Consider the following 144,179-nt stretch of genomic DNA (forward strand, 5'->3'; position numbering starts at 1 on the left):
CACCAGTTGCGAGCTTGAGGAGGTTGAGCGTGGCCCATCTCCCAATCCTATAGAACACCCCAGCCCTGTGCAGCTCTCCTGTCTCCCTGTACACAGTAAACTCAGCTGCACTGGTGGGCCAAGCCTCTCTCAGTGGGGATGAGGAAAGGTCACCAGCTGTGTGCTCAAGATGGGGGAGACAGGTCCTTTTTCCAAAGCCTTCCTGCCTAGTTACTGTCTGCATCTGCTCCACAAGCCTCCCCCTGGAGCAGTGTTTCCCAACCTTTTTTGTGCCATGCCCCACCTTAACCTTTCTAAAATTTTTATGTCCCCCCCTATGTAACATACATAATTTTTAACATTAAAAAATTGATTTGTTCACTTAATAAACATAAATGATAGGTTCTAGGAAGAAATCACTATGAAATTCTTAACAAAACACAGTAAGTAAAATTTCAAAACATATAATGAAAAACAGAAATTTAAATTCCAAATAATTTTAATACAGATTTTTCTATATTAATTTATTATTTTAATTTAGTGTCGTCCTTGCGCTTGATGCTTGCTGCATAGAGATTTTATATTAGGTTCCAATTTGGTTAGCATTAGTCTCAAGTCTCCACGTTGTGTTATATCCAGCCAATTTCTTTTTTTTTTACCAGTAATTCATTTACAGCACTAAATCCACATTCAGCTAAAAATGAAGATGGAAACGGTAGCAATAGTTTTCTTGCACATTTGGTTGAATTTGGGTATTTGATTTCTGTTTCCTCACAAAGCCATGCCATCGCTCCTTTGATATTAAATAAAGCTTTAACTGACTCATCATTTTGCAATTCTGCGAGTTCTTCTTGATACTGCATATTTGATATATCAGACAAATCCACTAACATTGGCTGCATCATCCATGTTGGGAAATCAATTTGTTTTAAATCAGAAAATCTTTCTTTTAAATCAGCTGATAGAATATTCAAATGATTGACAATAACAAGTAAAGCAATATCAGTTACTTCACATTTTTGGAGCCAATGAAACTGTTTAAAGTTTTTGTTGTTAATATTTTTCTGACATAACTCAATATTGGTAATGAAACCAAATATCTTTGCTTTTGCATCGACAAGAGTTTTATTTGTTCCTTGAAGTTGCTTATTTAATATATTTAGTTTTTCTAAGATATCGGCTAAATAACTCACAAATGCTTTACCATCTATTGTTAACAGATACTTCATTTCAGGTTTGTCGCTTTAAAAATCACTAAGAGTATCAAACAGTTCCATAAATCTTTTCAAACAGTTTCCTTTAGATAGCCATCTTACTTCAGTATGAAGTAAAAGTCTCACATGGTCTTCATTTTGTTCTTCACAAAATAGCTTGAAAAGACGCTCACATTTGGCACTAGCTTTAATAGCATTAACACACTTTATTACTGTATGTAATACTTCATTCAGAACAGGCGAGATGTTTTTAGCTACCAAGTTTTCCCTATGAATAACACAATGCACAAGAATCATTTCTGGATTCGCATCTTTCATCAATTTTAAGCAGCCATTTTTCTTGCCCATCATATTGGGAGCACCATCTGCAGCACAAGATGTTATATTTTTCATTGGTATATCATTGACATCTAAGTAGTTTTTTAGCTTATTATATATATCTTTGGAGGTAGTGGTGCTTTCTAATCTTTTACAGAACAACATTTCTTCAGCAAAATGTCCTTTATCAATATATCTTACGTAAGTTATCAATACTGCCTCACTGTCTCTCAAAGTTGATTCATCCATTTACAAGGAGAATTTTCTTGTTTTCAGCTTTTCAATAAGTTGTTTTCCAATATCCTCACTCATTTCGTCTATTCTTCTGCTAACAGTATTGTCACTGAGTGGCATAGCTTTTACATCTTTGTCATCTTTTTCAAGAACCGTTTTAAGAAATGCTGATATTGACGGTTTTATTAAATTCTCTCCTATAGTGTGATTTTCTCCAGTTTTAGCGATGAATAAAGAAATTTGATAACTAGCCTCAAGAACACGATTATTAGTTGAAGTATGAGCAGTAAATAGAGACTTTAATGTTGTTCTTTTTTCAAAATTTTTCTTTAAAGTTTTAAAGTAACTCAAATCTGAATTAATATGAGCACTATGTTTCGCCTTCAAATGCGCCTCAAGATGACCTCATTTCATTGATTTGTTGGTCAAGCATTGCTGGCATAAAAGACAAAAAGGAATCCGCTCATCGTGAACAGCGGGTATGAACCCAAATTTTAAATATTCCTCCGAATATTGATGAGTTTTTTTCTTGCTTGCACCACTCATTTTACTATGGGCTATAAGAAATAAAAATAAGATCAATTAAAAACTAATATTAAAATATGTGTTAAAATATATTCAATGTGACATAGAGTAAACGTATACTAAAAATTCATATTTATTTAAATGTATATAACACAGTTACTACACTACCACCGCAAATCAAAAGGTATCTATATTTTTTCCACTTGACAAAATTTTCTGGAAAGTTATGCTTCTAAAATTAAAATTGTCATGCATGCACTATTATAGCCCCAATAATATTTATAAAATATTAGTGCTCTCTAGCCCTGATGCAAGAAGTACTTAATAAAGAGTTTAATATTGATAAAAATAAAATCAAATACTTACCAATTATATCTATACAATATATATATGTATATTTATTAAATCAACAAGCTTTTACAACAGTTTTGACTGACACTTATTTCAAATTAACACCAACTGAATGATGTGAAACACTACAGAAGTTGCGATGGGCCAATTAGGTGAGAATAAGTGCATTGTTTAGCGAGTTTTTAAAACGTCCGGGGTTCCCCGCGGCAGATGGCATGCTCCGCGGTGAACCCAGGACGAAGTTTACTTGATGACGCCAATCACCCAGTTGATATTTTGGTCTAGTCAAACGAAATTATACTTAATAATTATTTACCGCAATTATTTAAGAATTGCATTTTTTGTTAAATTTGGCACCAATATCTAGCATTGCATTTAAATGGCCCGGGGCGAAAGAGTTAAAGTCATGTCGAGTCCATTTTCAAATTGCCCCCCTTAACTATCGAATTGCCCCCCTGTGGGGCATGGGCCCCACGTTGGGAAACACCGCCCTAGAGAGAACGTCCCAAAAGTCACTGCCAGTTGCAGCCTGCAGACCCCTCTACAGGACCAAACATGGAAGAGTGGCTGCACCAGAAGTAGCATGTAGAGAGTGCACTGCTCATTCTGGTACTGTAACAATGGAAGGGTTCCCTTCCATTCTGTGGGTAGCATCTGGGTGACCCAGGCCAAGTCAACTTCCTCTGATTTTCATCACTTCTTACCTCCACTCTTTGGGGTGGAGAACCCCACTCCTTGGGAAAGGGAGTTTTGCTGCTGCATCCAGGGTACCTGGGCATGGGAGCAGCCCTTTCAGCATCTCTGTCTTTCTTGCCAGTCTCTATGTGGCTTCTCCTGCATAACATTGGTTATACTATTTCAGTTCAGCTTCAGTTGGTTATTCACGTTGGTTGCAGTAAATTTAGCTGTAAATTCAGTTTGAGTCTGGGAGTAGGTGGTTGTATCTTCAACCTACTCTAGCCAAGTTGGAATAAGAAAAAGAAAAAAAAACATATTAGATGATATTCCCAATTTTTTAGTGTTCATTTGTCATTCCTTTGTTTAGAGGTATATATCATACATCAATCACATGTTTTTCAGGAGGGGAGCGGTAATTTACATGGCGCCAGGGGATTAAGCGCCTGCAAATGACCCATTAAAAAAGAAAGAAAGAGAAAGGAAAGTGGCTTGCCTTATCTCTCCCCAGCCTCCCCACACCTGGCTAGGTGTTTCCCCAGTTTTCTCACAGGGGTGGAGGAAGGGGAATCTAAGTCTCCCCAGCACAAAATCTCTTTACAACACAATGTTGTTGTTTATCCTGACTTGGTGCAAATCACACACAAGTATAAAATCATATTCACAAAATCTCTCTGTATGCTTAGCCCAAATTATAAAATGCCCTTTGAGCTCCCTAATAAAAGGGGTTTTTCTATACCGTAAGTTTCTACAAGCTAGGAAATTTTCACATTCCTTTCTTTTTATTCTCTTCAGGAAGGAGAGGGCAAGAAACCTAACTATTTTATTAAAATATTAATATTAATTTTCTATTCTTTGGTACCTTACCACGACAATATTCACATGTATCTTGACCCTAGGCCTTGTGTGTGCTACATTCCATTGAGCCAGTTTCAACAGCTGGCAACTCTATGAATAAGTGATGTCCACAATGTTCTGCCCTCAGCAGCCCTGGTCAGCTCCTATAGACTCGTGCCTATGGCTTGCCTTATGGAGTTGATTCAACTCATGTTTGGTCTTTGTCTTTCCCTGCTGCCTTCTATTTTTTCTGGCATAATTATATTTTTCAAATAACCCTGCTATCGCATGATGTGCTTAAAGTAGGACACAGTTTTAGTTTTATTATTTTTGCCTCCAGTGATGTTTCAGAATTCATTTGCTCTAGGACCCACTTGTTCATCTTTCTGGCAGTCCAGGGTATTCGTAGAGTTCTCCTCCAGTATCATATTTTAAATGAATAAATTTTTTCTCTATCTTCTTTGTCCAACATTCACATTCATAGAAATTGGGAATATGAGGGTGTGTCATGGAGACAATAACTACTTAGTGACCACATGGTGTACACCAAGGAACCTAGGGGAGACCACCTCACAATCCCCTATACAGGTTTCACAAGACGGCCCTGACCCCCAGTCCTTACAGGAATTTATTGATACACACAAAATAGAAGCAGAGACCAGATTGAGGAAGTCAGCCTGACCAGGCGGTGGATAGAGCATCAGACTGGGATGCGGAGGACCGAGGTTCGAGACCTCCAGGTCGCCAGCTTGAGCGCGGGCTCATCTGGTTTGAGCAAAGCTCACCAGCTTGGACCCAAGGTCACTGGCTTGAGCAAGGGGTTACTTGGTCTGCTGAAGGCCCCTGGTCAAGGCACATATGAGAAAGCAATCAATGAACAACTAAGATGTCGCAATGAAAACTAATGATTGATGCTTCTCATCTCTCTCCATTCCTGTCTGTCTGTCCCTATCTCTCTCTCTCTGACTCTCTCTCTGTCTCTGTAAAAAAAAAGAATGAGGAAGTCAGGAAGCAGAGAATGAGAAGAAAAGAATGAGGAAGCCAGGAAAGGGAACTTCTTTAGAGCAGATTAAAGGGCAAGCAAATAGTTTAAATGTCCCCACCTACTGATTAATCAGAATTGCTCATTCTAACCCTACTGTGCTGTGGTCAGTACTTTTGTTAGTAAAGTCACTGTGGCCTTTGCCTTAGGGCACTGAACTCTGTCCCTGTTTTATTTTCCTATTCAGGGCCTCTACAGGTATGGATATTTTATCCTTGGTCTCTAATCTCTCTCATCCCAATCTAACCCCTACTCTACTCTAATTCCTGCCTCATACCATAGGTTAAAAAACTAATTCCAGATGGACTGCAGATATACAGGATAAAGATAAACTAAAAAATATGTTAGAGAACAGCTAGGAAAAATTTTAGGACACTGGAATAACCAAAAATTTCTTAAATAGCATACATGAACTATCCTTAAAAGAAAATAAATTGATACAATGACCACATATAAATTATGAATTTATGGTCATTAAAAGATACCATTAAAAGAATGAAAAGCCAACCAACAGAATGGAAAAAATATAAAAAACACCTGATAATGGTATCACATGCAGAATATAAGAACTCCTGAAAATAAATAATAAAAAGAGACTACTCAATAGAACAGCAGGAAGACTTGAGCATACACTTGACAAATGCATCAATGTGGTTGGGGTGGCCAACTGCATTCACCATCAATAAAATGCAAGTTAAAACCTCAATCCAATTCTACTACATACTTTCCAAAATGGATAAAGTGTTTTTTAATTGCAAAAGCATAATGATAAAAATATAGAGCAAATAAGACTGTTGATAAAATATAAACTAATACACCTGACCTGTGGTGGCGCAGTGGATAAAGCGTCAACCTGGAGATGCTGAGGTCGCCGGTTCGAAATCCTGGGCTTGCCTGGTCAAGGCACATATGGGAGTTGATGCTTCCAGCTCCTCCCCCCCTTCTCTCTCTCTGTCTCTCCTCTCTCTCTCTCTCTGTCTCTCCCTCTCCTCTCTAAAATGAATTAAAAAAAAAAAAAACTAATGATTGATGCTTCTCATCTCTCTCCATTCCTGTCTGTCTGTCCCTGTCTATCCCTCTCTCTGACTCACTCTCTGTCTCTGTAAAAAATAAAAAAAAAATTAAAAAACAATGTTAACCATATTTAAAAAAAGAAATTATTAAAAAATATATATATAGGCCCTGGCCAGTTGGCTCAGCGGTAGAGCGTCGGCCTGGCGTGCGGGGGACCCGGGTTCGATTCCCGGCCAGGGCACACAGGAGAAGCGCCCATTTGCTTCTCCACCCCTCCTCCCCTCCTTCCTCTCTGTCTCTCTCTTCCCCTCCCGCAGCCAAGGCTCCACTGGAGCAAGGATGGCCTGGGCGCTGGGGATGGCTCCTTGGCCTCTGCCCCAGGCGCTAGAGTGGCTCTGGTCGGCGCAGAGCGACGCCCCCTGGTGGGCAGAGCGTCGCCCCTGGTGGGCGTGCCGGGTGGATCCCGGTCGGGCGCATGCGGGAGTCTGTCTGACTGTCACTCCCCGTTTCCAGCTTCGGAAAAATACAAAAAAAAAAAAAAAAAAAAAAAAAAAAAAAAAAAAAATATATATATATATATATATATATATATATATATATATATATATATATATATATAAACTAATACAACCTCTTTTAAAACTAATAAAGATGAACATTATGACCCAGCAATCCCTATATACTAATTCTCACTGGTATATAGCCAAAAGAAATGCATACATATTGCATATATATGAATATACATATTCACCATAAGATACAAAGTAGAATGTTCACATTAACCAGAAACTAGAAACTCAATTGTCCATCAATTGGTGAATAGGCAAATTGTTGTATTTCTGCACAATAAAAAGAATCAAAATCTGATTTGCACAACATGAATGAATCTCAAAAATAGGATGAGCAGAGAATTCAGAACCAAAAAATGCATACATATGACTCAATTTATATCAGGGGTAGTCAACCTTTTTATACCTACCGCCCACTTTTATATCTCTGTTAGTAGTAAAATTTTCTAACCGCCCACTGGTTCCACAGTAATGGTGATTTATAAAGTAGGGAAGTAACTTTACTTTATAAAATTTATAAAGGGTAGTTATAGCAAGTTAAAGCATATAATAATAATTACTTACCAAGTACTTTATGTTGGATTTTTGCTGTTTGGCAGAATAAATCTTTATAAAACAACTTACTATAGTTAAATCTATCTTTTTATTTATACTGTGGTTGCTCTGCTACCGCCCACCATGAAAGCTGGAATGCCCACTCATGGGTGGTAGGGACCAGGTTGACTACCACTGATTTATATTAAGTACAAAAACAGGCAAAAATGGATGATTCTCATAATATGACGTAGAGCAAAAGAAGCCCAACACAAGAGTATATACATATGATTCTATTTCCATAAAGTATAATGAGGCAAAACTAATTTATGCTGTTAGAAGTTACCCTTTGGGAAATAATATTTATTACAAAAGAACACAAAGGTGGCTTCTGTGGTATTAGTAACATTCTGTTTCCTGATCAGATAAAAGTTGATTGAACTGTACACTTATGTGCATATGAATGTATGTTTTATATACTTTGGTAAAAATGTAAACTATTTTTAAAAATCAAAAGAAAATGCATGAATAGAAACCAATAATAAACATTTGGCAAAAACACACATAATGAAAAGACAGGAATAGAGTGTGGAGAGACTAACGGGAAACAAAATAAAGAACCCCTTCTCTTGCTCCCATGCCTGGGTCACTCCAGTCAGCACACAGGGCAGCTCTGAATCAGATCTGGCCTCCAGCCTGGAGATGGGAAGAGAGGCAGGCCTAGCCCTCTCATTTGTGGGCCCAGGAAAAACAGTTCAAATAGAGGGCCACAGACTATATATATCTTAAAAATTAAATGTTATAAATAAAGCTAGAAAACTGTTCAATAAAATATGTTCTATCTGCCTACTTTGACATATTTAGACACACTACATACCCCTTCATAATGATCAGGAATGCCAGGTTTAAATTTAGAATCCTCAGAAGCCCCAGCTCCCTTCTTCCCAATCCAGCTAAGTCCCCACATTGCAAGAAGTCTCATAATTGCATGTGTGGGCATCCCAGGACTTCTAAATTTCATCCAAATTCCCACAAGGAGCCATTCCTTATTTGAGGGGTGCACACCAGCATCAAGATCTGCCCCTGGGAGGATGCACCTAAGGAAAAGGAAGGCCTGGACAGACCCTGGGAACAGGCTGAGGCCATGTGGCATGGAAATAAAGCATCCCAGCAGCCGGAAGCGTAGCCTAGAACGGGCAATAGACTCTGAATAGGTATATTCCCTTGGCCCCATGGACTCCTTGTCTTGTGGGAAGGCCATAGCCAAAGGGGACCAGTGTGAAGGCCAAGATCAGGGCCTCTCAGGGCAGATGCCCTATGTCCCACTGACCCAACCCCATACAAATGGAAATAAGAGTTGACATTTCTCCTACACTTTACAGTTTTAAAAAAAAACCTTCACACATAATATTGATACTTTAATCATTCCTCTCAATCTTGTAAGATTATAACATAATGCCATTTGATAGATGAGAATACTGAGCCAAAGTGGCTTTCAGAAGTCACACAACAATGAATTCATGTTAACACAATAAATTAAAATTAATTAAAAAAATTTTTTTAAGTCACACAACAACAAAAAGTACTCCTAGGTCTCCAGTGGAAGACTTTTCTCTCCAAATTTCAAATGTCGTGTTCTTTCCACTATTCAACACTACCACCCACCCCTCAGTTTTCTAAAGAACGAAGGGGGTTAAAAAAATTGTAAGTATATGGCAATTGTAAATATGAGGCAGGGAGGGCCTGACCTGTGGTGGCGCAGTGGATAAAACGTCGACCTGGAAACGCTGAGGTCGCCGGTTCAAAAACCTGGGCTTGCCTGGTCAAGGCACATATGGGAGTTGATGCTTCCAGCTCCTCCCCCTTTCTCTCTCTCTCTGACTCTCTCCCTCTCTGTGTCCTCTCTAAAAATGAATAAATAAATAAAAAAAAAAATTAAAAAAAAAAAAAAAAAAAAAAAAAAAAGATGGGAGAGTAAATATGAGGCAGGGAAGGAAATTTAACACCAAATATAGAATCATTTCTTAGAAAGAGCCTGAACCTAAAGCAAATCTCATTACTGGGACAAAGAATACTATGGAGGAGTAACAATCCTAGCTGAGTCTTGGGGTCCCCATCCCTACCTCAAACCACAAAATGAGGACTTCCAACACATTTAAGCAATCTCCACCCAAACTCCACACCAATTACATGGGGGGCATGGCTCCATAGCCTGCCTTCTCTCCACCACCCCACCAAAAATACTTTATTAATAAGAGGGCAGCGTAAAGCCACAGACCTCCATCTATTCAAGGACAATCCAGAGAGCAGCCTGGCACCAGTCCCAGTTGATACCCCACCCTCCTCTAGTGAGGACCAAGTAAGCTATGCCTCCCTCTAATTACCAGGTGTTTGGTTCAGGGCCTGGCCAGTTATTTAGAAAGCCAGCGCCTGTTCCTGGCACAGATGTCCGCGAGGCTATGGTTGCAGGCACTATCTGTTCAAAGCCAGCTGCTTGAAGCCACCATCTCCTCACTCTACTATCCTGGGACCCCTCCTGCCACATCTGCACCCCAAAGCTCAGGAGCATGTCACTCGCACACACTGCTGCAGAATACATGCTGTCAGATGCCCTGCTGCCTGACCGCAGGGGCCCCCACCTCAAAGGACTGCGACTGGAACTGCCCCTGGATCGCATGGTCAAGTTCACAGCTGTGGGCTTCCCCTTGCTGTTGATGTCCCTGGCGTTTGCCCAGGAGTTCTCCTCCGGTAAGTGGCTTCCAAGACCCAGTGCATAGGGGCCTCTACTTTGTTTCAACTCTTTAATGGGTTCTGAAGTAAGGCAGCTCCCACACTGTCTAGGTGTTATGACTAGCCTGGGCATTACCCAAAAGACTGACTATGCATGAGTTTAGAGGACCAGCAAAGCAGAGGCACCAACATTTTTGGAAAGTTATTTCTAAAAATTTGCAATAAAATATATTTAGTTTAAATTTCAGTATTCATGTACTTCATGCCACTGCAATAATTAAACTTTTAAAATTTTTATATGGATGAGGGAGATTGGGGACCCTATCATCTTTTTGGGACCTAGGACTTGTAAAGGTCTTGGTCATCCATGTTTTTGATGAGTCTCTTATCTTCTTACAGCCTTCTCCCTACTCCCCATCTCCAGGGTTACTGACTTAAGAACATATGTTAACTGTCTGACAGCCCTTGGCATGTCATAGGTTAATAAATCCATTTCCTCTCTACACACACACAAACATTAACAAACACATGTATGTAGTGTTATAGGTGATAGCTTAACTCAGAAAATCTGCCACCTCTATGAAAGAAGAGATGGACTTCCCAATAATTGGGATTTCTGTCTTTCTGACTCACTACATTTCCCAAGGAAGTGTGTCAACCTCCCACTGCTTCTTCATTTACCCTCAGGTGAGTACTGGTTCCCACTTCTGCCTCTTTCTAGAGAATGTTGGGAAAATCAAAAACGAGAGATCTCCTTCTAAGCCCACTTTCTTTCTAGCACTAGTCGTCCACCTTTCTTCTTGATTTGAATGCAGAGGTCCAGGCAATGAATCCTCTAAATTTTAGAACCCAAGAGGTGTCAGCTCGCCCAGAAAGGAGACATCATTATGAAACTGCAAGCCTGGTGTCAAACTGCAAGAGTGCAGGAAGCGCCCCCGACGTCCCCATCCACACCCCTATCTCCCACCCTTTGACCCTCTGCTGCCTGCCTGTCTGGGAGTCCAGGGGGAGCTCAGAGACAAAACAAACAAAACAAAACTGGCAGACATCAAAGGCAAGTCAGTGCATGGGCAGGCCTGAGTCAAAGAATAAAGGGCTGTCCTGTTACGTCTGTCCTACAGTGACATGGGCTTACCAAACCCAGAAACTGGGGCATGGTACAAAAATTAGAGGTGCCTCCTAGAAAGCCTGCAGCTGAACGTCCCCTGGATTCCCATCCCTCACTCCGGATCAGGGCTTTCTCAAGGCTGTATTTCTGCTCCAGGGTCTCCCATCAGCTGCTTCTCTCCCAGTAACTTCAGCGTCCGACAGGCTGCTTATGTGGACAGCTCCTGTTGGGACTCATTGGTTCACCATGAACAGGATGAGCCTGGCCAGTCCAAGATGAAATCGCTCTGGCCTCACAAGGTAAGTGGGCTGCTGGAACTCAATCAGGACAGTGGTGTGGCTGAGTGGGGTGGGACTGGACTGCATCATTACATTCTCTCTTGCCTCTTCGCCATTCCTCTCCTTTCATGTGTTGGTCATTGATTTTCACATTTCAGGCACTCTTCAAATGTCTGGTAATCTTTGGTTTCCCACTTTTATCTGATTGGAAATTTTGTGCTGATTGATGAAGCTTGATGACTAGCAGTCTTTAGCTTAAGGCGATCCCTTGGGCCACTTCACTGGGAAAACCTCAAATATACGCCTCTGCAATCCTTATGCTTAGCTGGTCAGTTTTCTCAAGGGAATGATTGATCCTTAATTTGTGTAGAGGGGGCAGGGTGGAGCTGATGTCGACTCAGATGCAGGTCTCAGTATTCATTTAACTTCCTCCCTATTCTCAGTATAGTGTCCCTGCCCTCAATGGACCCAAGTGCAGAATCTCTCTGGTTTAATGTTTCTGAGAAGTACACCACAGCCTTCTGCCAGGGGAAGAACAGAGTAGTCACTGAGTCTATCATGTTACAGAATCTGCAGGGCTGGGTTTTCAATATTCCTGTTTCTAACTCTACCTGCACCTCCACTTTCAGATGTACATGGCATCTCTAACTCCTGAGTCTCTGGTTCTGGGGTGCAAAACACCATGCTTGCTCTCTTGTCTTCAACTCCTCACCCACCCACAGGCTGGCATCTTTTGTCACTCAACTGCTTTTGTTTTCAACAGTTTGTTACTCTTGTCTCCTCTCCTGTTTTATTTGTCCTTATAGGACAGTCTATTTTTATCCCTTTATTGTTGTTCCAATGTGGCTTTGTGAGGGAGCAAAAGTCATATACATGTCCAATTCACAATATTTAATCAGAAGTCACTCATAAACATTTTGTAGTTATGACAATTTATATGGCCTCAAAACACTGCAGTTCTAGGACTCAGACAAAACCAGAGACTTAATGCAGAGTTCATAAGGTCTCTGTCACTCAAGCAGGATCTGGAAGGCAAAAACTTCAAGATAGTACAGAGGGAATTCATGTCAGAAAAGAGTCAAAATCTCTAGGGGTGAAGAGTTTGTTTTAAAGAAATGTCATTTTTTTAAATAGGCATAAAAGGGCTCTAGTTTTTTCTTATAGTCTAATATACCTTTCCCAACGTGTTTCTCTTGTTTAGTTCAGGGACACACACATACACCTTTCTCCTCCTTTTAGATGCAACCAAATGTATTCTCCCTCTTTTTTTTACTCTCCTCTAAAATACAAATCACCCCTAGTCCAGAGAAGCTGAAGTCAAGCAGTTAATAAGCTCCAAAACCAGACTGCCAAGTTCCAAGTCCCGCTCACTCATCTACTAGATGTAAAACCTTGTACAGCCTGACCAGGCGGTGGCACAGTGGATAGAGCATCGGACTAGGATGCGGAAGGACCCAGGTTTGAGACCCCGAGGTCGCCAGCTTGAGCGCGGGCTCATTTGGTTTGAGCAAAGCTCACCAGCTTGGACCCAAGGTCACTGGCTCAAGGAAGGGGTTACTGGGTCTGCTGAAGGCCCACGGTCAAGGCACATATGAGAAAGCAATCAATGAACAACTAAGGTGTCGCCACGAAAAACTGATGATTGGCGCTTCTCATCTCTTTCTGTTCCTGTCTGTCTGTCCCTATCTATCCTTCTCTCTGACTCTCTCTCTGTCTCTTAAAAAAAAAAAACAACTGAAAAACAAAAAACAAACAAACAAAAACCTTGTACAGGTTACTTAATATTTTCATGCTTCAGTTTCTTTGCCTGTAAAACAGACAATAGTACTACCTACCTGATAGTACCCTGTGAAGATCAAATGAAGCAATGCATGTTAAACACAGAGCACAAATGTAGCTTTAAATGCCTTTACAGGTAGTTTTTATTGTGGGCAGAATAGTGGTCCCAGCCTGGTTAGGTGTGGTAAGTATAATGAGGAACATAAGGAAAAGTCCCTTACCTCAGGTAGCACATGAGAGGGGGATGAAGAGGAAATGAGATTTGACTTCTCCTCTAGAGGATCTAAGTGAAAGTCAGCAATGTTGGGGCTCCTGGCTGGACCATAAAAGCTATGGACTCTAGATATGTGGTGATGAGAAAGAACCTGAAACAAAGAAATGTGAAAAACTGAAAATAAAGACATTCTCCCCTGGGATGCCATGACCACTGTTGGCCATGATTTCTGGTTAGCTACCCAGGCTAACATGCATGGGAAATGGGAGTCCTCCCACTCTCTCTACCCACCCACTCCTCTGCCCTATCCACCCCCTTACCCCCTTCCTTCCTTTCTCTCTCCCCACAACTCTCCCTCTTTCTGCCTCTGCCTCTCTCCTTCCTGGGATCCTACACAGACCCCAGATCAGAAAAGCCGAGCTGGGGAGCACAGAGAGCCACCAGCCCTTCTCTCCTGGGTCTCACTATATTCAGCCAGGTCAACAGAGCCTTAGGTGCTAGGCCTGTGATAGCTCATTCCCCTTCTCAGGCAGAAGTCCCCCAATTCAGAGCTCTCTCCACTAGGTCCCAACACCCTGGACCCCCCTCCTCAGCTTATTCTCACCCTACAGGCCCTCCCCTACTCCCTGCTGGCCCTGGCCATGGTCATGTATCTGCCAGTTCTGCTGTGGCAGTATGCAGCTGTGCCGGCCCTCAGCTCAGATCTGCTGTTCATCATCAGCGAACTGGACAAATCCTATAACCGCTCCATCCGCCTGGTGCAGCACATGATGAAGATCCGGCACAAGAGCTCAGACCCCCATGTTTTCTGGGATGAGCTGGAAAAGTGAGTTGTCTCTTTCACTCCTTTTTGAAGGAATCCATCAAGCATTAAAGTGATATCCATGCAGAGTAATGCTTAAACTATCCTCCCATCCTTCTCAAGAGTGCAAAGTGGTTAACATTCTCTCATGACCTTTCTATCATTTTTTTTTTTTTTTGTATTTTTCTTAAGTTGGAAACGGGAAGGCAGTCAGACAGACTCCCGCATGCACCTGACCGGGATCCACCCGGCGTGCCCACCAGGGGGCGATGCTCTGCCCATCTGGGGCGTCGCTCTCCCGCAATCAGAGCCATTCTAGTGCCTGAGGCAGAGGCCACAGAGCCATCCTCAGCGCCTGGGCAAACTTTGCTCCAATGGAGCCTCGGCTGCGGGAGGGGAAGAGAGAGACAGAGAGGAAGGAGAGGGGGAGGGGTGGAGAAGCAGATGGGCGCTTCTCCTGTGTGCCCTGGCCGGGAATCGAACCCGGGACTCCTGCATGCCAGGCCGACGCTCTACCACCAAGCCAACCAGCCAGGGCTTCTATCATTTTTGTACAGGGAGAGGAGACTCTGCCTCTGGTTTACAGATGTACAGTCACAAAGGGGTTAATCTCTCTAAAATACTACTTTCAATACCACTCCTCTGCTCAAAAACTTCCAATAGCTCACCTCATGCATACAGAAAAATATCTACACTCCTCCCAAATATTTTCCCAGGCCTTCTACACACACTGTCACCAACTACTTTTTCAAACTTTTAACCACCAAGTGACAGTAAATTTCCATTCTACCTAGGCAGTCTCCTTCTTTTTTCCTAAATAAGTCATCCATCCATTTCAGCATTCATCCATCATTTATGAGTACCACGAACTGTTTTGGGTGCTTCAGAGATGTCTGTGTGTCTGTTGGGGGCAGTGGTGGGGAGTAGACAAAGTTGTACCACTCATATTTACCAGAGGGAAAATAGACAATGAATAATCATAACATGTAAGTAAATTATATGGGAGAAAGTAAGTGGTATGAAGAAAAATAAGTAAAGCAGGATAAGGGTGGGGGTGGTCAGGAAAGCTGGAAAGTTGTGGGATGTTTTAAATAGACTAGCCAGGGTGGGCCCCACCAAGAGGATAGTTGAGCTAAGATTTGAAACCATATTCTGTCTCATATTTGTGCACACACTGTCTTTCTGAACCCTATATACCTTTGAAGGCCATCTCTAAGACAATATTCTCTATAAAGGTTTCTGACCATTCTAGGTCACATTGTTATCCTCTCTCTCCTAATTTACAATTACCATGGTTTGTATTCATCATTTTAACAACAAATCAAATGCTATTTTTATTTTAAGTTTGCATATTTTAACTGTCCCTTCACCACAAGCCAGAATGTAAGCTTCTTCAGAAGAGAAACTGGCTTACATGTACATGTACCTGAATACATGAATTGGGCCCTGGCCAGGTGGCTCAGTAGACGGAGTATTGTCCCAGCACAGGGGCACGTGTGAGAGGCAATCAGTGAGTGTACATCCAGGTGGTACAACTGGGTTGATGCTTTCTCTCTCTCTCACAATAATAAATTTTAAAAAATAATAATAAAATAAATGAATTGGCCTAAAAACATACAGAGTATACAGACCAAGAACTAAAATATGTTTCAACTCCCAGTCCGGTGCTAACTTAATCTGCCTTACTGCTTCCTAAGCATCCTACTTCTTCTGCTGAGATGTTTATCTGCCTTGCTGAACAGAAATCCAGTGTGATAATTTATTATTCATCGATAATTCCCTAGGTTTACTGCATTGCACTCAATACCTGGAGAATTAGGATATACTTACCTCCTTTTGGGGTGAGGGGTGATTAAGCTCAGAGAAGGCAGATTTTCAGGAGTTTAGGATGCCATGTTGGATACACAGATTCTGTTACTTTCCCACATGGTTCTAAGTGGTCCCTTCTAACCTTGCCTCCTTTCTCCCCCTGCACAGGGCTCGAAAAGAACGATACTTTGAATTCCCCTTGCTAGAGCGGTATCTGGCATGTAAGCAGCGCTCACATTCACTAGTGGCTACCTATCTCCTGAGGAACTCCCTCTTGCTCCTCTTCACCTCAGCCACCTACCTATACCTTGGCCACTTCCACCTGGATGTCTTCTTCCAAAAGGAATTCAGTTGTTCTGTCAAGACAGGGCTGATAAGTGATGAGACCCACATCCCTGATCTCATCACGTGCAGATTGACCTCCCTGTCTGTTTTCCAGATTGTTAGTCTCTCCACTGTAGCAATATATACTCTACTGGTTCCAGTGATAATCTACAATCTTACACGGCTATGTCAGTGGGACAAACGACTCCTATCCATCTATGAGATGCTCCCAGCGTTTGACCTCCTCAGCAAAAAGATGTTGGGGTGCCCCATCAATGACCTCAACGTGATCCTTCTTTTCCTCCGAGCCAACATCTCTGAGCTCATCTCTTTTAGCTGGTTGAGTGTCTTATGTGTGCTGAAAGACACGACCACCCAGAAGCACAACATTGACACTGTGGTCGACTTCATGACTTTATTAGCTGGCTTAGAACCTTCAAAACCTAAACACCTCACTCACCAGATACATGATGAAAACCCATAGTTAAGAAACCATGGAGAGCCTGACCAGGTGGTGGCGCAGTAGATAGAGCATCGGACTGGGATGCAGAAGGATCCAGGTTCGAGACCCCAAGGCACCAGCTTGAGCGTGGGCTCATCTGGTTTGAGCAAAAAGCTCACCGGCTTGGACCCAAGGTCGCTGGCTCCAGCAAGGGGTTACTCAGTCTGCTGAAGGCCCGCAGTCAAGGCACATATGAGAAAGCAATCAATGAACAACTAAGGTGTTGCAACGAAGAACTGATGATTGATGCTTCTCATCTCTCTCCGTTCCTGTCTGTCTGTCCCTGTCTATCTCTGCCTCTGTAAAAAAAAAAAAAAAAAGAAATTATGGAGCAAGAAATTTTATGGGTAAAAGACTTTCTCCTTCCTCACAAGCCTTACACACTAATATACAAAAATATCCACTTTAGAAATTTTGGATTCTAAATTTGGATTCAGCTGAATTATATAATCTGTATCATGTTATCCTAAAGGTGAGAAAATATAATCAACATATGGAAATAAATCTAAAATTTAAAAGTTAAGGAGTCAAAGGACTAAAAAATTAGATCTAGAGCATAATATGAAAGAAAAAAAAACAACTAAAATGAAAGTCTGGATGTTTAACAAGGAAAGAAAGTTCTAAGGCTATTTATGGAGGCAGGTTTTTCTCTCTATATTTACTCTATGGCCTTTCTAGGATACATACTCCGCTTACCCCAAAGAACAAGTAGATTAATCTGGTAAGAAAATAAATATATGAAATCTCTGGAAACCCTTTGGTGTGGCCTGAAATCCTAGGAATATGCCAGCTTGCTTTGTGGAAGTCATCAACCTTGCCCAGACCCTCTGTAGCCTATAAAGTGGGCAGGAAATAATGACAGGAATTTGGAATATGCTCTTGGGGTTTAAGGACAGTGTAGAACAAGGCTAGGACCACACATCAGCTATGGCTGGAGCCAAGAGGTGTGCAGATAAACCTTTTCATCATTTAAATCAGGGACTCACTTAACCAAGGGCTGGAATTATGGGCTATGGATTCCTTCACTACTCTTAATGGGCCCAGGTGTGCTTTTAATACTTAAAATTTTTTTCCATTGATTTGATAGTTGTTCTTTTTTTTTAATTTTATTTTATTTATTCATTTTTAGAGAGGAGAGAGACAGAGAGAAAGAAGGGGGAGGAGCTGGAAGCATCAACTCCCATATGTGCCTTGACCAGGCAAGCCCAGGGTTTTGAACCGGCGACCTCAGCATTTCCAGGTTGACGCTTTATCCACTGCGCCACTACAGGTCAGGCCAGGTGTGCTTTTAATAGCCCAGGAGAGGCTATACATCCACTTTCAGTTAATCATGGAAGAGTGACCACTTAAGTAAAAGGCTGGTGAACTCCCTTTCTCTCTTCTCTGACTCATCACCCCATCTTATCTGATAACTTCCTTTCCTATGCCTGTAGTTAATAAAACTCTCATCTGACTCCAAAGGCCATACTCAGCCCACAATACAACCTTTTCCTCATTCAATATTTCTTTTTAAAGGTGTACATTATTATACCCTTCTTCATATAGGTATGTAGGAAAATTATGTTGTTACTGACAAATTTGGATAAGTTTTCCTAAAACAAGCAAAGGGGATGATAAATAATCATTCATTAAAAGCTTCCTATTGTAGACAGAGGCAGAATCAAAGGGTCCAGAGGAAAAGCGGGTAGAGGGAAAGGGGATGATGGAAGGGATCAGAAAAAGGAAAGAGACTGGTGAAATTATACACACATAATACAACGTTATAGAGAGCAGAAAAGCAAATCCTGGAGGAAAAGGGGAAGGGTATTGCGGGGAGGGGGGAAAGGAAAAAAAAAAAAATCTTCCTATTGTCGCTGGTAAAAGTCTAACTCTTCATATTGGTTCACAAGACCCTTCGCTATCCAAATACTTCCTACTACTTCTGTCCTCTTGCCCCTCTCCACATATATCTTTCATATTTTTTTTTAAACGAGGAAGAGAAAGAGAGGGATTGACAGGGAGAGAGAGAGATGAAAACCATCAACTCATAGTTGCGGCACCTTATTGTTTGTTAATTGCATTCTCATATGTGCCTTGACTAGGGAGGTTCCAGCCAAGCCAGTGACCTTTGGGCTCAAGCCAGCGATCATGAGTCATGTCTATGATCCCACGCTCAAGACAGCAACCCCGCACTCAAGCTCGTGACTCTGTGCTCAAGCCGGATGAGCCTTCCCTCAAACAAGCAATGTTGGGGTTTCGAACCTGGATCCTCAGTGTTCCAGGCTGACACTTTATCCACTGCGCCACTATCTGGTCAATCCATCTTTCATTCTAATCGACTACTTGCAGTGATGATAAGCCTTTGCATGTGCTGTCTCAACTGTCCAAGATGCCCCCCTGTTCTTCACTGGGATGACCACAAGCTCTCCTTCAGAGAGAGCCCACACATTCCCTTCAAGCTTTTTCCTCCTCCCTCTTCCCTAAGTAGATGCTGCCATTTCATACAATACATACCTCTAAGATGAACCTTCCTACACTGTATTAATATTGCCCCTTTACTTGTCTGGCTTGCCCTCTTAAGTAAGATTCCTAAACATTCTGCAATTATGACCACTAAATATTTTTCTGAATAAATAAGTGACTGAATGAGTTGCTCAGAATATCACAGTTTGGCCCTGGACAGCTGGCTCAGTGGTAGAGCATCGGCCCAGTGTGTGGAAGTCCTGGGTTCGATTCCCTGCCAGGTAACATAGGAGAAGCGTCCATCTGCTTCTCCCCCCTTCCCCCTCTACTTTCTCTCTATCTCTTCCCCTCCCACAGCCAAGACTCCATAGGGACAAAGTTGGCCTGGGCACTGAGGATGGCTCCATGGCCTCTGCCGCAGATGCTAGAAGGCTACAGTTGCGATGGAGAAATGGCCCAGATGGGCAGAGCATCGCCCTCTAGTGGGCATGCCAGGTGGATCCTGGTCGGGCGCATGCAGGAGTCTGTCTCTCTGCCTCTCCTCTTCTCACTTCAAAAAAAAGAGAATATCGCCCTGGCCAGTTGGTTCAGTGGTAGAGCATCGGCCTGGATTGCAGGAGTCCCGGGTTTGATTCCCAGCCAGGGCACACAGGAGAAGCACCCATCTGCTTCTCCACCCCTCCCCCTCTCCTTCCTCTCTGTCTCTCTCTTCCCCTCTCACAGCCAAGGCTCCATTGGAGCAAAGTTGGCCTGGGCACTGGGGATGGCTCCATGGCCTCTGCCTCAGGAGCTAGAATGGCTCTGGTTGCAACAGAGCAACCCCCAGATGGGCAGAGTATCACCCCCTGGTGGGCATGCCAGGTGGATCCCGGTCAGGCGCATGCGGGAGTCTGTCTGACTGCCTTCCCGTTTCCAACTTCAGAAAAAATACAAAAAATAATAATAAAAAAAGAGAATATCACACTGTTTGGAGCACACAGACCCAGCCTCTAAATAATCCTGTATGGAGAAAGCTTTGGGCACAAAGATGTATTTTGCAGCAATTGATGACCAAAAATCCAAACAACGTAAAAACAATTATGTAAAATTATTATGCCATAAGTGGAATATTAAGTAGACATTCAAAATTATGTGTATAAAGAAATCATAACATTGCAAAATGATGAGAACAATGGTAAGTGAAAAAGATAAAGAAAACATTTAGTATGAGCTAACCTGAAGATGCATAAAAATATTCAGTATTATATAATCTATATAAATATTCATGAACACACACATACCAACATGTTAAAAATGATGCACTCCATGTGGCAGCATTACAGATTCTTAAACTTTTTGTATATATTTTCTAAATTTCTAAAATTTGTATGAAATGTTTTATATACTGTTAGGAAATTTTGTGTGTGTGTGTGTGTGACAGAGATAGTCAGAGAGAGGGACAGACAGACAGGAACAGAGAGAGATAAGAAACATCAATTCTTCATTGCAGCACCTTAGTTTTGAGGAGCCACTGAGCCATTTCACCCGTAGGTGTTGTAAAGTACCAAAGGCTACAGAATTAATATTAATATTTTAGGAGGCTTGGAGAACATTTTATTAATTTGGATTAAGGTGTGCAGAGAAATTGTGAGAATAGTCTCTGTACTGTGTGATTGGCATAACCATGATGGCCCTTGGCATTGTATTGTATATGCAAGGGGAGGAAAACATGGATTCCCAGACATTCCATCACACCTGTGAGGAAAGGGGTGAATGGCTAGCCAGGTGCAGGAAGAGAAAAGCCAGAATAAACCTTTTCTTATAGCAATGAGTCATTTGCGGGCATTTGTCCCCATGAAACTACCTCTCCTATGTAAATGTGTGTGTGACTCTGGACAGATAGCAGATAAACACTAGATAATATAGGAATGCCTTTAATATGTAAAGAGACATCTTTCTACCATTGTGTTGGCTTGTAAACTTTGTTTTCCCCAAAATAATGTATAGCTTGCAAATTGAACGTGGTCCTATCATGTTAAAGGACATATGACTATAACCAATAGCAGTAAGGGGCTCCTAATTGCAATTTTTGCTTCTGTACTTCCCACTTACAAAACTATAAAAACTAAGTAGAACAAAGGGCCGGCGCGCTCTCCCTCAGATTTCTGTCAGAGCTGCCGCCGCTTGGCCAAACTAGACAATAAAGCTTTAATGTGTAAACGACGGACCTTATTTCTGTCTTTCATGTTTTGGGTCCCTCCGAATTTGGATTAACAGTTGTTCATTGACTGCTTTCTCATATGTGCCTTGACTGGTGGGCCCTCAGCAAACTGAGTAACCCCTTGCTAGAGCCAGCGACCTTGGGTTCAAGCTGGTGAGCTTTGCTCAAACCAGATGAGCCCACGCTCAAGCTGGCTAACTTGGGGTCCTGAACCTGGGTCCTTTGCATCCCAGTCCGAAGCTCTATCCACTGCACCACTACCTGGTCAGGCAGGAAATGTGTTTAATGAAGAACAAACAATAAACATTTTAATGAAAATTCCACTGAAATCCATTGGAATTCAGAGCAACTTGCAAACTAAGGCAAATGATAACACATTCCCTCCCACTAGGCATGAAAAGGAATAACAAAAACATAGCCAGATTACAGAGCCTGCAATGATGAAATACAGCTGGACAGCAAATTAACAGGCAGTTAGGAAATAGGGGATTTAAAAGAGAAAAAAAAAATCTCTTCCTATCAATCAGAACTATCTATTTTCAGGTTCCAAGGTACAGTGCCAATCTAGAGTATCAAAGGTATGAGTGTGGATATTGTGTAGACTTCAAATATTGCTGGCATTTTCCAAAAATAAATCTATGTGGCTGCCTTGAGTATGTTTGTATACTGGCTCCATAGAGTTGCTCTGTTAAAATCCAGTCAGACCCAACAAAGGGCAGCTTACAATATGGACAGACATAAAAGAACTTTCCTTAAAACCATTTTTGTCAAGACCCTGTCACTATTTTTACAATTTTAAGAAAGGAATGTTGTCAAGTACCAAAAGCTGAAAATTGATATTAATATTCTGGGAGGAAAGGTCAGGCTTTCCTGTCCCATCCCTCCTTTGGGGAGGAGAGGGAGAAGAATGTAGAAGTTTCTGGCTTGCAAGAACAATGGGTCATTCAGTTTTAAATCTAAAATAAAGGTTAACCTAGAAACTTCTTCTCTTTCAATAGGAGGAAGCATTTACATACCACCTTGCATTGATAGTAGCTCCTCCTTCTTCCTGGAATCTTGAGGGTAAAATACCTCTAGGCTAGTGAGGGAAGAAGAACCCTGAAAGATTTGTAAACATCTTTGATTGTGTTACCTTGAGTCTTAATGTTTCTGTGTATTCCCTAAACAAATGTTGCCAGCTCGTACCAAGATGTCATGCTCTCCCGCTGCCCGTAAGCAGCCCCTGAACTATTTTTGGAACTGCATGATTTGGGCTTGCAGGTTCCTCGTGTCAGCCACATGCGGCAGGCATATTAATAAATCTCCTCCTCTAATAAAACTCTTCAAAATTCATCTGGACTGGGTGTCTCTATGTGAACTAGATGAAATGAGGTACAGTGTATTTCAGAATCTGGGCTGCAGTACTTTATAACAGGAAAACCTGGGTCAAGTCTAAACATTTTTTTAAAACTCTCATTGTAAGTTACATTAGCATTAGATTTTTTCTAGTAATTCAATAAATTTACTATGTATATATATTCCATATACCACTCTAGAAGTCTAAATTTTTAATATATAACAGTAATTATGTTTTATATCATAATAGTAGTGTCTAACACTGATATAAACTCCATTCACCTCCATTATTCTACAGTATATTCAGTTTTCAGAGGAAAAACCTGTGGCCCAGAGACTCACTCAGCAAGTGATATTGTTGTTAAAAGAATGGATACAAGATTCTGCCTTCCAGACCCCATGTATTTACCAATTTTGCATCTTAAAGAATTTTCTAGCCTCCTAATTTTATGATTATGAAGTTAGAGCCACATAAATAGATATATAAGAACAGAAACATACTTTTGGTACCATCAGGCAAACTATGACTGAATGCCTTATTTGTGCTTGCATATTATTAAAGCTGTTTGTTAAATCTTCCATCTTTCCTGCTAGAGTCTTAACCTGAGAGAAGAGGCTTTTCTTCTATTTAGCACTGTAGTCCTCACTCTTACAAAAAAAAAAAAATCACACAGCCTGACCAGGCGGTGGCGCAGTGGATAGAGCGTTGGACTGGGATGCGGAAGAACCAGGTTCGAGAACCAGGTTCGAGACCCCAAGGTCGCCAGCTTGAGCGTGGGCTCATCTGGTTTGAGCAAAGCTCACCAGCTTGGACCCAAGGTGGCTGGCTCAAGCAAGGGGTTACTCGGTCTGCTGAAGGCCCATGGTCAAGGCACATATGAGAAAGCAAGCAATGCGCAAGGAAAAACTAATAATTGATGCTTCTCATCTCTCCATTCTGGTCTGTCTGTCCCTGTCTATCACTCACTCTGACTCTGTCTCTGTAAAAAAATAAAATAAAATAAAATAAAAATTAAAAAAAAAAAATCACAGCAGCCTGACCAGACCGTGGCACAGTGGATAGAAGTCAGCCTGGGACCCTGAGGACCAAGGTTCAAAACCCCAAGTCACCTGCATGAGCAAGGAGTAACTGGCTCGCTGGAGAGTCCCCACCCCCACCTCCTCAAGGCCCATATTAGAAAGCAATCAGGCCCTGGCCGGTTGGCTCAGTGGTAGAGCATCGGCCTGGCGTGCAGGGGTCGCGGGTTCGATTCCCGGCCAGGGCACGCAGAAGAGGAGCCCATCTGCTTCTCCGCCCCTCCCCCTCTCCTTCCTCTCTGTCTCTCTCTTCCCCTCCCGCAGCTAGGGCTCCATTGGAGCAAAGTTTGCTCCGGCGCTGAGGATGGCTCTGTGGCCTCTGCCTCAGGCGCTGGAATGGCTCTGGTTGCAACAGAGCGAAGCCCCAGATGGGCAGAGCGTCGCCCCCTGGTGGGCATGCCGGGTGGATCCCGGTCGGGCGCATGCGGGAGTCTGTCTGACTGCCTCCCCGTTTCCAACTTCAGAAAAATACAAAAAAAAAAAAAAAAAGAAAGAAAGAAAGAAAGCAATCAATGAACTAAGGTGCTGCAACTATGAGTTGATACTGCTCTAAAAATATATACGGAAACACTTGTGCGGGCTGCGTAGGGTAAGGAAGCCAGGAAAGCAGCAGCAGCCCCGCAGTTCCCGGAGGCCTAGGGGACCGGGTGAAGAGCGGTGCTGACCGCGGAGGACCCGGGAGCGTGGGAGACTCCCAATGGGGCGGTCTCTGCCGGTTGCCCAACAATCACACTCCTCCACTCAGCACTCAATAGGAGTCACTGAAGTCACAAAAGTAGCGACTGTCACCGCGCGGCCCATCTCCCTGCTCTTGACAACGAGGATGTGCTCACCACCCAGAAGTCACGCCAGTCGCCGCCGTGACGTAATTCCCGGCAGTGTCACTTCCTAGGTAAACGCGGAAGTACGGGGAGGTCCCGGGCTTCCGATCCACTGCGCCCCTTCTGGCCCAGCCAGGTGCGCCTTGGGAGCGTCCTGGACAGGTCGGTTCCTCAGGGTCCGTCTCCGCCAGTGCAGGCCCGCCGACACCCGGGCGCCGATGTCCGCCGCGCCCGGGAGGCCCCGCAGCGGGGCCAGGCCATGAGCCTGCTGGGCGGCCTGGACTCCTCGCCGCGGGCCGCGCCGGAGCCTACCAAAGGCAGGATGAAAAAACTCCCGAAGCGGAGCCAGAACGAGAAGTACCGGCTCAAGTACCTGCGCCTGCGCAAAGCCGCCAAAGCCACGGTGTTCGTGAGTCTGTCGCCACTTGGCCTTTCTCCTCCTGGACACTCCGAATTCGCGAAATCCTCCCCCAAACCGCCCCCCTCCCCGGAGTGGCCGTAGTAATGTAGTGGTAGCTTTTCCAGTATACACCGCCCTCGGCAGCCTCGGACAGCTTATGTCATTTCTGTAATCCGCTTTATCTGTGAGTTACTACCTTGCAGTTGTGAAAATTAAATTAGGAAAGTAAAGTGTTTGGTATCTAGATGTGCCAGTAAGTTTTAGTCATTCTCGTTATTACCGCAGAACTTTGGGAAATGCGTTTGCTTCTCAAGAGAACCCCGAGAATGAGACGCTGTTTTGAAAATAACACCAGAGACCATTTGCTTAAGGACACTGTGTCAGAGCCCCGCGCCAACTTCTTAGATACCCTGATTCTAGTTTCTTTATTGCTTCCACTACCCAGCCTATTTCTTAAGTACCCCGTGTACCCCTTTCTCAGATAGACAGGTACATGAAGCTTCCAATAATGTACTCCCTTCTAACCTCTTTTGTAGACACACTGGATTTATTTAATGAGTGAACTGGTTTGCCAGGCACACACCACCTTAACCGCTCCTTTCTACCAAAAACTTGAACATCTCTTAGCTTTTTGGAGGCAGAAGGAAAGGTTTGGAAATTAGTGCATTCATTCCAAAAACATTTAGCATTTGCTGTATGCACTGGAGAGAAATACGAAGAGTAGAAGAGATTTGATACTTTTCTTTCATTCCCTACATGTCAAAGGTACATCAAGCTTGGAGCCTATGTTATTAGAGGGTTTGATTCCATTAAATACTGTACTTCATAAAGGTTTTGTGAAGAAAAGAGCTATTGTTTTGAACATTAAGAGTTTGAGTTCCTACCTATGGAACATCTAGGGCAGGGGTTCCCAAACTACAGCCCGCGGGCAGCATGAGGCCCCCGCTGCACTTCCGGAAGGGGTACCTCTTTCATTGGTGGTCAATGAGAGGAGCATATAGTTCCCATTGAAATACTGGTCAGTTTGTTGATTTAAATTTACTTGTTCTTTATTTTAAATATTGTATTTGGTCCCATTTTGTTTTTTACTTTAAAATAAGGTATGTGCAGTGTGCATAGGGATTTGTTCATAGTTTTTTTGTTTGTTTGTTTATTTGTTTTGTATTTTTCTGAAGTTGGAAACGGGGAGGCAGTCAGACTCCTGCATGCGTCGGACCGGGATCCACCCTGCACGCCCACCAGGGGGCGATGCTCTGCCCATCTGGGGCGTCCTCTGTTGCAACCAGAGCCACTCTAGTGCCTGAGGCAGAGGCCACAGAGCCATCCCCAGCACCGGAGCCAACTTTGCTCCAATGGAGCCCCAGCTGCCGGAGGGGAAGAGAGAGAGGGAGAGGAAGGAGCGGGGGAGGGGTGAAGCAGATGGGCGCTTCTCCTGTGTGCCCTGGCCGGGAATAGAACCTGGGACTCCTGCACGTAAGGCTGATGCTCTACCACTGAGCCAACCGGCCAGGGCCCATAGTTTTTTTTTATAGTCCGGCCCTCCAACAGTCTGAGGGACAGTGAACTGGCCTCCTGTTTAAAATGTTTGGGGACTCCTGATCTAGGTTAATGCTTGGGAAATGGATTACCGTATTTCCCCATGTATAAGACACCTTAATTTTAGGGCCCAAAATTTGAAAAAGAAATGAATTACATAAAGTTATTGAACTCAAGTTTTATTCATCATAAAATTCATACAACTCATCACTATCAAAACTCCCATCCATTAGCTTGGTCTCATCTGTGTCTGATGATGAATCACTGTCTGCAACAATGAACACACAAACAAGCAGGAAATGCAAGTAAAAAATATCTACAACCACTGTATAAGACGCACTGTTTTTAGACTCCAAATTTTTTGAAAAAAGGTGCATCTTATATATGGGGAAATATGATAAGTCATCAGGAAAGAAAAACAGTATTTGAATAAGTAGAATATGAAGTTAAAATTTTTACATGACCCTGGCTGGTTGCTCAGATGGTAGAGCATCTGCCCAGTGTATGGACGTCCTGGGTTTGATTCCCAGTCAAGATACACAGAAGAAGTGGCCATCTGCTTCTCTCCCCCTTCTCTCCCTCTCCCTCTTCCTCTTCTGCAGCCAGTGGATCAATTGGTTTGAGCATGCCCCCCCCCCCTCGCGTTGATAGCTGGGTTGGTCTCAAGTGAGGTCAGCCTCAAGTGCCAAAAATAGCTCAGTACTCTGAGCATGGGCCCCAGACCCTATTGCCAGGTGGATCCCAGTCAGAGCACATGTGGTAGTCTGTTTCACGATCTCCTCTCCTCTCACTTAACAAAAGAAAAAAGAATTTTACATACTAGAGTTGATTTTGTTCCATCCAGTTTTTCTCTTTAAGGTTCATATTGTACAGGATAGTTTGGGTTAGGTTGGTTTTGTAAGCTCTTCAAGAGTCAAGGTACTTGGGAATGGATAGTCCTCATATTTATAAGGTTTGAATTTAAGTGTCTGCATTTAAGCAGTATGCCCTTTTCTCTGCCAAAGGCTATCTTAATTACGAGGACTGTGCATATTGATTTGCCTAAAACAGCCCTAGCTTACATGTTCTGGTGTAATCCTTAATAGTGCCCCCTTTTTCATCCCAGGTACATTAGTTTTGATAATTCTGTAATTACCTTGCCCTTAGTAGTGTCACCCATAGGTTCTTTTAGTTTGCAAGGTAGACTAGTTTTTCCTTCTTATCTAGCCACAAAGATGTCTTTGGTGTGAAATACAATTCTTCTTCCCAGCATAATACTTTGATCTTCTATTCATTTTATATGATTATATTCAAATTTTTTCTTAAAGGAAAATGCTGCTATTTGCGATGAAATTGCCCGTCTTGAGGAAAAATTTCTTAAAGCAAAAGAAGAAAGACGGTGAGCTGACTTTATTTTATGTTCAGAATAACAGTTTGGTGATTGGTACATATATGTTATGGCTCTGGGGATTTTTCTCCAGAGGGATTTTTGTGCATTGCACAGCCTGTTGGCCACTGATTAAGTACAGAGAAACTCACAACCTGTGTAGCCATTCCTGTTTACTCAAGTCATGTTAGACCACAGTGATGAGATAGCTCCTCTATTCATCTTTCTGATAAAGCCCTCTTGCCATAATTAATAAGTAATCTAATTACAATTCCCCAATTATAAAAGAAACTCATTCCACAAGCATTTATTTAGTATTTTGTACTACTCTGCAAAGCACAGTGGGTATATATACATATGCAATTCAACCCTCCAGATGCAAAGAGATATATTAGCATTCTTTATCTTTGGCTTCTTGAGTATTATCCTCTGGAGATTCATTATTCTCACAGTCCAGTAAGAGTATCATTTTTTTTTCTTTTCTTATTTTATTTTATTTGTATTTTTCTGAAGTTGGAAACGAGAGGCAGTCAGACAGACTCCCGCATGCGCCTGACCGGAATCCACCCGGCATGCCCACTAGGGGGCGATGCTCCGCCCATCTTGGGGTGTCGCTCTGTTGTGGCCAGAGCCATTCGAACGCCTGAGGCAGAGGCCATAGAGCCATCCTCAGCGCGTGGGCCAACTTTGCTCCAATGGAGCCTTGGCTGCGGGAGGGGAAGAGACAGACAGAGAGGAAGGAGAGGGGGAGGGGTGGAGAAGCAGATGGGTGCTTCTCCTGTGTGCCCTGGCAGGGAATCGAACCCAGGACTCCTGCACGCCAGGCCGACGCTGTACCACTGAGCCAACCGGCCAGGACAAGAGTATCATTTTTATGAGTATAATCTTGTGTACAGGTCTGACTTTTCCCAGTACTGAAGTAAAATATTGACTTGAGATAAGACGGAAGTTCATACCTCTGCTTCCTTACCTTCCCAATCTCAGGTACTTGCTAAAGAAGCTCCTCCAGCTTCAGGCTCTAACTGAAGGGGAAGTACAGTCTGCAGCTCCTTCCCACAGCTCCAGTTTGCCCCTGACTTACAGTGTGTCCAGCTCCGTGGGAGCTCTGCAGGGAGCTGGGCCCATTTCTGGGCCTAGCACTGGGGCTGAGGAACCATTTGGGAAGAAATCCAAGAAGGAGAAAAAAGAAAAAGGCAAAGAGAACAACAAACTGGAAGGTACCTTGGAGGGGATATCATTTGTGCCACTGGCTCAACAACTATTGACAAAGATCTGGTACTAACTGGTAGACACACAAGGCCACAGATATACTTAAACTCTTATCTAATCCTTGAGCAGGCCTAATAGCCCTTGAAAAGCAAGTGTATCAGAGCCACTTTGAATGGAGAGTTTTCAGTCAGACCTGATTAAAGACAAAGGGAGCAGGCTAAGGTTTCCATCTTCTTCCCTATCCCCAACTCTGGGTTGCCTTCAATTCAGTCTTTCCTAGAGGCAGGGAAATGAGCTAGGTGGCCTTTTGAGTGCACTGCTAGCTTGGGAAATTTCTGGTTTTAAATTTAAAAGCCTTAAAAGGCTTTTAGGTCCTTAGCAGTAATTACTAAAATTGGATACTGCCAGGTGGGTGGGTTAGAAAGATACTCAAGGCTTTGGGGGACAGTCCCATGTGCCCATTCAGTGAGAGTGTAGAACCAGGACTGGCTTATTGTTCTGAATATTTACATGTAAGTTTTTCCCTTCCCCTTAGCATTGGGAGGGGCCTAAAGTGGGTGACCCTAGATTTGCGTTTCAGTTCTGAAGAAAACATCCAAGAAAAAGAAAATGGAGGGAGGTGCACGCAAGCTGGTTCAGCCCATTGCCCTGGATCCCTCAGGACGGCCTGTGTTCCCCATCGGACTGGGGGGTCTAACAGTATATAGCCTGGGGGAGGTGAGTGAGACCAGCTATATATAGAGTGAGGAGAATCAGAGATATGGGAATGGGGTTGAGCCTTCCCACCCTGTTTCCATTAGCAGCAGCCCCTTCTGATCCAGACAAACCCCAGAATATCTCCAGCCCCTAGGAACCAGGTTGGTTTTTCTTGTTACAGAGCCTATACTCTTACTGTGTGATTTGAGTCATTCTTTGCAGCCCTAGAGTTGGTACCAAAGGCTACCTGTGGCACATGGGACTCCTAATTTCTCCAGTGACCTCATTTGCAGGTTGGTGGAATCTTTTTTATAGATTATCACCGACCGACCTGGCTTTCATGACGAGAGCGCCATCTACCCTGTGGGCTACTGCAGTACTCGAATATATGCCAGCATGAAGTGCCCAGACCAGAAGTGTCTATATACCTGTCAGATCAAGGATGGTGGTGTGCAACCTCAGGTATTTTACTTTGCAAAAATTTATTGAACTTTATAGAAAACTGGTCAAGGAATTAAGTTGGCTAGATAGCACTTACTACAAAAATACTTTCTTGGCAAAAATTCCTTGGAATTAATATAATATTGATTTAACAGTTTTTTCTTTAGAAATAGTAAAAGCATTTTTCAATTCACAAAATACAGAAAATAAATTAAAATGGCAGCTTGCAGTCAAAATGGCCTATACTCTTTAGACACCTAAGAATACATGGAGAGTGATCTCATTCATTTTTAAAATACTGTTTGCATTTGTACTTATAAGTAAGTGGGTAGAAAGTGGTCTGGAAAGGCATGTAATCAATTATGTTTTGACCTCTGGGGAGCAGTCAAGCTGGGAGTATAGAATTGAAGCAGTCAAAGGACTATTTTCTTGTATTTATTTGACTTTCTAATGACACTGTAGGAACTGGTACCCAGTGTGGTATACATCAGCTTCAAGTTCAGAGTGAAGAACAGTTACAGGAGTAGTATGACTTTCTCTCTACTACTTCTTCCTTGAAAATTACTCTCATGGCTCCTTTATCTTTGTCAGTTTGAAATTGTTCCTGAAGATGAACCTCAGAATGCCATTGTCAGTTCTTCTGCAAATGCCTGTCATGCAGAACTGCTCAAGGCCATAAGTGCTACTATGTAAGTTAACCAACAGCTTGAAAACAAAATAGATCACTTTTGGTACAGTGAGATATTTTCTCTTGCTTTCAACGAGCGAAGATCCCTTATTTTATAGAATGCTTTCTTTCATCCTTCAGATGTCATAGCAACTAGAGTCTCCAGAGTATGCAAATCAAGAAAGCTTACTTTGTGTGTTCATACCTACATTCCATCCCTAAACCCGTTATCGTCTCCCTCTAAGCTCTCTAATTAAAATAATCCCTCTCCTATTTAGGGGGAAACTAATGTCTAACCTGCTTCCATCTGGAGCTGACTTTTTTGGGTTTTCTCATCCAACCATCCATAATCTGATCCAGAGTTGTCCAGGAGCTCGAAAATGTGTCAAGTAAGTGTGGTCAAATCCATTCCGTTGAGAGAAGCTGTGATCGGTGGGCCAGGAACTTAATCTGTTTTATTTATTTGTACACCTACGGAGCTGCTCCTGTGAATAAAGCACATTTGCTCCTTGGCTGCTGTGCCTCAGTACTGTCTTAGCCTCTGGACAGGTGAGCAGGAGCTCACTGTACTGTAACTGTCTCTGTGTACCCTAACAGCTAAAGGAAGTCCTGCAGGATAACGGGTCACTAAAGCCTATCTTTTTAAAGTTTTTTTTTTTTTTTCTTTTTTTTCATTTTTCCGAAGCTGGAAAGGGGGAGGCAGACAGACAGACTCCCGCATGCACCTGACCGGGATCCACCCGGCATGCCCACCAGGGGGTGATGCTCTGCCCCTCTGGGGCGTCGCTCTGTTGCGTCCAGAGCCATTCCAGTGCCTGAGGCAGAGGCCACAGAGCCATCCCCAGCACCCGGGCCATCTTTGCTCCAGTGGAGCCTCGCTGCGGGAGGGGAAGAGAGAGACAGAGAGGAAGGAGAGGGGGAGGGGTGCAGAAGCAAATGGGCACCTCTCCTGTGTGCCCTGGCCGGGAATCGAACCCGGGACTCCCGCACGCCAGGCCGACGCTCTACCGCTGAGCCAACCGGCCAGGGCCTAAAGTTTTTATAAATAAGTTTTTAGATATATATTGGAGAAATCTAAAGAAAATAAATACCTGTTTGCTTTGGAGGTAAGAATGGGTTGTGGCTAAGAGACAGCTCTCGATCATAATTCCCTTTGATCCGGCAGTTACCAGTGGGTGAAATTTGATGTGTGCAAACCTGGAGACGGGCATCTACCCCAAGGACTCCTGGAGAATGATGCAGCTGTAAGCTTTGAAGCCTTTCAGAGACAGACCTTTGATGAAGATCATAATGATTCCATTCTACAAGGTATCTTTTAATTTTACCTTTTAGGTTTGAAAATGGACTATTGTTAGGCTACTCTCCCCCTCTTCATTCATAACTCAGTATCCCAAATGTCTGGGCAGTAAGTTCCATAAGCTTTCACTGCTCCAGTCATGGACAGTTCTGAGCCAGCAGGACCTGCTGCCCTGCACAGTTCTTAGGCAGTCCTCATGGAAGCCACAGCGCAGGGCTGTGATCCTAGGCAGGGCCCACCAAGAAACGGGGGTTTCTCATTGCAACTGAAGTTAAGACCTAAGCAGAATTCCAAGGGAAAGTTTACTGTGCAGGACTAAGGTTCCAAGTGGGGTGAAGGGGATCAGGCCATGGCCTCGGTCCTGATTCTGTTCCATGGATTCCCTACCATGGATGGATGGAGCAGCCAGGGTATCGGCACTGGGGTTATTTAGGGAGAGCTCTGAACTGAAAATAAGAAAATAGAATTAAAATTCTCACTCTTTGCCTGATATACTACATAACCCTAGGCAAGTCATTTAATCTATGTCAGTCATAGTAAAAGTAAATATCCTCATTGTAAAAGTAAATATCTGTCCTATCTTACCAAACAAGGTAAGTGAAATTGGGTTGACAGATGCAAGAGGTATAAGGATTTGAAAGAATGTACCGTATATGTATCTGATCAGTCTCCTAAGATTCCCAGGCAACACTGGAACTTACGGAATTTTTTCCCCAGGATCCTTGGATCTCCCAGAACTTCAGCGTACAGCTTTGGTGTCCTCTTTCCAACCCATGTTCCTGACACATGAACCCTTGGTAGATGATCACCTACCACACTTGAAGTCTCCTTCGCAGTGTAGCCCAACGCAGTCTTTAGATTGAACAAGAAGGGATCAGATACCACATCATTTTCATCATGATTATATTTTTCAATTAGCAATAATCGTGCCTCGGATAAACCTCATTGGCTACGATACTGCCACTGCGCAAAGCTATGATTATATTTTTAACTTAAACTAAAACTTAAAATATATGGAAGGAGGCATTAATTCAGAAGTGAAGAAGATATTTAATTATCACATTTTGTTGTGGTGTTTCCCATGGTGACAGTTTTCTCTGAGAAAATCTTCACCTGCTTTATTTTTAGTAATAAATTTCTCTTGACAATTCTGCTTATTTTCATCTTATCATCAGGATATAATGTTTAGCTTAGCTCTGCTTCAGGTAGAATAAACTTAAGTCGTTCATTAACCAGACAGATGGCCACTGACTCCTGAAGAAGTTAGTAAGATTCTGACAACCTTCTACCCTTGATTGTGATCCTAGTTCAAGGAATATTAAGTCCTAGCCCCTGCACCCCAAGTGGCTATTTTATTTTTGTGTCAGGATCATCAAAATCAAATCCTGCTCATCCCAAAGCTGGGGAGTCCAGCCCAAGGCATATTCCGTTTCTTCACATTTCACATAGCCTTCAAGGGGATCAAAAGGTTATCTTAATACTTTCTACATCATCTTTGTGGTTTCTTACTGGAGAAGGTGCTTAACTAAGTATGTTGAAACTGCATAACAAATTTGGTGACTGGCTTCCAGCCTCCATAAGACTCACCTGTCATTTCATTAACCATATAATAACATAACTGCATTCGGTGCAACTGAATTGTCTGGACCCTGCTTATGGCATTAAGGTGGAAGCTTAACACATCACCTAATCACCACCTCTCCATAGCAGCTGCTTGGATGGGCAGCAAGGGCATCCCAGCAAGATCCATCCAAGTATCAGGGCTGGCTGGAATGGGAAAGGACAGAAGGACTTCACGAAGTAGAATATTTGGGAAGAAGTGGTGAGAACTAGATTGTCGCTATTCAATTCATAACTGCTAATGGGACCACACAGATGGGATGAGCAATGTATAGGAATGAATCTGGCCAGCAGAGGGAGGGGCTCAGGCAGCAGCATAGAGCATGCCACACTGGCTACTATAAAAGCATCAGGAGGTAAATTAACAGTAATTTTGTGACTTTTAATTACAAACTTTTCATAAGTTTATAGCTTTTACAGTGCAAAAAATAATTATAATTTGAATTATGGCAGATCAAGGGTAAAAAGAATATTACTCAAAGCTGTTAAAGTTTTAGTATATTTTTATTTTCTCTAAGTTCTTAAGTAAAACACATTAAAAGAGCTTCATTTTAAGAAAGACATTTAAAAAAATTTTAAGTAGTGTGCTGTTTACTTTTATTAAAGAGTATCTACTTTGTAGTTTTGCTTCAAAAAGAACCCATTTGCTTTTAAACTTAGGAAGTCAAGATATAAATCTTTTTAAATTAAATAATATATTGGAATGTATTGCATGTGAAAAGGTTGAAACCTTGGTATTAACTATAGTGTGTACACATGCATTCACATATGGGGATGCATGGAATGTCAGATGTTCTTCCTATGGACCATCATTTTTTAAAACTTGAAAAATACTGCCATATTAACTGGATTGTTAAAGGGTTTTTTTTTTATTATTTGACTATACAATGGGAAACAGATAAAAGTAGGACTATATCTTGATGGGAGTGTAAACTGTTTAATCCTTGGAAGGGGTAAAACCAGGTGTGGCCAACAGTTTTTGCCCCTGGGCCAGATTAGAAAGAAAACATTTTTCACAGGCCAGACAAAATTTTAAAATTAAAAAATGTTAAATACAAAAATGATTCGTAAAACAAAATTTTATTATGTAATTTGTTTATGAATAAATGTAAGTAATTTAGTACGACAAATTAACAAAAAAACTAATGTGACATGTTCAGGCACTTTGCATCGCCTATTATTTTTTTAATATCTGGCTCTATACTTGTAGTAGCTGTTCTTAACACAGCCTCCAAATGTAAATCATTCACTCTTGATCTTGTTGTACTTTTTAGATTCATTAAAGAAAAAGTTTATTCACACATACAAGTTGAGCTGAAGATGACTAAATATTCCTTGGCAAGTTTTTTTAAATTTCCACATTTTCCATTATTCAATTGCTTATAAAAATTGCACAGATGAGTACAAAAGTTGTAAATCTTTATAATGGAATTTTTTTAAAAAATAAAGAAGTATCGTGAATCCATTCAACCAATTATTGGAAGTTAACCCTAGATTAGTCGCATGCAGAATTCTTTTCCGCATATCAGTATCTTCTTAAATATCTCAATTTCCAATAATCAAAGACGCTTCTGCTTCTGAGTAGCTGAGATTTTAACTTTCATTGTTGTACAATGGTTAGATATCATAGTTTATGTATAACGATTTAAAAGTACCACTTATTTCATTTCCACAGTGCGTCGTGCGGAGAATATTAAAAATTTAATCGCAGGCCACATACCCGTATGTTGGCCATGCCTGGGTAAACTATAGGTATCAAAATTTTTAACATATTTATACTTAAACCTGTTATTCTACATTAAGAACCCTAAGGAAATTAACTGTGATATTTATAAGTAAGAGTTATCACACTATTAGTTTAATAGTGAAAAATTGGCAAAAACCTATGTCCACTAATGGGAAATTGGTTAAAAAATAGGGCTCCCACAAAATGAAATACTAAGTCTATATATATTCAACTTACATAGAAAAATTATTTTGCTAGAATAAGTGAAAAACACAAATTGTAAAATAATATACAGCCTGACCAGGCGGTGACGCAGTGGATAGAGCGTGGAACTGGGATGCAGAGGACCCAGGTTCGAGAGCCCAAGGTCACCAGCTTGAGCATGGGCTCATCTGGTTTGAGCAAAAGCTCACCAGCTTCAACCCAATGTCGCTGGCTCAAGCAAGGGGTTACTCGGTCTGCTGAAGGCCTGCAGTCAAGGCACATATGAGAAAGCAATCAATGAACAACTAAGGTGTTACAACGCGCAACGAAAAACTAATGATTGATGCTTCTCATCTCTCCGTTCCTGTCTGTCTGTCCCTGTCTATCTCTCTGGCTCTCTCTCTCTCTCTCTAAAAAAAAAAACAAAAAAAAAACACAACAAAAAGAAAATTATAAAATAATATACAATGTAGTGTGCAAAGTACACCTAAACAAATCAAATGACTGTTCAACAAACTTCAAGTGATGAGTTTTGGGGTGATTTTTACTTGTTTATACCTTTTGTTAGTGTCCAAATCATCTATGGCAGTGGTTTTCAACCACTGGTACTCCGACCAGTCCACAGAAATTTCGTGCTGGCCCATGTAAGTTAACCACCCTGACATATGAAGATTGCAGACCCAATGATCTCAGTTGAATTTGCTTACATTCAGGTTAATTTCTGCCTTAGCGGTCCCCAAAATAATTTTGTTTTCACTGCTTCCCAAGTGTAAAAAGATTAAAGACCACAGATCTACAGAGATTATAAATTTCATTTGGGAAGTAAGCTGAGTTCCCACAAAATGTTTTAAATTATTCAACCATTAAAAATAAATTAAGTTTTATATGAATTTTTATAAAGTTGCTTTTATAAATTTTAATTTATAAAGTAAAAAAGTTACAGAAAGCGGAGTTTTATTTATTTACTTATTTATTTTTTGTAAATGAGATGAAGGGAGATAGATTCCCACATGTGCCCTGACCGGGATTCACCAGCAATCCCTGTCTAGGGCTGATGCTTGAATCAGTATAGCTATTTTTAGTCTACGGCCATACCACCCTGAATGCGCCAGATCTTGTCTGATCTCAGAAGCTAAGCAGGGTCGGGCCTGGTTAGTACTAGGATGGGAGTATAGCTATTTTTAGTGCCTGAGGCTGATGCATTCAACCCAATCAAGCTATCCTCAGTGCCTGGGGCCAACACTCGAACCAATCAAGCCACTGGCTATGGGAGGGGAAGAAGGAGATAGAGGGGGATAGGAGGGGGAGAGAAGCAGATGGTCACTTCTGTGTGCCCTGAGTGGGAATTGAACCCAGACATCCATACACCAGGCCAATGCTCTACCACTGAGCAAACCAGCCAGGGCTTTAATTTATTATTAAAGAAAAATATCAATATTTTTATATGAATTTAGAGTACCCAAGTATACAGTGTTTATAAAGTCTACAGTTATACAGTAATATCCCAGGCCTTCACATTAACTCACCATTTACTTCGCTGATTCACCCAGAGCAACTTCCAATCCCGCAAGCTCCACTCATGGTAAGTGCCCTGGTACAAATGGACCATTTTTTATCTTTTATATCATATTTTTACTGTACCTCTTGTATGTTTAGATATAGTTAGATACACAAATAACACTGTGTTATGATAACATGCTGTATGGGATTGTAGCTCAGGTGCCATAGATTATACCGTCTAGGTTTGTGTAAGTGCACTCTGTGATGTTCATGTGATGAAATAATCTAATGATGCATTTCTTACACTATCCCTGTCAAGAAATGAATAACTGTATACTTTTATTTCTAACTTCTAATAGACAACACACAATTATCAAGTGCCATTAGCTGTTTTTAACCAAAAACCATAATTTTTTTTCAAAAACCATGATTTTTAATAGTACACACAAAAGCCCTCTTTGACATTTGTCTCATAAGGATTATTTTTCTAAATGCTTATCATGTAGCTTTACTTTTAGCTTTTTTTTTTCTTCTACCTGGGTTATTCTCTTTATAGTTAAAACTCTTACTTTTATAGAGCCTAATATTTATATTTAACTCTAATGACCTGTTTGCCTCTCAGTGTCCTCCAATATCACATTTTTCTAAGCTTGTGATTCCCCTGGACATCTTGTCACTGGCAACCTGAGTGACTTCTTTACCACCACCTTGCCTTTCCTATTCACTCCTAAGTTGGCACTTCAGGCCTCCCCAAATGCCTACACATGGGTTGGTTTTGTTAGCTTTCAACATTCACATTATTTAAAATGAAAGAGTAGAATTGTTTTTGGATTAGAGTAAACATCTAACGCAGTCCCCTTACACTAGAATTGTGGAACCTAGGGATGGAAGAACTTTCAAGACCATGTGGCCAGCTAGATGCTTCACTCCCAAATATGAGGAAGTAAATGACATTGAGGTTTAATTTGCTTATAGTTTGGCATGAGATGAATAAAGACACCAGCCTACCTAGAAGACAAAAGGCAGGCATTTCACTGTCTACCAGCCTGGCTCATCTGAGAATATAGCTGGGAACTGTCTAATGAGGTTTTTCTGTTAATTTCCTTTAAAAGCAACAGTTGTCATTTAAACTCTTAAATACCCAAATCTAAGGAATCCACACTTAACATCTTAAGGTATGATCATACTGCAACTAAGTCATTTAGCAACCCTGTTTTGTTATCCAGGCATCTGGTTTGCAATGACGGCAGTGAAGGGAGGAGCTGGCAGGGTACTGCTGGGGTGGTATAGAGGACACTGTTTATATTCACAAGGCCATGTGGTCCAGGCATAGCGGAGAGCAACTAAAGCACCATAACAAGAACTGATATTCAGGGCCAGAGTCTGCGTGGAGAAAGTGTTCATGGGAGCTGGAAGCCACTTGCACTGATGGTCACCACAGCATGAAATCTAATAAGAGAGTCATAAATAGGAAGGGTCAGGTCAGGTAGAAGGATATTCCTGCAGGCTAGAAACTGCCCTTTCAGACAGACTGTAAGGGAGAGATAGAGCTACTTTTAGCCAAGAATCCACTTCTTACAGTAACCAGAGCCACCTGAGTCTGGGTCTCGCCAACACAGCCACAGGTGGATAGTAAGTGTTCATGCAATGAAATAAATAAATCAGTAAAGCATAAATTACTGAGGGAAACCAGGAAGCACAATCACGTCGAGCATATGGGAAGGTTCCACCAACATCCATGCTCTCAATGTCACAACAAATGGCAAAGTAGGAATCTGAGTGAGCAGAGCAGTCCAGCTGCTGGTCCCCTTTGGCACTCCTAAGGAGTTGAGGAATGAAAAAGGGGAATAAAGAAACATTGGATAATAAGCCCTTCTAAAGTCAGAAAATAATCCAGGGAAGGGAACATAAATGATCCAGTACCCCCAGGTTAAGTTCTGACCTGACCGCAACTGTGATTCTGGGTCCAGCTGATGGACAGACTGCCAGCAATTGACTAAATTGGAGAACACAGAATGCAGTAACTTCTTGGAGGCTAGAATTCATCTAAAACCCAGTGTCCAGAAGCTAAATGGCATAACTGCTGACCAAACACCTGAGGCAAGTAAAAACTGAAGTCAGGATTCCAAAGGAGAAGCTGCCTTAGATAAACTCCTGTATGATTCAAGTTTGTTTTAAATGTTTTTTCTTCTCCAGTGCCCCTTTTCACACTAATGGCCAGCCTCATACTAATGGCTTCTTGATTTCTGTCCGGTAGTTGCCTTGGGGTTGGGTTGTGAAACCCTCCTTTGCCCTGAATTTTCCGGCAAGTGCTAATCTCACCGAAACCGCACACGCCCAAGTCCTCGGAATCATCCCTGAGGTTGTTCCGGGAACTGCACGCTTCACCAAACCCCCATCCCGCTGGCCGTTACCAACCCCCTCCTGCAAATATAAAAAACCCTAAAGTCCTAACCCGGGCGCGCCTTCACAGACCTGCGTCCTAGGGTCAGTGAACTCGCCCGGAGCTCCCAATAAAGCCTGATTCTGTTTATTCGGCTAATTGGTCTTTTGCTCATTCGCACACTGGCGGCATATAGGGGTCTTCCATCTTTCAATTTCCAGACACTCATGTAAATGGTTCATCTAGGAATTCCTCCACCCTCAACTATAGAAGACCCTTAAAAGAACCTCTTTAATCATTAGCCCCAGTTCCACAGTGGAATATAAAAAAAAGTAGTTTCATTATATCAATTCACACTAAGCTACAAATAAATCACCAAAGCTTAAGCCTCTTAAAGGAGACACAAAACTCAAAAGAATATCAGAATTTAGGATAAAAGAGTGAAATATTCTAGAATATAAAGTAACCTACAAATAAAGCTGCAGGCCCTGCCTAGAGCAAATATGGTTGCTTTGGAAGGGAAAATACAAAAGGAATATTTTAATAAGGACGCATTTTCTCCTCCTTTGATTGTCCTATCAAAATCGCTTGTAAGCCAGCAATTTTCAACCAGTGTGCCACAAAAAATTTTTAAATATGCAATACCTATTTAGTCAGGGGCATTGAACTCTTTTCCCTTAGATTGTCAAAATGACAACAGCCAATACAACAATAGCTGTCCAGTGTGAAGGGATCAATATTATACCTATTGGGTTTTAGAGGGGGTTTTTTTTGGTCAGATTGGCAAAAATGCAAATCGCTGCTATAAGCAAATGAATGAACAGAGGGGCTTATTTGCCCCTCTGAGACAAACTCAGCCTCCCACCAATCAAGTTCTGCTTCATAGTTATGTTAAAGAGATGGGCCTCACTGTGAAGGAAACGCTGACTCCCAAAACATGAGGAACCACTATTCTCACCTCAAATATCTTGTCATCCTGCCTTTGTACCAGGATTTGCTGAGAATACGTCAGGTTGAGCAGCCCCTTGTCAGCCAAGAGTACCATCTTCTCAGGCAGTGGTCCTTGAAAGATTAGCTTCTCACCATAAGCCACAGCACGGGCCCCCAAGTGCAGCCGGTAGGCCACAGTCTGTTTATCTCGAGGGTGAATGCTACAGGATAAGCAACAAAAAGAGAATTTTGGCTTTGAGCTAAATAATAACCATTATTTAAAAATAATAATATACAAAGCACCCTTTAAGAAGGTGAGAATAAAATTGACTGAATCTAATCAAGTGATCACTGGCTAGTCAGCTTAAGAGAAAAGGTGAATGATAATCATAGATGGTGCTCTAGGCCTTCTATGGGTTGGAAACCTTGAAATAATAGATGATTTGGAAGGAAGAAACAAAGGGAGGGAGAGAGGGGGTGAGAGAAGGAGGAAGAGAGGAGGGAGAATGGGTATTAGAACTAACCTAGGAGAGCTAACTCATAAGACTGTTCCAACCAACATATCCCGTGTTTCACCTGTATCAGCTGTTCATTACTTGGTCCCCTCTAGGTTTTATTTGTTCATTCAGTAAATATTCATTCATTCCAAAATAAGTAAATATTAGGTTCAAGCTCCTACTATAATCCAGATACTGTGTATTGCAGGGGTCCCCAAACTACGGCCCGTGGGCCACATGTGGCCCCCTGAGGCCATTTATCTGCCCCCGCCACACTTCCGGAAGGGGCACCTCTTTCATTGGTGGTGGCATCGCTCACGTACAGTACTACTTCTGGTGACGCAGGACGCACGTGTCATATCACTTGTTACGGCTAGCAGTGACAAATACGGAACAGGACATTGCAGAACAGGACATTGACCATCTCATTAGCCAAAAGCAGGCCCATAGTTCCCATTGAAATACTGGTCAGTTTATTGATTTAAATTTACTTGTTCTTTATTTTAAATATTGTATTTGTTCCCGATTTTTTTGTTTTGTTTTGTTTTTTACTTTAAAATAAGATATGTGCAGTGTGCATAGGGATTTGTTCATAGTTTTTTTTATAGTCTGGCCCTCCAACGGTCTGAGGGACAGTGAACTGGCCCCCTGTGTAAAAAGTTTGGGGACCCCTGGTGTATTGGGTTGCATTGAAACCCCCTCGTGTCCTACAGCTAGCATGTAGTCAGGGGCCACTCACAAATACTCCATTGCTCCTCCTCTGAGTCCATGGTAAAATCACCTTACCAGCTTTCCCGTGAAGCTGGGCTTGGCCACATGACTGCTTTGGCCAATGCTATGTGGGCAGAAGTAACTGATGTTACTTCCAAGTTAATTGCCAGTGTGGGACGTTAAGGTAACTGGAAGTGCAGATCAACTTGGTGCCTCTATCTCTCTGGATCTGTGAATGACTATGATGCAAAGACTCTCTGTTGACCTTTGGGTACGTAGTGTGAACAAGAAATAAATTTTTGTTGTGTCAAAGCACTGAGATGTTGAGGGTTCTCTTTTATTTCTATAGCACACCACAGTGTAAATGGTTGTAGATAATGCTTCTAAGGTCCAATCCTTAGACCATCTGCTCTCTCGCCCTCACAACGAACAGTGAAGGCCACAGGCAAGGAACATATATTATTATTCAAACAAAGCCCAAGAAGCACCCATACCTGCCAAAAGGTGAGTTCCTGTCACAGAGATCCATAGCTACAGCCATGAAAGTGTTAGGCATCCTTAGGTTGGGGACATGTCCAAAGTCAGCTGTTTGATGCCAGCGGATCTGGGTAAATCCATCATCTGAGGTTGCACCAGACAAAACTGAAGACAACTAGAAAGTAGATATGGTTGCATCAGGATTTTATTTTTTATTTTTTTATTCATTTTAAAGAGGAGAGAGGGAGGGAGGGAGAGAGAGAAGAGAGAGACAGGGGGGAGGAGCTGGAAGCATCAACTCCCGTATGAGCCTTGACCAGGCAAGCCCAGGGTTTCGAACCAGCGACCTCAGCATTTCCAGGTCAACGCTTTATCCACTGCACCACCACAGGTCAGGCTGCATCAGGATTTTATTGTATCACAATCTTATATTGGAGTCTTTCTCACAAGCAAACCCTGGTTCTGCTTCACTCATTTGTTCAAATGTTCATTCAATAAGTATCTATTTACTGAGCTCACTGTTGTAGCAGAATCCTTCTTATCCCACCTGCAATAGAGTAATTCTGCCACCCCTCTCATCATATGGTGGAGTCTATGTCACCTCCCATGGAATCTACGATACATTTGTGATGTTCTCTGACCAACAATACTCAGAAGTGATGTGCAGCTTCCAAGGTTTTGCCTCAAGATCCCCTGCTTTCTGATTTCACTCTCCTAGAACCCTGAGATGACCAGGTAAAAAGTGTCCAGCCAGCCTGCTGGAGGAATGATACAGAGAAAGGGGCCTTGGAAAGTGGAGTATCTTGAAGAAGATAGGCATTCATGTCCCAGCAATCTCAACAGAAGGGCCAGTTGTGTGAATTCTAGATCCTTCAGTTCAAACTGCAGCCACATGAGCAAGCCCACTGATATCACACAGAGCAGAAAGCCATTCCAGTTGAGACTACCTGGCTAACACATGGAATCATGAACAAAAACAATGGTTGATATTTTAAGACACTTAAGTTTTGGGGTAGTTTGTTGGAAAGCAATAGGCAAAGGACACATCTATATACAACACAGGGCTAGGCACTGTATGTAGGAAAGCAAAAACGAACTTGCCCTTGAGCATGTGGGCAAATTGCATCCAATACTTTACACCTTCCTATATCCACACCCTTTTGTCATATGGCTTTATGGTTTCTTCTATTAAGAGACACCACTTAGGCATGACTGGGCAGTGGTGCAGTGTATAGAGCGTCAGACTGGACACACAGGACCCAGGTTCAAAACTCCGAGGTCGCTGGCTTGAGTACAGGCTCATCTGGTTTGAGCAAGGCTCACCAGCTTGAGCCCAAGGTCATTGGCTTGAGCAAGGGGTCACTTGGTCTGCTGTAGCCCCCCAGTCAAGGCATATATGAGAAAGCAATCAATGAACAACTAAGGTGCTGCAATGAAGAACTGATGCTTCTCATCTCTCTCCCTTCCTGTCTGTCTGTCCCTATCTGTCCCTCTCTCTGTCTCTGTCACAAAAAATAAAAAAAAATAAGAGACACCACTTAATTCTGAGCTCAGCTGTGTGGTTTCCTTTGGCCAGTTTGGGAGGATAAAACAAAAGTTATGGTGTGTGTCAATTTCTAGCATAGGCCTCAAGAGACCTTGCATGATTCCAGTCACTCTCTTGCATTTCTGCTATCACCATGAGCATGATATGCCTGGGCCAGCTCACTACTCTTGAGAGAAGGATGACAGCTGTGGAACTGAGCTGCCTCACCTAATCCAGTTCAGCCAAGTCTGGTCTGGAGCAGAGCCACTCAGCTGACCCACAGATAATATGAAAGTACCCAGTGAAGCTCAGTCAAGATCAATCAATCCCCAGCTACCCAGACAGGAGAGCTATAATAATCAGTGTTATATTTTTTTAAATTTTTATTTATTTATTCATTTTAGAGGAGACAGAGAGAGAGAGAGAGAGAAAGGGGGAGGAGCAGGAAGCATCAACTCCCAAATGTGCCTTGACCGGGCAAGCCCAGGGTTTTGAACCGGCGACCTCAGCATTCCAGGTCGATGCTTGATTCACTGCGCCACCACAGGTCAGGCAGTAAGTGTTATTTTAAGTCATGGAGTTTTGAGGTGGTTTCTTGCCTAGCAGTAGCTCACTAGTGTAAGTACTTCACAGTTTTGTGGAGGGGGGGCAGACCTGCACATAAGAAATGTTAATAAGCCTGACCACTGGTGGCACAGGGATGAAGTGTCAACCTGGGCCACTGAATTCTCAGGTTCAAACCCCGGGGTCACCGTCTTGAGCATGGGCACATCCAGCTTGAGCCCAAAGGTCACTGGCTTGAAGCCCAAAGTCGCTGGCTTGAGCAAGGGGTCACAGGCTCAGCTAGAGCCCCCTGATCAGGGAACACATGAGAAGCAATCAATGTACAACTAAAAAGTGCCGCGACTTTGAGTTGATACTTCTCATCTCTCCCTTTTTCTGTCTCTCTCACTAAAAAAATAAATAAAATGTTAATAAAAAGTCTATAAAATAGAATGGATTAAATGTTATATTCATAGCACAAACAGCAAGTGCTCTACATTTAGAACAGTTTACTATTATAAGAAACCATAAACTCAGAATTGATAGATAAAATGGCTACTCAGCCACAACCTTTCTTAAGAACAATGCAGGCCTGAAGCAGGAAGGACTTGCCTGCTCAGTAACCCAGCTCAGGCCTCCCTTGCAGCTGGATGCTGATAAGGGAGGATTGGATTAGGGGGCAGACAATTTTGAGGAACTGTGGTATCACTCCCAACCACAAACAAGACATTACCTTTTTTAGATTTTATTTATTCATTTTTATAGAGAGGAGAGAGAGAGAGAAAGAAAGAGAGTGGAGGGGGGAGGAGCAGGAAGCATCAACTCCCATATGTGCCTTGACCAGGCAAGCCCAGGGTTTTGAACCGGTGACCTCAGCATTCCAGGTCAATGCTTTATCCACTGCGCCACCACAGGTCAGGCCTCAAGACATTATCTTGCAGTTGCCTTTGCCCAAGGCCCTTTGATGAATCTATATAACTCCTGCCCCATCCCTCCCTTGGGGCTGACACCCTTTGCTGGTCTCAGCCCACCTGCACTGTTGGGCAGATAAAATGTATTATGCTCACTTTGTTAAAGATGACACGAGGAGGCCATCGCCCAGGTGATATTAATGTGTGTTGGGGTGGGCTAAAGGCAGGCAGAATCCTTGTAGTCTGGGGCTTGGTTTTGGGATTCAGCCTTTCCTACCCTTTTTGATGTGGGGTGGTACAATCCAATCATGCCTCAGAAGTAACTTTGTATTAGAGACTTCCTTGTTTGTATATTGGATTAAAGGTTGTGAAGCTACACTATAAAATAGGGGCGGAACGGGAGCTTGCCGCTCTTGGTTCCTGAGATTATCATTAGAACCGCTCTTGGTTCCTGAGATTATCATTAGAAGAGAGAGCAGAGGAGAGCAGAAAAAGGCCACGTGGAGGAGCCCAGGAGAAGCAGCCAAGATGGCGGAGTACTGAGTGAGATGCCAGTTTGTGTAGAGTTTGTATCTGGGATAAGGAAGGAGATGGGGAACTGAGGAGAATAAGGCTGGTGAGCTAGAAACCTTTGATTCTAGGAAACTCGGATAAATCAGTAGCTTTGTGAGCACTGAATGCGATTGGGTTTTGGAGCCTAGTGTGTATTTTTACTTGCCCGCCGGGTGCAAGCTAGAATTAAAGACTATGGCCCACCAGTTTGTGGCTCCGTTGTTTCTTTACCGACTGTCCGAATCCAATGCAAACCTGCATGAGCTGGGCTGCTATGATGGTGGCCCTGGCTGTGGCTTCTGGCTTTACATGCACCCAGGCGTTTTTTAAAATAAATTTTCCCTTTTGCCTGACCAGGTGGTGGCGCAGTGGATAGAGCGTTGGACTGGGATGCAGAAGACCCAGGTTCGAGACCCCAAGGTCGCCAGCTTGAGCGCGGGCTCATCTGGTTTGAGCAAAAGCCCACCAGCTTGAACCCAAGGTCACTAGTTCCAGCAAGGGGTTACTCGGTCTGCTGAAGGCCCGCGGTCAAGGCACATATGAGAAAGCAATCAATGAACAACTAAGGTGTTGCAATGTGCAACAAAAAACTAATGATTGATGCTTCTCATCTCTCTCCGTTCCTGTCTGTCTGTCCCTGTCTATCCCTCTCTCTGACTCACTGTCTCTGTAAAAAATAAATAAATAAATAAAATTTAAAAAATAAATAAAATAAATTTTCCCTTTGGAACACACATACTAGCCTCATGTTTTTGGTTCGGCCCATAGTTTCTGCATTTTTTTTGTTTTGTTTCTTTTTTTTTTCTGAAGTGAGAAGGGGGGAGGCAGAGAGACAGACTCCTGCGTGCACCTGACCAGGATCCACCCGGCATGCCCACCAGGGGGCGATGCTCTCCCCATCTGGGGTGTTGCTCTGTTGCAGTTGGAGCCATTCTAGTGCCTGAGGCGGAGGCCATGAAACCATCCTCAGCACCTGGGCCAACTTTGCTCCAATGGAGCCTTGGCTGCGGGAGGGGAAGAGAGAGATAGAGAGGAAAGGGGAAAGGGTGGAGAAGCAGATGAGCATTTCTCCTGTGTGCCCTGGCTGCAAATCAAACCCAGGACCTCCACACGCTGGTGAGCTAGCTGGCCAGGGCCGGTTTCTGCCTTTCAAGAACATGCGGGAGTCTGTCTCTCTGCCTCCTCACTTCTCACTTCAGAAAAAATAATAAATAAATAAGTTTAAAAAACTGAATGAGCACAGAAAATATGAGAAGTCACTATAGTTAAGAATGCTCATAAGTCACATGTTAGAAAACCTTATCAGATACAGAAGTAGAAGTATAAATGCAGTGTTGAGAGAGCAATCAATTGGAGTGGAGAATGTATGTGGGAAGACAAGTTTGGAAAGACAGTAAGGCAAGTATTTGGATAGAGTTTATATTTTATTCTATAAACAACAGGGAACCACTGTAGAGATGATGGTTGCAGAACACTATGCATATATACTAAATGTCCCTGAACTGAACACTTTCAAATGGTTCTGTGAATTTCACAATTTAATAATTAAAGAGCCACTGAAATAATATGATAAAAAGACTAGTTCAAAAGATTAATCTAGTGATCATACAAATGATCTGTGAAGAAAAACAAAGCAGAGAGATTGATTAGTTCAGAAGCTACTGTAATATTCTAGACCCAAAAGAGAAAAGCCTAGCCAAGAAGGGTAGTAGTGGCCATGGGAGTGTTAGAAATAAGGCAATCTGAAAGACAAACAGGACCAGGCATCCAATTAAATACAGGGGCACAAGAGAAAGGGTATCCATCAGGCAGAGTTTGTAACATCTGAATAATCTGCTCAGGATTTTGCAAATATAAGTAAGGCCCCTTATCAGTTGACTTCAGATAACCAAAAGGAAGAGTATTGTGGCTAACCCAACCCAGTCAGGCTAGAGGGCCTAGGAGTCAGAGATTCTCTCCTGCTGACCTTCAAGACATTAGCTGCCATGTCTTCTACAGCTAATTCATTTCCAGAATTCTTCAAGGAAATAAATTCTGCCGCATGAGCTTGGAAGAAAACTCTAGGTCTGAGATGAGACCTCAGTTCCATCCAACACCTTCACTGCAGCCCTGAACAAAGGACTCAACTAAGCTACGCATATCCAGACACCTCACCCATGGAAACTGTGAGATAGTAAGTGTGTGTGGCCTTGTTTTAAGCTGCTAAGTGTGCAATAATTTGTTACGCAGCAATGGAAAACTAATATACTGGAGAATTACATATTGTCTAGGTGGAAAAAGGAAAATGGTTGACCCTGGGGTGGGAGTATACTTAGTGTGATTAAAGGCAGTAAGGCAGCCAGTATGGCTAAAGTGGCATAAGCGAAGCAAAGAAAATAAGGAAATCCAATCAGAAGGTAATGGAAGTAGGAGCAGATCATGTATGGTTGGTTGACCTCAGTCATATGAAGGACTCAATGGAGAGACTTCTGGTATGGCATACATTTCAAAGGATCACTTTAACTGATATATTGAGAACATCCTAACAGGGCAGAAAAGGTAGAAGCAGGAAGACCAGTAAGGAAGCAATATTCAAGGAAGAGATAATGGTGACTTGGACTAATTCAGGGATAGTCAGGTTCTAAGTATATACATGCTGATTACATAGGATTTGCTTCTATTTAGATTAAAAGTTGATAGACTCTAGTCCTGCAAAGGACAGAGGCTCCCAAAAAGTTCTTTAATATTACTATGATGCATGTGGTCCCACTATTGTGGTAAGGTACCAAAAAATTGCAAAACTTAATATTTTAGGAGGAAAAGTCAGGCTTCTTGCCCCGTCCTTTCTTTAGAGAATGGAGAAAGAAGAATGCAGAAGCTTTCTGGCTTGCAAGGATGACTGGGTCATTTAGTTTAACTATAGAATAAAGGTTATCTGAAGAACTTCCTTTCCCTTTCAATAAGAGACAATATTTACATACCCTGCACTGATTTTAACTCTCCCTTCCTTCCTGGAATCCTAAGAGTAACATATACCTCTAGGCAAAGGAGGGGAGATAGACACTAAAAGATTTGTGAATGTCTTTGATATGTAAAACAACATCACTATTGTGTTACCTTGAAAGTTTGAATGTTTTTTATAGATCTTCTAGACAAATGTTATAAGCTTGTTAATGACTGTGTCATGTTCCCCCTCCTTTATATAACCAGCCTCAGAGCTATATTCAACACTGCACAATTTGGGACAGCTATACCCTGTGTACGTCATATGCAGCCGGCTTAATCAATAAATCTCCTCAAAAATTAATTTGGACTTGGTGTCTCTATGTAACCCATGGATTAAGGTACGGTACTTTACAACACTATTTCTTCCTTCCTACTTCTTTGATGTTTGTATCATTCTGTTCTCTGCTTTAGATAGCACCTTATGCTTTTTTCTTTTTTTAACAGAGACAGAGAGTCAGAGATAGGGATAGATAAGGATAGAGAGACAGGAACAGAGAGAGATGAGAAGCATCAATCATCAGTTTTTTGTTGCCACACCTTAGTTGTTCATTGAGTGCTTTCTCACACGTGCCTTGACCATGGGCCTTCAGCAAACCGAGTAATCCCTTGCTCGAGCCAGCGACCTTGGGTCCAAGCTGGTGAGCTTTTGCTCAAACCAGATGATCCCACACTCAAGCTGGCAACCTCGGAGTCTCGAACCTGGGTCCTCCGCATCCCAGTCCGACACTCTATCCACTGTGCCACAGCCTGGTCAGGCAGCACCTTATTCTTAACCCTAGTTTCAGCCAATGAGAGGCATCAACCTATTACTCTCTTCACAAATCCTGATCTAACAGTAGGTCAAACCACATACTGGCAAACAATCTGGGTTAGCAACCATATTGTCTTTGGATTCCGCTATAAAATTTCTGTCCCCATCAGAGGACCTGCATTAGTAATAGATTATTCCTCCTAGTCTTGTTCCTCACATAGCTTAGGAAATTCCTGAGATCATCCCTACAAATGTAGCCAAATGAAGCTTTGAATAGAGGACATATCCTGCTCCTTGAGTTGTTACAGAATGACCAGAAAATCATCAGCAAAACCCTGGAGGGCTACAACAGTAGCAGAAAGGATATGGAATGAAGGGTCCGTAGTCATAAAAGGGGTCACATACTAAACCTGACAAGCCTAGGGAGGCCAGGATGCAGGGACCTACGAACTCAGACTGAAAGTAACCACACAGGATGGTCTGAACATAAAATTCCTAACTAAATGCAGGTCGTGGTGGGTGGTCTAGCTTCCTTGACAAAGGCTAATCTTTACCTGAAGTGAGCCTATTTTCTTTTTGCATATAAGATAACAGATCTGAAATGTTGGGAGTACTCTCCCTTTTCCAGACCTCTCAGGGCACAAGTGCTGCACCAGAGCAGGAGACTACAGAACCCCTTATTGTTTTGTTTGTTTTCTTTTTGTGACAAAGACAGAGAGAAAGGGACAGATAGGGATGGACAGACAGGAAGGGAGAGAGATGAGAAGCATCAATTTTTTGTTGCGGCACCTTAGTTGTTCATTGATTGCTTTCTCATATGTGCCTTGACCAGGGGGGCTACAGCAGACCGAGTGACCCTTTGGTCGAGCCAGCGACCTTGGGCTTCAAGCTGGTGAGCCTTGCTCAAACCAGATGAGCCTGCGCTCAAGCCAGTGACCTCGAGGTCCTCCGCGTCCCAGTCCGATGCTTTATCCACTGTGCCACCTCCTGGTCAGGCCAGAACCCCTTATTGTTATTTTGTTCCCCAAATACCATCTCTCTGTGCTCTTAATGTTAATTATTAACGATCCTATACCCACCAAGGTAAAAGAAGTATGTATCTTTCTATTTTATTCATTATCTAATCCCAGAGATTTCCTGCTTTTCTTTCTCCCACTCCCTTAATCATGTAACTCCCCTTAAATCTCCTCTTTTGATTCTAATGTATAAAATAAACTGCAAAACTGCCATTCTATGACACAAATATTGATCTGTTGAGATTTTGCTTCCCTGCAATTGTCTTCTGTTTTGCTCAAGTAAACTTATAAAAATTCTCTACAGGTTTGTATGCTTCTTACATTAACAGGTATAATATAGAATGTAGGGGATATTTCCAATTCTCTTATATCTTATGCAACTTGACTTTAATCTATGAAATTATAAAAGGTGCTGAAGCTTCACAATGGAATCTCAAAAAACTAGAAAATGGGATACAGCCTGACCAGGTGCTGGCACAGTGGATAGAGCGTCGACCTGAGACACTGAGGACCCAGGTTCGAAACCCCAAGGTCGCTGGCTATAGACATGACTCCATGGTCGCTGGCTTGAGCCAAAGGTTACTGGCTTGAGCCCAAGGTTGCTGGCTTGAACAAGGGGTCACTGGCTCAGCTGGCACGTATGAGAAGCAATCAATGAACAACTAAAAGTGCCACAACTATGAGCTGATGTTTCTCATCTCTCTCCCTTCCTGTCTCTACCGTGCACACTAAAATAAAATGGGGTAGAAAGATCCATGCGTCACCCAACTTCTTTCCACAGGACACTCAGAAAACTGAAAGTGGAACCATGTCAACTAGTCAGTGTCATGATGGGGATCACAGTAAGGTCTAGGGTAAGTCCAGCTGGAAGCACAACAGGGAGAAATGCTAACTACAGTCACTCATGTCAAGGAAGTTTTCTCAAAATGGCAGTTTTGCTGAGAATCCCTGCAGCAATTCTCCACTCTATTTCATTGACTGCAGTAGTACATACTGGCCACATGGGGGCACCAGCATACTCCACAACCAAACTCTTTACTAATCTGAGATATAGCAGGATGCTTGCTGTTCATTCTCCCTTGGTGATTAATAAAAATACTGCTGCTTACAAAGGCATGTAATAGCCAAAGAATACAAAGGCATTGACATTCAGAGGACTTTACAACAATATACTGTATTTTGCAGTCTGTTCTTGTTCTCCAAACCCCTTTTAAGAAAGCAGAGTCTGAGGGTCTCTAGTCACTAGCCTATTGTTCTCTCTCCCTCCCTTGCCTCAGGTCCCCGCTCTATGAATAACTGACACATGGGTCTGGCCCTGGCCTATCCACTGACCTTGAGTCCTTCATCTCTAACCGTGCTCCAGTTACTGCAGCCATCATCTAAACTCAACACTTCATCATCTTTCCTTACAGACCAACTGTCCCTCCAGATTTTGAGTTCTCTCATTACTAAAAACAAACACTAACATTATCTGGCATGTGTCAGGCTTTACACAGGTCAACTCATTACTTAAAATAACAAAGAAGTTTGATATATTGTTCAAAATCACATAGCTAAAGAAGTATCAGAGCTGGGACTTGAATCCAGGGAGACTAACTTCTAGAATCTAGACCGGGGGTAGTCAACCTTTTTATACCTACCACCCACTTTTGTATCTCTGTTAGTGGTAAAATGTTCTAACCGCCCACTGGTTCCACAGTAATGGTGATTTATAAAGTAGGGAAGTAACTTTACTTTATAAAATTTATAAAGCAAGTTGAAGCATATAATAAGAATTACTTACCAAGTACTTTATGTCGGATTTTCGCTAAGTTTGGCAGAATAAATCTTTATAAAACAACTTACTATAGTTAAATCTATCTTTTTATTTATACTTTGGTTGCTCCGCTACCGCCCACCATGAAAGCTGGAATGCCCACTAGTGGGCGGTAGGGACCAGGTTGACTGCCACTGGTCTAGACCATCATATAGCCATGTTTGAGATTTTCCTTTGCAGGTATATGTTTATAGACTCGGTTTTCCACAAGTAATGGGCATTATTTTTGTTCATGATGTAAAGTGAAAGCCCAAACGCTAAGGGAATTCTACTAAACTGTAAGGCCTAAGTGCAAGGACAGGGGTTCTCCAGTTCACACCATTTATAGCACCTTACACAGTTCAAAGTATATCATAAGCATTCAACATAAACTTTTGATTTGAATTGGCTGAAGTCACATTTAAATCATCGTCTACACAGGCTAAGAGACACGGTACTTCAATATCCAAGTGTAGTTTCCACCAACAGTAACACAGAGCTGGTGACAGGAATTGCTATTTTGATAATAATGAGCAGAATAATGTTTCAAAGTAAAAATATATGTAAGAAAGAAAATGATTGTAGAGTAATTATACGAACAGAGTGTCTATAAAAATCTTTATCCAAAAAAGTATAGTGAAGTAGGACAAGGTAGAGGAGGTTGGCAGATGGCTAGAAGAAGGAATCTGTGGACATATAGAGGCAGCTCTCTGAAAGTATTCTGTCCAATTCAAATATCTAACCCAGTCCATCATTTATGTTGTGAATTGGGCCTTGCTTTTATAACATCTTACTTGTTTAATTTCCTTTGTTCCAGCAAAGTCACAACTACCACGCTACTAAAAGTCTAGGTCTTAGAGCGGTCATATGAACAAGTGAGGCAAAGCAATTATGAATTTTGTTAAATATGTTTATTGCTTTTGGACAGGCTGAGACCATTTTGGCTGAGACTCTTTTTGATTAGTTAACACTAATTAAAAGTATGTTTTCTCTTTATGTATTTTTTTATTCATGTGTTAGGCCATATTTACTATTTTTTTTTTTTTTTTTTTGTATTTTTCTGAAGTTGGAAACGGGGAAGCAGTCAGACAGACTCCCGCATGCGCCCAACCAGGATCCACCCGGCACGCCCACCAGGGGGTGGTGCTCTGCCCATCTTGGGGCATCGCTCTGCTGCAATCAGCAATCAGAGCCATTCTAGCGCCTGAGGCAGAGGCCACAGAGCCATCCTCAGCGCCAGGGCAAACTCCGCTCCAATGGAGCCTCGGCTGTGGGAGGGGAAGAGACAGACAGAGAGGAAGGAGAGGGGGAGGGGGTGGAGAAGCAGATGGGCGCTTCTCCTGTGTGCCCTGGCCGGGAATCGAACCCGGGACTCCTGCACGCCAGGCCAACGCTCTACCACTGAGCCAACCAGCCAGGGCCTGTGTTAGGCCATATTTAGTAAGTGTCAACCAATTAGGTAGTGGGGATATAAAAGTGATCCACAAAAATATGGTCATGTTTATAATACACATGTAAGTAAAAAGGGAAGTGGCAAGTGCTACAAAATCACCTATTTGGGGAAAGGGAGTATCTAACCCAGACTTTGGATGGTCAGAGAAGGCTTCCTAATATCCAGGCTGAGACCTTTGGGATAATCAAAAGTTAGCTAGAAAAGTATGGGAGAGAAAGATTATTTCAGACAAAGAACATGTGCAATGAACTGGGAGTGAAAAAAAAGGTTCATTCTTAGGAGTGGCAGGGATAACACCAACTTAGGGAGGGCATGAGGAAGTGAACATTATCACATATTGTTGCTAAGGGTATATATTTATACAAATTCATAAATTTTTACAGAGAAATTTGTAAACATGTTTAAAGCCTTAAAGTATTCAATTTAACCTAGCAATTTCATTTCTGGGAATTTATCTTATGGAAATAATTAAGCCTGTATATAAGGATTTAGCTACAAGAAATATAAACATGCTGTTTATAAAAGCAAAATGTTTAAAGACACCTAAGTGCCCTTCTATTGAGGACTAGGAAAATAAATTATAAAGCAACCATATTTTAGAATACTCTGTAATAATTATAAATTGTACCAAAATTAACATTTATTGACAAGAAAAAATATTCGCAATAGGACATTATGAGAAAGAAAAAGCAAGATATAGTACAGTATTATGGTATGAATCCTATTTTTAAAATGATGAGTAAAAAAGTCTGCTTATTTCTGAATTGTGGAATTATAAATGTTTTTAGTATTTCTTTAACAAACATGTAATAATTTTTTTGTTGTTGTTGTTGCGCATTGCGACACCTTAGTTGTTCATTGACTGCTTTCTCACATGTGCCTTGACCATGGGCCTTCAGTAGACAGAGTAACCCCTTGCTCAAGCCAGCAACTTTAGGTCCAAGCTAGTGAGCTTTTGCTCAAACCAGATGAGCTCACGCTCAAGCTGGCAACCTCAGGGTCTCGAACCTGGGTCCTCAGCATCACAGTCCGATGCTCCATCCACTGCGCCACCACCTGGTCAGGTCATGTAATGATTTTTAATAGGAAGAAATATTAGTTACTTATTAACTTTTTAAAAAAAGATTTAATTGTCCAATCAGTGAACAGAGATGAATTAAGTCATACATTAATTATAATACACATGTAAGTGTATTGACCAGTGGCTATGAGGTTGAAAAAAGAAATATGGATTCCAGAAAAGAAATCTCAACCACACATCCCCACAGCAAGGCCTATAAACCCTCCTCCCTCAACACGCACCTGAACAAATCCAAATGGAAAGAGACGATCTGTCTGCCCCTGAGAGCCACGGTGGAAGGTTTGGCGCCAGTCTTCAATGAGTGCAGGGAATGTGCAATTGTACAGGTCCCTGTTAAAATTTACATTGGCCTCCCCTAAAAACAGTCCAAGTTGTGAGAGGAGTTTGGGGTAGATGCAAAAATGGCCACACAATTACTCCCCAACCTCTATCCATGCCCTTAGGAAGTGGGCCTTCCTGCAGTCTCTCTGGACTGGCCTTGTGACTTGCTCAGATCAACAGGGCACCAGTAAATATGATGCAAGGAGAGACTTTAAAAGTGCTCAGTTTGAGGGTTTGTTCTCTCTTGATATATTTGGAACACTGAGACTGCTATGTAAACAATAAATAAATCTGAGCTAGCTTTCTGAAGGATGGGAGACCATATGAGAACCACACGGCCCAGCAGACAGTACCCAATCAACTCACACGAGGGACAGGCCAGTCCAAGTCACCCAGCCATCAGACTACCTGTCAGGTGGCCAAAGACACATAAAAGATCCCAGCAGCCCAGACAGAAAAACTACCCTGCTAGCCCACAGAATAGTGAGCTAAATAAAATTATTTTTGTTCTAAGTCACTAAATTCTAGGATGGTTTGGTATGCAGCAAAACTAACTGATACAATGGAGAAATAGCAAACTGAACACTCACCCTGGTACCATATCACACCTTTCAGAGTCATATTATGTAGTGGATGGATCATGGCATTCCAGAGAACAGAGTATTCACTGGGACCAGTTACAGAATCAGATGGAATAAACCTGAAATCAGTAAGATGCACAAGTGTCATGAGAGAACTGGGCTTTCACTTCTGATGAAAGCAACACAGAATTAAAATGAACCACTCTGTTTGATGTGTAAACATGTGAACAGTCTCTGAATTTCACCTCCAGGTTTCTCCCAGGATAAGTGTGTCAAACAGTTTTCTTTGAGTTTCATTCCAGTAATCAGATAAGGTCATTAAAACCAGAGAGAAGAAATGGTATATTATGAGTCTCACACACATGCAATACATTTATTTAACTAGTACTCAGTAAATAAGACACTTAGATTGTTTTAAGCTTTTTGCTTTTGTACATGATGCCATAATTCTTTCTTATAGTTTAGTCATTGCATCCAGATATAAGTATTTGCTTAAGGTAATTTCCCAGAAATAAAGTTACTGGGTCAAAAGGCACATTTTTTTAAGGCTTTCAACATGTTCCTAAATTTCTCTGTGAAATAACTGAATGAATTTACACTTGCAGCAGCTGCATATGAGAATGCCCACTTCCCCACACCCTTGGGATTGCCCCTTCCATGTCCTCAGAGCACTGGGAAGCCTGGCTTCAGATTCCTTTTACTTTACCACAGGTAATTCTTTCTGCTCCAAAACTGAATGTCTTTACTCCCCGATAGGTATGCCTTTACCAAAGCTATACCAAGAGCTCAAGTCCACCCTCTTTCTAGAGGCCTTTCCAGAATTGATGAGACAATGTCTGTAAAAGCAGTTCATGTATTGTTAATCTCTAATTTAGTATGAGTATCAAGATTTTATTAACTAGCCCATTCTCCAACCCCCCACCCCCGTCACCAAGTGATCTTCCTGATCCAGCTTTTCCTAAGTATGCTTTCATAATCAGTATACATTTCTTTGATTACATTTATATTTGTTCTTCCAGTTACACTGTTTATTCTGATAGGCAATAGAGCACAGTGGTTAGGAGCACAGACACTGAAGCCAGACTTTGCCATTTGGTCATTTTGTTCATGAGCAAGTTACTAAAGCCCTTTCAGACTTAGTATCTTTATCCACAATATATATGTTAATAGTATCTACATTTCAAGAGGCTGTTGTATTAAATGTGTTACTATATATATAAACTATAACAATTTGAGCATAGTTTTCAGTACCTATTAGCTATAGATAAGAAAAAGAGGCCCTGGCCAGTTGACTCAGCAGTAGAGCGTTGGCCTGGCATGTGGAAGTCCCTGGTTCAATACCCAGCCAGGGCACATAGGAGAAGCGCCCATCTACTTCTCCATCCTTTCCCCTCACCTTTCTTTCGGTCTCTCTTCCCCTCTTGCACCCAAGGTTCCACTGGAGTAAAGCTGGCCTGGGCTCTAAGGATGGCTCCATGGCCTCCGCCTCAGGCGCTAGAATGGCTCCAAGTTGCAACGGAGCAATGGCCCAGATGGGCAGAGCATCGCCCCCTGGCGGGCATGCCTGGTGGATCCTGGTCAGGCACATGCAGGGGTCTGTCTCTCTGCCTCCCTCTGTTTTGGGGGGGGGGTTTGTGGCAGAGGCAGAGAGAATCAGAGAGAGGGACAGATAGGGACAGACAGGAAGGGAGAGAGATGAGAAAAATCAATTTTTTGTTGAGGCTCCTTAGTTGTTCATTGCTTGATTTCTCATATGTGCCTTGACTGGGGGGCTACAGCAGACCGAGTGACCCCTTGCTCGAGCCAGTAACCTTGGGCTTCAAGCTGGTGAGCCTTGGTCAAACCAGATGAGCGCGCACTCAAGCTGGCGACCTAGGGGTCTTGACCCTGAGTCCTTCACATCCCAGTCCGACACTCTATCCACTGCGCTACTGCCTGGTCAGGCCCCCCGCTTCTCACTTCAGAAAAATACTAATAATATAATAATTAATATAATAAAAAATATAATAATATAATAAAAATACTAAGAAATAATAATAATAATAATTAGGAAAAAGAATCATAATTGCTTTCTCTCATAATCTCAGATGACTGTGGTTGTGATGACAGTAAAAATAATACCTTACCTGTGCATGGAATAAGTTAATACATACTGGACATTCAACACATACCTGACTTCCCAAAGGAAACCATGATCCTTTTCCCTTATATAATCTCCTGGTAGGTTCTTTCCAAGACTGAAGGATGATTTCTTACCTTTGCTTAGGGACCCCACAGGCTTTCAGTGACCTTCCAGACGACCAGGCTTCAATGGGTGTCCCACCCCATGAGGAGGCTATCAGTCCGATAGGATACTGCAGAGTGTCATACAGGTAACGCCCAAAGAGCCAGCACACTGCTGACATGTACTTGAAATTTCCATGGCCTAGGTTTTCTGTTCAGAGAAACAGTTAAAGAGTCAGGGAATAAGTAGATGGATATAAACTGCAGGTACAAGATGGGTCTAGGTGAGAAGAATGAGTGTAGGTCAGCCCTTGCATTCCTTTCTAAGAATTTACAAAAGGTAGGTACGATTAAAAGGCAATTAGCTCATTAGTGGAGAGCAAAACTTCCTAGCCAGGCAAGCAAACCCCCCTCCATGCTCCCCTATCACTTACAGGTTCCGAGAACCCAGGAACACTAATAGTCCTCCCATTAGTATCAGGGAGGGAAGAACCCAGGAACACTAATAGTCCTCCCATTAGTATCAGGGAGGGAAGAACCCAGGAACACTAATAGTCCTCCCATTAGTATCAGGGAGGGAATAACCCAGGAACACTAATAGTCCTCCCATTAGTATCAGGGAGGGAAGAACCCAGGAATACTAATAGTCCTCCCATTAGTATCAGTGAGGGAAGAACCCAGGAACACTAATAGTCCTCCCATTAGTATCAGGGAGGGAAGAACCCAGGAACACTAACAGTCCTCCCATTAGTATTAGTGAGGGAAGAACCCAGGAACACTAATAGTCCTCCCATTAGTATCAGTGAGGGGAAGAACCCAGGAATACTAACAGTCCTCCCATTAGTATCAGTGAGGGAAGAACCCAGGAACACTAATAGTCCTCCCATTAGTATCAGTGAGGGGAAGAAAGGCACTGGGCCCCTCTACTGCCTACCTCACCATTTGTTCTCACCTCGCCCTATGGAAGGGAATAAGCAAGCAGGGAGCATATCAAGAAGAAATATTTTTTTCTGGGTAGTTTTATACCCAATTTTATAGTTATGGTAATAAAAACATGAAGTAAATGATGGTAAGTTTGGCTAAAAGGGAAAGCAACAAAAAACAAAACTGGTATATAAATTTTCAGCATAGTCTAGCTCATGTGTCCATACAGCCCAGTAACCAACACACACCAGAGCAGTAAGTACATTTCCATGTTAGAAGAAAGCTGATGAAGAGGGAAACATGCTCCCATTGGGTGGAGCGCAGAGTGCATTCCTAGCAGCTGTGGCTGATGCAATGCTGTGAGAATACTCCGGCTCCCAGAAGCCTCCTGGGCACACCCAGGAAGGAAGCTCGCCTGCTATAAGGAAGTGACTTAGCGCCAACCGCGCAGCTCCCTGATCTTTTCAGCCATTATCTATGAAGGACACGTTGTAACACCCTATAGGCTGAACCCATGTGTATAAGCTAGCTTACTTCCTGAATAAAGTGGATCTGCGTCACTGATCCTGGTCCCCAGAGTCGGGTCTTTGCGTCTCCGTCATCCTCACCCCAGGCAGGACTTGTCCACACACACACAAACTAAACTGTCAGGATCATTCAACCTAATAAATGTATTATACATTATATTATACTCATTATTATTTTTTTGTTGTTGTTTATTTTTTTTAATTTATTTATTCATTTTAGAGAAGAGATAGAGAGTCAGAGAGGGAAGGAGCAGAAAGCATCAACTCCCATATGTGCCTTGACCCGACAAGTGCAGGGTTTTAAACTGGCGACCTCAGTGTTCCAGGTCAATGCTTTATCCACTGCACCACCACAGGTCAGGCTATTATTATTATTTTTAGAGAGAGAGGCAGGGAGAGAGAGAGCGACAGAACATTGAGCTGTTCATATATGTGCCCTGACCAGGTATTGAACAAGCAACCTCTGTGCTTCGGGATGACGCTCCAACCAACCGAGCTGTATGGCCAGGGCTTCAACCTAATAGTTATTGAAGAACCACTATGTATAAGTCACTGGTTTGGAACTATTAAAGATCCAAATTCAGTATAGTTCTGGTACTCAAAAAGTTGATAGTGTGATAGTGGGAATTCAAATCAATTTCCAGTCAATTAAAACTGATAAAGCCTGACCAGGCGGTGGCGCAGTGGATAGAGCGTTGGACTGGGATGTGGAAGGACCCAGGTTCAAGACCCTGAGGTCGCCAACTTGAGTGCGGGCTCATCTAGCTTCAGCAAAAAGCCCACCAGCTTGGACCCAGGGTCACTGGCTCCAGAAAGGGGTTACTCAGTCTGCTGAAGGCCCGCGGTCAAGGCACATATGAGAAAGCAATCAATGAACAACTAAGAAGTCGCAACGCACAACGAAAACTAATGATTGATGCTTCTCGTCTCTCCGTTCCTGTCTGTCTGTTCCTCTCTCTGACTCTCTCTGTCTCTAAAAATAATAATAATAATAAAAAAACCCAAAAAACAAAACAAAAAAAACTGATAGAGCACCTACTAGGTGCCAGGCATTTCTAGATGGTGGGAGTACTATAAATAAAAAGAAAGACAGAAATATGGAACCTCTCCTCTTACATGCTACAAAATAAGACATCTATTCAGCTGAATAAAATTTAAGGCAAAATATGGTTATGTGCCTCAAGAGCTATTAACATATATACTAAGGGGTTTTAACAGAAAAAGAACAAATATGAAATGAAAGATGGTGGCACAGTGGATAAAGTGTCGGCCTGGGATGCTGAAGACCTAGGTTCAAAACCCCAAGGTAGTTGGCGTGAGCACAGGCTCATCCAACTTGAGGGCGGGGTCACCATCTTGAGCATGGGATCATAGATATGGCCCATGGTCGCTGGCTTGAGCCCAAAATCACTGGTTTGAGACCAGGTTCACTGGCCTTAGCAAGGGGTTACTGGTTTAGCTGGAGCCCCCTGTCAAGGCACATATGAGAAAGCAATCAATGAACAACTAAGGTGATGCAACTCTGAGTTTATGCTTCTCTCTCTCTTCCTGTCTGCCTGTCCCTGTCTGTTCCTTTTCCTCTCTCTCTCTCAAAAAAAAAAAAAATATATATATATATATGAAAGAAAGAAAGAGGGGGAGAGAGAGAGAGAGAGAGAGAGAGAGAGGGGAGGAAGGAAGGGAGGAAAGGAAGGAAAGGAAAGGGAAGGGAAGGGAAGAGAAGAGAAGAGAAGAGAAGAGAAGAGAAGAGAAGAGAAGAGAAGAGAAGAGAAGAGAAGAGAAGAGAAGGGAAGGAAGAAATGAAAGGCATAAAAAGTCTAATAAAGACTGACCTCCTCTTGGTGTTTCCATAATACTCTAAACCAGTGGTCCCCAACCCCCAGGCCACAGACTGGTACCGGTCTGTGGGCCATTTGGTACCGGTCCGCAGAGAAAGAATAAATAACTTACATTATTTCCGTTTTATTTATATTTAAGTCTGAACGATGTTTTATTTTTAAAAATGACCAGATTCTCTCTGTTACATCCGTCTAAGACTCACTCTTGAAGCTTGTCTCGGTCACGTGATACATTTATCCGTCCCACCCTAAAGGCCAGTCGGTGAAAATATTTTGACATTAAATCGGTCCGTAGCCCAAAAAAGGTTGGGGACCACTGCTCTAAACTATAAGTTTAGTTCACCCTATTCGGTGTCTGGACCTAACAAAGTGTCAGAGATGTTTGTTGGCTGGTGCTGGGTGCCTGTGGGTGGCTGGTATAAACCTGGACGCACTGATGCACAAGTCAAGTGGAAAGGTAATTAAGAGGGATGGGGAGAGAGGTGGGGAATCCTTGAAGGATAGACAGAAGTTTAATAAACAGAGTTGGCATTCTAGGCAGAAAACATTTATAAGCCAAATAAAACAGGAAAAATTTTTGAAAGTGTTTGACTGGAACACAGGTTACAAAAGGAAAATAAGACTGCAGGGAAAGCTGGAGTCGTATCCAAGAGTAAAAAAGATGAAAAGCTACTTGAAAACATTTGAAAATGAGATTGTGGACAGGCAGAATAGTCCCCCAAAGATATCCACACGCAAATGCCAATAATCTGTTACCTTTTGTAGCTAAAGGGACTTTGTAAATATGATTGGGGTTAAGGGCCTTGAGATGGGAGATGGTCCTGAATTACACTCTAATTACATGAGTCCTTAAAGTCAGGAAACCTTCCCCACTACAGACAGAGACATGTGACAACGGAAGAGGCAGGAGAGACTTGACATGTGAGAAGGACTTGGCCTACTGTGCTCTCCCTGAGGTATCGACACTGCTCACCTCTTTCAGGTTATTACTGAGATGTGGTCTTTCCCATTGGGACTTCCATGGCCATTCTAAACTAGAAACCACTACCCGTCCTAGCCCCAAGAGTCCCTATTGCTCCCTGCTTCCTTGATGTATTTTATTTATTTTGTCTCACTAGCACACATCACCATTAACCTATCCCTGGTACCCCAGAATTTATCTGGTTCTGAGTTCAGAGAGTGAAAGGGGAGTGACAGCAAGGTATAAACACATTATCCAAATCTAAGTGATACCTCAGTTAGTGTGAGTTCACAAACCAAAAGATTCATCCAAAAATTTACCAAAATAAATTTAGTTCCTAAATTCATATAGGGAGAGTTCAGATAGTGTCATACTGAATAATGTCAGATACTTCCTGTAAAATGTATTAATTTTGTCACTCATTTTCTATATTCTCCTGCTCCAGAATGCAAGCTCCATGAGGCCAACTGTTTTTGCCTGTTTTATTCACTGCTATACCCCCAGCACCAAGGCCATGCTTCCCACATCGTGGGCACTCAAATATGTATTAAATTAATTAATACTTGAACATGTAGGAGCATTCAAGTCTACCAAGGTAAAGCATGTACAGACAAAAAAAGGGGGGACTAGAAAGAGCACAGGGGACCACATTTTGCGGAAGGCATTGAAGAAAGCAAAGACAGGCAGGGAGAAGACAGAGGAGACGACTAGGGAAAGGAAGTAAGTAGCATGCAAGCTAAGAGAAATGTGCTGTTCCTAAAGGGGGTGGTATGCCGTGTCAAATGCTGCAGAGGTATCCAGAGTGTATAATTAGAAGAACAGCAGTCACTTTGAGGTGAATAAGCTGTTGAGATGGAAGCAGAAGACAGATTATAAAGGGTTAAAGAGTGAATACATGGAAAGGCAATGAAAAGGAAGAAAAAGTAAAAGATGTTCTAAAAAGGTTTAACAAAGAGGCAAGGCATTGTGTGAGGGTGTTTGTTACATTCAGTTTTGATTCGTTTTGTTATAATAAAAGCTGAGCTTTGAGAATAGGGGCTGTGTCTGTCTTGCTCACTGCTTCCCCCTTGTGGCCTAGCACAGAGCCACAGGGAGTAAGTAGCAAATAAAGATTTCCTGCTGCAGGGACAATGGTGTGAAACAACAGAGCCTGATGGGTAAAGAAGGCCCTGAAGATGTAAGAGCCCACATCAGAGGTGGCCATGGGAGGACACCAATCAGTTGTGTTCAGACCCAGAAACAAAGGAAGAAAAAAAAGAGGAGAATAGAGCATTAAAGCTGTGTGCCCTGGCTGGTTGGCTCAGTGGTAGAGCATCGGCCCGCGTGTGGAAGTTTGGGGTTCGATTCCCAGCCAGGGCATACAGGAGAAGCACCCATCTGCTTCTCCACCCCTCCCCCTCTCCTTTCTCTCTGTCTCTCTCTTCCCCTTCCACAGCAAAGGCTCCATGGGAGCAAGGTTGGCCCAGGCACTGAGGATGGCTCCATGGCCTCTGCCTCAGCAGAGCAACACCCCAGATGGGCCAAACATCGTCCCCTGGTGGGCATGCCAGGTGGATCCCAGTTGGGCACATGCAGGAGTCTGTCTGTCTGCCGCCCCCCACTTCCCACTTTGGAAAAATACACACACAAAAAAGGCTGTGAAGAGAGATGCTGGTAGAGGTCATACTGAATGGCCTCGATGTATTCAGCAAAGCTGCAAGTAGTCATCTGCTTATAGGAAGGACGAAGACTCACCAGTGGTCTTGGGAGTAAACTTACAGAATGGCTACCATCAGGAACAGGTGGAGAATCAATAAGAAATGAAGAAAGGATAGTTGAATCATAATAAATAGAAAACCAAATAATAAGTAGATAGGAACCAAATTCAGGATTACAGATTCTACCCAGGGCACTGACTTTCTATATAAGAGATGGCACAATTCTAGCAGTCACTTACCTGAGGTGGGCTGAGACCACTGCAAGTCAACCTCAGCAAGATCCTCTAGCTCCTGCTCTGCCTGAGTGAGCGACACGGAGAGAAGGCGGACAGACTGATAGGCAGCAGTGTTAGATAGCTCTCTTGTAGCATTAAATATCTAGAAAAGAAATAGGAACATCATTTCTTATACCAGCCTACTTACCGGGTGGTCAACTATCCAATTGCCTCTTAAATACTACCAACTATGGACAAAAAAGGGGTCACAAATAAAACCTGACAAGCTCAGCAGCAGAAGCCAGCATGAAGGGCCCTACAAACTCAGAGACAAAAAGTAATGACACAGATGGTCCGAACATAAAAAATCCCTAACAAAAGCAAGTCAGGGCAGGTAGTCTAGTCCTGACCTGCAGCTTCTTGACAAAAGTCAATCTTTACCTGAAGTGAGCCTGTCTGTTGTGCTTGTGCATCTAAGATAACAGACCTTTGAAATATCAGCATAATCTCCTTTTCCAGACACCTCTGTACCATAGCAGGAGACTACAGAACCCCCTCATTGTTATCTTCTCCCCCCCCCCCCATACTATCTCTCTGTGCTGTAACTGTTAATTATTAACTATCCTGTTCCCATAGATGTAAAAAAAAAGCATGTGTCTTTTCTTTTTTGTTGTTATCCGACTCCAGGTATTTCCTCACTATGCTTTCTCTCGCCCCCTTAGTCTACCATCAGTGGATTTCACATATCTTCATTACATCTCCTTCAATTCTAATGTACAAAACAAACTATAAAACTGCCATTCTCCAGAGCATTTTCTCAATCTATTGAAATTTTGCTTCCTGACAATTGTTCTGAGTTTGGCTCAAATAAATTCATAAAAATTCTCTATGCCCTGACAGGTTGGCTCAGTGGTAGAGCATCGGCCTGGCATGCAGGAGTCCTGGGTTCGATTCCTGGCCAGGGCACACAGGAGAAGCGCCCATCTGCTTCTCCACCCCTCCCCCTCTCCTTCCTCTCTGTCTCTCTCTTTCCCTCCCACAGCCAGGGCTCCATTGGAGCAAAGTTGGCCCGGGCGCTGAGGATGGCTCTGTGGCCTCTGCCTCAGGCACTAGAATGGCTCTGGTTGCAGCAGAGCGACACCCCAGATGGGCAGAGCATCACTCCCTGGTGGGCATGCCCGGTGGATCCCAGTCGGGTGCATGCAGGAGTCTGTCTGACTGCCTCCCCATTTCCAGCTTCGGAAAAATACAAAAAAAAAAAAAAATCTCTATAGGTTTGGATGTTTCTTATGTCAACACAGCCCTTTGAGCTCTTTCTGAGCCCTCAATTTATCAGATGATTTGCTAGTGTGAGTCACCTTGATCCACGTTGACCAAAAGAAATCATGAGGAATCATGTCCCCAAAGAAGGTAGGAAGGCAATAAAACCTGAGATCTCAAGGAATAAGTACATATTAGATAAGAGGAAAAATGGAGCCTGGCCTGCGGTGGTGCAGTGGATAAAGGGTCGACCTGGAATGCTGAGGTTGCCGGTTCAAAGCCCTGGGCTTGCCCAGTCAAGGCACATATGGGAAGCAACTATGAGTTGATGTTTCCCTAACCTCCGTTCCCCTCCTTTCTCTCTTTCTAAAATCAATAAATAAAATCTTAAAAAATAAATAAAAGTGGCCCTGGCCGGTTGGCTCAGTGGTCGGCCTGGCATGCAGAAGTCCCGGGTTCGATTCCCGGCCAGGGCACACAGGAGAAGCGCCCATCTGCTTCTCCACCCCTCCCCCTCTCCTTCCTCTCTGTCTCTCTCTTCCCCTCCCGCAGCCGAGACTCCATTGGAGCAAAGATGGCCCGGGAGCTGGGGATGGCTCCTTGGCCTCTGCCCCAGGCGCTAGAGTGGCTCTGGTCGCAACAGAGCGACGCCCTGGAGGGGCACAGCATCGCCCCCTGGTGGGCAGAGCATCTCCCCCTGGTGGGCGTGCTGGGTGGATCTCGGTCGGGTGCATGCGGGAGTCTGTCTGACTGTCTCTCCCCGTTTCTAGCTTCAGAAAAATACCCAGCCTAACCTGTGGTGGCGCAGTGGATAAAGCATTGACCTGGAAATGCTGAGGTCACCGGTTCGAAACCCTGGGCTTGCCTGGTCAAGGCACATATGGGAGTTGATGCTTCCTGCTCCTCCCCCCCTTCTCTCTCTCCTCTCTGTCTCTCCACCCCCCTTTCTAAAATGAATAATTTAAAAAAAAAAGTAAAAAAAAAAAAAAGAAAAATACCCAAAAATAAATAAATAAATAAAAATTAAAAATTTTTTTTAATTTAGAGCCAAAAAGGCCGTGAGAAGGTAGAATTGTGTGACCCATACCATATAAGAGATGTGTTTTCAAAAGATATACAGGCCTTGGCCAGTTGGCTTAGAGGTGGAGCATCCACCCGGCGTGTGGAAGTCCAGGGTTCGATTGCCACCCAGGGCACACAGGAGAAGCGTCCATCTGCTCCTCCACCTTTCCCCCTCTCCTTCCTCTCTATCTCTCTTCCCCTCCAGCAGCCAAAGTTCCATTGGAGCAAAGTTGGCCCAGGCGCTGAGGATGGCTCCATGGCCTTTGCCTCAGGTGCTAGAATAGCTCCAACTGCAGTGGAGCAACGCCCCAGAGGATTGGAGCATCGCCCCCTGGTGGGCATGCCAGATCCAGTTGGCGTATGCGGGAGTCTGTCTGCCTCCCCCCCTTCTCACTTTGGAAAAGTACAAAAACAAATAAATACACAAAGTGATCATTGAACTACTGAAACATACTGAAATCGGTCTCAAAATGCTTGTTCCCATCTGGATCTCAGCAAATCACCAAAGAAATTTTTAGGAGACATGGCAATTTGCACAGTAGTATTCAGAGTGACTGCTGAGAACAGTCCAAAGAAACTAAACAAAGACAAGCATCCATCCACAGGCATATCTCTTTTTCCCAAGTCACTTTTGTGAACCCTCACTCACAGGAAAGTCTTGGGGTATTTCTGGACAAGAATGTGTATGGTCTGTACTGTGTAAATTCATTGTTGATCCTATTGGGCATCATTCCTATATAAGCTTATGCATATGTGCTTTTCCTCTAATCCTACTTTTTTTAGCTTTTTAAATTTTTAAATAAATACATTATTTTGCTCTATTTGTGTTTGTTCTTTTTTGTCTGCTCTCTATTCCCCTGGACTAGTCTGGTTTTCCCAAAACAAAGAGCTAACAGGAATGTCAGGAGGCCCAGTTATCACTGGCCTCAGGGAGCAAGTGCTCCAGCTGAGCAGGGCTGCACAGCGAGCTGCACAGGCGGCTGGGTACCTTCCATTGGCTGCTAGCCGCAGAGAGCGCAGCTGGCTGCTTTCGCTCCCGCCCACCGCAGAGAATACAGCTGGCCCTCCAGCCCACACTGTAAGAGAAATGATAGAGCTGCCAGATTGCCCCCACAGAGCATTTCACTGAAATATGCTGCCCCCTGAATCGCCTCCTGACTTGCCACTGAGCCTGCTGTGGCCAATATGATGGCCAGACACAAACGGCTCTTTCAGACATGATGGACGCCACGGCCTGAAATGCTCCCTGGGCAACAGCAGCCCTCGCCTGTCAGGGTTACTGGTCTTCCCACTATCAGATCACAGATTACATACAGTCTCAGGAAAATTCCACAGGCAATCCAGATCTGTTTGTTCAGGATCTTGCCTGGCAAGTTAATGTAAAATAAACGTTAAAGAGTGAGGACAGGCTAATGCACTCACAGTATATTCTGGCAGGGAAATTATTTTTCAGCAGCAAGTACCTGTAAAGAGTCACGTCCCTTGAAATCCCGTTCTTCACTAAGTGCTAAGGATCTTCTGTTGCTTCCATGGAAACAGTGGATGGAACTGCTTCCATTCTCTCCACCCACGCTAGCTTCGGCACTGACTAGAAACTCAAGTGCCTCATCAGCTTAGGGAGGCACCCTGGTGAACATGCTACTACTTGTCCTTTAGACCCCTTGCTAAAGCTGTGGCGTAGTACAAGGCCAAAAAAGTCAGGATGGTTGGCATTCTGTATTATTACCAGCACACAGAACTGGATCTAAAACATTGGCTGAAACACTTCCATTTCCAAACTCACATTTGTGTATTACTTCAAGTCAAAACTTAAAAGCCACAGAAAATGGTAACAAAAATGGGGGTGGGAGAAAAATTCTTGCTGTACCTGATGACAATTAATTCTGCAATTGGTATCCTTTCCCAGTATCACCATGCCTTTTTTATGGATGCACTTCCTTAGAGATACCAGCAACAAACTTAGAAATAAAGAGATTTCAGAAGATTTTCATTTAAATGACACTTGGTTTCCCTGCTGATGAAAGGGGAAGCCTTCCTCCATCTGCTGAGATCAAATTTCATCTCATCAAACACCTCGGTGTAATTATTTTTTTACCAAGTATTTAAATAAGGATGTAAATGAAAACCAAGGTATCTGAAGTCATTAAGGCTCCTGTGGCTGAGAGGGAGCAACACTGCCTCTCTAGGGACCAGCAGTTCACCATCAAAGCAGCTGCTCACGGGTGTTCAATTTGTGACCTTTCCACCGCATTCTTGAATTAATGAAGAAACGTCAAGAATCTATTTCCCAGAGACTCTCGGCATGAGATCTGCATGGGGAGCAAGGCATATGTGTAGATGGGTCTGTGTGTGTGAGAGAGCATGTGAGTGCATGCTGCATCTCACCTTCTACTATAGTACAATACAGCAGTTTTAAAGTTGAGGGAATAACTATAATACAAATAAGCCACCCATCATTACTTCTGTGAATCTTTTATTGTGATGTGCTATTAAACCTTCTCTTCTGGATTTTAATTTCTCTATTTGTAAAGTAAAAATGCGGGGATTGCCAAGATATTGAAAAATGGATTTCCTGTCTAATATTGGCCATCTTCTTCTGAGCTTAACTAGAAATACTCAAATCTTAAGACCTACCCTGTTTTAGTAGGCAACAGATGAACATTTAGACTTTTCTCCATTTATAAACATCGCACTCAGTGTTATAAATAACATTCGATGTAAAAATTCACTTTACCCTAAAACAAGATGAGCACACAATCTGCCATGTCCTTCATTTAAATATGAAGAGTGGTAGGTTAGAGTAGAAATCTTACCTCCTCAGAGAAGTCACAGGGAGGAGGGAAGGAAAAGGAAAGAGACAGACACCTTGTTTTTGTGGGAGGTAAGGTTGGGGGGAGACCCTGGAGAGAATGGAGCAAAAGGAATAAAGAAAGACTACAGATACAGTATCCTTTTGATCAAAAACAAAGTCCTACAGAATGTTAAGAGACTAGAAAACTTGGCTTTCGGTACTGTTAGCACATACAATGCTGCCATGCAAATAAAGTGCATGATTTAAAACCAAAAAATAAAAAATGAACACTTGGCTGTGTCAGGTGGAATCTTTTATCAAGTTTTCTACATCTCAGAGCTTGTAGCCTTCATTTAATACAGAAGAGGCTAAAGAGTCAATTCTAGGCATAAAAAAAGGTGTTCATTCTTACCAATCAAAATCTCATTTAGCTCACCAGAAAATGGATGAGATCCCCTGGCATTGACTGTTATTGAGAATCCAACTGTATAAATAAAAATACATCTGGTCCATGCCTTTCTTTGCAAACAGAGAACTACAATTAAAAGCATTAGAAAAGTACTGTTTTCCTTAACGAGTTAGCAGCAATTCTACTTCTATACAAAATCCTGCTTTCTATCAAGAACTAAAACTTCAATTTTGCTTCCATTCACTTATGTTAAAAGGGAGTCCAGTTAAAGTTCACTTTAATAAACATTTACATTCAAAGGGTTCCAAATATTTAAGTAGGACAGGAAACAGGAGGAAATAAAATTCTGGTTAGGAAGACATAAATGCAAGAATTTAGATTTTGAACTAGAACACTAATAATGAAATAATGAAGTAGATAGGTCTAGAGTAGAATCTTTTTAGTAGTATTATTTAGTAACTCATCCAAAAAAAAAGAGAGAGAGAGAGAGAGAGAGAGAAGAAGGAAAGAAGGAAGGAAGGAAGGAAGGAAGGAAGGAAGGAAGGAAGGAAGGAAGGAAGGAAGGAGGGAAGGAAGGAAGGAACAGAGGGAGGAAAGGAGGGAGGAAGGAAGGAACTACAAGGGGTAGAAACAATAGAAGCAAAATAAGAAATCATAAAGTATGTGAAAACTCAATTTTATAATTTTTTTATAAAATAAATTAATTGAGATCATGGTCTCATTGTAGAGATTTTTTTTTTATAAATTTTATTTATTTATTTATTTATTACAGAGACAGAGAGTGAGTCAGAGAGAGGGATAGACAGGGACAGACAGACAAGAACGGAGAGAGATGAGAAGTATCAATCATTAGTTTTTCATTGTGCGTTGCAACACCTTAGTTGTTCATTGATTGCTTTCTCACATGTGCCTTGACCGCGGGCGCGGGCCTTCAGCAGACCAAGCAACCCCTTGCTGGAGCCAGTGACCTTGGGTCCAAGCTGGTGAGCTTTGCCCAAACCAGATGAGCCTGCACTCAAGCTGGTGACCTCGGGGTCTCGAACCTGGGTCCTTCCGTATCCCAGTCCAATGCTCTATCCACTGTGCCACCACCTGGTCAGGCAGAGATTTTTAAATCTCAAAGTTAAGTATTTCTCAAAGGTAAAAATAGATAATAAAAGGCAGGAAAATAAAAATCAACTTGAGAAGAAACTGAGATTTAGAGAAACGCTAGGGAAGACAATAACCTTTTTAAATTCTTAATCTATTAAAGGAAACAAGAATACAGAACATATTCATGACAATCAATAATGCAAATTTTTATTTCTAAGATTATTTTTGTAACATTCCTCTTTATTGTAAACTGAGCCTTTAATAGATATTTAAGAGATTAGTTAAGTCAATACCAATTTGTTTTTTCTTTTCCTTTCTTTTTTTTTTTTTTTGCAGAGACAGAGAGACAGGAAGGGAGAGAGATGAGAAGTATCAACTTACAGTTGTGTCACGTTAATTGTTCATTGATTGCTTCTCATATGTGACTTGACGGGGGACAGGGGTTACTCAAGCCAAGCCAGCAACCTTGGGATCATGTTGATGATCCCATACTCAAGGTGGCAACCCCACACTCAAGCTGGTGAGCCCGTGCTCAAGCCAGATGAGCCCACACTCAAGCACATGTCATCGGGTTTTGAACCTGGGACCTCAGCATCAATGCTCTATCTTCTGTGCCATCACCAGTCAAGCAATAACAACTTCTTATTTTTAAAACTTTCTCTTGAAACTATTGTCATTTCATGCTTGTTTTTTTAAAAAAATCAGAAAATAAAATAAGCAAAATAAAAAATCACAATTTCAAATGTGTCAAAGAACTTAACTCATGCTAATTTCTCTGGAGTGCTGATACTGAGTAAAAAATATTTATTAATCTTTCACCAATATTTTAAGCTGATAAAGTTTTAATATACTGTATTTATAAACCTGTTATTACACTATCTATCCCAGATCCTAATTTAAATGAAAAAACAATGGTCTTCCTTATTTATTTATTGAGACAGGAAGGGAGAGAGAGAGAGAGAGAGAAACATTTTCATACATGCCCTTACTGTGGTTCGAACTGGTGATTGTAGGGTTGAGTCAGTCACCCCAAGATCCAGCCAGCAACCTTGGCACTCCAGGACAAAGCTCTATCCTCTGAGTTGCCACTGGTCAGGGCCTTACTTTTATTTTTAAATCAAATAGCTACCACTAAATAAATAAAGCAATGACAATTGGTGCTCAAAGCACTAACCCCATCACACCCTAAGTAGAAATCCATTCTCTTTATTCTAGACTGTTTTTGTGTTTAATTAGAAAGTGGAGTTGATCCCAAAAAAGAAATCTGAGTACTAAAGACATACAGTGCTAAGACTTTTGTTCTACTACGGCTGCCTTGCTAAAAACCAGTAAAACTATTAAGAGGCTTGATTCCCTTGATAACTTTTTCAATGTCCTATTTTTCCAGCTTTACTTGAGACCTAACTCATAATTTACCAGAGGGTCCCTATTCTCTAATAGCAATGGAAATAGGAACACTTCAAGGTGAGTTTCATCACTGACCAACATATCAGCAAGTCAGCATTCTCCTGATAGGTCCCACCTGACCCCTCACGTACTCTGTATGTCCCATCCCTACTTGGGAGTCTACACAGGGCTCTTGCTCCCAACACTCTAGCAGGGTACAATGAGTCCAGTGATGCCTCTGTATATTTATAATTAAGGAAGAAAAATACTAGGTCTCAAAACATAAGAATAGTTCATCTTCAAAGGTAGTAACTGAAACAGAGAAAAAATAGTTTATACTAACAAAAGAATCATAGGCTATGAAAAAGTTAATCAAAAAAGTCATCACTGGTCTATTATTACTTATTTCTGTGTAAAGAAATATTAATATATATGTATATACACAAATTAATTTTATATATGAATATATATATCAATTTGATATATGACATCTAATTGAAGTATTAAGATGTCTGCAACTTTACTTTGAAATTGTTCACCAAAGGAAAATAAAAAGATAGATAAACCAAATATGGAAAAATATTTACTGTCAATCCAGATAAATGGGAATATAGATTTTTATGTCTCTTAATTTTTGTGTGTCTAAAACTTTATAATTAAAAGTTGAAAAATAATGACATCTTATATTTAGATAGCAGTTTTCAATTTATAAAGGCCTTTTAGAGACAAACATAATTAACTCTTTCATAAAGATCCTGTGAATTGATTAGGTCAAACATAATCACTGTGCCATAAAAACCAAGCCTCAGGTATTTAACAAAATTCAACATACTTGCATGATAAAACCTCTCAGACAACTAGGACTAGAGGGAAAATCCCTCAACATGATAAAAGACAATTATGAAAAGCCCACTGATAACATTATACTCAGTGGTAAGGAACTGAAAGCTTTCCCCCTAAGACCAGGAACAAGACAAGAATCTCTACTCTCACTACTGCCATGTAACATCGTACTGCAAGTTCAAGCCAGAGCATTAGATTTTTTAAAAAAGAAGAAAAGAAGCATTTAATTTGGAAAGGAAAAAGAGAGAAAACTATATCTGTAGATGATATACTTCTATACATTGGGAAAATCCCAGTCTACAAAAAAAAAAAAAACCCTACTAGAGCTAATAAGTAAATTCAGCAAAGTTTCAGGATACAGGGTCAACATGCAAAAAATCATTTGTTTCTATAAACCAACTAGTAAGGAACAATCCTAGAAAGAAATTAATAAAGAAATTCAAGTTATAAAAGCAGCTAAAGAATTAAATACTTGGGAATAAATCTAGTCAAGGAGGTAGAAGATACCAAAAACTATAAAACATTGCTTAAAATAATTAAAAACATTAATAGAAATATATCCCATGTTTATAACAGAAGTTAAAATGCCAGTATTACCCAAAGAAATCTACAAATTCAAACACAATACCTATCAAAATTCAATAGCCTTTTTTTTTTCAGAAATGGAAAAGCATATCCTCACAGTCATATGGAACTGCATGAGACCACGACTAACCAAAACAATCTTGAAAAAGAAGGCAGAAGTCAGAAAACTCACACTTCCCAACTTTGAAATTTACTTCAAAGCTACAATAATTAAAACCATATAGTCCTGGGATAAAGAGGGATCTATATACCAATGGAATAAGAAAGAAAGCTAAGAAATAAACCATCATATATATTGTTAATTATTGACAAGCATGCCAAGATCACTCAATGGAGAAAGGTCAGTCTTTCAACAAATGGTGCTGGGAGAACTGGATATCTACCTGCAAAAGAATGAAGTTAAACATTCACCTTACACCCTATAGGAAAACTGACTCAAAAAGAAAGACCTAAACCTAATAGCTAAAACAATACAACTCTTAGAGAACATTGGAGAAAATGTCCATGACATTGGATTTGGCAACAATTTAATGAATATGACACCAAAAACTTATACAACAAAAGAAAAAGAAAAAAAAAACAGTCCTAGCTAAGTATCTCAATTGGTTACAGCATCGTCCCAAATACACCAAGGTTGCGGGACTTATCAACCAATGGATGTATAAGTAAGTAGAACAACAAATCAATGTTTCTCTCTCCCTTCCTTTCTCTCTAAAATCATTAAGTAAAAGAAATTTTAAAACATAAATTGAACTTTACCAAAATAAAGAATGTTTGGCCTGACCAGGCGGTGGTGCAGTGGATAGAGCATTGGACTGGGATGTGGAGGACCCAGGTTCAAGACCTCAAGCTCGCCAGCTTGAGCGCAGGCTCATCTGGTTTGAGCAAAGCTCACTAGCTTGGACCCAAGGTCGCTGGCTTGAGCAAGGGGTTACTCGGTCTGCTGAAGGCCCATGGTCAAGGCACATATGAGAAAGCAACCAATGAACAACTAAGGTGTCGCAATGAAAAACTGATTTTTTTTTTCTGCTGAGCCAACCGGCCAGGGCTTTTTTCTGAAGTTGGAAACAGGGAGGCAGTCAGACAGACTCCCGCATGTGCCCGACTGGGATCCACCCAGCACGCCCACCAGGGGGCGATGCTCTGCCCATCTGGGGCGTCGCTCTGTTGCAACCAGAGCCATTCTAGCACCTGAGGCAGAGGCCACAGAGCCATCCTCAGTGCCCGGGCCAACTTTGCTCCAATGGAGCCTTGGCTGCGGGAGGGGAAGAGAGAGACAGAGAGGAAGAAGAGGGGGAGGTGTGGAGAAGCAGATGGGCGCTTCTCCTGTGTGCCCTGGCCGGGAATCAAACCAGGGACTCCTGCATGCCAGGCCGACACTCCACCACTGAGCCAACCGGCCAGGGCCAAAAACTGATGATTGGTGCTTCTCATCTCTCTCCGTTCCTGTCTGTCTGTCCCTATCTATCCCTCTCTCTGACTCTCTCTCTGTCCCTGTAAAAAAAAAAAAAAAGTTAAAAAAAAAATGTTTGTATATCAAAGGACACCCTCAAGAAAGTGAGATAACAACCTTAAGAATGGATAAAATATTTTCAATTCATATGCCTGACATTTAGGCATATTGATTAATACCTAGCATATAAAAGAATTCCTACAATTCAACAAACAACACAATTCAAAAATGAACAAAGGACTTGAACAGACATTTCTCCAAAGAAGTTTTACAAATGGCCAATAAGTACTCAATATCATTAGTCACTAGGGAAATGTAAATCAAAACCACAGTGTGATAGGCCTTGGCTGGTTGGCTCAGTGGTAGAGCGTTGGCCTGGCGTACAGGAATCCCGGGTTCAATTCCCAGCCAGGGCACACAGGAGAAGCGCCCATCTGCTTCTCCACCCCTCCCCCTCTTCTTCCTCTCTGTCTCTCTCTTCCCCTCCCGCAGCCGAGGCTCCATTGGAGCAGAGTTTGCCCGGGCGCTGAGGATGGCTCTGTGGCCTCTGCCTCAGGCGCTAGAATGGCTCTGATTGCGGCTGAGCGATGCCCCAAGATGGGCAGAGCACCGCCCCTTGGTGGGCGTGCCGGGTGGATCCCGGTCCGGCGCATGCAGGAGTCTGTCTGACTGCCTCCCCGTTTCCAGCTTCGGAAAGATACAAAAACAAAAACAAAAAAAAAAACCCACAGTGTGATACCACTGCACATCTACTAATATGGCTATAATAAAAAAAACGGTAAGTAGCACGTGTTAGAGAGGATGTAGAGACACTGGAACCTTTGCATATTGCTGGTAAGAATGTTAAATGGTATAGCTACTGTGGAAAATGGTTTGGTGGTTTCTCAAAAGTTAAATGTAGAACTGACAGATGACTCAGCAATTCCATTCACAGGTATATATTAAAAGAATTGAAAGCAGGGACTGGATAGATATCTGCACAGCAATGTTCATAACAGCACTACTCTCAATAGCCAAGAGGTAAAAACCCAGGTGGCCATCAACAGATGAATGGATAAACAAAAAGTGGCATATACATTAGAATATAATTCAGCCATAAAAAGGGATAAAATTTTGATTTATGCTACAACATGGATGAACCATGAAAACATTATGCTTAATGAGTCAGACACAGGTCAACTATTATATGATTCTACTTATACAAGGTAACTAGAATAGGCAAATTCATAGAAAGTAGAACAGAGGTGACCAGGGCTTGGAGGAAGGAGAAAAGAAGGAATTATTGCTTATCAGGTACAAAGTTTATGCTGAGGATGATAAAATCGTTTTGTGCATAGATAGGGTAATGGGTACACACAGCATTGTGAATACAAGATGGGAAAAAGTAGGTTTACAGTTGTTTGCATGGAAAATAATATAATAATAAATAACAATACAAGAATAAATTGTGTTTCGCATACTCACAACTGTAAATCTACTTTTGCCCCACCCTATATACTTAATGCTACTGAATTATATACTTACCAATGGTCAAAAGGGTGTAATATTCATTGAAGCACATTTTTTTTAATGTTTATTGATTTTATAGAGAGAGGAACGGGAGAGAGAGAGAGAGAGGAATATCAATCTGTTCCTGTGTGTGCACTGACCGGGGATCAAACAGGCAACCCCTGCACTTTGCGATGATGCTAACCAACCAAGCTATCCGGCCTGGGCTCAGTTAGGGATATTTTTTAAAAGTATGTTTTAAAAAGAAGTCTCAAAAATACCAAGTGAACTGCTCTAAGCCATTCCCTAGTAAAAGGCAAAGCCAACATTCAATCTTAATTTTTCAATCTCCATGACAACGAAAGATACATATTATATTAGCTGCTCAGCATTAAAACAAAATCTAATTGTTTTGATTTCCTAGGTTCTCTCCAGAAGCTCATCTTCCAAGACCAATCAAAAAGAAAAATAACTTATTTTGTCTTCAATTTGTTATGAAATCTCCATTACCTTCAGATACAGTCTAGCTTCTCTCTGCCTTTAGCCCAGCAAGGTGGGAAAAGAGTGCCTGGCACACTGACCGAACACTTGCTGTGACTAAGAAAGCCGGCTCCGAAGTTGCATTACCCCCTCATATTCTGGCTCCACTATTAACTGTGACCTTAGGCAGGTAATTTACCCTCAGTGGTCCATTTTCCTAGTCTGTGAGAACTAAATAAAGTACTTACCTCCTAAAATCAAATGTGGAAAACACTTAGGATAGATCTTGGCACATGCTAAAAGAGGTCTCGACCCCTTTCTCCTTCTTGCCCCTTCCGTCTCCTTCTTTTTTCTTCAACATCAACATTATTTATTATCACTGACTCTGCAAATTACCTGTGAAACGGTCATCTGCATGTTACTTTGCCCACTGCAAAGCCAGACATCTCCAAATAAGACATCATGAACTCTCAGGGTTAAGTTCTTTCCCCCAAAAGTTTGCTGTGCCATCACTTCATAAGGTCCACCAGGCTTCAAAGGATCCAGTACCACCAACCAGCTATTAGAGTGTGCTGAAATAACAAGAGTCCAAGGAATAATCAATCAATTAATTAAAATAAAATTGTAGCCCAATCCTGACATGCATCATACTCATTTGTGGCCATTCCCAGCCAGCTTCAGCAATCAAATAAATTGAAAGTTATAAAAATTGGCCAAATTTAAGACAAGCAAATACAAATAACAACAGTGGCATTTCTATCCTTAACCTGGGCCAATCCCTCCTTAGTTTTAACTGAAGCATTTATAAGAGAAATAAATTAGCCAGCTATAATCCTAAATGAGGAGAGGCAAAAATATACAGAAAATTAAAAATCAAGGGAGTTTAATAAAAACAGAAATTCCAACTGTCAATATTAAGATAATCATAATCTGCTCTGGCCGGTTGGCTCAGCAGTAGAGCATCGACCCAGTGTGTGGAAGTCCTGGGTTTGATTCCCGGCCAGAGCGCACAGGAGAAGCGCCCATCTGCTTCTCCACCCCTCCCCCTCTCCTTTCTTTCCTTCTCTTTCTCTTTCTCTCTCTCCCTCTTTTCCCCTCCCACAGCGAAGGCTCCACTGCAACAAAATTGGCCCGGGCGCTGAGGATGGCTCCATGGCCTCCGCCCAGGGCGCTAGAATGGCTCCGGTTGCAACAAAGCAACAGCCCAGATGGGTGGAGCATTGCCCCCTGGTGGGCATGCTGGGTAGATCCTGGTTGGGCGCTTGTGGGAGTCTGTCTCTCTGCCTCCCTGCTTCTCACTTCAGAAAAATACAAAAAAAACAAAAAAAAAAACCCGATAATCATAACCTACTATATTTACACAGTGCCACAAATGTGAGCACAGGTAATTAGAGAAAATTATTTTTAATCTGAAACTTTCCCTTGCCTGATGGTATCATCTTTGTCATCAATCCCACACCTCCTCCCCATGTTGCCACCTGGGATTAATACTAGCAGTAGTTCTGGGTTCTCCTTCAACAGTTAAACAGGTGAGTGAAGAACATGTCACATGAAGTAGTAGGAGGCATATAATTTAACCTCTCTGTGAATAAGGTATCACTGCTATTAATTCGATATTTACACTTCACCTCAATTCAGGCAATGTGGCTGGCCTGAATTAATTATTTTCACAGAGTTATTTACCAGACTTATGGTTTTCAGACTCAATTAAGGAGATGAAAAGCTATCCAAGGCCCTATTTCAGAAATTCATAGCATATTCCTTAGGAACCTCCTCCCTACTATCTTCCTACCTCTCACCCACTCACACCACCACCCCTGAAACCATCATACTGAGAAACTTAAGAAGAATGTCTTCAAAGTGGCAAGAGTATGCCTATGAGATCCAAACAACATGAGCAAGGTTGATAAAATGAGAGTGAGAAAATAGATGAATTATTTTAAAAGAAATAGTCTTAGAATGCAGAAGAATAGGAACTAATTTATAATTTGTGCCCATCAAATTAATGTAAATTCAAAGGAAAAGAATGGTAAAACCTGGGCCCTGGTTGGTTGGCTCAGCACGAGAGCGTCGGCCCAGCATGTGAAAGTCCCAGGTTCGATTTCCAGTCAGGGCACACAGGAGAAGTGCCCATGTGCTTCTCCATCCTTCCCCATCTACTTTCTCTCTCTCTCTCTCTCTCTCTCTCTTCCTCTCCTACAACCAAGGCTCCATTGAAGCAAAGTTGGCCTGGGCACTGAGGACTTCACCTCACGTGCTAGAATGGCTCCAGCCACAATGGAGTAACAGCCCAGATGGGCAGAGCATCACCCCCTGGTGGGCACGCCGGGTCGATCCCTGTCGGGCACATGCAAGAGTCTGTCTTACTGCCTCCCCGCTTCTAACTTCAGAAAAATACAAAAAGTAAAGAATGGTAAAATCTGGAAATGAAGTTTTTATACCAACGTGTAAAAAATAATAATAATTATGAAAATACTACCCAGTGACTATTGTGTGCTAGACAGTGTGCTAAGTTCTTTCTGATCAGCAAAGGCTTGGCAGAAGCATGAGAAGTCTGGATTTAGGACAGGAGATTAGTAAAAGTTCAAACCGTAAAGTACTGCTCAGTTTTGGGGGAAATGTCCAAAACCCACAAGGCATCAGTGAACAGGTACATGTTTGCTCCTCTAAAAAGCACAACTAGGCCCTGGCTGGTTGTCTCAGTGGTAGAGCGTTGGAATGGCAGGTGGATGTCCCAGGTTCAATTCTCAGTCAGGGCACACAAGAGAAGCGCCCATCTGCTTCTCTATCCCTCCCCCTCTTGATTCTCTCTCTTTTCTCCAGGTGCTGAGGATGGCTCCAGGCCTCTGCCTCAGGCACTAAGAAAGCTCGGTTGCTGAGCAACAGAGCAAGCCCCAGATGTGCAGAGCATCACCCTGTAGTGGGTTTGCCTTGTGAATCCCAGTCGGGCACAAACGGGAGTCTGGCTCGGCCTCCCCTCCTCTCACTGAATAAAAAATAAAATAAAAAGTAAAAAGCTCAACTGACTTAGTTTGCTCCTCCCAGCCCTAAGAGGTCAATTAAGCCCAGGACCAAATGTCTGCTACTGTTTTCATACCACTGATAGCCAGACATCAACATATTAAATGTATAATTCACATAAAGGAGAAACATCACTGTTTTGGAAACAGTGGGCAGCCAGTACAGATTGTATCCCACAGGTGCATGTGCTCCATGTGGCTCACACTTCTGAACAGGCAGACACTCCAATCTGCCCCAGCACAGTGTTGCCAAGGTCCTTCCAGGCTTCTTGCACTGACATGTCTTACTGCAGTTCTGTCCTTCTGCCACCAGCTTGACTCATTTATAATGATAAGGTCAACCCCCAGAAAACCTAGCACAGGGCTATTTTTTAGCTTTCTATGCCTGTATGATTCATTCTTCATCACTGCTGTTAATCTGATATTTACACTTCACCTCAATTTAGGCAATGCGGCTGGTGAAGAAAAATGCCTTCAACAGAGCTTCTGAAAGTTCTGCTTTCCAGCAATAAAAAAACAAATAAGGGAAGGGGGACATTAAGGCAAAACAGACACCACCATCCTACTTCAGCCACAAGATAAGCCCTCCCCAGGAATGAAGAGAACTACAAATCAAGGCCTAAACCTTATTCCCAAGAACTGTTGAGGAAACCTCAGCTCACTTGAAGATCTCGGAGAAATTCCTTCTGTTCTAGTCCTCAAGTTCCTTTATTTTCTAGCTTTCCCCTCTCCCACATGATAGAAAAATAAACTCTGACATGGTGATGAGTGTTAAGTACAGTTAACTACTAGGAAAGGCAGGGGAAATCAGATCTACTGAAGACAGGTTACTAATGGCTGAAGTAACTCAAAAACAATTCATTTAAAACAATGAGGATTTACTCCCATTAAGTATATACAAAGGAGAGCAGCCCCTGTGTAGACTGTTAGATTAAAAGCAAGGGTGGATTATAAAGGCAGAGCCTCCGGATTTCACAAGGATGATTGATTAGTCCTTGGCTTGTTGGTTTAGGACTAAAGTAGAGCTCACCACAGGATGATGAAGTCCAGTTATAGTTTTTAGAAACTACCGTATTTTGCCATGTATAAGATGTACCTTTTTCCAAAAATTTGGGGTCTAAGAACTGGGTGAGTCTTATACAGTGGTTGTGGATTTTTTTATTTGCATTTCCCGCTCTTTTGCACTTGTTTTTGTGCTCATTGTTGAAGACAGTGATTCGTCATCAGACACAGATGAGGACAAGCTAATGGATGGGAGTTTTGACAGTGATGAGGAGTTGTATGAATTTTATGATGAATAAAACTTGAGTTCAATAACTTTATGTAATACATTTTCTTTTCAAATTTCAGGCCCCAAAATTAAGGTGCGTATTATACATGGGAGCGTGTTATACATGGGGAAATATGATATGTTAACCCACTAAGTTCAATAGGTTCCGTCCAAATAATAAAACTGAGTTCACCATCCAGCTGGCTTCCTACTGATTCTGATGGGTTTTTAGGGCCACAGTGGCTCTGGTTCCTTCTTCTGGGCTCTAATCACTTGCTATTTTGTAACCTCTTTTCCCAGTCAGTTTCACATTCAAATCTCTGCTTCCTCATATTTTCTTCTCCCATCTAGAAAGATTAACCTCCTTCCTTCATAATACAGCTACTGACAGTGTGCCAGGCACTCCATCATGTAAATGACAAATAAACTCCCACCCTGGGTTATACTGACAAGAAAGCCTTGCAAATTAACTAGGGCTTTGTGTTGTCATGTCTAACAGTTAGCATCTCTGGTGGCCTATTTACTGTTCCAATTTTCTTCACCTTCCAAAGACGTATGTGAAGAACTCTTCTATCTCCATTTCCTCTTCATCTCCCTGACCAACCCCATCTAAAACTGGCAAGAACAATCAAAGGGAAAAAATTAAAATAATTTGTCTAAACACATTAGTCATAAAGTGCTTTCTTTTTTCTTTCTTCTATTCACATTAGACTGTTAATTAGTTTTCAGGTTGTTGTGCCAAGTCTCAGATGCCAAGAACAGAAAAAGGAAAATTATCAACAACCTTTCCCTTCCCACAAGGAAAAACCTAGAGCTGGAAGAAACCATCCTATTCACTTCTTCCCACACAGAACCCTGGCACTTCACCAGCTGCAAATTGGTTCAGTGATTTGTAGAAGTTACTTGGAGGTAAAGAAAGTTTTACAGGCCAAACTGCTCATTTCTGACATGAACTTATTCTGTATAAAGTCCATCTCCACTACCACCAAATATAAATGTAAAAAAAAAAGCTTAAGTTTTTTTTTTTTTTTAGTTTTTTTTTAGTTTTTTTTCTTTACAGAGAGAGAGAGAGAGAGAGAGGGATAGATAGGGACAGACAGACAGGAACGGAGAGAGATGAGAAGCATCAATTCTATTTATTCATTTTATTTTATTTTATTATTTTTTTATTTATTCATTTTAGAGGAGAGAGAGAGAAGGGGGGAGGAGCAGGAAGCTTCAACTCCCATATGTGCCTTTACCGGGCAAGCCCAGGGTTTTGAACCAGCAACCTCAGCATCCCAGGTCGACGCTTTATCCACTGCACCACCACAGGTCAGGCGTGAGAAGCATCAATTCTTTGTTGCGGCACCTTAGTTGTTCATTGATTGCTTTCTCATATGTGCCTTGACTGCAGGCCTTCAGCAGACCAAGTAACCCCTTGCTTGAGCCAGTAACCTTGGGTCTAAGCTGGTGAGCATTTTTTATTTTGCTCAAGCCAGATGAGGCCGCGCTCAAGCTGGCGACCTCGGGTCTCAAACCTGGGTCCTCGGCATCCCAGTCCAACGCTCTATCCACTGCACCACCACCTGGTCAGGCTGAAGCTTAAGTTTTTATTAGTCAATAAGACTGTTTCGGTAAGTAACTCCTATGGCAGACACACCCTGAGGTGACTCCCGATAAGTCACACCGTTATATAATTTCCTCCCCATCAAGTGCAGGCAGAATCTGTGATTTGCTTGCAGCCAACAGAAAATGGTAAAGGGGATCAGATGTCATTCTCATGGTTAGGTTACATTATATGGAAAAGATAAAGGGGGTTTTGCAGCTGTGATTAAAGTCTCTAATCAGTTGACTTTAAGTTGATAAAAAGGGATATTATCCTGTGTGGGCCTAACCTAATAAGATAAGCCCTTTAAAAGAGTGTGTAGAGGTCAGAGGTGGGAAAAGCCAAGATGCAACTATGAATTCCAAAGGCAAAGGAAATGAATCTGCCAGCAGCCTGAGGGAGCTTAGAAATGGATCATTCCCCAGATGAGCCTCTGGATGAGAACACAGCCTTGCTGATGCCTGTATTTCATTCAGCTTGTGACACCCTGAGAAGAGCATCCAGCTAAACAATAGTCAGGCTTTAGATCTACAGGAATTGTAAAATAGTAAAAATGAGTCATTTTAAGCTCCTAAATTTGTGGTAATTTATTATGTAGCATAGAAAACTAGCATGCATGCTAACACTGCAATTGTGAACTTTTAATTTTCTAAATTAGAAATAATACATGTTTATGTCAATCATGATGACAAATTAGGCAAATACACCCTCATTTTATCATCCACATATGCATCCCCATTTGTGTCAGAGTGAGAGGATATACGCTATTCTCCTTCATTTTATTCTTTGTGTCTGAACTACCACGCATCATCTGACAACCTGGTTTGAACAGGCCCAGTACCTGCCATATTCCCAACCATCCATCAGGTTTTAATTTTCCCAATACTTAAGTGTCAGTTTGCCAGACAAAAATCTTTATGTTGTTAAATTCCACTCTGTTGTGGGCACCTAGGGGATTACAGGTAAACAAGTTAAATATCAATATTAACAAAGATAGAGTGGTGAACTGAGGTAGTCTGTCTGGCTGAAAAATCCCAGAGTTTTCAATGATATTTAAATAGAAATCAACCCTTAAAATATACCCTGTAGTGTCTCCTTTGAGAAACATTTTTTCTGCCCTGTGAAGTTTCCTACATATCTATCTACCTTCTTCATTCCAAATAACACTTTATTCATTTTGTTTCATGGGCAGAATAGAACAGAGCAAGATGCCCACTAAAGTAAGCTTGTGGATCTACAAAAACAAAAACATACCTTTGTTCTACACCAAGCAAATGTGGAAAGCCTAACCAATAAATCTACCCCCCACTACCACCAAATTAATCTCTTCTCTCTTCTAGACAGAGGCTCCTTTGTAAGGCTAATTCTCACCTTCTGACCATCCTCACAGCAACTACTTTGGGTCAATCCTTCACTGTCTATTGCCTGAATATCATAATAGCCTGGTAACAGATCCCATCAATTCTAGTCTGATTGATCTCTATCAATCTTCCACAGTCCTGCTAGAGTAACTTTTCTAAAATGCAAATCTGATTATATTTTTTTGTTCTTAAAAATCCATCCATCCAAAATAGAGTACCCATCCCTAATAATGACAAACAAGCCTCCCTACATTTCCACCCTTATCTCCCGTCATCTACCACCAGTTACTTATCCCAGTGTTCCAGACAAACCCACCTACTTGCCATTCCTCTACATGTCTCCATGCCTTTGCCCAGGCTATTCCCTATACCTGGTTTGCCTTACCTGTCGTTCAAGATGAAAGTTAGACTAAGTTCGTTATTCCTACTAAGCACCCCCATAGCCCACTGTGGCACTTACCACACTTAACAGTAGTTGCTTATTATTTTTCTAGCGCCTCACCTAAACTATTAGCTTCTTTAGGAGGGAGACCACATCTGTTTTTCTCATCACTGTATCAACAGTATGTAACACAGTATCTGGAATATAGTAGCCACTCAATAAGTATTTTAGGGACTGACTAAAGTAATAATAATAATAACAATACCTAACATTGATTCAGTACTTATTATGTACCAGATACTGTTCTAAATATCTTTATATGTGTTAATTCATTTAAAACCCATATAATCCCAAATACTATTATTATCTCATTTTAAAAATAAATTGTGACACAGAGATATTAAATAACATGTCCAAGGTTATACAGCTGTTAGATCCAGGGAGTACTGATATGCTCGGGGCTGCCAAGAGTGTACAAGGTCCCTGTGACACTGAGAACAAAGAGTTCAGCAACATCCTGCATTGAGTCAGAGACCCTTATCAGAAGTTTATGTTTGAAATTCTCCACTGAGCAATACCCCCCCCCCCCGTAACTGCGCACGACCTCCCTAGCCAATGACTAACAGCCACATCAGCTTCTGTATGATGCTTGCTCATCCTAGATAGCCACCCTATAAAAAGGAGCCATTTTAGAAGCTCGGAGCTGCAGTCCCTGCGCAGTTTGTTGGCTGCGCAGGTTTGGTTGGCTGCAGTGCTCCAGTCTCTTTGGAGGCGTGGGTTGCCTGCAGTCCCTGTGCAGGTTTGGGGGGCTGCAGTGTTCCCCTGTGTGGGTTACCTGCATCCCCTGCGCAGGTTTGAGGGGCTGCAGTGCTCCCTTGCATGGGTTCCCTGCAGTCCCTGTGCAGGTCTGCAATAAAACCTATAAAATTTACTTTGCGTCTGCTGTGGCCTGTCTGCTAGGATGTAACACAGCCACTAAGTGACAGAGTCAGAACCTGAACCTAGACAGTGAATTCAGAGCCTAGGTTCTTAGCCAGTCCTCCATCCTGCCTTCTTTATCTATAATTCAACTCATATGCCACCTTCTGTGTAAACTTCCCCTCACCATCCAATCTGAGGCAGATGTTTCTCCTCTGTATGCTACAACACCCATATACACCTTCATCATAGCAGTTATCACTCTGCCCTGTATGACTTGGTGTCTATTCCCAGTATTCCCTGAGCTCCTTGATGACAGGCACTTTGACTTAGTCTTCATTTTCCTTGTATCCGTGCCTAGCACATGACAAATACTCAAATAACTGTGCTGGATGGCTAGCTAGCTGGATGAATAACCTGAGCTGGAGAGTAAGCTTTCATTTTCAGATAATTCAGCAGGTGGCAGAAGAAGACAAAAGCTGAAGAGAGAATGAAAACTGCCTTACCTTTCACATGAGTCATTTTCTTCATGATTGTTTCCTGATCTTGACATAGAGTCACTGTCACAGTGGCTCCAGATACACCATAGCCCCAAATCACTGCCCCTGCAGGCTCCTTCTGTAGCACCATGTAATTATCAATGAACGAAGCAAATCGAAAATCAACATCTAAAAAATTAGTAAACAGAAGAGCATCACCAGCAAGATTCATCACTGATTAAATCTGGTTATAGAGCAAGAAACATACAAGAATATTTGAATATACTCACTACTTTAATCTTCTAAAACTAGATAGATCTCATTCCTCTTAATTAGATAAGCAACATAACAAGAACAGTTTCCAACAATATGCATGATGGTAAAGACCAGAAAGGAAAACTCCAAGAACCATGAGCAACCGATGTGTCACAGACCTCTTTCCCTTCAGAGCTCTTGATTCGCCTTTGCTCTCAGGCTTGGCCCTAATGCTTAACTCTCTTTCCTAAGATGCTCCTTTTATGTACCCTTCAAATGCTGTTTATGAGAAAACTTAACCATTCCCTTCCCCTACTTTCCATTGTCATGCCCACTTCCAAGTAGCTGAGAATTAAAAAGCTTGTCTCTCTCCCAACACAGCCCTTTCTAAACTTTTTTCCCCTTTCCACCCTACCGGTGTGAATTTCCCTCAGATAATTCCCCTTATCGTGGTTGTTTGACAACCCACCTAAAATTCATTTCTACCAGCATATGAGACAGTACAAAGCATTTGTGAGTCTCTACAACAAGTTTGCTTCCTTCTAGAGTAAATTCAGACAAATTAAGAGGCAAAACATAAGGTCAGTGAGAATTAGAAGGTCAAATGTCTGAACAAAGCTCTTTTGTCATCATTTTACCCATTTCATAAGCTAAATTATGCACAAAGAGGAAGAGCACTTCAAACTGTGGATTCTATTCTAGAGTCACTAACAAGACTGAATAAAAACTCACTTTAACAAGATCGTTCCTATTTTTAACACCAGCCTATATTTTATTAATAAGCATCTATCCAAATTATCTCAGTGAGTTCTTCATCAAAACTTAAAAGAGAAAGAAAAAACTTAACTTCCATCTTTGTCTGAACAAAACAGACAAGAAACCCCTAGAAGAAAATAATTAACACAGTTAAGATTTTAAAGAATATTTTTAAATAAAAATGATAGACAGGAAAGAGAACAAGACCTAACAAGGTTGACATTTCCCTCCCTAGAAGCTACAAATGATGATGGCCCCTTAGGCTATACCTTACTGAGCAGTACAGCTAATGGGGCCTCCTATACAGACTCAGTGGCCTAATTGTCCTGCACTTCAAATAACAACGCCAGTCCCTAAACAACCTCAGCTCTCTCTTACGAGTTAGTTCCATCACAAAACCTACATGACAATCAAAGTTCATCCAGAATGTCCACTGGGCTGGAGATGCATGGCTTCCAGGAGCAAAATGCTCTGAGACTATTGCACTAGGGGTAATTGCATAAGCACTGGCAGTCTGCTGTAGGAAAGGGTGGAAGCACGTGTGTGGGAGGGCCTTGTCTTGGGTAGGTGCTTCTTATAGAACAATACTGAAAACTAAAAGCTTAAGAGCTAAGCAGAGAGGGTAAGGGTGAGGGAATGAAGAAATCTGGCTGCATATGAGCCGGTGCAAATGGAGGGCTGTAGATGTGTACAGCCGTCTCAGAGGCTAGGGCAAACACCTTTCCAAATCAGTCTGTTTTCTCCAATGCATACATATTGAACTTCTTTGTGCAGGCCTCTATTCTGAGTTAAAGAACTTTCGAGGTAAAAAGGATCTTTCACACCCTGGGGTACAATCATGTTATTTACTGATCAACAGACTGAGACCCAAGTAAATTAGGTAATTTTTTAAAATAGCTTGCATATTAATTAACTAATTTAACACATATTTATTGATGCCTACTATGTGCCAGGAACCATTTTAAGCAAAGGACATAAGAGTGAAATGAAAAACACATACACACACACACAACCCCAGACAAAGTCCTTGCCCGTAGGGAGTTTACATTCTTACTGATGTGCTTCCTTATGGCAGGCCTTATACTCAACACAATGCAGACATTAAGTCTCTTTGGCCTCAAACCACAAAGGTAATTCATGACAGGATTAGAAACAAAGCCACTTGATTCCAATGTTACTTCAATTTCCACTCTGCCAGTTTGAAACTGGTGGTAAGTCAAAGATATTTCCTCTCCTAAAGCTCACATTCCAAACAGTAAACAGTGCAAATACTTCAAAGGAATGGAGCAATGAACAAACCAGGAGACTAAGAAAGGAGGCAAGAGTGGTAAATTTTTGTCAAACTCAAGAAACTTGGGCTTAAGGTTTGATTTTTTTTTTTTTTTTGTCTTCAATATTTTCTTCATTTGGGTATTGGAATAAAAAACAGGAATTGGGTTCTGGGGAAGAGACCATCAATAAAAGTAGGCTGACAAAAGGAGGACAGTGGTTACCTCTGGTGAGAAACTGGGGAGGAACACTCAGGGAACCTCAATAAAACTGGCAATGTTCTAGATCTTAAGTTGGGTGGAGCAGCCATGGGTATTCATTTCATTGCTTCATGGTTCCATATACTTTTGTATATCTCAAATCTTACATGATAAACATGAACACGGGAATGATTTGGAGAACTCTTGTTCAGCATATGCAACCAAATAAAGAAAACTTTAGAGCATTAATCAATGAAAAATTTATCCAATGTTAATAAAGGTGATGTAACAATGCAACCCAAAAGCAAAGATAAAATGCTAATATCAAAGTTAACAGCCTTTAACAGAGAAAATAAAATAATAGTCCTACTCTCCTCTATCTTCATCTCTACCTCATATGCTACACTCAAAGGTCACTGTGTGAAGATGAGAGAAAAAGATGTTACACTTTGGTTGAACCCAGAACCAGCTATATGCTGCAGTTTCTCTGAATCTGAGTACTTACTGGGTTCTTACGCAAAGCAGCATTTTTTTTGTTCTCCAACTGTTCCCCCACCTCAACTTTCATTTCTTTCTTTTTTTATTAAGTGAAAAGCAGAGAAGCAGAGAGACAGACCCCCACATGTGCCTCAACAGGGATCCACCTGGCAAGCACCTATCCTGGGATGCTCTGCCCATTTGGGACGTTGCTCCATTGTTCAGCAACCAAGCTGCTTTAGCACCTGAGGCAGAGGCCATGGAGCCACCCTCAGTGCCAGGGGGCCAACTAGTTCAAACCATTCAAACTATGGCTGTGGGTAGGAAAGAGAGAGAGAGAGAGAGAGAGAGAGAGAGAAGGAAGAGGGGGAGGGGTGGAGAAGCAGATGGTCACTTCTCCTGTGTGCCCTGACCAGAGTGGAACAGGGACTTCCACACACTGGGCTGACGGTCTACTACTGAGCCAACCGGCCAGGGCCAACTTCATTTCTTAACAGAGATCTTTGTGGTCTACTATTTGAGTGTCTGAGGGAATAAATAGGTTCAGCACTATCATGTTAATTTTGCATTAGAAGACAGATCTGGTTTTTCCATAGTTGTGACCCAATGTCCAGCCTTGTGTAGTAACATGATCAGATCTGACTGGGACAAGGTCAGTGAGTCACCCTCCTCCCCAGTGCCTTGCAATTTATCCCACTACCACTATCTGTAAGCTGCACCAGAAACCAAAGCTGAGCCTAAACTATTCTGAGCTAGTGAGGGGGTTGTACTTCTTCTTAGCCCTATTACCACTTAAACTAGTAAAATTTAATTTCTTGCCTGAAGCAAACCCTCCCTCAGGGTACCACTGAGGGGGCAGCACTGAACTGTTTTGGATGATTCAGGCACCTGTTTCCAAATATTATCTTACTGGTTTCACCCCTCCCCTTCAAGCTCCCCAGCAGTTACTCAAAGACCCTCAGGGCCAACCCTACTCAGATAACCCAACTCTCCGTCTGCCCCACGCGCTGCACCATAACCGAACGGGAGGGAGGAAGCGGAAGGGTAGGGGCTCTCGCCCAACAGAACCAGCAACGCAGGCCTCGGTTGGAGACCCCTTCCCGGACCTTGAGAGGGGTTGCGCAGAGGGCTCCTGCGAGCAATCGCGGGATGTAGGAGCCGGCGTAGGCCGATGGCGGGGTCGGGCGAGCCGGCTGCCTCACCTGCACTCGTGTGGGCCCGCAGGATAACTGGCAGCAACAGCCCCACTACAAATCCGCGCGCCACCATCTTTGCGGAACCCCGTTTCCCCGCACGGGCCTCGGGACCCCGAGCCAGGGGCGGGGCTGTGGGCGGGGCCGTTGGCGGCCAGACCTCGCCCCTCCGGGCCGTTCAGTCCCCGAAGCCCTGTGCAGCCGCCCGCAGGCCAGTGCCTCTCCCCTTCTCGGTCGCCGTAGTTGCGTCAAAAAAAAACAAACAAACAACAAACGGTTGCTCAGCAACGGGAAAAAGCCACCAGACTCGGTACCAGATCTGGGAGATCCGAGAGGTGAGGCGCTTTACCCCGTTTCCTCTCCGAAACCGAGACCGCGCCTTCCCCTTCACCTCTCGCCCTTTCTCGGGATCCCAACACGTTCCGCGACCCTGGGGCACTGTTGGGAGCGCGGGCAGCCCGTTCTCAAGCCCCGGTCCACGGCGGCCCGCCCCTGCGACCGCCCTGCGCGCCTCAGTCGGGCTCGCGGTCCCTCAGGCGGTGCACCTCCCTGAAAGGATCCCGTTCCTCAGCTCCTGTCCCCTCGACAAAGGGGAAACCGGTCTGGGCCCTCAGAAACCGCCTGGCCCCGCGCCGAGACCCCACCCGGCCCCGCCTGGGGGCGCCCTCCCAGCGGCCGGGCTCTGAGTATGTCTGGCTGCTGCGTGGCCCAGCCCGGCCGGCAGCCGCCCTGCATCCAGCCCTTGTGTTCCAAAATGGGGAGACAAGACCTGATCAAAACAACCACAAAATGTAACAATCCCAGAACTTTGGCGGCTGCGATTACAAAGTCCTGATGGTCCCTTCCACAATATATAGGTGTTTCAAGGCATTGTAAATCATGCTTCAGAAGTGAAAGCTATAAATTAATTCCTAGAACCAGGACGAGTTCTGACTTAAGTTTTGTTGTTGTTTTGTCTTTAATTTGAGACCCTAAACAAGGTTGTCAGCAATTTATGGTGAAGTTTTAACAATCGTTCTCTAAATTCCTGTGAGATAGCAAAAATTACCTTGACCTTTTACTGTTTTAATTTTCCTTTTTTTTTTACAGAGATAGAGAGAGGGATAGATGGGGACAGACAGGAACGGAGAGAGATGGGAAGCATCAATTATCAATTTTTCGTTGTGGCACTTTAGCTGTTCATTGACTGCTTTCTCATATGTGCCTTGACCGTGGGCCTTCAGCAGATGGAGTAACCCCTTGCTCAAGCCAGCGACCTTGGGTCCAAGCTGGTGAGCTTTGCTCAAACCAGATGAGCCCGCGCTCAAGCTGGCAACCTTGGGGTCTCACACCTGGATCCTCCACATCCCAGTCGGATGCTCTATCCGCTGCGCCACCGCCTGGTCAGGCTGTTTTAATTTTCATTGATTTTCAGAGAGGAGAAAGGAACTGTCAACCTGTTCCACCACTTACACAGTCATTGGTTGATTCCTTTTTTCTTTTTAATTTTAGAGAGAGATAGGGAGGAAGAGAGATGAGAAGCATCAACTCATAGTTGTATCACTTTAGTTGTTCATTGATTGCTTCTCATACGTGCCTTGAGGGAGGAGGGAGAGCCAGTGACCCCTTGCTCAAGCCAGAGGCCTCAACCTCAGGGTTTCCCTGTGCTACCACCGTTCAGGCCCATTGGTTGATTCTTGTTTGTACCTTGACCAGGACTGAACCATAACAGTAAATCCAGAAGATGCTCCCAATAACCGAGGACCCGGCCAGGGCTACCCTCACCATTTAAATATATACAAAAAGACATTGAGATAGAAGGAAAAAGTTCTTAGTGTTATATTGAAAAATCTGTGTTTCTTGTGATCAAGAGAACGACTTGACCTATAGCTCTGTATTTGTAATATTCTAATTAATAATGGAGAGTCTAAAACTCCAGAACAAATGGATGGTCTTGGGTTGTAGTGGGTTAAAAATATTGAAGTCCAGGAATTGGTACTCAATTTGTTGCCATAGTTGTGATTATATAAGTAAAATCAGACAAATTTAAAGACAGTACTCTTTAATGAATCTCTAGGTACTGTAGGCAGTTCCTTCCAAGGCGATGTCGGTTCCATTCTCCAACACCCACTACCGAATTCCACAAGGATTTGGAAATCTTCTTGAAGGGCTGACACGTGAGATTCTGAGGGAACAACCGGACAATATACCGTCTTTTGCAGCAGCATATTTTGAGAATCTTCTAGAGAATAGAGAGAGTAAGCTTTTTAAAAATAGATACTGGAGACTAAGCACTCGGTATTATGATGAAACTTGTTTAAGACCATTCGTATTTCACAGAAAGCCTTTATGAGGCAGGTAGCTTCAAATGACAGTTCATGCTGTTTTGTTATGTTTGAAACCTGCCTTTTTGGCAGGTCCTCTTAAATCACATGACTTCACATTATTGAAGATGATCCGTTTATTACCCAGACCTTGGTTGTATTTCTCATTGACACACTGGGTGGAAAGTGGCCTTGAGATTATCCAGTATAGCTCTCCATTTTCCAGCAGGCTGTTCCTATGCGTCCAAAGCAGTTGACTGTCTATTCTTACTAGGAGGAGAGTTCGTGCTTTTCTTTACATTCTTTTCTCTTTTTACTTGAAAGTATTATAAGTATAGTAAAAAGTAATTTTATACACCTTAGATTAAATAAATTGGTATTTGCTGGGGGGGGGGGGTGAAACTGTTCTACAGTAAAGTTACAGGGAGAAACTTCTTTTTAAAGTGAACTTCTAGCTTGGGAAGGTAATTTATATTATTTTTTCTTTACTTCCAAGGTGCCATCCTGCCCAGAGACTAAGATTCAAGCTAACAGCGACTCTTTAGTTGAGAGACAGAGCAGTTTCTTTACTTTCATAAATAAAATTTTAAAATTCTCAGCCTGAAGGTTCATGACTATCACGACTGAGCCTAATGGTCAGAATGGGAATCATTACAGCTATAAATTTCTGTAAAGAACTTATAACTAGAGCAACCATTTTAATATAAACTTATATAATTACTTTTGATTACAGTATTCCAACAGAGTGGTAAGGGTACCTAGAAGTAGCCACAATTAAATAAACATTCCATTTTAAGTCATTTGAGAGGGAGAAAACCTACCACAAAGCTTGAATTGAAACAACTCCCATACACACTGTAGAGCTCTGGATCCCCTTGTTGTCTCTGCTCTACCCTGGCAGAGCTCAAAATCCCTGCCAGTTTCCTGAATGTTGCTGATCTTTTCCATATCCAGTCACAGAATATTTGTTGCACAATCTGAAACTCAAGTGACACTAAAAAGCTATTAAGAGAAGTCCTTCAGGGTAAGAAGTGAATTGTAATGAATGTTAATTTAATTTTGTTATAACTTTGTTTTACAGATTCATGAGTAAAATACCTTTAGTCTAATTTTAAACCTCAGAAACATCCCATTACAAAAACATTTGAGTCATTGTTACTGGATCATGGTAATTAAAGCAATTGGTGATTCAGAGTAATTGTCTTAGAATACTAGCTCTCTAACTAATGAAAAATGGGAAAAACTGTTTGAAAAAGATGTTAAGCATCATACCTATTTCATTCACGTAACCAAAGATGAGTTATCCAACTGATACAAGTATAAGAATTTACTCTCCAAAAGGAAAGAACAAAGTTCTCTAGGCCAGTCTCTTACACAATCCAAGTATTCCCTTACCAGCATTTCTCATAGGTAATTCTAGTCTTAATTTTGATTTTTGTGACAGGAAACATGTTAGTAAATGAAATAAGTGGTATCTCAGAATCACTAGGGAAAAGGTGAGCTTTTATTAAATGATATAATAAAGATGAAAAAAGATAAAATTTGATCTATTCTTTACACGATACACCAGGATAAGTTCCAAAAAGAGGGTAAAAAAATGCTAACTGGTGGGTGGAAAGTGGCCTCAAGATTATCCAGTATAGCTATAATTACTTTAAGAATCCAAGAGCGGCCCTGGCCGGTTGGCCTGGCGTGCAGAAGTCCCGGGTTCGATTCCCGGCCAGGGCACACAGGAGAGGCGCCCATCTGCTTCTCCACCCCTCCCTCTCTCCTTCCTCTCTGTCTCTCTCTTCCCCTCCTGCAGCGAGGCTCCATTGGAGCAGGGATGGCCCAGGCGCTGGGGATGGCTCCTTGGCCTCTGCCCCAGGCGCCTAGAGTGGCTCTGGTTGCAACAGAGCGACCCCCCGGAGGGGCAGAGCATCGCCCCCTGGTGGGCAGAGCGTCGCCCCCTGGTGGGCAGAGTGTCGCCCCTGGTGGGCGTGCGGGGTGGATCCCGGTCGGGCGCATGCGGGAGTCTGTCTGACTGTCTCTCCCCGTTTCCAGCTTAAGAAAAAAAAAAAAAACAGTGGAAAAAAAACCAACAATGCTTTATAAAAAAATGCCAAGTGATATGAGCTAACAATCACACAAACATAAAAGCAAATGGCACTTAACATATTAAAACACTCAAATTAACTCAAATAGAAGTCCATATGAAAACTACATTAAGGTGGCACCAGCCACCACCAGCAACCCAACCATCAAATTGGCAAAAAGCCAAAAGTTTACCAGTTTATTCAAGGCAGGGCTAGAGGGAAATAAGTATTCATATATATTGCTGGAGAAATATAAAATTATATAATCCCAAAGAGAGGAAAATGGCAATATCTACCAAAATTATATATATACATATTTAACCTTTCAGGAATTCTACTTCTTCACTCTTCATTGCATTGTTATTTGAGGAAGCAACCCAAATATTCATAATAGGGATCTATTGAATAAACTAGAGTACATCTATACAATGAATAATAATCAGTGGTAAATACAGAATGAGACTGACAACAGTGTGGTGATGGCTGGTGGGAAGAGGTGATAAATGAAGATGACTTGGGTGAGGGGGTCGGTGAACACACAATATGGTGTATAGAGATGAGTTGTGGAGTTAGGCACCTAAAACCTGTAAAATTATGTTAACTAGTATCCTAATAAATTCAATTTTTAAAAAATCTAAAAAAAGAAAAATTAAGGAAGAGCTCTATAATGTAATCCTGAATTTTTAGTGAAAAATTCAAATTTAAAATATAAAAATAATGTTATATAAATATAATTGCTATATAGAAATAAACTTAATAAAATATGTAATCCCAAATTTGAAGGAAACATTTCAGTGTGACCTCATGATATATTTGCTCTTTAAAACAACAGAAGTATTTTCTAGCTCTATACATTTTCTTAAAAGTCCTCAAAACAAAGACCAACCCACTACCAGTAAGCATCTAGCTAGACCATGGACTCTCCCTTTTCTAGGAACCAGGGTTTTTGGAGAATTAGGTGATTCTTTGAACTGGGCAGGACATACAAATATGAGCCTGAACATCTTGCCATACCAGAAAATAAGGAAACTATCAAAGATTACTAGAGTTGTTTCCCAAGGACTCAAGAGCATCTGAGCACCCAAATAAGTCCCTACTGGCCAATTCTGGACAATTAGAGTATCAGTAAGAGTAATAAATGCAATGGATTGAAATTCATCGAATTTGTTAATTTTTCATGAATCCATAATGATAAAAAGAAGAAGAAGCTCCTTGATAGGATCCTAAGGAAGCAACTGATTATTCTAAAAACTGCCATGTGAAGGGAAAGAATCAAACTTGCCCAGCAGGTTGTCTCAGTGGTAGAGCATTGGCCTGGAGCAGCGGTTCTCAACCTGTGGGTCACGACCCACAGGTTGAGAACCGCTGGCCTAGAGTGTGGAAGTTTCTGGTTTGATTCCTGGTCAGGGCACACAGGAGAAGCAACCATCTGCTTCTCTACCACTCCCCCTTCTCTCTCTTTCTCTCTTCCTCTCTCCCCTTCCTGCAGCCATGTCTCATTATAGTAACTTGGCCCTGGGTGCTGAGGATGGCTCCATGGCCTCGCCTCAGGCACTAAAATAGCTCAGTTACTGAGCAATGACCCTAGATGGACAGAGCACCACCCATAGGGGGCTTGCTGGGTGGATCCCAGTTGTGGCGCATGCAGGAGTCTGTCTCTCTGCCTCCCTGCCTCTCAATTAAAATAAAACAAAAACCTTTAACCCAACATTTCTGTAAGAACCGTATTTCAGGGTAACCAAATAGTTGAGGGTTTTTCTTTATTGAGTCTTCCAGAATTGAAATAATGCTAAAATTAGAACACTGATGTATGCAACACCTGAAAAAATTATATGGCCAAACATCAATTGGCCCATAAAAATTATAAAGAGAGACAACAAGGTATTACATATCTCCTGACAGAATTACACTGTGCTAGCTGTAATATTCTTGCCAAATACAATCAAAATCAGATGGAACCATAGATCTATCCAGCAGTAAACAGGAAACTCAAAAGTAGAGAGAGGAACTTGTTTAAAATCATTATGGGAATGGAATAAAAAATATTTGAACTATGGAAAAATCCAAAGAAAAATGACCAAATTTCATCAATAAATAAATTCATTAATAAATAAAATTACAAGGAAAAAATATGGTAGGAGGTAGGGAACTTTCAATGAAAAGATATTTGGAAGACATAGTAAAAGGCTGTGAGTGCCTATTGTTTGGGTCCTGATTTGAACAAACAAAAAGATAAACAAAAGCCATATTAGGCAATGGAAATTTGGATAGTTGATGATATTAAGGAATTATTAGTATTTTTAGGTATGTTAATGGTATTTTAGCTTTATATCTTAGAAATGCATACTAAAATATTTATAGATTGGCTTGAAAATAATCTTAAGTTTATAATTGTTGAATTTAAGTAATATACACATGGGAGCTTATAAGTTTAAAAGTCTTTATAATTAGAAGTTAAAGAAAAAAATTGTTTAAATATAAATACTTCTTCCTGTCTGTGTCAGCTGACTATATAATATGGCTCAATTAAAAAACAACAACAACAATGTTCCCTTCACTTTTCCAAACATTCATACTATTTAGCATTTATTTTTATATATTTTCCTGTGTTTACTAATTCATGCTTATAAGTTTCTATACTTATATTTAAGTATTGGCATTTGTTCTCTCCTATTTGTTATAAATTTTATGAAGGCAGCACTTATAGTTTTTTACTGCCTTTCTAAATATACCCAATGGCTCATCTAATGTTTAATTCATCAGCATATATTTAATGATCACTGGTCGTATCTGCAGTGCTAGGCTATGTACAGTAGCAATAAGATTTTCAATTGGCAGTAATAAACCTGTGATTTTGGGGAAAAGACCAACAACTTGTGTTGTTATTCTAGATTTATTTTAATGAACCCAAAATAAGTCTAAAATTATTAAATTTTTCTTATTTAGAAACCAACTTTGATCCAACAGAATGGGGCACTAAGGTAGATGACCGCTTCTATAATAACCATGCATTCAAGGTATGGTTCTGTGAAACTAAGGGATTTGGTTATTTCTTCTTCCTTTCTCCAAAACAGATTGTTGGGATCTCCCTAGAATCATGAAAATTGTGAGAGGTGTTACAAATATCTTATTAAATTTTCTTAATTGTAATGTTCTTTCTGATGAGGAATTATTTTCTAAAGTATCTGAATCACAGGTATATAGTTTAAATATAAAGATGATCAAAAGGAGGAATGTAATTGAAAGTTATTATTCAAATTTTATTGGGCATTACAGTGTTTAGCAGTAGCAGATAAATATTTGTTGAATTAATGAATGATATTTTGTAAAATAAAATACTATTCATCCAATTATTTTGTTATCATTGACATTTTAGAGAAGACTGAGTAAAATTAAAGATGGTGATGGTAGAGTTTTCTCTCTAAAGCTAAACTGTTCAGAGATTGACCCTATCTTCTCCTTAGTGGCATTCTTTCAACCAGTCTTTCTCAACCAAGGTTTCTCAAAATAATTAAGCCTTAAGCAGAACGCACCCTTTGCATGTAAGGAATCAATGTCTCTCCTTTATATCTAGAATGTGTTAGTAATGTATCATGCTGGGGAGAATTGAGACAGTAGTTACTCAAAATATTCTGTGTTCATTGATCCAGATAAGAAATACTGGTTGAGAAAGTTTGTGTAGGATCCAACATCATTGGCATCAACTGGGACCTTGGTGGGAACTCAGTCTCAGGCCCTACCCCTGATCTACAAATCAGAAGTTGAAATTTAACAAGATCTCCAAAGTAAAAAGATTAAAGTTTGAGAAAGCACTACTCTAGACAACTGGATAAAACATTAGCCACAAAGCACCCTCAAATATTTGAATTAAAAGGAATTAACAAAGTTCAAGTTTTGATGGTGTTCCACAGTAGATTTGGGGAAATATCTGTCACTTATTCTATCAGTTCAAAAGTGAATTTCTATTCATTTGTGCCTACCAGAAAAGAAAATGCTCTGTTTGTTTCCATTTAACTAGATTCTCTGTGTTCATACTTTATTGAAATCAAAGGAAAATGCTGAAAATTTAAAAGTATTTGTGTCATTATCAGCTGTTTCTTTCTTTTTTGAATTCTAAAGACTGGTTAGCTTATATATCCTTTCTGTTTTATGGATTAAGGAAGCTTTTTCCATAAGTTATGAATTAACAATGTCTCTATTTGGGAGGAAGATTTTAATAGCCATAATTAAACAGGCAGAATTGGTTTCCCATTTTCTATTTAAAATACTCCTAACAACAAAACTTACTTTTTTTTTTACTTAGTTTTTAATATAAAAACTTCATCAAAAAGACAACTTGATTTTACACTATGCGACACAATGACATTTATTTTGTTTCTATCTTAGAAACTATTGGCACCTCTTCTTTATACTTTGTTCAGGATTCATCACAACATCTTTTCAACTTTTAGTATAAAACAATGGTTTGTTTTTAATATGCATAAAACAATGTCACATACATTCCAAAAGCAAACCTTTTTTACCAGTTCCTTGGTCTTTAATATTTGTTTATTCATATTCCCTTGAGAGTTTTTATTTCTTCTTTTTCCACCCATTATCCTTGTTAAAAAAAATCAGTATGTATTTAATTCTCACTTCTTCTCAATAACTTAAATTAATATTTAATTACCTTTAAGCAGTTTGATTCAAGACCTTACTACTTTTGAAACATTGCCTGTTTGGTCCTCTCCCTTCCAGGAACAGGAACCACCTGAGAAAGAAAAGTCTCAGACATCTGTGGAAGAGGAGACACCAGTCCAAGCCTTAGTAAGTTATGTTTTCCATGTACTATTGATTCACAGAAAGAATATCAGTCAATTTAAAATTATACTCTAAATATGAATCTAATCTGTAACATAAATCTGTTGTTAAAATTGTGATTTTGCATTTTCTGGATAATTGACATCAGTGATAAACTAATTGGTGGGTCATTTTTAGCCATGCCTCTTACAAAGTAAAACTCATTCTTCCCTTTAAAAAAAAAATCTTATTTCCCAAGATTGTCAACAGATGGAAAAAGCTCCTTAAGGGGAAGAATAGGTAGAACTCACCAGCCCCATTCTTCATTCTTCAGATCCACTTTCCAATTTGGGAACTTTTCAGGAATTGATCCTGTTACCAGCACACAGTGAAAGACTTAGAGACAACAAAGGGAATTACACACAACACATAAAATGTCTTTATACAATGTGTCCTTCCATGCATTGCCCTCCACAAAACTGACTTAACTTCCTGAGAGCCTACATCTAAGTAGTCAAGACCTGGATAAACACCTTTATGAATCCTGTATTTTGTAGTGGGCTAGAGCCCGCTTTCAGCTCTCAAGAGAGCATTGTATACATCTCTACACAGCCCTGTACCCAGTAATCTCACTTTGGTAGCTTGAAATCAGCCACAGAAGGAATATTAAGACCATAACAAATACTGTACATCAGGACCTTTTTTTCCTGGAAAGCCAATTTTTAAGCATTTATCAGCATATCACTATCTATATTTTGTGTTTTCTTTTTTTTTTATAGTCCAAACTCAAGAGGACCAAGCCTAGTGAGAAACAACTTACTCTCCATAATATTGTAGGCCAAGCTTTTGAGTTCCTTTTAATGTCCCAGTTAGTTACCCAATAATCAACACCCAAAATGGACATCCCCCTCAAGGAATGCCTTGGCTTCTACCTAGTATGGCTAATTTTTCCATAACCTTTATAAATCATTCCACAATTCTATCTATCAGTACAACTCAGCCTCACATTGGCATAAGATACAGTGGAAGATAAGGGAAGAAGTAAGGGAGTATTAGTATTCTTTCCTTAAATTTCTAATAGGTGCCCTTACATAGGTTTTCATGAGTTTGAGGTCAGATCCCATTGGTTTCCAACTTCAGAATAATTTATTTGTCCATATTGAAGCATCATCTCAGAGGATTTTATACCATTTTGTTCACATTTAAAAGTTTAAAGCCCTGGCTAGTTGGCTCAGTGGATAGAGCATCAGCCCGGTGTTTGGAAGTCCCAGGTTCAATACCCAGCCAGGGAACACATGTGAAGTGACCATCTGCTTTTCTTTCCAAAGTAAAATGTTCTCTCCCTTCTCTCTCTCTTCTCCTCTCACAGCCAGTGGCTTGATTGGTTGGAGTATGGGCCCCAGATATGGGTTTCTGGGTGGATCCCAGTTGGGGAACATATGGGAGCCTGTCTCTCTATCGCCCTTCCTCTCACTTAAAAGAAAAAAAAGTTTAAAATGGTGGCCCTGGCTGGTTAGTCAGTTAGAGCATCATCCTGAAACACCAGGTTGCAGGTTCTATCCCCGGTCATGGCACATACAGGAAGTGACCAAAGAATGCACAGCTAAGTGGAACAACAAATGAATGCTTCTCTATATCTCTGTGTGTGTGTCTCAAGTCAGTCAATTTAAAAAAATGTTTAAAAAGGCATAGATGCTTGACCAGGCAGTGGCAAAATGGATAGAGGCATCAGCGTGAGATATTAAGGACCCAGGTTTGAAATCCCAAGATTGCTGGCTTGAGCATGGTTCATCCAGCTTGAGTATGGGGTTGCCGGCTTGAGCATGGGATCATAGATAAAACTTCATGGTTGCTGGCTTGAGCAATGGGTCACTGGCTCAGTTGGAACCCCCCGGTCAAGGCACATATGAAAAAGCAATCAATGAACAACTAAGGTGCCATAACTGTGGGTTGATGCTTCTCATCTGTCTCCCTTCCTGTCTGTCTGAGCCTCTCTCTCACTAAAAAATAAAAAATAAAAAGGTATGTAGATACCCATATACCCATATAAATACTTTGTCTATTGAGAAATTTTGAGAGAATATGTACACTCAACCCATAATAATAGTGACCTCTTAAGAGCAGGATTTATATATTTATTTATTTATTTTTTACAGAGACAGAGAGAGAGTCAGAGAGAGGGATAGATAGGGACAGACAGACAGGAACGGAGAGAGATGAGAAGCATCAATCATCAGTTTTTCATTGTGGCACTTTAGTTGTTCATTGATTGCTTTCTCATATGTGCCTTGACCGTGAGCCTTCAGCAGACCGAGTAACCCCTTGATCAAGCCAGCGACCTTGGGTCCAAGCTGGTGAGCTTTGAGCCTGGACTCAAGCTGACAACCTCGGGGTCTCAAACCTGGGTCCTCCGCATCCCAGTCTGACGCTCTATCTGCTGCGCCACTGCCTGGTCAGGCTTAAGAGCAGGATTTAGAAAGAGGAGAACTACCAGTGATATTTTAAGTTCTTAGATTTGTATGTATTACTTTTATAATTTAAAATATTAAAAACTATATACCTATTAAATTATACACTTAAGAGTTGTGCATTTCACTGCCTATAAATTATACCTAAATTTTTTTTTTTCTGAAGTTCGAAATGGTGAGGCAGTCAGACAGACTCCCTCATGCGCCTGACCGGGATCCACCCGGTACGCCCACTAGGGGGTGATGCTCTGCCCATCTGGGGCAATGCTCTGCTGCAACCAGAGCCACTCTAGCGCTTAAGGCAGAGGCCATGGAGCCATCCTCAGCACCCGGGCCAACTTTTTGCTCCAATGGAGCCTTAAGGGGCTGTGGGAGGGGAAGAGAGAGACAGAGAGGAAGGAGAAGGGGAGGGGTAGAGAAGCAGATGGGTGCCTGTCCTGTGTGCCCTGGCCGGGAATCGAACCCGGGACTCCTGCACACCAGGCCGATGCTCTACCACTGAGCCAACTGGCCAGGGCCTATACCTAAATTTAAAAAACAAAAAACAGAAGCTAATACAAAAGTTAAACCAATCATATTAAAACTGATATTATTGGACTTAGTGGGTTTCTCTCTGGCACTCTACTTTAATTGTGTGCCTTTGGTTAGCTAGTTATTGAGAAATTAAGAAGTTAACATTTTATTTTATATAATCAGGATTATTTTGACAGAGGTATTATTCTCAACATTTTACCGTACTTCAAAGATTCTTACTTATTCCCTCTCCCCCAAAATGTTATGCTCAGGAAACTGTTAAGTAGGAGCTATTTTGGAGGAAGAAAGTTGGCAATGATGATTTATTGCAGAGATGTATTAAAGAATGAAAAATAAAATGCCTGCTATTTTGGCATTTACCATTTGGTACATAGACAACATGACAATATATAAAATTCCCTTAGGAAACAACAGATCTCAGTTGTTACATTCTAAATTGATTAAATTTATACACTATTTCTGTGACATCAAAATGCTGTATAGGATGTTTATGACATCTCTTTTTCTCCCTTCCGTGAAGGAATCTTCAGAAGAAGATAAGGAAAAAGAAGAGAATGCTGCTGTCAAAATCCAAGCAGTCTTCCGGGGACACTTAGCCAGAGAGGAGATGAAGAAAATGAAAACAGATGATCTTCAAAAAGAGGAAACACAGGAAAACAACTGAGGAGACTGGTTTTGCCCCCCAGAAAACATGAAAAAATAATTCAAATCCATCAACCTTGTGACTGTTTTTTTTTTCTTAGTAAGGAAGATTTGATGTAGCAGAATAACATTTGTTGCTGTTGTGAAAATCTGTCATGAGCATTTGTTTAATAAACATGCCATTGAACACATGCCTCTTGAAGATTTCTCTGAGATAAGTATTATTTATACTTCTCCCAAGTCTGTGTATAGACACACTTGGATTTAGGGTTGTAGAACTGGAATATCCAAGTTTTCAGAGATCTCAGAGGTTATGTGGTCTAATCATTATCTAATGAATCAATCTTCTCTATAATATCCCTGAAGAATGGTCTTTTAGCTCCTGTTTCACTCATAGTGATAGAGAATTTTACTCCCTTTCAAGGGCAATCCATTTAATTTTTAGAGTAACTTGAATTATTAGAAAGCTAAAATGAGTCAAAAGTCTGCTCCCTTAGAAGTTTTTATTTCATGCCTGCATTCAATCATATATTGAAAAATGTATTGAGCAGAATTCATGTGCTAGGGTTTAGTGGTGAATATCTGATCTTACACTTATGCAACTAAAAGTTTTTATTGTCTTGCTCTCCAGAACAACACAGAGTAAGACTAATACATCATATTTGAAAAAACTGAAAGCTATCATAAAAGCACTCTTCTTCAGCCAAAACTTCCCATGTTTCTTTAATGTATAAATGGTAATACCTTCATCATAAACTCAAACTTTTTCCAGTAAGCCATTCAAGTCCTAGTGCCTTATTTTTTGAAAGTTCAGTCTCTCCTTTTTGAGGCCTCCCCATCCTTGAATATTCAAAAAACCACAGGGTTCACATTTTACACCAAAAGATGCAGTTCTCTTCCCAAGGGAAAATGGGAAGTAGATTCTTACCATTTAACACTTGCCTTCTACCACAATGATGCAGCCTAGTCCAGCAGACTGAGCTAATGTCCTGATGGGTTCAGATTCCTGTGGGCACTACATTGGATGCCCCAGGCTTTGGTTCTAGCATTACACCTCTCTCACACAGCCATTGTTACCCATAGCTCAAAAACAGGCCTGGGTGGCTGGTCTTAAGGAGCTTTTAAAACCAGTCATAGGTAGTGGTGGGATTCAAATAATTTAACCAGTTCTCTGCCCTAATGACCATTTTAAGTGTAAAAAAAGAGATATACTGAAAGGCAGTCATTATTTCATGCATTTAATACTTAAGAACAATTAAAAAGAGGTACATAAAACGAGATTTATAAGAGTTTTAAAATATTAATGAAAAGATATTAAATAATGCCTGACAAAAATAATAAAACTTATTTAAGATATTTCCATATTGCTTCTTTTTTTTATTGATTTTAATTTGTTGTGTTACATAGTTACAAGTGTTACCCCGAATATATCTCCCCCAACCCGTGTACTCCTTGATACACCCTTTTCCCCCTCCCCCCACCGCCTTCCCCCTTCCCTCCATGCTGCTCTCTATCATGCTCTCTATCTCTGTGTTATGTGTATATATTTTCCCTAATGTCTTTCCTTTCTTTGATCCCCTCCTCACATCCCCTTTCCTTCTGAACGCTATCTGTCTGGACTCTTTGACCCCTTCTCTGCCTCTCTTCTGTTCCTCAGTTCACATTGTTCATTGGATTTCTCATATGAGTGCAGTCATATGATATTTTTCTTTCTCTACCTGGCTTATTTCGCTTAGCATAATAGACTCCAGGTCCATCCATGTTCTTACAAAGGGTAAGATTTCCTTCTTTTTCATGGCTGCATAGTATTCCATTGTGTATATGTACCGCCACTTTTTTTATGATTTTAATTTATTGTATTTATATAGATTCAAGTATCCCACCGAATATATCTTCCCCCACCCCCGTGTTCCCTCGGCCCCCCCTTTGTCCTTCCCCCCAGTGCCTTCCTTTCTTCCCTCTAGGATTTGCTGTCCTGTTCTCTATAATGCTGTGTTATGTGTGTGTATATATATATAATTTCACTAATCTCTTTCCCTTCTCTGATCCCATCTTCTCTTCCACTTTCCCTCTGACCGCTTTCCCTCTGCTCCCTTTGATCCCATCTCTGCCTCTGTACTGTTCCTCAGTTCACATTGTTCATTAGATTCCTCAAATGAGTGAGGTCATATGGTATTTTTCTTTCTCTGCCTGGCTTATTTCATTTAGCATGATAGTTTCCAGGTCCATCCATGTTGTCACAAAAGGTAAGATTTCCTTCTTCCTCATGGCCGCATAGTATTCCATTGTGTATATGTACCACAGCTTTTTAATCCACTCATCCACTGAAGGACACTTGGGCTGTTTCCAGATCTTGGCTATTATAAATAATGCTGCAACAAATATGGGGGTATATTTCTTCTTTTGAATCAGTGATTTGGTAGTCATAGGATATATTCCTAAAAATGGGATTGCTGGGTCAAAGGGCAGTTCCATTTTTAATTTTTTGAGGAATCTCCATACTGTTTTCCACAGCAGCTGCACCAGTCTGCATTCCCACCAGCAGTGCAGGAGGGTTCCCTTTTCTCCACATCCTCGCCAGCACTTATTATGTTGTTTTGTTAATGAGCACCATTCTGACAGGTGTGAGGTGATATCTCATTGTGGTTTTAATTTGTGTTTCTCTAATGATTAGTGATGTTGAATATTTTTTCATATGTCCATTGGCCATCTGTATGTCCTCTTTGGAGAAGTGTCTATTCAGTTCTTTTGCCCAATTTTTGATTGGATTGTTTACTTTCCTAGTGTTGAGTTTTACAAATTCTTTATAGATTTTGGTTATTAACCCCTTATCAAACGTGTTGGTGAATATGTTCTCCCATTGTATGGATTGTCCTTTTATTTTGTTCATGTCTTTTGCTATGCAAAAGCTTTTTAATTTGATATAGTCCCATTTGTTCATCCTGTCCTTTATTTCATTTGCCCATGGAGATATATCAGCAAATATATTGCTGCGAGAGATATCAGAGAGCTTACTGCCTATGTTTTCTTCCAAGGTTATCATGGTTTCACGACTTATATTCAAGTCTTTTATCCATTTTAAGTTTATTTTTGTGAATGCTGTAAGTTGGTGGTCTAGTTTCATTTTTTTGCATGTACTTGTCCAATTTTCCCAGCACCATTTGTTAAAGAAACTGTCTTTACCCCATTGTATGCTCTTACCTCCTTTATCAATTGACCATAAAGATGCAGGTTTATTTCTGGGTTCTCTGTTCTGTTCCATTGATCTATATGCCTGTTCTTATGCCAGTACCAAGCTGTTTTGAGTACAGTGGCCTTGTAGTATAACTTGATATCAGGAAGTGTGGTACCCCCTGCTTTATTTCTTTTTCAAGATTGCTGAGGCTATTCATGTTCTTTTTTAGTTCTATATAAATTTTTAGAATATTTGTTTTATATCTTTGAAGTATGACATTGGTATTTTAATAGGAATTACATTGAATTTATAGATTGCTTTGGGTAGTATAGACATTTTAATGATGTTTTTTCTTCCTATCCATAAACACGGTATATCCTTCCACTTGTTTGTCTCTTCCTTGATTTCTTTTATCAATGTTTTATAATTTTCTGAGTACAGCTTTTTAACTTCCTTGGTTAAATTTACTCCTGGGTACTTTTTTTATTGCAATATTGAAGGGGATTGTTTCCTTAATTTCTCTTTCAGACAGTTCATTGTTGGTGTATATAAATGCCGCTGATTTCTGAATATTGATATCCTGTCACCTTACTGAATTCATTTATCAGTTCTAGCAGTTTTTTGACTGAGACTTTAGGGTTTTCTATGTATAGTATCAAGTCATCAGCAAATAATGATAGTTTTACCTCTTCTTTTCCAATTTGGATGCCTTTTATTTCTTCTTCTCGTCTGATTGCTGCGGCTAGGACTTCCAGAACTATGTTGAATAAGAGTGGTTGGTGAAAGGGGACACCCTTGCCTTGTTTCTGTTCTTTTTTTTTTTTTTTTTTTTTTTTTTGTATTTTTCTGAAGCTGGAAACGGGGAGAGACAGTCAGACAGACTCCCGCATGCGCCCAACCGGGATCCACCCGGCATGCCCACCAGGGGCGACGCTCTGCCCACCAGGGGGCGATGCTCTGCCCCTCCGGGGCGTCGCTCTGCCGCGACCAGAGCCACTCTAGCGCCTGGGGCAGAGGCCAAGGAGCCATCCCCAGCGCCCGGGCCATCTTTGCTCCAATGGAGCCTTTGCTGCGGGAGGGGAAGAGAGAGACAGGGAGGAAGGAGGGGGATGGGGGTAGAGAAGCAAATGGGCGCTTCTCCTATGTGCCCTGGCCGGGAATCGAACCCGGGTCCCCCGCATGCCAGGCCGACGCTCTACCGCTGAGCCAACCGGCCAGGGCCTTTTGTTTCTGTTCTTAAGGGAATTGCTTTTAACTTTTGCCCATTGAGTATGATGTTGGCTGTGGGTTTGTCATAGATGGCCTTCATCATGGTGAGGTATGTTCCCTGTATTCCCACTTTGCTGAGCATTTTGATCATAAATGAGTGTTGGATTTTATCAAATGCTTTTTCTGCATCTATTGATATTATCATGTGGTTTTTACCCTTCCTTTTGTTTATGTGATAAATCATATTGATTGATTTGTGAATATTGTACCAGCCTTGCCTCCCCAGAATAAATCCCACTTGATCATGATGTATGATTTTTTTCATGTATTGCTGGATCTGATTTGCTAATATTTTGTTGAGAATTTTAGCATCTAAGTTCATCAGGGACATTGGCCTATAGTTTTCTTTCTTTGTTGTGTCTTTGCCTGGTTTTGGAATGAGGATTATGTTCGCCTCATAAAAGGAATTTGAAAGTTTTCCCTCCTCTTAAATTTTTGAAATAGCTTGAGAAGGATAGGAGTTAGTTCTTTGAATATTTGGTAAAATTTGCCTGTGAAGCCATTGGGCCCAGAACTTTTGTTTGTTGGAGTTTTTGATAACTGTTTCAATCTCATTTGTTGTAATTGATCTGTTTAGGTTTTCTGATTCTTCCAGATTGATTTTTTTACAGAGACAGAGAGAGAGTCAGAGAGAGGGATAGACAGGGACAGACAGACAGGAATGGAGAGATGAGAAGTTTCCATCATTAGTTTTTCGTTGTGCGTTGCAACACCTTAGTTGTTCATTGATTGCTTTCTCATATGTGCCTTGACCGTGGGCATTCAGCAGACCAAGTAACACCTTGCTCGAGCCAGCGACCTTGGGTCCAAGCTGGTGAGCTTCTGCTCAAGCCAGATGAGCCCATGCTCAAGCTGGTGACCTCAGAGTCTCGAACCTGGGTCCTTCCGCATCCCAGTCTGATGTTCTATCTACTGCGCCACCGCCTGGTCAGGCCAGATTGATTTTTGAATGATTATATGTTTCAAGGAATTTATACATTTCATCTAGGTTGTCCAATTTTTTGGCATACAGTTCTTCATAGTATTTTCTTACAATACTTTGTATTTCTGCTGTGTTAGTTGTTACTTCTCCACTCTCATTTCTAATTTTATTTCTTTGATGACCTGTGGAGGCACAGTGGGTAATTTTATTTCTTTGAGCCCTCTCTCCCTTTTTCTTGGTGAGTCTGGTTAAAGGTTCATCAATTTTGTTTACCTTTTCAAAGAAGCAGCTCTTGGTTTCATTGATCTTATGTATTATTATTATTTTTTGTCTCTATGTCATGTAGTTTCACTCTGATCTTTATTATTTCCTTCCTTCTACTTCCTCTGGGCTTTACTTGCTGTTCATTTCCTATTGCTTTTAGATGCAGGGTTAAGTTGTTAATATGAGCTTTTTTTTTTTTGCTTCTTAAGGTATGCCTGTAATGCTATGAACTTCCCTCTTAGAACTGCTTTTGCTGTATCCCATAAATTTTGAGTAGTTGTATGTTCATTTTTATTTGTTTCAAGGAAGTTTCTTATTTTTTCTTGATCTCATTGTTAATCCATTCATTATTTAATAGCATGCTATTTAGTCTCTAAGTATTTGAATGGTTTTCAGTTTTTCTATTGTAGTTGATTTCTAGTTTCATGCCATTGTGATCAGAAAAGATGCTTGATATGATTTCAATCTTCTTAAATTTACTGAGACTCATTTTGTGTCCTAACATGTGGTTGGTCTATCCTAAAGAATGTACCATGAGCACTTGAAAAGAATGTATATTCTGCTGCTTTGGGGTGAAAAGTTCTGAAGATATTTATTAAATCCAGTTGATCTAATGTGTCATTTAAGGCCGCTATTTCTTTGTTAATTTTCTATCTAGAGGTTCTATCCATTGATGTTAGTGGGGTATTAAAATCCCCTACTATTATAGTATTGCTGTTGATCTCGCCTTTTTTTTCCATCAAAATCTGTTTTATATATTTAGATGCTCCTATATTAGTCGCATATGTATTTATAATAGTTATATCTTCCTGTTGAAATGCTCCTTTTATCATTATGTAGTGACCTTCTTTATTTCTTACTTTGTTTCAAAGTTTATTTTGTCAGATATTAGTATTGGTACCCCAGCTCTTTTTTCCTTTCCATTTGCGTGAAATATTTTTTTCCATCCCTTTACTCTCAGTCTATGTGTATCTTTTGTTCTGAGGTGGGTCTCTTGTAGACAGCATATATATAGGTCCTGTTTTCTTATCCATGCAGCTACCTTATGTCTTTTGATTGGAGCATTTAATCCATTTACATTTAAGGTTATTATTGATATGTAGTTTTTTATTGCCATTTTATTCTTTAAATCTATAATCCTCTTTTTCTTGATGTCTTTTTTCCTTTACTCTTTTTACAGCAAGCCCCTTAGCATTTCCTGCAGTACTGGTTAGGTTGTAATGAATTCCTTGAGGTTTTTTTGTTTTGTTTTGTTTTTTTGTCTGGGAAGCTTTTTATTTCTCCTTCAATTTTAAACAATAATCTTGCTGGATAAAGAAGTCTTGGTTGTAGGCTCTTGTTTTGCATTACTTTGAATATTTCTTGCCATTCCCTTCTGGCCTCAAGTGTTTCTAATTGTAAAGTTGGATGTCATCCTTATGGGGGCTCCTCTATAAGTAATTGACTTCTTTTCTCTTGCTGCTTTTAGTATTTTTTCTTTATCTCTTAACTTTGGTATTTTAATTATGATGGGTCTTAATGTAGGCCTCATTGGGTTCCTCTTTACCGGGACTCTCTATGCTTCTTAAACTTGTGTGACTTTTTCTTTCATCAATATAGGAAAATTTTCAGATATAATTTCTTCAAACAGGTTCTCTATCCCTTCCTTGTTCTTTCTTTTCTCCTTCAGGAACCCTTATAATGCAGGTGTTATTTTTCTTCATATTGTCATAAAGTTCTCTCATAGTTTCCTCAAACTTTTTGAGCCTGTTCTCTTTTTGCTGTTCTGTTTCTGTTTTCATTTATCTTGTCCTCTAAGTCACTGATTTGATCCTCTGCTTCATTCAGCCTGCTGTTGATTCCTTCTAGTGTAGTCTTCATTTCTGATATTGTAATGGTCATTTCTGATTGATTCTTTTTTATTATTTCAATGTCTTTTTTGATGCTTGCTATTATTTAGGCGCTCATTATGCCCATCTATTGTAGCTCTAAGATCCTTAAGCATCCTAACAATCATTATTTTAAACTCTACATATGGTAATTTGGTTACTTCCATCTCATTCAGTTCTTTTTCTGGGGATTTCTCTTGTTGATTCATTTGGATTACATTTCTCTGTCTTCTCATTTTTTCTGTATGCGGTTTGCAGGCTTGTTGGGGTAGGGCAGCTGAGGTTGGTACATGGAATGCGGCCCCTTTTCCAGGGCTTAATCCCTCAGCCTCTGCTGGTTGCTCAGATTTTAATTCTGCCTAACAAGTTGAGCTGCATAAAAGTCTTAATTTCCCTGCTGTTTGTTTGCTGAGCCTAGCAAAGATCTTCTGTGATTAGGATGGGGGTAGTAGGCATATCTTGCTCTTTGGCCCCAGTTGAAACTCTATCCAGGCCTTTTTTTTTTCTGTATGGTAAATCCACAGGGATGCAGTGGGTGTGACCTCTGAGAACCATAAGGTGTGGTCTGCCCAGGTACTCTCTGGGGTTGGGGTGCATTCTCCATATCAGAAGGGGAAAGTGTAGCTCAGGTCTTCCTGGAAACCTGAATCACGGCCCCTCCCCTTTAATTCCTCCTTTCCAAATGGACTTTTGGGCTGATTGGAGCTGGAGAGCTTTCTGGAGGTGGGTCAATTGGCCTTAATGCTAGACTTGTGCTGGACAGAGGAAATGCCCCTTCCCCTGCCTATGGCCACCTCAGTATTGGAGAATGATTCAGCACAGGTATTCTTCTCCCTGTCACTGTTTGTGTCCCTGTGCCTCCATCCAACCACTCTCCTCACGAAAGACCAGTCCTCTCAGCTCTCCTCATCCCTGGAGCCCCAGGCAAGTGGCTGTGAGCAAGACTTTCTGCGCTGGCTCTTTAAGGCAGCTGCAACTTCTTTGCAAGCTGTTTCCTGCAGACAGAAATCCTGCTCTCCTCCTCACTCAATGTTGTCAGGCTATCTCCTCCAGTCTCTGGGTCTCTAGGCTGGGGCTCCTGTCATGGGACTGAAGACCCCCGCCTCTCAGTGTTTCTCTCCCTGCTATGAGAATCTCTCTGGACCTTCAGCTGACCCTCGTTCCTGGGAGTGGGGGAGCCCCCCACCATGTCCCCACATTTCCTACCAGTCTCGGTATGGTTTCTTCTGTGCTCCTTGGTTTTTGAGTCCTGTTCTTTTAGTCCAAAGTTGGTTTTTCACAATAAGTGTTCTTAAATTAATTTGTAATCTAGTTTGGTCCTGGGAGATGGCAGTTTGTATGTCTGCCTACTCTGCTATCATCTTGGAATCCCATATTGCTTCCTGATTGGTGTCTTCACTTGCAATTTTTTTCAGCTATGGACAGAATGAACATTACTACAGGTGCTTAGAATATGCTGTTGTGCAGAGGAACGTTAAATAAGAGTAAGGAATGTAAATTTGTGATTTCCGCATTGAGCAGCTGCCCAGGCGCCCACCTTAGAGAGAACCCTGATTACAAGTGTCATTTTAACAACTAGTTTGTCAAACTCAACAAAAAATTAGGTATTGGTTCTGCTGAACTGGTGGGAACTAGCTGAATCCCACCACTGGAGGTTATGTATAACAAGAGGTCTACTCAAACACTTAAATCTCTGTCTTAAGCTTGACTTTCTACAAAGTGGTGTTATTTCAGGTTCCCCATAGCCCTTCCCCATCACTGATCCCTTATCAGGCTCCACAATAGAAGTTTACCCAAGTGGCCTCTGCTGAAATGCAGACAGTGGTTTTATAACAATGCTTTTGAGATTGTGGAGCTCGTTCTCTAATCTCCACTCAACTCTGGACAGCCATCCCCCTCCCAAGGTCTTACTGGCAGTAGAGAGCCGCATGCTAGCTAAGCATAATTCTCTAATATCCACTGGACCCTTTCCTCCCATCATTAACCCCCCTTCCCAGGCTTGGAAAGAAAAAAATCAACCCTCCTCTAGTATCCCAGCTGCTCATCTCCAATTGTATTCAAAGCACCTGCTTCCAACCCTCTTTCTCCTCAAAGCCATCCTGCTTGAGGGATTATCAATGTGACCTAGAATTAATGCAAAGACTTAGCTTCCCAGTCCTGAAAAGCAGACCAGAAGAAAAAAGACACAGCAGGGGGGAAAATAGATACCAGTTAATCTTTACAATAATTCTGTTATACATGTAAAGTGATTAATACCGTGCATTCCAGTACACACACACGCATGCACGCATATACTTTTGTGATCTAGTGGCAGTGGTGTTTTTGGTGAAGGAGGAAAAGAAAGAGGAGAAATTAGGGAAGAATGAATGTGGTATTATAACAACACAGAAATAAAATTTTATTAGCACTTACTGGTTTTCATCTTATCTAGCTTCTCCTCAATCTCTTCTACTAGTAACTCTTCAGCTCCCTAACCACTACATGCTAAGTTGATCCCAGGTGCAGTCCTTGAGCCCTTCTCAAATGAGCACACTTAATTTGTTGATTGTATCCAATATAATGGCTTTAAAGGCCATCATCTACTTACTGATTACTCCCAGATGTATACAGATACATTGGACCTTTTCTCCACTCCAACTCCAAACTTATGTATTCAACTGTCGACTTAATCCTTATTTGGATGCTTACAGGCAACTCAAACTTAACATTTCCAGTAACATATTATTGCTTCTGATAACAGCTCCTGATAATATACCTCAAATCTTAAATTTCCTCATTTTCCCATCTAAGAAAATGACCATTGTATTCTTCTATTTACTTCAGACAGAAATACAAAATTCACATCCTCAACTCCTCTCTTTCTCTCAAATCTCATTTACAATTTATCAGTATGACCTGTGGGCTCTATCTACATTATATTCTGACAATCTAACCACTGCCATTGTTACTACCCTGGTCCTAGTTCCCATCATCTTTCTCATGAATTACTGCAGTTATCTTTATATTGGTCAGTTAGTCATTGCCACAATAGTGCTGCACAACCTATGTTAAAGTCAGTGATTTATTTTGCTCATGGGTCTACGGAACAGAAGCACTTCTGCTGGAGCTAAACTGGACTCCAGGCTTGAGATTAGGTTCAGGTCTCCTCTAAACTGAGAGTTTGTGAGTTGGCTGAGAAAGGTCTGATTCAGTAAATTGTAAATTGTAAATGAGCCCAAATGTAAATTGTAGTACCTCTGTTCCATGTGTCCTATTCAGAGCCCATACCAAAAGAGCTACCCAAGGCATGCTCTTCTCATGGTGGTCACAGAAGCACAAGCAGGAAAAGCCAAAATTGAAGAACATTTCAAACTTTTGTTCATAATACTTCTACTGACTTCTCATTCACCAAACAAAAGTCATTTGACCAATCCCAAAGTCAAGAGGTGAGGAAATACACTCCTCACCAGCAAACATAGCAAAGACCTCATGTATTGTGTGCATAATGTTATACAGGGTAGTGAAAATTTGTGAAGAACCAATAATTCAATCAACCACAGTCTGCTCCCTTGGTTATAATTATTCCAACCCTTTTCACATGCAAAGTACATTCACTCCTATCCCAAGACCCCTAAAAGAGTCACCAAATCCTTGAAATTCAGGATCAACATTAGGTTCCTATATGGCTGTTCTTGATGTAGAGACCTATAAATTAAAAGATCGAGTATCTTCTCATATGCCCAACATATGACATATAATGGACAGGGTCAATATAACCACAGCAAATAACTCTCCCATTCAAAAAGGTGAATAATGAAAGCAAAAAACAGTTACTAGCTCCTACACTGAGCAAAGACTGTCAAGTTTTGCTATTTGTGGAGCAGGGATGATGTTCCATGATTAGGTATTGGTTCTGCTCCCTTTGAATAATTATCCAGTCTATTCTTCATAACTCTTGGTCCTACAGTCTAGAAAATAATTTTTTCCATTACCTTCTTTAGTCATTTGGAAAGGGTATTGGATAATATGCCCTTCTTGGTGGATAAGTGAATTTCTCAATCTGATTCCTGCCTACAGAAAATTGAAAGTCCGCAGATCTGTTTACATCTTGCACATCATCAGTCTCTTTTAGTTGTTGGTAACACTTTTGCTCATAGACTTTTCTTAAAAACTTTGTGAGTTTTATATATGTTTGACTCCAGTCAACTCCTGTGCCAAAAGTTATACCCACAATGTCTTTCAAGATATGTCATCCTCATCCTGACTAGATAGCCCAGCTGGTTAGCATGTCATCCCAATAGGCAAAGTTTGCCAGTTCAGGGTATAGACAGAACAAACAATGTTTCTGTCTCTGTCTCTGCCTCTCTCTCTCCCTGCTTATCTCTAAAATCAATAAAGAATTTCTTTTTAAGGGAGAGAGATAGATAGGAAGGGAGAGAGATGAGAAGCATCAACTCATACTTGTGGCACCTTAGTTGTTCATTGATTGCTTTATCATATGTGCCTTGACCAAAGGGCTCCAGCTGCGTCAGTGACCTCTTGCTCAAGCCAGAAACCTTGGGCTTAATCCAACAACCTTAGGCTCAAACCAACAACCTTTGGGCTCAAACCAGCAACCATAAGGTTCATGTCTATGATCCCACACTCAAGCCAGCAACCCTGGGGTTTTGAACTTGGATCCTCAGTATCCCAGGCCAACACTCTATCCACTGCACTACCACCTGGTCAGGCAATAAATAAAAAAAATTTAAAAGATATACCTCCTTCTCTCTCTCTCGATTTAATTCTATTAAGAGAAATGACAAATTGTATAGTAAAACTTCATAGCTTTCATAACTAGTCTCCCTGATTCCACCCTTTCCTCCTTTCAGTGCAGCAGTCAATAGTGTCCTATTATAGTTTGTCATATGATGCCATTCTGCTTAAAACCCCCAATGGCTTCTTATCTCATACAGAGTAAAAGCTAAAGTCTTCATAATGGTCTAAAATTTTTTATGCAGATCTTGGCCTCCCATTACCTTTCTAACCCCTGTCCTGTATCTTTTTATTTCTATACTTAGTTCTAAACATCAGCTAATATATATGTCTTATTTACTGCCTGCTTCCTCCTAAGAGAATGTATGTTCCAAAAGGATAGAGATTTGCTATTTTTTTCACTGTCTACTGCCTTTTTTACATGCAGCAGGAAACAATGAATCATTTCTAGTGGCTCCTACAGGAGTGGGAGAAGCCCTAACAATACCTTCTTCCATAAAATGAGCTTTAATTGGGTTATACATTCATTGCTTAGAGAATCACTGAGACCAGCCCTTGGCCAGATAGCTCAGTTGGTTAGAGCATTGTCTGAAAGCATAGAGGTTGTCAGTTCAATCCCCAGTTAGGGCACATGCAGGAACAGATTGATGTTTCTGTCTCTCCCTCTCTCTCCTTTCCCCTCCCTAAAATCAATAAAATGAACATCTAAAAAGAAAAGAATCATTAAGCGTGACCTTTGGTGGTTCAGTGGATCAAGAATTGACCTGGGCCTGACCTGTGGTGGCGCAGTGGATAAACCATAGATCTGGAATGCTGAAGTCACCAGTTCAGGGTCCTGGGTTTGCTTGGTCAAGGCACATATGGGAGTTGATGCTTCCTGCACCTCCCCCTGTTCTCTCTTCTCTCTGTCTCTTTCCTCTCTCTCTAAAAATGAATGAATAAAATTAAAAAAAAAATTTTAAATGAGTGGCAAGACTTTTCTAAAAAAAAAATAATAATAAATTAACCTAAAATACTGAGGAAGCTTGTTTAAAACCCAGCCTTGCCTGATCAAGGCACATATGAGAAGAAAAAAATTATTTAGACCAAGAGGGAAGAATATGCTCGTTAGCTTATAACTATGACCGTCAGAACCCCACCTCTGGAGTAGAGAGTCAGTTCTGTCCAAAAAAAATGGCTGAATCAACAAAGAAGAAATCAATTACCATGGCTACACAAGACAGAGACACAGTTCAGAAAGAAAATGAAAAATCCCCAGAAAAAAATCTCAATCACATGGAGATCTTGGAATTAAATGATAGAGAATTCAAAATTAAAGTTCTGAAAATACTCAATGAGATGCAAGAAAACAGCAATAGGGAATTTAACGAGCTCTCTAAGGAGATTGAAACTTTATAAACAAAGGTGAAGAACTCAATACATGAATTAAAAACTGAGGTAGCAAGTTTAGATAATAGAACAAGCCAAATAGAGGAAAGAATCAGTGACATCAAAGATAGCTAACTAGAGATGCTACAGACAGAAGAGGAGAGAGACTCGCAAATTAATAAAGACAGAGAGAGCTCTACAAGAATTTTTTTACTCCATCAGAAAGAGCAATATAAGAATAATGGGTATATCAGAAGAATAGAAGAAGGGAATGGAGAGCTTATTCAAGCAAATAATTGATGAGAAGTTCCCAAGCTTATGGAAAGAGTTAGAGTTTTGAATCCAAGAAGCAAACAGAACACCGACTTACCTCAACCCAAACAGACCTACTCCAAGGCATATAATAATAAAATTGTGAAAAATCAATGACAAAGAAAGAATCCTCAAAGCAGCTAGGGAAAAGAACATAACATATAAAGGAAAGCCAATTAGGTTATCATCAGACTTCTCAGTAGAAACTCTACAAACCAGAAGAGAGTGAATCCAAACATTTAAAGTACTGAAAGAGAGGAGTTACCAACCAAGAATACTATATCCATCAAAGTTATCCTTCAAATATGAAAGAGAAATAAAAACTTTTGCAGAGATACAGAAGTTGAGAGAATTTATCACCAGAAAACCCTCACTGCAGGGGTTTTTGAATACTCAGAGAGGTTCTTCAACCAGACACAAAGAACAAAACAAATCAAAACTACAAGAAAAAGCTTCAACAAGTTCACAATAAAAACAAGGATAATCTGTGACAACAATAACATAAAAGATGAGAGGATAAAGATCTACCATAGCAAAGAAGGATGGAGTGCAGAAGCACTCATAAGACAAAGGACTCTAGTACATATGAATATTTTTCTCTTAATAATCTAATGGTAACCACCCACAAAAAATCCATTACTGAAATACAGAGCTTAAAAAAAGAAGAAACAGGGGAAAGGAGTATGGAATACCACCAAACAAAAACAACCAACAGAAAGAAAAAACAGAAGAACCAAACAAGACACAGAGCTACCAGAAAACAAAACATAAAATGGCTATAGGAAATCCTCAAGTGTCAATAATTACCCTAAATGTAAATGGATTAAACTCACCAATAAAGAGGCCTACAGTATCATATTGGTTCAAAAAGCAAAACCTAATCGTATGCTTCCTTCAAGAGACACATCTAAGCTGCAAGGACAAAAGTAGATTTAAAGTGAAAGGTTGGAAAATAACTCTCCAAGCAAATAATATCCAAAGAATAGCAGGTGTAGCCATACTCACATCTAAGTTGGCTTTAAGACAACAAAGGTAACCAGAGACAAAGATGGACATTTCATAATGATAAAGGGGATATTGTATCAAGAAGACATAGCACTTCTTAATATATATGCACTGAACCAGGGAGTGCCAAAATATATAAGACATCTACTATCTGATCTAAAAAAAGAAGCAGACAAAAACACAATCACACTTGGGGATTTCAACACACCATTGATGGCTTTATTGATTTCCTGGAAATCAATAAAGAAATATTGGCCTTAAATGACACACTAGACCAAACGGACACAATAGACGTTTATAGGACACTCATTCTAAATTATTAGGTTATACATTCTTCTCCAGTGTGCATGGAACATTCTCAAAGATAAATCACATGTTGGGCCACAAAACTAATATCAACAAATTCAAGAAGATTGAAATTATACCAAGCATATTTTTTGACTATAAGGCTTTGAAATTAGAATTCAACTGCAAAAGGCAGTAAAGAAACTCACAGAAACATGGAAATTAAACAACATACTTCTAAAAAATGACTGGGTCAAAGAAGGAATAAGCAGATATCAAAAGATATATATAGACAAATGAAAATGACAGTGTGATATATCAAAATTTCTGGGATGCAGTGAAAGCAATAATAAGAGGGAGGTTTATATCATTATAAGCTTATATCAAGAAACAAGAGAGATTGCAAGTAAACAACCTAACATCACATCTTAAGGAACAAGAAAAAGAAAAACAAAGGCAACCCAGAGTGAGCAGAAGAGAGAAAATAGTAAAAATGAGAGCAGAACTAAATAAAATAGAGAACAAAAACAACAAAATAATCTATAGAAAAAATTAATATAATCAAGAGCTGGTTCTTTGAAAAGATCAATAAAACTGACAAACCCCTGGCTAGACTCACTAAGGAAAAAGTATAAAGGACTCATATAAACATAATCTGAAATAAAAGAGGAGAAATTATCACAGACATCATAGATATACAAAGTATCGTAGTAGAATACTATGAAAGATTATATGCCACCAAATTCAACAACCTGGAGGAAATGTATAAATTTCTAGAACTATACAATCTTCCCAGACTGAGTCACAAAGTAGAAAACCTAAATAGGTCTATGAGCTGGGAGGAAATAGAAATAGATATCAAAAACCTCCCTCCAAAAAAAGTTTAGGACCAGATGGCTATACTAGTGAATTCTACCAAACAGTCAAAGAAGATTTGGTACCTATCCTCTCAAAGTATTCCAAAAAATAGAAGAAGCAACACTCTGTAACACATTTTATGGGGCCGACATAACCCTGATACCAAACCTGGCAAGGACAACACACAAAAAAAGAAAACTACAGACCAATATCTCTAATAAATACAGATGCAAAAATCCTAAACAAAATACTAGCAAATTGAATACAACAACACATTAAAAAAATAATACAGCCTAACCGGGCAGTGGCGCAGTGGATAGAGCATTGAACTGGGATGTGGAGGATGCAGGTTCGAGACCCCGAGGTCACCAGCTTGAGTGCGGGCTCATCTGGTTTGAGCAAAGCTCACCAGCTTGGACCCAAGGTCGCTGGCTTGAGCAAGGGTTTACTCAGTCTGCTGTAGCCTCATGGTCAAGGCACATATGAGAAAGCAATCAATGAACAACTAAGGTGTCACAACGAAAAACTAATGATTGATGCTTCTCATCTCTCTCTGTTCCTGTCTGTCCCTATCTATCCCTCTCTCTGACTCTCTCTCTCTCTGTCACTGTAAAAAATAATAATACATCATGATCAAGTGGGATTCATTCCAGGAGTACAAGGATGGTTCAACATATGGAAATTGATCAATGTAATACAGCACATCAACAAAACAAGAAAAAATATTATATGATCTTATTAATAGATACAGAAAAGGCATTTGATAAGTTACAACATTCTTTTATGTTTAAAACAATCAAGAAAATTGAAATAGAAGGAAAGTTCCTCAACATAATAAAGGCCATATATGACAAACCATCAGCTAATCTCATATTAAATGGTAAAAAAAAAAAAAAAAAGGCATTTCCTCTAAAATCAGGTACAAGACAAGACTGTCCACTCTCTCCACTCTTACTCAACATAGTTTCAGAAGTTTTAGCCAGAGCAATCAGGGAAGAGAAAGAAATAAAAGGCATCCATATCAGGAAAGAACAAGTAAAGGTGTTACTTTTTGCAGATAATATAATCTTGTATATAGAAAACCCCAAAATATCCACCAGAAAGCTATTAGAAACAATAAACCAATACAGTAAAGTTATAGGATACAAAATCAATATATGCCAATGATGAAATTTCAGAAAATGAACTCAAAAAAATAATTCCTTTTACAATTACAACAACAAAAACTTCCTAGGAATACATAACAAAGAATGTGAAGGCTCTATATACTGAAAACTACAAAAAATTATTGAAAGACACAATTAAATGGAAAAATAGTCCATGCTCATAAATTGGAAGAATCAACATAGTTAAAATGGCCATTTTACACAAAGCAATATACAAATTTAATGCAATCTTCATCAAAATCCCAATGTCAATTTTTAAAGAAATAGAAGAAAACATCACCAAGTTTGTATGGAACCATAAAAAACCCTGAACAGCCAAAGCAATCCTGAGGAAAAAGAATGAAGCTGGAGGTATCACACTACCAGACTCAAATTAAACTTTAGAGCCATGATAATCAAAACACTATGGTATTGGCAGAAGAACAGACATACAGACCAATGAAACAAAATCAAGAGATCATATATAAAATCGCATATATATGGACAAATAATCTTTGACAACAGAGCCAAAAACACACAATGGAGAAAAGAAACCCTCATCAATAGATGGTGCTAGGAAAATTGGAAAGCCACATGCAAAAGAATGAAACTTGACTACAGTTTGTCCCCTAGCACAAAAATTATTTCAAAATAGAACAAAGACCTAAATATAAGATCTGAAACAATAAATTACATAGAAGAAAACATAGGTACTAAACTTATGGATGTTGGCTGTAGAGAATAATTTATGAATTTGACCCCAAAGGCAAAGGAAGTAAAGGCAAAAATAAATGAATGGGACTATATCAAACTCACAAGCTTCTGCACAGCAAAAACCAACCCCCCCCCCCAACAAACTGACAACAAAACAAATAGGCAGCCAACTAAATGGGAGAGGATATTTGCAAACAACAGCTCTGATAAGGGGTTAATATCCAAAATATATAAAGAACTCACAAAGCTCAGCCCTAAACAAGCAAACAATCCAATTTAAAAATGGGGAGAATACCTGAACAGATACTTCTCCCAAGAGGTCATACAAATAGCCAACTGATATATGAAAAAATGCTCATCTTCACTAGCTATTCAAGAATGCAAATCGAAACTACAATGAAATATCACCTCACACCTGTTAGATTGGCTATTATAAACAAGATAGGTAATAACAAGTGTTGGAGAGGTTGTGGAGAAAAAGGAACCCTCATTCACTACTGGTGGGAATGCAAGTTAGTACAACCTCTAAGAAAGTATGGTGGTTCCTCAAAAACTTAAAATAGCAATACCATATGACCCAGCAATCCCTCTACTGGGTATATACCCCAAAACTCAAAAATATTGGTATGTAAGGATACATGCACTCCCATGTTCATTGCATCATTATTCATAGTGGCCAAGACATAGAAACAACTAAAGTTTCCCCCAATAGAGGACTGACTAAAGAAGATGTGGTACATATATGCAATGAAATACTACTCAGCCATAAGAAATGATGACAGTGCCATTTATGACAACATGGGTGGATCTTGAGAACATCATACTGAGTAAAATAAGTAAATCAGAAGAAGCTAAGAACTCTGTGGTTTCACACATACGTGGAATATAAAAAACTGGGACTCATGGACATAGATAAATGTGCAGTGGTTACCAGGGGGAGGAGGATATGGGGGAGGGGTAGAGGGAAAGGTGTAAAGAGTGACAAATATAGGGTGATGGAAAATGATTTGACTTTGGGTGATGGGCACACAACATAATCAACAGTTTAAATGCTATAGAAATGTTTACCTGAAACCTATGTACTCTTATTGATCAATGTCACCCTGTTATATTGATTTTTTTTTAGATTTTATTTATTGATTTTTAGAGAGAGAAGAGAGGAAGAATGGGGGGGGGAGCAGAAAGCTCTTGTAGTAGTTGCTTCCTGCATGTGCCTTGACTGGGCAAGCCCGGGGTTTCAAACTGGCAACCTCAGCGTTCTAGTTCGAATCTTTTTCCACTGTGCCACCACAGATCAGGCAAATTTAATTTTATAAATAAAAAATTTAAAATATCTGATTGAAAGTCAAGAAAGTTGGAAGTCTCTATATACCAAAAAGCCCGTCAATAGATGACTGGATAAGTCTACCTGAATCATTACCAGCTAGAAGCAGCGGTCATTGGGACTTGGACATGAGCTGCAAAGTATAGAATGGTGACAACAATTCCAGTGCCATGCGGACTTTTCCTGTGGGGAACTTTCCTGGACTCCTGCTCCCTGTGACAGCTCCTAACAGACTGAACTGTGGTTGGGTTGCATTTTTCAGGGATTTGGCATGGGGATGGGGCCATCTTGGACTTGGGGAACATGTTTAGGACACTACTCTTTTAGGGATTCTTGCTGTATGGGCCAAGTGTTTGCTTAAAGGCTTTTAATCACTGTAAAAAAAAATAGAGGACTGGATGAAGAAGATGGGGCACATATACACCATGGTATATTATTCAGCTAGGAGAAATGGTGACATCGGATCACTTATAGCGGAATGGTGGACTCTTGGTAGCATTGTGCGGGGTAAAATAAGCGAATCAGAAAAAAACAGGAACTGCAGGATTCCATACATTGGGGGGACATAAAAGCGAGACTAGGAGGCATGGACAGGAGTGTGGTGGCTATGGGGGGTGGGGGGAGGGAAGGAGGGAGAGGGGGAGGGGGAGGGGTACAGAGAGAACTGGATGGAGGATGGCGGAGGATGATCTCTTTTCGGGTGATGGGTATGCAACAGAACTAAATGACAAGATAACCTGGAAATGTTTTCATTGAATGTATGTACCCTGATTTATTGATGTCACCCCATTAAAATAAAAATTTATTTAAAAAAAAAAACAAAAAAAAAACAAAAAACAAAAAAAATAGATGACTGGATAAAGAAGATGTGGCACATATACACTATGGAATACTACTCAGCCATAAGAAATGATGACATCGGATCATTTACAGCAAAATGGTGGGATCTTGATAACATTATACAAAGTGAAAGAAGTAAATCTGAAAAAAACAGGAACTGCATTATTCCATACGTAGATGGGACATAAAAGTGAGACCAAGAGACATTGATAAGAGTGTGGTGGTTACGGGGGGAGGGAGGAGAGGGAGAGGGAAGGGGGAGGGGAAGGGGGAGGGGCACAAAGAGAACTAGATAGAAGGTGACAGAGGACAATCTGACTTTGGGTGATGGGTATGCAACATAATTGAACTTTAAGATAACCTGGACATGTTATCTTTGAATATATGTATCCTGATTTACTGATGTCACCCCATTAAAAATAAATAAATAATTTGAAAATAAAAAAAGAAAGTTGGAAGTCTCTTATAGGAAATCGAATAATATTGTTAGGAGGAAGAAATAGTGGATGCTGGACAGGTAAGCAACAAATACCCACTACAATTCTTTAATCACCACATGGTTTCTCACTATACTGTACTGATTACTAAATTACTTATCAAAACCAAAGGCTAGGAAAGTATCAGTAATGAAAGGAAAAACTTAAAACAGCTAATGCGAGATTAACAAATCTGAGAATGTAGAGATTTGAGTAGCCAGCCACATAAATTGCAATGTGTGGAGTTGTGAAATGCAAACAGGAAATTCAAAGAAAGAGCTCTGGATGCTAGGGGAATATGAAAAATTATGGGACAAAGAACTTAAACTCTTAAAATATATGCAAAATTTACTCTGTGGGAAGCTAAATGTGAGAGTTTTTAAACATGAATTTTCCGTAAAGTATTCTATGAACACTTGCTATAGAAAAGGAGCCTTCTGTCAAAATCATCAATTGGTCCTTTTTAGTAAATATAAGTCTAACATAATCTGGAGGGACTTGCTCTTGGTTGCACCATAATACCAATTCAGTCAGTGCCTCTAAGTGAGAGATGAACCCAAGGATGAATATAAATTTTTTGTTGTCCTTCTGCCTTTAAACATATGACATCATTCACTTCTGTTGCTCTCAAACCAACTAAACAGTGACTTCCTTGATTTCTCAATAAAATTAGTCCAGTAGTTTCTCTCTATTCCTCAAATCAACCTGAGTTTTCTTACTTTGGGGAACATTTTATCGGGCACCATACTTTCTTATTTATAGTGTGGATAAACTCACTTTCAAATGAAGTGCTTTTAACACATATATCTACTGTGATTGATAATTATTTATGCCTTGCAGCTCTAAGAAGGGACAGAACATACAAAATACAATACTTCAAAATATGAGCTTATTTTTTGGGAGTAAGCAGTGTTTGTTGTGTAGAACCAAAAAAGAAAAGCCTTCTGTGATGTTATTGTAACTAAAATCTCAAGAGTCACCACACTCATTACTAGTTACCTTAGCCAAGATTTGTCAACTCTACAAGACCAAGATATCACCACAGGAAGTGTATAAACACACTATCCCCAAAGGTATGATATAATGGCAAAGGTGTGAAGCCTTCCATTATTCTACCCCTGAAGACCTGTCTCAGAGGTTTCTGACCAAGACCCAAACATATTTTTACTATAAAGTGTGGCTCAGTTTGATAAACCAAGCATTAAAACAATTTTGAAAGTTATCAGAAAAAAACGTTTTTGAAATTCTGAGACAATAGAAAATATGTTTGCCTTGAGACTTAATAAGCAATTGGTAGGGAAACATAATCACTACAGTGCTATCCCAATAATGAGTTTAGAATCCTTTGTTTTTCTAAGGGTTTAAGTCACAGTAATTCTTGTAAGAGAGGTGTCACTGTGGATAGCTAGAAACTTAGTTCAAAAACCTCAACCTTTACTTTGTTGCCTAAAGAACACAGGGACTTCTTTTGCAGATAGCTCCCAGAGGCATCACAACCCCAGCTGTTCTGGAGATAACAGCAAGGGCGCCAGATAGACCTGAGCTGGCGTCAGGAAGACATTCCAGGAAGGCACTTCAGCAGATCCATCTCACACCTCTCATGCACTGCTATGTGACTAACTGCATGCTCTATGATAAATCACTAACCTCCTGAAAATACATATACAGGCCAGTCAGCAAAGACTGTTAAGGCAGGCTTTGGGTGCGATGAGGCCCCTTGCTTTCTTAGGTTGCTTGCAATTTGATTAAAGACACTCATATTCTACTCGGTACTCATCTCTGTGATTGGCTTTGTGGCAATGGGCAACTTGAACCCCAACTTGTTCCGGTAACCCTTTCATATTGCTTGGGCAATGTAGTAACCCTACCCCTCAATGTGATAGTATTTGGATGAGATCTTTGGGACATAATTAGGTTTAGATGAGGTAATGAGGGTGGTGTTCTCATGATGGAATTAGTGCCTTTATAAAAGACACACCAAAGATTCTCTTTTTCCCCATCATCTCTCCTCTCCTCTCCTCTCCTCTCCTCTCCTCTCCTCTCCTCTCCTCTCCTCTCCTCTCCTCTCCTCCCCTCCTCTCCCCTCCCCTCCTCTCTCTCTCTCATTCTCTCTCCACTAGAACGAAGAGCTAATGGTAAAGGCTAAGGGTTAATTCAGGGGTTGGGAAACTTTTTGGCTGAGAAGGCCATGAATGCCACATATTTTAAAATGTAATTCCGTGAGAGCCATACAATGACCCGTGTATGTTATGCATTATCCAATAAAAATTTGGTGTTGTCCTGGAGGACAGCTGTGATTGGCTCCAGCCACCTGCAACCATGAACATGAGCGGTAGGAAATGAATGGATTGTAATACATGAGAATTTTTATATTTTTAACGTTATTTTTTTTTATTAAAGATTCTTCTGCGAACCAGATGCAGCCATCAAAAGAGCCACATCTGGCTCGCGAGCCGTAGATTCCTGACCCCTGGGTTAATTATTTATCTGTATTAAAATGGAAGAGGCAATGGTCATTTAGCTGCCATTTTGGGTCTCATATCAGATTTTTCTGTAGTGGCCATTTCTTGACTATCCAGTATACTTCCAGATCTAGAGATAAGTCCAAATTAGATTGAGCCAATCAGCACTTTCCAACCTTCAGCAGGCCCTCATTGTTTCAGGACCAGACATATGATGCGAGCTCATCTAATTAAAATAAAAGCTCTCAACCAGTGGTGATTTTACCCCACCCCTACCCCAGAACACATTTGGCAATGTCTGGTGATAATTTTGATTATCACAGCTCAGGGAGAAAAGGAGGAGTGTTATTGCTCTCTAATGGGTAGAGGCCAGGGATGCTTCTTAACATACTGCAAGGCTCAGGACAAACTCTACTCCCCAAGAAAGAATTATTCAGCCCAAGTGTCACTAATGTCAAGTTGAGAAACTCTGAATTAGGAATCAAAAATCATGTGGCTGCAAGGGAGAGCAAGCTTTCCAATAAAGCCGACCCAATAGGAAGCAGGGCTAAAAGGCAAAGGCAGTGGCACCATAGCTGTTCCTTTAGAGATCATGTCAGTGACCTGCTGAATCAAAGCTAAAGTCCAAGGGCATTCCACTTGCATGAACCAATTAATCTTCCCTTAATTTTCAATAGTTCCCAGCTGTCACAGATATTCTTCTAAACTTGTGAGTCCTGCATAAGAGAATGGTAAGGGGGAAATACGATATGAAGAAACAGGAGAAGAGAGGAAAGAACACAAGATAGTGACTACAGGGAGCAGCAGCCAGAGCTGGAGATTCAGAGAAAGACTGGTGCTGTCCACCAGTTTGCTACTTTAAAACCTACCACTTGGAACCTACTGGAATTAACATTATAGAGGATGTAAGAAGTACATAAATCATGACCCTTTCCTCAAGGGAACATAGACTTTCATCAATAAGATAAGACATACATTTACAAAAGGAGTTCAGAAAAGATAGAAAATGGATTTTAAAAATATTACACAGCCTGACCTGTGCAGTGGATAAAGCGTCGACCTGGAATGCTGAGGTCACTGGTTCGAAACCCTGGGCATGCCCGGTCAAGGCACGTACAACAAGCAAGCAATCAATGAACACCTAAAGTGAAGCAACTATGAATTGATACTTCTTGCTTCCCTGCCTCTCTCTCTCCTCTCTCTGTAAAATAAATTTTAAAAATCTTAAAATATATATATATATATATGTAAAACACAAAGAACAAGAACCATAAAAGAAACATCAGATAAGTATGATCACATTAAAATTTAAAACTTTCATATATCAAAAAACACCAAAAGCAAAGTGAAAAACACAGCACAGAAGGAGAGGAGATATTTGCAATTCAAAATGCATAAAATTAACAAAGGATTAGTATTCAGAATATAACTCCTATTTAGTATAAAAACTTTTCATGGGAGTGATAAACACTAAATTCATGATAGTGATTATTGTGGGAGGAATGGAAGAGAAATAGAATTGGAGACGAGGGCCAAAAGAAGATATCAAGTATATATATATATTTAATTTCTTTTTAAAATTCTGAAGCAAATAAGGCAATGAATGAATATAAGACACTTTAATGAGGCTGGGTGGTAGGAACATGAAGACTTTTATTTTTATTGTCCTCCATTCTTATCTCTATGTTTCAAAAGTGTTTTATGAAAAATTTTAAATGGGCCCTGGCCAGTTGGCTCAGTGGATAAGAGTGTTGGCCCAGCATGCAGATGTCCCGGGTTTGATCCCCAGTCAAGGCACACATAAGAAGGCACACACAAGGGACACCATCTACTTCTCTTCCTCTCTCTCTCTTCCTCTCCCACAGCCAGTGGCTTGATTGGTTCCAGCACAGGCCCCAGGTGCTGAGGATAGCTCAGTTGATTACGGGGGTTGCTGGGTGGATCTTGGTCAGGGTGCATGCAGTAGTCTGTTTCACTATCTCTCCTCGTCTCAATTTAAAATTTTTTTTAAATGAATTACAGCAAATTATTAAGAAGAAAAAAATTTTAGGCAAAAATGTGAGCAGAAGGAGAAACCTGAGTCCAATAGACATATGTAAAAAAGTTGTTCAGCCTCTCTCAGAAAAATGTAAATTAAACAATAGTAAGACAAAATTCCTCATTTGTAGATTGACAAAATTTAAAGGTTTGACAATACTAAGTGGATGATGTGCAACAACTAGAACTCATTTATACTGCCCTTGGGAATGGATGTAAATTTACACAAAAGCTAATAAACTTGTTGACAATAAGCATATCTGTTAGTGTTTAAGAATGTCAATGTATAATACCCCTCTCTTTCCAACCCAAATTCTGAAACAACTGAGGGAAACTAAGGAGAAAAATTAGGATCAAAAGGTAGTGTTTTGGTCCTTGTTGGGTAGTTCAGCTGGTTAGAGCATTGTCCTGAGACACCAAAGTTGCAGGTTTGATCCCCGGTCAGAACACATACAAGAATCAACCAATGAATGCATAAATAAGTAAAACAACAAGTTGACCTCTTTCTCTTCCTCTCTCTCTCAAATCAATAAAAAATTTAAAGACATTTAAAAAAAGATAGTGTTTAGAAATAATATTTAGATGGGACTACAACTGGATCAGTAATTAATATAGCTCAGAAATAGTGAGACTATCTCCCACATATGAATACAGTTACTATTTGGACCTTGCATCTCCTCATTTTTGGAGGGTGAGGATGATTTTGTAAGAAGGTAGAAACATAGAGTTGATTTTGTTGATGTATGGAAGTTCAAATATGCTGGGTAGGATACACATGAATCTGAGTAGCCAAAAAGATAGGCTATACCAATTAAGCTGTTGTCCCTTAGCCTAAAGTCACACCTTCTAGTTGACTTTGTCATCCTGGGATTGGGCTCTGAATATCACATTTCTCCTTTGCCAACTGGATCTCTTTGGAACTCTGACAACAAGGGCCATAGGGAGGAATTTCAAGACTGGAGAAAGAGGATGGCACATGCTCCTTTCTGTTTGACTTCATGTTGGCTTTCTATGCCTGTAGATACTACTACTCAACATTGCTTCTTCTTCACTACAGAGCAGTTCAGTCCAGAAGCAGCTATCCAATATAGTTTTCAATACTCATGGCTAGCATTCTCATGTTCCCTCAGAAACACCAGCCTAACCAGGCACTACTCCTCTTCAGAGGGCTGAGTTTCAGTTCTCTGAGGCTCTTTCACTAAGTTTCTATGTTTTAGTAATTCCAAATTCTCTTTGTTCCTCCAGGCATGGGAATAGTAGCTGCCTCCTGCCATGTCTATCTCTGTAATAGCTGAGTTTTCTGTTTTAGCTTTTTTACTCACCATGTTAATAATTCTTTATACCTGGTTAATAATTCTTTATAATAAATTCTATGTATTAAAATAAGTGTTCTATCTCCTGATTAGATGGTGACTAATTCAGATGGGAATAAAAATAGTTTATTTTCTTATTTTTGGGTTGGTTTTTGTTGTTGTTGTTGTTGTTGTTTTTACTTAGAAGAATGGATTAGAGAATTCTGGAGTAAGATGAAAGACGGAACATGTCCATCTAATTCTGTATCCTTCAGAAACTTCATTAAAACAACAACAACAAAAAATGAATTTTCAAAATTAAGACATAGGGCATCAGAAAATGAGACAAAATCAACAAGTTTTGGAAGCTGTTAACCAGATTCAGCAGAACTCAGAGAGCCAAATCCCAAACCCAAAGGGAGGTGCGGGAATAGGCAAGATCGGTATTATTAGCACTGGAAGTAGAGATATAAGGGGAAAGGCTGAATAAAAGAAAGCTGAGTAAAAGCTGTTTGAGAAGCACTGAGATCCTGAAATTTATTTTTTCACCTCTTACCATTGGGAACATGCCCTGCATCCCCAGCCTAGCATAATTCTGGAGGTTAAAGTCTAGAGCAAATAGAATAACCTCTAGAACGGGAGTTAGTAGGCCCATGTGAGTGCAGAAGCACCATCCCAAAAAAGAGTATGAGTGATCATGTGCCTACTGAATCACGAGTCCAGAGACTTCAGGCCTCTTTACCTGGGTCATCCCTCAAGCTCAGGTAAGGATTCTAACCTTCTAAATGAGAGATCAGAGAGTTCTTCTCTGAAGAATCTGACCTACATAAGTGGCATTGGGGGTCCTCAACAAATAGCCCATCACGTCACTTTGATACTCAAAGTCATCAGACTACCCACATGATAGAGAGCATGATCCAATCAGCTTTCTGGTTCTTTGTTCTTGAATAAAATCACTTTTGAACAGCCAAGGATTTTAAGACATAAACATTTGGACAAAGCCTCTGACAAAGAAAACACAGTTTTTCAAATAATTTATTTAAATTAACTTTGTGAGACTGACGATGGAGGGAGAAGAAATCTTCAAAAAAAGTATCACTGATATCGTCAGAGACGAAAGATATTACATTCAATATTTAAAAAGAAGAAACAGTCAGAAAATGAAAAGAGCCCTTAGAAATGTCAAACTTGATAGAATTTTAACTCAATGGAGTCTGGCAATTCCTCAAAAAAGTTAAACGTAGAATTGCCATATGATCTAGCAACTCCACTTATCGGTGTATGCCCAAAGGGACTGAAAAATGTTTACACAAAAACTTGTACTTGAATATTATAATAGCATTATTCATAATAGCCAAAAATTAGAAACAACTCAAATGTTCATCATTTGATTAATGTATAAACAGAATGTGGTATAGCCATACTATAGAATATTATTCTGTCATAAAAAGGAATGAAATGTTGTTACATGCTGGAACATGGATGAACCTTAAAAACACTATGCTAAGGCCCTGGCCGGTTGGCTCAGTGGTAGAGCGTCGGCCTGGCGTGCAGAAGTCCCGGGTTCGATTCCTGGCCAGGGCACACAGGGGAGGCGCCCATCTGCTTCTCTACCCCTCCCCCTCTCCTTCTTCACTGTCTCTCTCTTCCCCTCCCGCAGCCGAGGCTCCATTGGAGCAAAGAGGGCCCGGGAGCTGGGGATGGTTCCTTGGCCTCTGCCCCAGGCGCTGGAGTGGCTCTGGTCGGACAGAGCGACGCCCCAGAGGGGCAGAGCATCGCCCCCTGGTGGGCAGAGCCTCGCCCCTGGTGGGCGTGCCAGGTGGATCCCGGTGGGGCACATGCGGGAGTCTGTCTGACTGTCTCTCCCCGTTTCCAGCTTCAGAGAAATACAAACAAAACAAAACAAAACAAAAAAAACCACTATGCTAAATTAAAAAAAACAGACATAATAGAACATATACTGTATGATCCCACTTATATTAAATGTTTAGAATAGGTAAATCCATGGAGACAGAAGATAGATTATTGAGTCCAGGGTGTGGAAGTAGGAGGGAATTGGGACTAACTGATAATGTTTCTTTTTTTTCTTTTCTTTTTTTCATTCAGTGAGAGGAGGGGAGGCAGAGAGACAGACTCCCACATGCACCCTGACCAGGAACCACCTGGAAAGCCCACTAGGGGGCGATGCTCTGCCCATCTGGGGCTGTTGCTCAGTTGCTCAGCAACTGAGCTCTTTAAGCACCTGAGGCAGAGGCCATGGAGCCATCCTCAGTGCCTGGGGCCAACTCACTCCAAAAGATCCTTGTGCAGGAGGTAAAGAGAAAGAGAGAGAAAGAGAAGTGAGAGGGGGAGGGGTGGTGAAGCTGATAGGTGTTTCTTATGTGTGATCTGACCAGAAATTGAACCTGGGACATCTACATGCCGGGCCAATGCTCTTCTACTGAGCCAACTGGCCAGGGCCTGAACAGGGTTTCTTTTTAGGATGCTACAAATGTTCTGGAATTTGATAGTGGTGATGATTGCCCAACATAGTGAGTATACTAAATATCACTGAAATGTTCACTTTAAAGTGGTGAATAGTATGTTATATAAGGCATACCTAAATTTTAAAATACTTTTTAAATAAAAGTCAATAGAAGGATTGAAGGAAAAAGTTGAGGAAATCACCTAGGAAGAAGAGTAAAAACACAAAAATAGAAAATAGGAGAGAAAAAATAGAAATTTAGGGAAAAGAAGATCAGAAAAACAGGATAAGGCAAATTATTAATATACTTTTAGAAACATTTTCAGAATTGAAGGACACAGATTACCAGATTGAAAAGGACCTTATGAATGTCTATGACAATAAATGGAAGTGATTCCACTGCAAGGTACATGGAGAAACTTTGTGAATATTTGGGGACCAGAAGATTCTACTGATTAAAGGGGAGTGGGATACATAGAGAAAAACAACAGGTCACACATAAAGGATAAGAGCAGAAGAATTGCAAACCTCTCATTAGCTACATTGAACTGGAATTTCTTTGAACTTCTAAAAGAATTTCAAACCTAGAATTCTCTGTTCCAACAAACTATCTTATAGAAGTATGAGGGTAAAACAAAGACATATTCTGACATGCGAAATGTATTGGCTATTTTCCATTTCCCTTCCAGACCTTCATCTTTCTTTGTGCACTAGGAGAACTTTTTAATAGCTGGCATCAGTGGGCTTCCTTGCCTTCTAGATTTGATAAAAAGAGAACAAAGGGACGTTATTTATTCCCTTTGCCATCCCCTTGGATTCTATGGATTATCTATCCCTCTACCAAAGGCCATAACTTTTGTCAAATATCCTTTCTTATAGCTACTCAATCTCAGTTCTAGTAAATTCTTACTCCCCTTGATCCTGTAACCTACCACCAACATCTCCAAGGTTCTGTCCTATCTCTTACTGGTTTTTATTTATGCTGGTGTACATACCAGCTAGTTATTGAAACACTACTGGTGCATATCTACCACTCCAAGGTGTAATATCTAAAGCAACCACTTGTTTACCTAGACCTGCAGGTCAGCTAGAACTTGGCTGATTTAGGCTGGGCTCAGTTAGGCATCTTTACTTCATGGGGTGGTCTATGGGGTAGTTGGAGCAACTCGGTTCTACATGTCTCTCATCTTTCCTGGACCAGTGAGTAGGTTTCTCTTGTAGTGGTGGCAGAGGCTCACAAGAGCAAACAAAAACATGTGGTTCCTCTTTAGGCCTAAGCTTAGAACTGGCATATTTTCACTTCTATCCACATGACATTGGCCAAAAGTCATGTGACCTAGCCCAAAGATGAGAGGCAAGGAAGTCTACTTCACCTATAATAAAAACATAAAAGAGTATGGATAAAGGTAAGTATTAAGAATTCAACTCTGGCCTGACCGGATGGTGGCGCAGTGGATAGAGCATTGGACTGGATGTGGAGGACCCAGGTTTGAGACTCCAAGGTCGCCAGCTTGAGCGCAGGCTCATCTGGTTTGAGCAAAAGCTCACCAGCTTGGACTCAAGGTCACTGGCTCAAGCAAGGGATTACTCAGTCTGCTGCAGCCCCATGATCAAGGCACATATGAGAAAGCAATCAATGAACAACTAAGGTGTTGCGATGAAAAACTAATGATTGATGCTTCTCATCTCTCTCCGTTCCTGTCTGTCTGTCCCTATCTATCCCTCTCTCTGACTCTCTCTCTCTCTGTCACTGTAAAAAAAAAAATTTAACTCTGTCTCACCAGGTGGTTGCACAGTGGATAGAGCATTGGCCTGGGATGCAGAAGAGCCAGGTTCAAAAGTCCAAGGTTCCCAGCTTGGGCACAGGCTCACCAGCTTGAGCACAGGGTTGCTGGCTTCAGCGTGGGATCACAGACATGACCCTATGGTCGCTGGTTTGAGCCCAAGGATGCTGGCTTGAGCAAGAGGTCACTGGTTTGGCTGGAGCTCCCCAGTCAAGGCACATATGAGAAAGCAATCAATGAACAACTAAGGTGCCGCAATGAAGAACTGATGCTTCTCATCTCTCACCCTTCCTATCTGTCCCCCTTTCTACCTCTCTTGATTAAAAAAAAATTATTTAACTAAATTATTTAGTCTACCATCCCTGCCTTCATCTTTATAAGTAGTTCCTTTATTAAATCCATTACATTATTTGAGCATGTTATGTGTTGTCTTCCAGGCTCTAGACTGAGACTGATGTAATTGTAGATACTAGAAAGGGCCAAGTAAACAGCCCCCCCAAACAGAATTTTGATATTCTGTTGATCTCATATTTAAGACACAACTAACCTCCTTATGAGGAGAAAATGGGATACTGGTAATCCATGGCATTCACTGGCATCACGGTGACTCAACTTATTATTGATGCTAGCAAGAAGTAAAGTTCAGGTAGTGGCAAGGAATAAAGACTGTGGACTCACCTGGCTGCTTGTGATGGCTCCAAAGAGAGCAAACAAGGAAAAAGACATATTGAAAGCCTTGAACACCCAACTCAGAACCAGGTAGAAAATCAGAAAGCTTCTATAGTAACTCTAAAGATTCCTTCTCCTGTAGTCTCTGGACTGCTATGGATATGGAACAAGTCCAGAAAATGATTTTAATGGTTGCAGAGCTGAAAACCTAATTAAATACTCAAATCCTTCAACTTCAGTCTTTTAAAATAAGCTGAGGGTACTGATGGGAAAAAAAATTGTGATCCCAAGATATGGGATGGAGACATTTGTGTGGACACAAAGGAGACCAAGAACTTGAATGCTCAAATCTTCTTAAACTTTTCTGAATATCCTGCAATCTCATTTTCATTGAATGAAAATCTTTCAATAACTGCACCAAAGAAATTCTATTTTACTCATGACCTATTTTCACTACCCTCATTTCTTCCAGATCCTCAAGAAGAGTTAAATGGCAGCATAGTACAGATTGTAAATATAAGACCCGAGTTTAGAAGATATGGTAGACTATATGTCAAAAGAGTTGCAAAACTTTATTAACTTGTATCAAAAGGAGTATGGGGATCATGAATTAAGTGGATACTTAGGTTGTTATACCAAGAATAATATAACTTAAGACTTGATTAGATAATTTTTTAATGGGTGTACAACTGTGAACTGGGTTTTTTTTTAAATTTTTTATTTATTCATTTTAGAGAGGAGAGGGAGAGACAGAGAGAGAGAGAGAGGAGAAGGGGGGAGGAGCTGGAAGCATCAACTCCCATATGTGCCTTGACCAGGCAAGCCCAGGGTTTTGAACTGGCGACCTCAGCATTTCCAGGTTGACGCTTTATCCACTGCGCCACCACAGGTCAGGTGCTGAACTGGGTTTTAATGTCATGGTTCAAGCACTTGGGAAGTGACATTGTCAGCTAGGTTGGTCAACATCAAGAGTAAGCTATAGCCACTAAGACCAAAATGCCATAACTTCCCTAGAATACTATAGAAAGAGAAGACTAAATGCTAAAGAACATGAATGCCAAATGAACCTGTTACAAGCAACCTGCACAACCAACCCCTAGCCATATTCCTTCAGAAGGTCCCAGAGGATGCTCTATTATTCAGGGGATTAAGAAATTAATGGAACTGATGCTTATCCTAAAACTTGAAATGTCACTTTGGTTCACTAGTCAGAGTGTGAAAATCAAGTAAAAGATGGAGTTTTCATCCAAGTCCAGTGGGACCATGGTCTATTTCATATATTTGGAATAAATATACTTAGTAACTGAAAGAATCTTCATGTTGGTTCCCTGATCCACAAAGTGAGGTCTATCATGGCTTAGACTGCCTTATCCCAACACTGCTCCCCCTGCCCCCTGCCAAACTGGTAATTCAAAAGCAAACAAACCCACTAACCTGGAGGAATTACAGGATTAGTACCACCATTAAAGACTTGAAAGAGGCAGAGATGTGATTCCAACCACATCCCCATTTAACTTTCTTCCTGGCTCTTGCAAAACCATATGGTCTTGGAGAATGGATGTATTTTCACACAATCAGTGGTGCCATTTGCAGCTGATTGTGGATGTAGCAATTTTGCTGGAGCAAAATAAGAGGAGACCTTGGAAGCTGGTATATAGATACTAGCCTAACAAATTCTCTCTAACTCCCCATTCTTATCACAAAATATAATCAGAATCAGAAGCAATTTATCTTCACTGGCGGGGACAACAGTATTCCTTCACTATTAATGCTCCAACTCTTTGTCATACCCTTAGAGAAACCTTGATTGTCTTTATATCCCATAGAACATCATAGTAATCCATTACATTGGTACCAGGATAGAAAGCTCAAAGGCTTGCCACATTAATGAAGTTCCTAAGAACCTAAGGGTCTAGTTTATGTCAGGATATCTCTGCAGTAAAAGACAATTACTATCCACAAAAAAAGAGGCACAATGCTTGGCAGTACTCTTTGGATTTAAAGGAAACATACCACATAAGAGTGAGTGTATTGCTTCTACCCATTTATTAAGAAATTCATAAGGTTGTCAGTTTTGAGTGAGGTCTAAACAAGAAAAGACTTTGCAACAGGTTGCTGAGTGAGCAATACTGTCACTTTTAATATAGGACAACGCTAATTAATAGTAAGTGAATGAAAGAGGGAGTGCATTCTCAACGAAGGTTATTTTGCACAGCTATGGTCAAAGAGAGCTTTCTAGGGGAGAAAGATATGGTGGTCATATAAGGGAAATGAGTGAATTTGTTCTAGTCAGGGAAACAGCTCATGTGTTTCGATTTAGCTTTGTTTCAAAAACCCCAGTTTCAAGAAGAAGTTATCATTCTGTGTTTGTGTGTGTGTGTGTGTGTGTGTGTGTGTGTGTGTGTGTGTGTGTGTGAGAGAGAGAGAGAGAGAGAGAGAGAGAGAGAGAGAGAGAGGAACAGACAGACTGGAAGGGAGAGAAATGAGAAACATCAATTATTTGTTGCAGCATCTTAGTTTCTCAGCGATTGCTTTCTTATATATGTGCCTTGACCAGGGAGCTACAGCAGACCGAGTGACCCTTGCTTAAGGGTTTCGAACCTGGGTCCTCTTCATCCCAGTCCGACGCTCTATCCACTGCGCCACCGCCGGGTCAGGCGAAGTTATCATTCTTAAATTAGAGAGGTCACATAAGGCTCAAAGTTTCTTGTCCTCTGGTGATGCAACTATCTGGTGATGTCCCTCTGGTGATTAGGGACCATGGGTTTCTGCTACCCAAGTTCTTCCAAACCCTAATGTAAGTCTTTATACCAGGAGCGCCACCTCTGGGCAAATGATATCAAGCAGTGAGAAAAAAAATGGTGAAAAAAACGTGATGTCCTACGTATAAATCTACATAGTGCAGTGGCTGTAGCCACTCTTAATTAATATATCCAAGAATAATGTTAAATGATTTTTATGTCTGTTTTATTGACTTTAGAGAGAGAGAAAGGGAGAGAGAAACAGGAACATTAATCTGTACCTGTATGTACCCTAACCGGAATCGAATCCGCGACCTCTAGCTTCGCACAGTGTTCTAACCTACCAAGCAATTCGACCAGGGCTAAAAATTGTTTTTCATTCTATAACAACAGACTCCTCCCTAGGAGCAGAGTTTGGCTACCTTAGAAGTGGTTTCTCTTGACTCGTCCCTAACGTCGGCACTCAGAAGCCAGAGGGGGGAAGCGTGGGAAGGGCGCTCCGTCTAGCTTCGCCTCCCCTCTGGCTGCGGCGATGCCCGTTGCCTCCATCTCCCTGGCACCTGGGAGCGTCCAGCGAACAGTTTGTGTACCCAGGTTTCATTTTGGGGTCAGCAGAAAGGAACTAAGACACAAGCTGCAGCCCACCCCAACACCGCCCCTGCACTTGCCGGGATCTCTCGGGGGAGAACTGCTCAGAACCCTGTCTGCCAGTCGGTGCTGCGGCGGCGCCGGAGGCGGGAGCGCAGTGAACCCGGCAGGACGCCCAGCGCGGTGGGGGCGGGGCTGGGCGGCTGAGCCCCGATCCTGCTCCAGCTCCCAGGAAGAAGCGCAGGTTTTCCAACGCCGCCTGCAGGCAGGGCAGCATCTCCTTCCCTGAGGGCTCTCGGTCTCTGGGAGCGGGGCCGCCGCCCTGGAGGAAGAGCCGGCGTGGGAACTGCAGGGACAGCGGGCTACAAAGGGGACAGACAGTTGGGACTGTGGAGCTAGCTGGGTGACAGCGAGGGACAGCGGGGACGGAGCGGTGGCTGCGTGTCACGGGTCAGGCCGGAGGGGAGCGAGGACCGCGCCCTTTGTGCGGGCTATTCTAGACCGAGACGTTGCGGTAGGGGGAGAGTATCATGGCTGGTTTCTTCTCGACCACACAGGTGTTGGCGGCAGCGTTTTTATTGTTGTGATTAGTACGTGGCAGCCCTCACCTCTTTTGCTGTACCCTGGACAGCCCTCCCACGACCTGGCCCGCAGGGACCTGGGTCCCCAGCAAACTTTTGCTCTGTCCCCCTTTTCCTACTCATTACAGAGACTACTACTGGGGATGGGCAGGCAATGCTAAGGTATTAATTGTATTAATGAAAATGGCAAACACATCCTTTCCATCTGGCAGCACAAAAGGAGAGGCTGTTGGAAATGCAATTACTCATTACAAGAAATAGTAAAATATTTGCTAGGTTTAGCAATAAAACTAATATCCCCAATTGCTAGAACCTCACTAATACAAATTGCCTTTCCTGGTTACAAAAGGAAGAATCTGTCATAGAAAACCCACATTGCCATGTTTCACAGGAATCTCTGCCACTGAGACAGGCATTTCCCATGTTTGAGGATTTAGGGTAGCAAAGCTGATGACGAGGTTCGATTGGTTGGTCATGCACATGCCCTGACACTACAAACTAAGGTTGCTTATGTGAGAATGTCCATCTAAAGCCTGTGGTTCCAGGACCCCAGAAGGCTTTGAATAATCCCCAGATTTGCATGATCAGCTGTCCAAGGACCCCACACACCTGGTGCCACCTGGTCACGTTTTCCACACCGTCTGCACAGCCTTCCTTGTCTCCTGTAGCAAGTGGTTGTAGCCCACTTATGGCTAGATAGTTCTGTAATTTTCAACATTTTTCCTTCATGAAATTTGTATATAGCCTAAGCCAGGCTTCCTTTAGGAAGAGCATATGCTTCATATTTATTGGAATAAGGTTTTTAGTTCCTTAGCATTCTGTTAAATGATATTCCTTAGGTTAAAAATATCTCAGCGTTCTCCCCTGATACTTAGTAGTAGACAGTTGCAGTTTTCCTCTGCAGTTTTTTCTTTTCTTTTCTTTTTTTAAAGGGTGGTGGGTAGAAACCAGAACCTGCTCTCCACAGCCCAGGGGAGTATTCTGTACCTTTAGAACGGGTGACCTGATTTCCCACTCATGAAGAGAAATAAGATTTTCTTAGTCTCCACCATTTCATGGATAATGATATCAGGCAACCTGATTCCAGGGAGTGAAGGCTCTTGTTTTAAAATGAAAAAAGCTAAGGCCAAACACTTTGTCACTTAGGGATTCTGAATATTGATTCCTCTTGCAGATCTATATGTGTTCAGTGTAAGAAGCAAAAGATCTGGACACTGCAATGAGCCTGGGACTCAAAGATTGTGAATAAGTTCAGTGGGTACACTCTCCCAGGAGTGAGCTATAATCCCCTGAGGACCTCACAGACTGAGCCCACAGTTAAACAGTCTCAATAATTTCCCAGGGGCTCAATGGGGAGGCCACTGTCCCTGCCAAGCCCTTTAGAGTCTCAGAGAACCATTGTCTCAGCAATGAGGAACTGACTTTTATGACAACTCCAGCTACAAAAGAAGGATAAATAAGCCAGAACTATCCATATTTTAAAAACAGAAATTAGAATTAAAATGGTAGAATTAATACCTAAATTCATATGTATATGCATGCTGCTATGTGTGTGTGAGAGAGAAATTGAGATGGTAGGGTGGGGTGATGGGTACAACTAAGAGGCAAGAACAAATCACTCTTTGGAGGAAACTTCAATTGAATATGCCCTCATCTGCTGGGAAAGTGGGATAGAGATTAAGTTGCCAAGGTTAGAGCTGACTCTCCACTTTACTGGCCCCAACAGTTCCTCAGAGTTCTCCTGGAAAGGCCTTCCCCTGAAAACCCATTTCTATAAATGACTTCAGCTGTCTGTCTTGTCTGAGCCAGGAAGCTGTTCAGAGCTAGGATGCAGGTCATGCATGGCTGGGTAGACCCACTAGCAGATCAGGTACCCACCCTAGACTCTGACATGTCTTCTCTTGGCCTGGCCTCAAAGAGATTCTATAAGAAGACCAAACTTAAGAACTCCTTATATTTCAAATATTCTTTTGTAAGCTGGTTATCTTTTATTGAAAATGCCTTGGCCCTGGCTGGCTGGCTCAGTGGTAGAGCATCAGCCTGGTGTGTGGATGTCCCAGGTTCGATTCCTAGTCAGGGCATACAGGAGGGGCACCCATCTGCTTCTCTACCCCTCCCTTTCTTGCTTCTCTCTCTCTCTTTTCCCCTCCTGCAGCCATGGCTGTATTGTAGTGAGTTGGTCCTGGGCGCTGAGGATGGCTCCATGGCCTCCACCTTGGGCGCTAGGAAGAGCTCAGCTGCTGAGCAACAGAGCAACCCTCCAGATGGGCAGAGCATTGCCCCTAGGGGGCTTGCTGGGTGATCCCTGTTGGGGTGCATGCGTGAGTCTGTCTCCCTGCCTCCCCTCCTCTCACTGGATAAAAGAAAAAGAAAGAAAGAAAGAAAGAAAGAAAGAAAGAAAGAAAGAAAGAAAGAAAGAAAGAAAGAAAGAAAGAAAGAAAGAAAGAAAGAAAGAAAATGCCTTTTCTCTCATAAACAACATGAATTTGTTCATGCACCCAAAAATTATTTATTGAGTACCTACTATAGCAGGTGCTGGGGACACAATGGTAAAAAATGGACCTAGAGGTTACATTCCCAATCAGTTTATTAAAAAGCTATTTAACCAATAATAAAGGCAAACTAATTTTTGTGCGTGGGTGAATTACATTCTGAGCTCCATCTTGGGCTCCCTGGAAAATAGCATTCTCTATCTTGGCAATAGCAATTGAAATTCCCACCTGGTCCCCAAGCAACTGCAACCACAAATAAGAAGCACAGAAAGCACTATGTGTTCAATGCCTGCAGTGTATCTGACTGTGCTCTCACCTTACATACATCTATGAGCTATGACACCATGAGACAGACACAATTGTTCTCAGGTCACAGATTAAGTTGCTTAAGATTTCCAGGCTGCTGACACCAAAGCCCATGTTCTTTCTTCTAGTCATCAACTAATTGCCTTAGTTGGAGTTTTGGCCTAGAAGGGTGGGGCAGCTAAGGGCCCCTTTCCAGGGCTTTGGCCATGGTGTGCCACTGGGCCACAGGGAAGTGATGCATGCAGATGTGCAGATCCTTTGTAATCAATGGTTCTGAAATAAAGCTCTGAGGACAGCAGCTTTGCCCCGACTTGGCTTGTGGCTGTAATCCAGTCTGCTACCTATCCTGGAATCCTTACAATTGACCATGTACTCGAGTCGCCAAGATTCTTCTGTGTTTTTTGGGTGAGATGTTATAGGAGATTTGCAGGAGGAAGCAGAGTGTGAGTAATAAAAGAGTTGCTTCTGTAATAGGAAATCACACTGTCTAGGGCATAGATTTTTCTGGAAGCCAAGGAGCCAGGCTTGGTACAGGGTGCTATATACCAAGATCTACACTTGGACCTATCTGTTTGAGCGAGTCACCATCTTCTCCAATTTCCTCCCATGTAATCTTGACAGGGTGGTACTCTTCCTCTTCTTTCCCACTGAGAGACTCCACAGAATAACTGTGCATAGTGACCACCAGAAGCTTTGTGCACCTTGAGTGATATCTTTCTATTTCTACCCCCTCTTATCTTCAGGTGCTCACTTTCCACACCATAGGATGACTTCCATTTGTGTCTCAATGTCTTTTTTTTTTATTCAGTGAGAGGAGGGGAGGCAGAAAGCAGACTCCCACATGCACCCAGACCAGGATCCACCTGACAAGCCCACTAGGGGGTGATGCTCTGCTCATCTGGGGCGTTGCTCTGTTGCTCAGCAGCCAAGTTCTTCTTAGCGCCCAAGGCAGAGGCCATGGAACCATCCTCAGTGCCTAGGACCAACTCATTCCAACAGAGCCATGGCTACAGAAGGGGAAGAGAGAGAGAGAGAGAAAGAGAGAGAGAGAGAGAGAGAGAGAGGTGAGAGGGGGAGGTGTGGAGAAGCAGATGGACACCCTTTCTGTGTGCCCTGATCAGATATCAAACCTGGGGCATCCACATGCCAGGCTGACGCTCTACCACTGAGCCAACTGGCCAGGGCCTCTTTAGACTCATTTGATGTGCCTAAGATGAAATTTTTTTTCCCAGGGGCCCAACAAGGTTATCATGGCTTCTAATTGCCCAGCAATGTGCAGAGCAGGGCCAACAGCAGCTTCAACTTAAAATGGAGTGTGTCTTGGCTTGGATACCTGTTTCTGGTTTCACCTCTACCACTAATCAGATCTGTGTCCTGAGGAAGTCACTTACCTCTCTGGACCTGTCTCTTCATTTGTAACAGAGGGGACTAAACCAGGTTTATCTGAGAGTCTTTGAAGTTTCCCAATTTTGATCCCTTGGGAAAAAAGCTGTGTTAGGCTTGCTCACTTGCACTTTGCCTGATTAGTGTGTGAGCACGTGGCAGCAGCACGTGTGTAGAGTCTGTGTAAGGCTACTTGGTGCTTGCCCTCAGGGCAGATGGAGGATTGTGGATTACCTGCCTGCCACTGTGAGGGGCCATTTTTGCTGTTTCTTTGCCTGAGAGGTGGTTTCCCCTGCCTGTCTGCTTGTCTGCCATTGTGAGACTCTATTAAATGGGAATGGCCCCAATGCTTTCTGGCTTGCAGTTTGTCTACGGTCTGCCCGAATCTAATGTAGACTTGCCTGTCCTCGGCCACCAACATGAAATCCCCTTACCTAGGAATCTGAGCATTTTTTATACTTCCTTTTATTTTATAACCTTAGGAATTACAAGTCTCCATGGGTTGATTCAAAGGACATATAGAGATAGGTGTATAAATCCAGGCCCTCCCCAAACATGCACCTGATTACACCCCTAGTGCCAGGTTCTGAGAGGCACCATTCCAACCATTTCTGTCAGGAGATCTCTTAAACTAGGATGGCTGCTGTCACCTCTACACTCTACCTTCTCCCCACAATCCTTTGCCCAGTCCAGTTCATTAAGGGTTTCTTCTGGTGGCTGCCCACCAGACAGTCTTTCTCTGGAGTTAAAAGGCTAAAGCTGTAACAGAAGACTTTCTCGCCCAAACCACCCGCATCTCAGCCCCAGGACAGTTTTGCTTTGCTCTACATGCCTTGCCCTGCGTGGGCTGGCTCCTGTTGCTAGGAGAATCTGACCATTTGCATTTCCGCTGCTTTTATTTAGATCAGCTGCCACTGCTGCAGAAGCACAGGGTGTTTAAAAAAATAAAAAGCAGAAAAGGGAAGGATGAGGGGAGCACTTAGCATGAGATCTCCTTCCCAAAGGCCTCCAAAACACTCAGACAAAGGTAGCGCCCAACCTGGACCCCCACCCTACTCAGGCCTCTTGCCTCCTCTTCCCCAAACAGCACCGTCTCCAGTCCTGACACCTTCACAAGCACCTTCAAGTACAGGAACAAAACAACGCAGTCTTCTTCCGGAAAATGGTCAGGCCTGTGCTCAGCCTGACAACACAGATCATCAGCTTCCCCACGTGAAAACAAACAAAACACACTTCTAGATTCCATAGCAATTCCCCAACCATTCAAAACACCAGGTCTTCACCAACAGTTGATGTTTTCTCTTTTCTCTTTGCACCTTCTCTCCAATCACTGCCCTGAATATGGGGCTTTGACTTTTCCTGAAGGTCTCACACCAATCAGTTGCCTTTCCAGATCCCCCTCCTCAATTAATCTCTCCCTGTTCCAAAATGCTTGCCCTTTACCCCCATTACCTTTGTTTCAGATCAGTGGGCTATTCTTTTGTTTCCCCCACTATACTATGAACTCTTAGAAGCCAGTATTTACATAATTTTAATTTTTAAATCCACTTCTTACCTCTAATATTTTGCCCACAATAGTTGCCTCATGAACACTTCTTAAAATTTGTTCATCTGCATCAAACTTGTATTGCGTCTACTAAGAACTGTCTATGATATGTAATCACAAAACAGTCTCTATCACTAAGGAGCTCTTAGCCCAGTGGAGGAAGACCAGTAAACAGTGTTAAACAA

The 144,179-nt window shown here is 41.4% G+C and overlaps 4 protein-coding genes, 1 long non-coding RNA gene and 1 other non-coding gene across 8 annotated transcripts; 3 read left to right on the top strand and 3 right to left on the bottom strand.

Annotated features, from left to right (window-relative positions):
- Window positions 1–1,526: 1,526 nt before the first annotated feature.
- Window positions 1,527–24,833, bottom strand: LOC136392682 (uncharacterized). Of its 2 annotated transcripts, none has more exons than XR_010748968.1 (4): window positions 24,726–24,833; window positions 13,409–13,552; window positions 3,326–3,577; window positions 1,527–2,302 (listed from the first exon to the last, which is right to left on the bottom strand). It is a non-coding gene; the product is annotated as an uncharacterized lncRNA (long non-coding RNA). The 2 variants fall into 2 exon arrangements; XR_010748967.1 differs by having other exon boundaries at window positions 1,530–2,302; window positions 3,326–3,572.
- Window positions 9,860–16,970, top strand: PANX3 (pannexin 3). Its single transcript, XM_066365102.1, has 4 exons — window positions 9,860–10,040; window positions 11,287–11,429; window positions 14,013–14,227; window positions 16,181–16,970. The coding sequence occupies exons 1-4, from the start codon at window positions 9,860–9,862 to the stop codon at window positions 16,818–16,820; spliced, it is 1,179 nt and encodes a 392-aa protein (XP_066221199.1). The 3' UTR covers window positions 16,821–16,970.
- Window positions 24,812–33,473, top strand: TBRG1 (transforming growth factor beta regulator 1). The gene is made up of 9 exons (XM_066365101.1): window positions 24,812–25,122; window positions 27,957–28,027; window positions 29,000–29,232; window positions 29,805–29,941; window positions 30,236–30,382; window positions 30,953–31,050; window positions 31,307–31,417; window positions 32,194–32,336; window positions 33,043–33,473. Exons 1-9 carry the CDS (start codon window positions 24,973–24,975, stop codon window positions 33,186–33,188), a joined length of 1,236 nt encoding a protein of 411 aa, XP_066221198.1. The 5' UTR covers window positions 24,812–24,972; the 3' UTR covers window positions 33,189–33,473.
- Window positions 33,166–33,300, bottom strand: LOC136396372 (U4 spliceosomal RNA). Its single transcript, XR_010749677.1, has one exon. It is a non-coding gene; the product is annotated as a U4 spliceosomal RNA (small nuclear RNA).
- Window positions 33,474–37,995: 4,522 nt separating the features above from the next.
- SIAE (sialic acid acetylesterase) lies at window positions 37,996–90,511 on the bottom strand. Of its 2 annotated transcripts, XM_066365099.1 has the most exons (11): window positions 90,299–90,511; window positions 86,167–86,328; window positions 77,518–77,693; window positions 64,297–64,435; window positions 58,144–58,321; window positions 55,897–56,006; window positions 55,207–55,340; window positions 42,391–42,548; window positions 40,717–40,909; window positions 39,318–39,371; window positions 37,996–38,824 (listed from the first exon to the last, which is right to left on the bottom strand). In XM_066365099.1, exons 1-11 carry the CDS (start codon window positions 90,363–90,365, stop codon window positions 38,594–38,596), a joined length of 1,602 nt encoding a protein of 533 aa, XP_066221196.1. In that variant the 5' UTR covers window positions 90,366–90,511; the 3' UTR covers window positions 37,996–38,593. The 2 variants fall into 2 exon arrangements, with proteins under 2 accessions (XP_066221196.1, XP_066221197.1); XM_066365100.1 differs by lacking the exon at window positions 39,318–39,371.
- Window positions 90,512–90,560: 49 nt separating this feature from the next.
- On the top strand, window positions 90,561–103,846 carry SPA17 (sperm autoantigenic protein 17). Its single transcript, XM_066365104.1, has 5 exons — window positions 90,561–90,624; window positions 92,346–92,526; window positions 97,614–97,684; window positions 99,405–99,473; window positions 102,969–103,846. The coding sequence occupies exons 2-5, from the start codon at window positions 92,373–92,375 to the stop codon at window positions 103,110–103,112; spliced, it is 438 nt and encodes a 145-aa protein (XP_066221201.1). The 5' UTR covers window positions 90,561–90,624; window positions 92,346–92,372; the 3' UTR covers window positions 103,113–103,846.
- The last annotated feature ends 40,333 nt before the right edge of the window (window positions 103,847–144,179 follow it).

Source organism: Saccopteryx leptura, chromosome 2 (assembly GCF_036850995.1).
Source record: "Saccopteryx leptura isolate mSacLep1 chromosome 2, mSacLep1_pri_phased_curated, whole genome shotgun sequence".
Classification (NCBI taxonomy): Eukaryota; Metazoa; Chordata; class Mammalia; order Chiroptera; family Emballonuridae; genus Saccopteryx; species Saccopteryx leptura.

What these genes read in the sequence shown, in the direction of transcription:
- PANX3 (XM_066365102.1), top strand. Translation starts at nt 9,860, where the DNA reads ATGTCACTCGCACACACTGCTGCAGAATACATGCTGTCAGATGCCCTG. An exon ending in AATCGCTCTGGCCTCACAAG is followed by an intron (nt 11,430 to 14,012) that starts GTAAGTGGGCTG and finishes CTCACCCTACAG; the next exon opens with GCCCTCCCCTACTCCCTGCT. An exon ending in TTCTGGGATGAGCTGGAAAA is followed by an intron (nt 14,228 to 16,180) that starts GTGAGTTGTCTC and finishes CCCCCTGCACAG; the next exon opens with GGCTCGAAAAGAACGATACT.
- TBRG1 (XM_066365101.1), top strand. Translation starts at nt 24,973, where the DNA reads ATGAGCCTGCTGGGCGGCCTGGACTCCTCGCCGCGGGCCGCGCCGGAG. An exon ending in AAAGCAAAAGAAGAAAGACG is followed by an intron (nt 28,028 to 28,999) that starts GTGAGCTGACTT and finishes TCCCAATCTCAG; the next exon opens with GTACTTGCTAAAGAAGCTCC. An exon ending in CAGTATATAGCCTGGGGGAG is followed by an intron (nt 29,942 to 30,235) that starts GTGAGTGAGACC and finishes TCTTTTTTATAG; the next exon opens with ATTATCACCGACCGACCTGG.
- SIAE (XM_066365099.1), bottom strand. Translation starts at nt 90,365, where the DNA reads ATGGTGGCGCGCGGATTTGTAGTGGGGCTGTTGCTGCCAGTTATCCTG. An exon ending in TGTGGGGTCCCTAAGCAAAG is followed by an intron (nt 56,007 to 58,143) that starts GTAAGAAATCAT and finishes TACTGATTTCAG; the next exon opens with GTTTATTCCATCTGATTCTG. An exon ending in AGGAACTCACCTTTTGGCAG is followed by an intron (nt 40,910 to 42,390) that starts GTATGGGTGCTT and finishes CTTATCCTGTAG; the next exon opens with CATTCACCCTCGAGATAAAC.
- SPA17 (XM_066365104.1), top strand. Translation starts at nt 92,373, where the DNA reads ATGTCGGTTCCATTCTCCAACACCCACTACCGAATTCCACAAGGATTT. An exon ending in TCTTCTAGAGAATAGAGAGA is followed by an intron (nt 92,527 to 97,613) that starts GTAAGCTTTTTA and finishes TTTCTTATTTAG; the next exon opens with AAACCAACTTTGATCCAACA. An exon ending in ATAATAACCATGCATTCAAG is followed by an intron (nt 97,685 to 99,404) that starts GTATGGTTCTGT and finishes TCTCCCTTCCAG; the next exon opens with GAACAGGAACCACCTGAGAA.